Source organism: Nuphar pumila, chromosome 1 (assembly GCF_984573655.1).
Source record: "Nuphar pumila chromosome 1, dmNupPumi1.hap1.1, whole genome shotgun sequence".
Lineage (NCBI taxonomy): Eukaryota > Viridiplantae > Streptophyta > Magnoliopsida > Nymphaeales > Nymphaeaceae > Nuphar > Nuphar pumila.
Genome location: NC_143249.1, coordinates 3605545 through 3749723, shown reverse-complemented (window position 1 = coordinate 3749723; position 144179 = coordinate 3605545). Strand labels below are relative to the sequence as shown.

General features: G+C 38.8%; 5 protein-coding genes and 1 long non-coding RNA gene across 7 annotated transcripts; 2 read left to right on the top strand and 4 right to left on the bottom strand.

Annotated features, from left to right (window-relative positions):
- Positions 1–5259: 5259 nt before the first annotated feature.
- On the bottom strand, positions 5260–14775 carry LOC149847715 (uncharacterized). Its single transcript, XR_016430340.1, has 2 exons — positions 14490–14775; positions 5260–5767 (listed from the first exon to the last, which is right to left on the bottom strand). It is a non-coding gene; the product is annotated as an uncharacterized LOC149847715 (long non-coding RNA).
- Positions 14776–26557: 11782 nt separating this feature from the next.
- On the top strand, positions 26558–31300 carry LOC149847714 (kinesin-like protein KIN-14R). The gene is given in 17 exon segments (XM_090002019.1): positions 26558–26744; positions 26870–27156; positions 27240–27414; positions 27498–27595; positions 27688–27841; positions 27927–28036; positions 28132–28231; positions 28378–28464; positions 28548–28724; positions 29002–29275; positions 29375–29536; positions 29612–29827; positions 29916–29953; positions 30049–30212; positions 30305–30430; positions 30545–30673; positions 30758–31300. Coding segments are annotated over 17 exon segments (3027 nt in total).
- A 4869-nt stretch (positions 31301–36169) lies between these two features.
- Positions 36170–37120, bottom strand: LOC149847713 (dof zinc finger protein DOF5.7-like). The gene has a single exon (XM_090002008.1). It carries the CDS (start codon positions 37118–37120, stop codon positions 36170–36172), a length of 951 nt encoding a protein of 316 aa, XP_089858134.1.
- Positions 37121–49131: 12011 nt separating this feature from the next.
- Positions 49132–74696, bottom strand: LOC149847712 (E3 ubiquitin-protein ligase UPL2-like). 2 transcript variants are annotated; one of them, XM_089996498.1, is made up of 17 exons: positions 74428–74696; positions 74175–74315; positions 66551–66646; positions 66243–66449; positions 59021–65579; positions 57849–58924; positions 57430–57732; positions 57146–57353; positions 56589–56857; positions 56130–56410; positions 53856–54966; positions 53609–53755; positions 53390–53470; positions 53092–53317; positions 52826–52965; positions 52101–52207; positions 49132–49482 (listed from the first exon to the last, which is right to left on the bottom strand). In XM_089996498.1, the coding sequence occupies exons 2-17, from the start codon at positions 74271–74273 to the stop codon at positions 49380–49382; spliced, it is 11013 nt and encodes a 3670-aa protein (XP_089852624.1). In that variant the 5' UTR covers positions 74274–74315; positions 74428–74696; the 3' UTR covers positions 49132–49379. The 2 variants fall into 2 exon arrangements, with proteins under 2 accessions (XP_089852624.1, XP_089852704.1); XM_089996578.1 differs by having other exon boundaries at positions 74516–74627.
- A 19236-nt stretch (positions 74697–93932) lies between these two features.
- On the bottom strand, positions 93933–95705 carry LOC149847711 (uncharacterized). The gene is made up of 2 exons (XM_090009347.1): positions 95692–95705; positions 93933–95526 (listed from the first exon to the last, which is right to left on the bottom strand). Exon 2 carries the CDS (start codon positions 95231–95233, stop codon positions 94082–94084), a length of 1152 nt encoding a protein of 383 aa, XP_089865473.1. The 5' UTR covers positions 95234–95526; positions 95692–95705; the 3' UTR covers positions 93933–94081.
- Positions 95706–124250: 28545 nt separating this feature from the next.
- On the top strand, positions 124251–135590 carry LOC149847710 (uncharacterized). The gene is made up of 4 exons (XM_090009339.1): positions 124251–124311; positions 134141–134229; positions 134332–134666; positions 134750–135590. Exons 2-4 carry the CDS (start codon positions 134154–134156, stop codon positions 135374–135376), a joined length of 1038 nt encoding a protein of 345 aa, XP_089865465.1. The 5' UTR covers positions 124251–124311; positions 134141–134153; the 3' UTR covers positions 135377–135590.
- Positions 135591–144179: the final 8589 nt, after the last annotated feature.

The following is a 144179-nucleotide window of genomic DNA, read 5'->3' as shown; positions in this document are numbered from 1 at the left end:
TATTGCCACGAGCTATTTTCAAACACAAAGAAAGCTTACTCCCAAACAGGCTCGGTGGCAAGAGTTCTTAGCCGAATTTGATATGATTCTGGAGTACAAACCCGAAAGGACCAACGTAGTGGCAGATGCATTGAGGAGGAAGGTTGGATTGACAACCTTGTGAGACAATTTTGGGAACAAGAAGGATTGTTGATAACAACCGAGAATCGAGTATATGTGCCCCGATGGGGATCCTTGCATCAGGAGATATTGAAGGAGTGCCACGACTCTCCCTGGGCAAGACGTCTTGGGCAAGAAAGGACCTTTGCGTTGATGGGACAAGTTTATTACTGGCCTCAAATGTGTGATGACGTAGACAGTTATTTACACACTTGTTTGATCTGTCAATAGGATAAGGCCATGAATCAGAAGATCGCAGGGCTATTGGAGCCTCTCCCCATCCCAAGCCCGACTTTGGGAGAGCATTTCTATGAATTTTATCGTCAGCTTGCCAAAAATTGAGGGGTGCAATATCATTTTCGTTGTAATTGATAGATTTACAAAATATGCGATCTTTGCACCTGACCCTAACTATTGTTAAGCTGAAGATACAAATCGACTCTTTGTGAAGCACGTTGTGAAGTATTGGGGCATTCCAGAGAGCATTATCAGTGATCAGGATGCTTGATTTATAGGTAAATTTTAGAAAGAAGTCTTTCGATTGCTGGGATCAGAATTGCACTTTTCTACCAGTTTTCACCTGCAGATAGATGGCCCGACTGAACGTATTAATGGGATGCTGGAAGAATACTTGAGGCACTTTGTATGTGCAAATAAAAAAAAATGGATGGATCTATTGGATATTGCTCAGTTCTACTATAATCTTCAAAAGAGCAAATCGTCGGGACATAGTCTATTCAAGATTGTGATAGGACAACAACCTCGGGGAAAGACGCCTTTTGCTTATAACTCTGTTAAGAACTGACATGATCAGACGGAATTAGCAAAGGCATTCCTACACAAAGTTGCTAAACGAATGAAGAAATAGGCGGATCAAGACCGTCGACCCATCGAGTTTCGAGTCAGAGATAAAGTGCTAGTCAAATTATACCCCGAGAGAACGGTTGTCTTTCGGGGATACCATCGAGGACTCATTCAAAAATATGATGGACCCTTTTTTTTTTATCCAAAGGATTGGCAAGTTAGTATATAAGCTAGACCTTCATACAATTTTTCAGGTCTATCCTATCTTTCACGTGTGTAATCTAAAGCCCTTCAATGAAGATTAAGAGGATTTCATCCATAGTCTACCTTAGCGGGCTCCTATTCTTCAACGAGCTCCAACATCAGCATCAACTTCGACCTTCAGAGAAATTGAATTTATCATTGATCACATCAACTATCTAGGAGGAATGAAGAAGTATCTCATGAAATGAAAATGTCTACTCAAGAGTGATGCCAGTTGGGAGACTCCAATAAATGTTCGCTAGTTTCAGCAAGTCATTAAAGACTACTAGCAACAGATCGTGCCGAACACGACATCGGTTTAGGCAGGGGAGCATGTTCCAGCCCGCCATGTTGATACCTTTGTTTCTTGATGTAAATGCCTTTTTTATCCTTTGTAGTGTACATAAATAGTCTACCTCAGCGGGCTCCTATTCTTCAACGAGCTCCAACATCAGCATCAACTTCGACCTTCAAAGAAATTGAATTTATCATTGATCACATCAACTATCTAGGAGGAATGAAGAAGTATCTCATGAAATGAAAATGTCTACTCAAGAGTGATGCCAGTTGGGAGACTCCAATAAATGTTCGCTAGTTTCAGCAAGCCATTAAAGACTACTAGCAATAGATCGCGTCGAACACGACATCGGTTTAGGCAGGGGAGCATGTTCCAGCCCGCCATGTTGATACCTTTGTTTCTTGATGTAAATGCCTTTTTTATCCTTTGTAGTGTACATAAATAGCCTTTGGCCTAAGTTTTTCATTGAACAATAATTGTTACGGGTCCCTTCTCTCCTTCTTACTCTCTTCGTGTAATCTTGCAACTTATAAATATGAGTTACTTTCTCTCTATATCTCTGTTGTTCTCTTTGAGATTGAGCACACTCTATTGCGATTGTACAGGTTGTTTGTGTTGCTTCCTTGACTCAGAAGGCTGACCTGGTTGAAATCACCAAGTACCGTGCGATGCTTTCAAATAAGCCCGTGACAATGGGTGATCCCTATTTTGATAATATGTCTTTTGAATTCCTCGTAAAGGGTAAAGGGCAAGATTTTTCTCAGGCTTTTCGCTCTGGTGATACGATAACCTTTCAAACACTTTTTTCATTGGGCTGATTCAAGGAATTGTATGGAGTTTACATTGAAAATCCACGGGAGTATCATCGTTTTATTAATAAAGCAGACAGAGCTTGCCAGCTTTTTGCTGTAATGACGGAAATGGGGCTCAATGTGCTGCATCCGAATGGAGTGCTTGTACTTAATATCTTTCTCTTTATATAAATATTATTATATTTATCTTCTTTTTTAAACTACATGGCTGATATCATCTCTAGCTTGCCTTTTTTTTTTTTGTTCTTTCTGTCAGCGCCCTCTATCTTTAATTCTATTCCCACAGTAGTCCTGTCCTCCTACACGCGTGAATTGTACTACATATGATGGGATCCATCTTATATCGACCCTAGCCGCCCAACCAACGGTTAAGACTAGCCCGCATTTACAGTCGAAATGAGGACTAATCCTCACTGTCCAGGTGTGCAAGTCCGGGCTCGCTATGCGAGCTCAGTTCCCGCTTTGCTCTCTCACTCCTTCGCTCGTTAAGCTCGCTCCCTCCTATAGGCCTATTCTCCGAGGGTGAGTGGAGTAAGAACTCAGTATACCTTTCTATCGTAGACGAGGGCATCCTCCCTCTAGTTCACCTCCTCTGTCTGTATGGAGATCTCTACATTTTCCCCTTGTTTGAATTGCCCCAGGCCGGTGACATGAAAAAAAAATCAATATTTAAAAAATAGCACCTATTTTGAAAATATCTTATTAACTATTGAATATTAAGGGCTTGCAACTAGGGCTCTACAACCAGACTAGCTCGAGCTCTCCTCGGATAGGCTCGTTCAAACCCGGCTTGGACTAGTCCGAATAAGTAAACGAACCATGCTTGATCAGGCATTCAAGCTCGATTAGCCCAATTAAGCTCGATTAACGGTCATATGGTGGCTAGTCTAGGATATGTAGAACTTTTCAAAAAAAGGTTTACGCCAAGTGGGTAGCCTCTTAGTCTATTGTGTATGAGATCTGGGGCTCAAGCTTTTTTGAACCCGAGCTGTGTTTTTATAAAGGGCTTTCAAGCTCGGCTCGTTTCGTGTGCACCCCCTACTTGCAACTGTCCTCAAAATGCCTGTTTTCAACCTCTTTTCTTACTGGAACAGTATTACCACGTGAAATTATTATCTGGATTCAACTCTAGCTTGTTCGATCTTGTTGGATCAACATTCAATCCTGCTGCTCCATTAAGAAAGGAAGGGGTCCGATTCTCTATTCGTGTCAGACCTGTGAGGTCCAGTTAGCATATGAACCTCACAGGTCCTATTTTTTTACCAGGTATGGGCCAGATCTGATTTGTGTAATGCTTATTGGACTAGGTATGGAGTTTTTTTATAAAAGATCCGGCAGGATCCAGGTAAGATCCTGGTATCAGCAGGTCCTAATTGGATCTGGGTTCAGACCCACCACTTCTGCTGAAGGTCCAACCCATTGAAATCCCTACAATCTAGGCATTACCAAAGGGCACATTTGAAAGCAAGAAAGATGTAGGAAAAGTGAAGCAAAATAGAAAATCTGTACGGATTTTTCAACCCTTCCAAATGAGAAACTTATTCGCTGAGAGAGTTTTTCTAAAAAATAATGTTTCCTACCAAGAGAAAATTTATTTTTACACTCCTACCACCGATCTCACTATCACCACCACCACCACCACCACCACCCTCCTCTCTCATTTCTTCATATTTTTCCACTCTGTTTTTCTCATGCTATACAAACAAGCGAAAAGCTTTCATTTGAAAAACTTTTCATATAAAAAACTCTCATAGGCAAAACTCTCTTCCCATGAGAGTTTTTATCTTTTCCAAAAGTGCCCCAAGTCTGATCTAACAGGATCTAACATAAAAAGATGCAAATCTGATTACAAGTTAAATTAGGATCAGCAAAAAACTTAATTTGGATTCGTCTAGCTTAAAAACCGACATTTACATATATTTGAAACCATAATCGTTCAAAGGGTGGGCAAAAAGTTACTTGAAAACTGTACTTAATGAAGTACTCCACGCGAAAAATCACTGCATACAATAGCGAAAAACATGGTGCACAATGTGCAGGCCAATAGCACACGAGAGGGGGATCACGTAAGACATCTAAAAAAAAAGTGAGGCACATCCAAGTGATGGGAAGTTTTGGACGCCGTTCACATTGAGACCAACCACATCGAGAAGTGCTTTGTTTGGTATTCCGCACAATGATTTTGTGTTTTGTAGGCAGAGTACTGTGTTAAAGTACTCAAGTCCGATCATTGGAGACCCACACTTCAAGCAGAAACAGTGTTCATGTCCATAGTTTGTGTCCCTTAAAAAAGTGATGAAACAAAAGAACAACCTATATGATAGCCACATGCAATGTACATTTGCATGACCCCCAAGTAATCAGGACTCTAAATGGTGGAAAAAGCAGTGAAGATAGGTCATCTCCTAGGATACTCCAAAATCTGGACGTCCATAGTTTCCTCGTCCCGGTACTTGCTGGTACACACTGATTACATGCACCACACCCCCATACACCTCAGAAGATGATGAGCCTAGAATGTGAACAAGGCATTCTGGAAAATCAGGCTGCCATGATCACTTTATTATGGACCGCGTTTGTAGATTGAAAGTGGGTCGCGCATATCAGATTTGCCATGTCTTTACATATTGTGCCAGACACGATGGACTAGAAGAACCAGCTTTTATGCAATACCTTTTAGAAACTATACAAAATTGGGCCACACAAAAATGGAAAGGGGAAAAAATACCCATAGCTTTCATAGTCTCTTTTTATTATAAAAACCATGAAAATTAGCAAAAGCACAGAACGAAAAATCCCGACTGTCTCCAGCATCACCAAACCATTAACCCCACCAATTGATAAGCAAGAAAAAAAGGATTACAATTTACATGGATCATGTTGCTGGACGGGAGCTGGCCACATGCACATTTAACTACTGGATTTTTGCAAATTGGTGGTAGGTATTCAATTCATCTCCATTATTAACAAGAAAACAAATATTCAAGATGACAAAAGCACACCATAAATGAAAAGCAAACTTAAAATAAGGCCCATTCAGGGCCAAACAAATAATACCTTATCTTTGAAAACAGTTCTCGCCCTTGTCATGGCACGATCCAACCAGTTGAGTAAAGTAAAAGAATAAAACAAGAACATGCAATACATGAGAGAGAGAGAGAGGGTACACAAACCAAGTGTGCAGAGATTGAGCCGGAGTCGCCAATATCACGATGGGAAAGGGAAAAAAAGGAACGAAAGAAAGATGCATCGTCTTCATTCTTCAGCTTAATTCAGTGCCTTCCATGTTTTCTTCCTCCCTTGGAGCTGGAAATTAACAAAACCGAGACAGCATTCTGGTACTCCGCCAGAATTACAAGCTAGATGAAGCAGCCAACGCTACTCAATCTTGCTGGTTCGGCAAAGCAAGCCTGCCATGCCGGAAAATCCCATGCTAGCTCACCCTCCGACCCTGCAGAAGAAAGAAAATATATCAAGAAAAAGAAAGGGGAGAAATGTCAGCCTTAGGCAAAGAATCAAAGCTAAATTAGAAACATGATCCCAAAAAGTGCCAAAATGGAAGAAAATACTGAACTGACAAATATGCCCCAAAAATATTAACATGGTCAGAAAGAGGATATGGATTAGGTCTGGAAAAATACCCGACCAGCTCGTGGCTCACCTTGTTTATCGTTCAAACTCATAAAATAGGTTTGGCAAACCGAACATGAATAAGGCGATCAGCTCGACTCGACTCCTATAAACTTACTAAGTAGTGATAAAAATATATTTTAAGTATATTTTACATCATATAATATAGTGTAAAATAAATAAGGATTTGGTTTGCAAGCAACAGGTTTATAGAGATCAAATCTTATTGCCTCCAGCTCTAAAATAATTGATGTTGTGATCCTATTAGTTCCAGCTTTGAAGCAATGTAACTTTTATATAAACAAGCCAGCTCGAGCTCCGCTCATTACAAGCTAAAACTTGGCTCGGCTCTCCACAAGAATGAGCCAAGCTTGAACACTTTTTAGCTTGGCTAAATTCGCTCCTTTAACAAACTTAATTTGGATCTGATAAAATGGTAGATGTAGTTCAATCATGGCACCTATAGACTTTATGAAGGAACAACAACAACGCCTTCATCCCAAACAATTGGGGTCGGCGATATGAACAAAAAAGAAAATCATTCTGGGTCCTCCACATGAATCCTTCTCTTCCAATCATTTCTATCCAATGTCATGTCCTCGGTGAGGTTAAAAGCATTCATATCCTTTCTTATCATCTCCATCCAAGTCTTCTTAGGCCTACCCCGACCTCTTTTAGCTAATATATTTTCTCATTTCTCCATCCTTCTAACCGAAGCATCATTAGGCCTTCGCCGAATATGCCCAAACCATCGTAAATGATTCTCACTCATCTTATTTTCAATGGATGCAACGCCTACTTTCTTACGTATTTCCTCGTTCCGAATCTTATCTTTTAGTGTATTTCCACACATCCATCGAAGCATACGCATCTCAGTTACACTCATTTTTTGAAAATGATGTCTCTTGGCAGCCCAACATTCCGGACCATATAGTAAAGCGGGTCTAATTGTCGTCCTATAAAACTTTTCCTTCAACCACAATGGCATTCTACGATCGCACAATACTCCAATTGCACTTTTCCATTTCATCCACCCAACCTTAATCCTATGATTTACATCTTCATCAATTTCTCCATTCTTTTGAAGGAAAATACAAGAAAATCACCCCTGTTGGGACAAAAGGCCGCCAAAAGCAACAACAATTTTGTCCAACAATGGCTGCCATGTATCTACCAAGAAGGGCAATTTTGTACAATAACGGCAGCCAAAGATAAAGTGAAAAAGATGACGCGTAACCAACATTCATTAGGGGTCTGTATTTCTCATGAATGCATCCAAAGTTGGCCAGAAGAAATTGGCATACACTTTTACCTTTGATAGACAAAACTGTCGTGTCATTAAAGGTGCAAATTGCATTGTGAATGTACCACATCACAATTTTCTGTTGATAATGTGACATTACGAGCACTGGTTGTAGAAGTACCCACCCTGCTCAAGTTTTATAAAGGCCAAATCCAATGTGAGGCAGTTGTGTCCAACCGTCCATAAAGGCCAAGGCATATGCCCCAGTGGGTAACACGTGTAAAAACAGCAGCTTTCCCTAAACTTTCCCACACCTTTTCGTTGTCCTGCATTTCACATATTGTATCATGTTGATGCATTGATATCTAAATTCAACAGTGCCTACACCTTATCAATCATTTTAACGTTAAGCGGAAGGCAGGTAGCAGTTAGCATCTACAGATAATCATGTGATGGTAAGGCATAAAAGAGCATATGTACTTGTTCTGGCAAAATTGACTATAACTTTATCAAGTTGCAGAATATGTTACTGAGATAACTGACCACTGAGGAAGATGCATATAAATTTTCGAGCATACAACATCGCCAGTAACAAAAAAAATGTAAGAGCAGACTATTTAGAAGGATATTAATAATTTAAGAAAAAAATACATGAAAAACAAAACTGCAAAAATACACAATCAAGGCAGAAAATACAGTAAATATTCGAAGTGCGAAAACAGAAAAACGGTCAAGGTGTCATCAGGATATCGGGTGCTCACCATAATGTGTGACTTCTAACCTAAAGTGATGCGTGCCTCAGGGTTAGTTTTGTGTTCAAAGTGCCGCTTCCTACATGAGAACTTTGCATAAGCTTTAAGCTTGTTATGATAGAAAAGTAGGTCAGGTGAGTGATCTTGGCAACAACATAATGGTTTACAAACCAGCCTTATAGTCACGGTTTGTGCTCGAAGCATGAGTACAAGAGTGGGATGTCGAAGGCTCCAAGCAAAGAATATCCCATTGTAACATACAAACAATTAGTAAGCAGGCATACAAATAACTAGTCAACAGGGTTAAAAAAAAAGGATTGCCAACTTTGATAATAGAGTTTAAGTACTAAAATTCTGGAAGAGGCTAAAATATACGTTGAGAAGATTGTCAGGAAATTTTTTCTTGAGTGACAAGGAAACTAACACCCCTGCTCACCCATAGTGCTAATTTGTGCTTTACAAACAGGAAAGTTTTTCAAGGCATAGGAGCAACAGTGCAGAAGCTACTTTATACATCATACACCCAATAATATCGATCATGACATGGACCAATCCAATCTAGTCCAAGCATAGTCATTATCTTTGCAGCCTGTTACAAAGAATATCATGAATAATTTTTGAAGACATATAGTTTTAAGATTCAACTTGGTGACCTAATCATATGCCCATATGCATGAGAACAATCGGAGAAGTTATCCTCAGATGAAGACTTGGAGTTTAACTGAGATTAGTGACTCAGAGTACAACTTTAGTTCCACTCAGGCTGTTCTTAACTTGGAAATCAGCTCAAAACATTAAAGTAAAAAAATGGAGTTTGACTGGGGTTAGTGACTAGGAATACAGCTTGAGTTCCACTAAGATTCATTTGTTCCCAAGCCAAAATCCGCTCTTAACTTGGAAATCAGCTAAAACATCAAAAGTAAATACTAAATAGCAAGCAGCCTCAGTAACCTTGGTAGAGTTAAGTGGGGTACACTACTACCGATAAACATAGCCTTACCTGAGAGAAATATAAGGCTACATTAAAGGGCTCGGACGAAGTCAAATAGGTAGTGCTGAAGTAAACTACAAGCTTTGACCTTTATTGATAGAAGAGAAAATCAACAGGCAAGCACCTGATATTCACCCAGTTACTAAATGATTGATTAAGTAAATGACACTGGCTCCAAATCTTCATCGCCTAAAACAACTTCGGTTTAAGCTGGAAAGTAGGCATTGTAATAAATAACTAAAATATGGACGGAACGTAAAACTTATCATACCGAACTGACTTCGTTTAAACAGATCAACGAAGCTCAACCTAAATCTCATGACCAACTACAATATGCAAAATGGACAGAGCTCCAGCTAATCGGCAACTTATAAAACTAACGAGCGTCAACAAATGCTTTATGCTTGATATTTTGCAGTAGGAAAATGTTATGATCAACTTGATGGCGCCATAGTTTGTGGCATTTAGTCTAGCTGAACAAGGATGAACCTTATCTTGATTACTAATCCCGCTTAGGGCAACCCACAGCTTGACCATAAAAAAACAAAAAAGAAAAGAAAAAAATAGTGCAGAGAGAGAGAGACCCAATAAATTAATAAGTAGTCCAGGGCATTATTTTCCTGAACACCTGATACTGTATTTGAATAAAGATGGTTTTGACTTTCTTTTCCGGTATTGATACACGCGCCTACTTTCATTACAAGTTCAGGCAATTTTCCCATTAGCAAAACATTGGCGGACTGTAGAAAAGTTAGAAATAAAAAAGCAATTAAGGGTCCTATTCATAATTACAACGAATGACAGGGCGAGCATTCACAGAACTGTATATTGTTTCTGAACAAAAGTACACTGCTAGATTCATTGAAACGCCCCTGTCTAGCTTTTTTTTTTTGTCCATATATGAGGAAATGAAGAAGAGCAACACGCGTGGTCATTAACTTTACAATAAGATTGGGTTAAGCGAAAACGTAATAGCACAATTGGATCTTGTTTACAAAATGGCCGTAGGACAACGATATAGTAGCTACTATGGAGTGACAAATGACTTAAATGATCAAAGTTAAGTGAGTTACAATCACTAAATCAGTGATCAAAGGCCCTAAAAGTTCACAACCACCTCATGGCTATCAGGAGGCCGTGTTCAAGGTGACCTACGTGGAGCATGATAACATTAAAATATTAAACACAAATCACGGCCAACGATCTTCCACAAAGTCAAACCATAGTACACCATGTGTCAAAAGAGGAAATCAATCAAAGTAGCAGATTTCTCTACGGGGCCATGTGATCCTCATCGAAACGTTAAAGGCTCTCCATCAGAGCGCTTCTTTTAAAAATAATGTCTGATTGCGACTACCCAAACGATAGAAAATATATGAGGCTAGCTAGAGTCTAGATTTGACGGGACCACCACGTAGCTCACCATATGGGTATGGGAGTGGGACCACCAAACCTAGAAGGCCATAACTTGACAATTAATATGTTTACTGGGGCCCGCACTCCTCAGCAAAGGCAAGAAATGGGCAACACGCCTATGAGGTCACACAATTTCCAAGGCTTGAACGATCTTTAAAAGGTTCCAAGTACAGTGCCCATGCAGGCTAAATAGTAAATACACACCATCCTCATGCAACCACGAACCTTTCTGGGTTACCTGAACACCTGTTTTCGTCAAAATCACCAACCCGAGAGCTGAAGCTGTGAAACAACCCGTACCCTTCAGAAAGGCCCTAATTTGAGACAAATAGGGATGGCAGTGGACGGGGAAATGGGCCCCGCTTAGTTTCGTTTGGACGGGGGATGGATGACATGAAACGGAGATGAAAGCAGGAATGGAGGTTAAAATCAAAATCTGTACCAGGATGAAGACGGATTTTCTCCCATCCTGCCTCATCTCCGTCCCGATTCTCGCCTTGCCCCGCCCCTAATCTTTCTTTTTTAAGGATGATTGGACAGAGGAGAAACGGAGACCCACTCGCCTCAGCCCAATTGTACTGGGAATGAAGGTTAAAATCAAGACCCGTACGGCGTACGGGGATGGAGGGCAGAATTTTGAGACGGGTGGGGGTGGAGACCTTTTCCTCTGCCCCAGTCCACTGCCATCCCTACAGACAATTAAGAAAAAAAATCATCGTCGGCTGGGTTTGAAAGGGGGGTTTGCGGTTGTTCAGGGGCAGGCCGCGCGAGTAGTAAAGGTCGGCCAAGCGCACGAGAGAGCAAGAGAGAGAGATTCGAAGTGCTGGACAGGGGGGTCAGGGAAAGAGAAAGGAAGTGTTAATTCGTGGACAGTCGGGTTATGTATTTGAGAAATTTCTTGATTTAGCCACCCTTTTCACCTGATATTTCATGTCAGGTGCCAACTTTCCCCAAATTCTAAATCCTCAAATAAGGGCCTTCAACAAGCCTCCTCCTCTTCAAACAAAACGGTCGAAAACTTTTAAAGTTTAGTAAAAATTCCTATTTTACTCTTACTAAGACACGATGGAACTGTCTGGATAAAAGAAAGGGAGAATGATATTTTTGACATGTTACAGTATTCAAACTATCGATAAGTGGTTGAGAATAGTGATAAGTCAAGTCAGGCTCTTATTTGACAATTGTTAGGAAAACTTAGGCTGTGCCAGAAAAATTCTGAAACGAAAGCTTTTTTTTAATTATAAAGGTGGGTTCTAATAAAAAATTTCCACATTTTAATTTGTACAGAAACACGCCGCTGACACGGTGTCCAAAGGGAGAGATCGTTGTCGTTGTCAGCTCATGGTTCAAGGCAAAGATTAGCAAAAATTCGGAGTGCCCTGCATGCAATACTGAATTACTGACTGTGTCCTCCCTTCCAAAGCTGCCCCGGGTTTTGATTGTATCGGAAGAAAACCCCCATCTTATCTACCATAAGCTTGACAAAGAAGGTGGGGCCTCCTAGCTCTAGCTAGGAAACGCTGTTTGACCAGGAAGCTAAGGAGAGAGAGAGAGAGAGAGGTGTGTTTGGGTGTACGAGATGAGGTTGCAAGATAATGAGAACGGCTTCAGTTTGAAGCTGTGCATGGCAAAAACCTGCCATTTGCTTCAGAACGTTGGGTTCTCTTGGAAGAAACAAAAGGGTCACTTCCCACAAAAGTAGAGAAAGGCCACAAACATGCACAGTATTTTCTTTCCTTTTTCCCAAGTGGTCTTGATAACAATTCCGCAGGAAATGACACCTGACCCAATGGGGGATGAGGGTTAGCATTTAGCACTATTGAAGCATAGAAAGAACAGTAAGTTTGTTAGCTGGTCTTGGTAGTACAGTCTACACGACACGAGGGCAGAAAGATGATGTTATCACAGAAGTCCACTAAAAGATGGAGATCAATAGCCCCGGTTTAGCACTGTCTACGAGACATAGATAGGCATTCAATAACGGTCACATGGCCCCGAATCTGAAAAGACCAACATACCCCAAGAATGCCGTTGCCATTCTCAATGAAGACCTTATACGAGCATGGGAAAAGTTGGTAAAAGCATCCCGGTCTCATTTTCGATAGCACGTAGAACGGAGACCACAAATATATTGTAGAATCGATTTTCTCAATTCCCACCCACATACAACGCGAAAATCGGTGAGAGACACGAAGGTGGGTCCATTACCAAAACTCGAAGGAAAATCTTTTATTTCTCGTAAGTCAGCCTCGTTCTGTGCTTCAATGCAACCGCAAAAAAACAAGAACACGAGAGAACAACATAACTAAATGAAGGAAATGGTATAGTTGAGCGGGGGCTCCGCTTGTATGGTATATGGTAGGAGCAGCTATTGCATGTCACCTTGTGTTGGGACGTTGCAGGTTCAAACCCAATGGTATAGTTGTATGATTGGTAGGGGTCTGCCTAACCTCAGCTTGCCTTTAAAAAAAAAAACACATAACTAAAAGATTAACTATATCGCCAGAATCGATGAAATGGCAGAAAGAAAAAGAAGAGAAAGGGAAACTAAGGGAAAGAAAGGAAAAAATCCGCACACCAAGTTACTGGAAAAAGTGGAATGACAAGTTAAAGGTAATAAAGAACGAAACGAAACGAAGGAAGTGGCAAGATCGCTACTCAGAGAGCCATTAGCCATTAGGCAATACTGACAGGACGGGCGACATACCACCGTCGGGTCGCCCGGGCGGCCTGCGGGGTGGTTGTGAGGGTGCTGAGATGAAGCCGCATGATCAAAACCTACCGGCACACGGGTTGTTCAAGCTTTCAAAATGAGCCACGTAAGGCAGGGTCGTCTTGGGGCACACCCGGGGTTTTACTTGTCATTAAAAAAAGGACAGGACGGGCGACGGCGTCTTTCAAGACTGCTTTCTCGCCACCACAAATGAACGAGGACAGAAGACGCAGGAAGGAAAATCCCAAGGAGTAGAAAAATCGGACCCACCGCCGTCCGTCTCACAATCAGAGCGTTCACTGATACTATTCCAACTCACCATGTTCAAACGGAGAGCGCAAAGGAAGGTGAATTCCAAAATCTAAACCCAATACGAGAACTAAGGAATGCCTACATTAAAGTGGCGTTTTCACTTTCCAAACAACGAAATTCGGAAAAATTTCCAAGAGTCTGGAATTTTGATCGGGAACGAACAGGGGATTAAACGAAACAGTATTTTGACTATTGACACTGCTTGAATGTCAACGGAAACAACGACGACATTCAACAGCATTAACGCCAAACACTATTTAGGGAGAAAAGAAGGGACGGAAAACGTAGCACGAAGGAGACAATGGAAGACCAAAGGTCCCATCAAAACAAGACAGAAAAGCGAGAATTGGCTGAGAGCGAAACCCAATAACTTCAATCTCGCAGAAAAATAAAAAAAATTCAACTCAGGAAGGGCAAGAAAAATAAAATAAAAGAACAGAAAAGAGCACTACGGGATCTCATACAGAAATGAAAAGGCAAAACGAGTGTGGCAACAAGAACCCGAGCCCTAAACACTAAAAACACACAGTCCGTCATCTTCGACGCTCAAGACACAATCGGAAGCTTCATTTTCAGACGAGCGATAAAAAGGAAGCGGAAAAACTCTTAGCGCAAGAACGAAACTCAAAGTGATCGTCGAGTTCGCAAGAACGCAGAATTTCAAGACTCAAAGAGATCGTCGACATCGTCCACCTTCATTACAAGAGTAGAAACCTTGAGAAAGAAGAGGGAAACGAGCAGAAAAGGAAAACCGGTGGTATCTTTTAGTTCGAAATATCGATTCTCCACAACGCAGAGAAATCTTGCCTCCGAGTTGCATCAAAATCGTGTTTCGATCCCCGCATTGGCACTCTAAAACCTAAAGACTTCATTTTTCGAGTAAAATGAAGCATAAAATCCCAGAAAAAGAGGGAAACAGAGCAATATGTGGCCCAAAAAACGATTATAGCGATCCAAACGCATCCGGGGCCCATATTAACCACTCTGCACCATAGAAACCCACCCAGAAATAATACAGAAGCACTAAAAAATAAAGGCAAAGAAACTTATTCGCCGAATCTAAACGCGCAGGTATCATCATTCTCCAAACCGAAAAGAAGATCGAGAAACGGTTACCTCTCTCACGGAGATGACGCGAATCCACATCTCGACTCGTCGAGATGACACCGAAGCTCTTCCTCTCCCTCTCTTCTCCTGTTTCTCCCTCGTCTTGTTTTTCTTCTTCTTCGTCGTCGTGGTTCACAGAGAGATCTCCGGCTTCCGAAGGAAGAAGAGTCCCTATTTCATCCCCGGAATCCTCACACGCTCCGCTCGCACGTGCCATCTCCCTCCTCCGCTAACGATAATTTCCATCTAATAATAATTCATCAATAATCACACACAAAAAAAAAGCAGAAAAAAGAGGGAGAGAAAGAGAAAAATCGTATTAGGAAAAGGGAGGGAGGGAGGGAAGAAACAAAGAGAGCGACCGTCTCGGACGTCACGGATTTATATATTCCGAAAAAATCCAAAAACGCCGACTCGAGCCACATGCCCGCCGAAGCGATCTGTCTCCCTCGCTCTCTTTAAATAAATCTTTTGAATATTTTTTTGTTGGTTATACTTTTAGCCTCCATTGTTAGATATATTACGCTAGTATCCTTGCCTTCCCCCCGAAGAATAGGAGGATTAAGTTCCTTTTTTGGCAGCTTTCATTTTGCCTGCCCTTCGTTTTTTCCGTTAATGACGGAGGTACATTCATTTAATTGGTCCGAAGGAAATGACAGAATTGCCCTTCCTCGTCGGGTTCACGGTTGTGGGCCCACAGGTAAGTGTGGAAAACGAGATGGACCGCCGCTCGTGGTTCGGCTCTTAAAGAACTTTGTTTTTTGGATTTATAACTAAGAAACCGAATCACTAAGACCTGATCGCGCTGGCTCAGCCTGTCATACCTATGATGGTCGCATCGGTAGTGTAAAACTTCGAAGCTAGGACCCTTGCCCCTGGTGTTTATGCTACATACACGATTGGCTTTGTGCAAAGGAACGACACCCGTGAGAATCTTACCTTGACTGCTCGTCTAGCAGCCAAGGCCTCACCTCACTTTGCCAACCCTCTTGGCGCTAATAAAAGTTTATTTTTTGAACGATTTTGCTTGCAAGAAATAGGTTTAGGGTTCAATCTAATTGTTTACTTTAAGCTTTCAAACAATGCATGTTTTTTCCTAAAATGAATTATTTTTAGCTTCACTGGATAGGTTTATAATTCAAATCCTATCATTTTTTTGCATTGAAAACAATGCATTCTTTTTTTCAAATGAGCTAGCTAGAACCCTCATCACGATCGAAGTCAAGTCGGACTGGACTTGCTAAAACAGAATCCATGCTTGAGTGTTTCATGTTTGGTTCATTCAACTCATTTAACAACCCTATTTTTTTTTGAAAGGCAATATGGGGTTAGGCAGACCCCACTAGTTATTATTCAACGTACGTACCACTGGAGTTTGAACACAAAGGAGACGTGCACTAACAGCTCCTACCAATCACGGGGAGCACCCGTTGGTTTACCAACCTCAGTTGAAAGGTGTGTTGGATTAACCACCACGATTAACGTGGTGGTTATCCACAATGTGAATACATCCCCGATAAGGGATGATCCTGCCGATAAATCAACATAAGATAAAGGGGAACAGTGCGTAACCGTTCCCACCCTAGGCTTATAAGAACAGGGTATCATGAGCGACCTTACTACGGAAATTTGAAGGTTTACTCACCGATTGCATCCGGTAGCCTGGGCTCGTGGAGAGCAGCAGTTCGACTGAGCAGAAAAACGTCCGACAACCATCTCCGGCAAGCACAACAGCTCTATCAATGGCGGCATCAGGTATGCTCTCGCTCTGCTTTTCTGTTTTTATGCAGGGCCACCAACACACAGGGGAGCCGATTGAGGCCTCGCCGGAAAACCCCCATCCGAACCCAACATTGGGTTATGGGCCCACACCCCGCTTCCGCTGCGGGGTGTGCTCTGGATCGACCAGCAAAGCAGGTCACCGTGGGGTGACGCTGTTGCTGGTCACCGACGCCTGTCGCCGGCAACGACGACTGTCGTTGTTGGGCGACAGACTGATTAAAAAAAAACTATCTTACCTCTGTTTTTTGGGGTTTCCTGTCGGTTAGGACCCCGCCGGCGTTTCCTTCTCCATCCGCCATTAGCAGGCTGCAGGAGCAGTCGCCGGAGACTATTGAGTCACCAGATTTCTGAAGGCTTCTGCGTATTTGGCCGGCGGATGGCTGCTTTCGTCGGAGAAGAAGCGCCATCAGGCGGCGGCGTTGGTCGCCGGCGGGCGACGACGTTGGTCGCAGGAAGGCGCCGGTGTTGATCGTCGGCAGGCGGCAGCATTGGTCGCTGACCGACGACATTGGTTGCCGGCTATGAAAAGGGGAAAACCCATGTTTTCTAAAAGATCGGGGTTTTCTGCCCCTTTTCGTTTTATTTTATCGGGTAGAACCGGATCGGATCCGGTATGTACCGGGTCCGACCCGGATCAAGAAGCTTCCGGGTCAGACCCGGATATGGTAGCAACTGGGTCAGACCCGGATCCGACCCGGATCTGGTAGATACCGGGTTAGGCCCGAATTCGGTTTTAATCGGGTCCGACCCGGATCCATGTATTAACCGGGTCTGACCCGGATCCGGATAACCCCGGGTATGACTCGGATCCGGTTTGTATCGGGTCCGACCCAGATCTAGTTTCAACGGGGTCAAACCCGGATCCGGTTTGTATCAGGTCTGACCCGGATCCGGTTTGTACCGGGTCCAGTCCAGATCTAGTTGCTACTGGGTCCGACCCAGATTCAGCCCATTCCGGGTCTGACCCGGATCCAGCCAATCTGGGTCTGACTCAGATCCGAATACAGCTGGGTCCGGCCCGGATCCAAATCATACTGGGTCTGACCCGGATCCAGAAGGGTCCATGCACTATTTGGCCTCAACCGGATCAGGGTATGACTCAGCCCCTTTCAGGGACCGGTTCAGAGCTGTTTTTGGCCGGTTCCTTCCAGTTTCTGACCGGTTCCGAGATGTTAAGACTCTGTTTTCTTAAATATAAGAAAATATAAGGATTTTCGCATACAGTTATAGGGCTTTTTTATGAACTTTTGTTCATACTTGACCCGATTCATAAGGTTCAGAACCGGTTCGGACCCTTGGATGACCGATTCAGGGCTGTTTCAGACCAGTTCAGAGTGCTTTAAGACTGGTTCGTGAAACATATGATAGGTTCATTCAGTTTTAGAACCATTTTGAGGGTCATATGTCTGGTCCATTCGGTTTACAGACCATTTTAGGATATTATTTTACATATTGACATTAAGGATAGTTAGATAACTTAGTGTATTCATGTCACCAAAGTGACTGAATGCATGTATGTTGTAAAAAATATTATACTATCATATGGTTTTAGTCAATATTATTGTTGTACTTATATTCATAAAACGATAAATGACCCAAAGGTAGTTTTATCGTGTTTGGTATTTAAGTAGGGTAGAATAAGGTAAATGTGTCGAGATACATCACACATGAGTATCCAAAGGTACCTTGTGTTGATGGTCTAACTTCACAAGAACCTTAGTTTTACCGAATATGGTCGGTAGGCGAAGTGCTTTCGCGTGTCGGAGCTCTTACCAAAGTAGATTTCTGATGACCCCGTTCACTCGCCTGGAAAGAAGTATATCAAGGGCCTTTATTATTTTGCTTTTTCCACTAAAGTTTTAGTCTAGTATGAATGCTTTCTGATACGTGTCTTTTGTCATGCAGTTTCTAGTTCTGTGATTTTAGATGGCTCTAGCTCTGTACCTTTTCTAGATGGATCTAATTTTAGTGATTGGAAAGAAACTGTTTTATTTGCATTAAGTTATATGGATCTAGATCTCACCCTAAGGATAGATGAACCCGCTGCCCTCACTGATCAGAGTACTGTTGATCAAAAGATTGCTTTTGAGAAGTGAGAGCGCTCGAATAGACTTAGCTTGTTGCTTTTGCAATCTAAAGTAGCTAAGAACATTAGAAGTGTAATCCCACAATGCAGAACAGTGAGGGAATTCATGAATGTCATTGAGGCACAGTTTGTGAGTTCAAACAAGGCCAAAGCCAGTATCCTGATGTCAAAACTTATATCTATGAAATATACTGGAGGGAGAAACGTTCGTCAACACATTTTAGAAATGAGAAACATAACGTCTCAGCTGAATGGCATGAAGCTCACCATCTCTGATTCTTCCCTAGTGCATTTAGTTCTAACGTCCTTACCTTTGAAATACGAACCTTTCAAAATCTCGTACAACACACATAATGTTGAATGAACATTTAATGAACTCATGTCCAAGTGTGTTGAAGAAGAATAGAGGATGAAAAGTGAGAAGGTACAGAGTGCACATATGGCTTCTCATATGTCCAAGGTAGGATCAAGGAAGAATGCATTTAAGAGAAATGCTAAGAACAAACCAACTGAGGATAAGTCATCCCAAGACAAGCAATCCAACTCTGCTCCCATAAAGTGCTTCTTTTGCAAGAAGAAGAGACACATAAAGGCAGATTGCATAAAGTACAAGAAGTGATTGGAAAAAAGAGGTAATTTGTCATTTGTTTCTCATGAATGTAATTTATTACAAATTCCTGAAAATAACTTGTGGATTGATTCTGGTGCTACTGTTCATATTTCCAACTGTCTATAGCTGTTCCTGAGCAGAAGAGAACCAACAATGCATGAGAAAAGCATCTATTCGAGAAACAAGATGCGTTCACATGTGAAGGGTGTTGGAACCTGCATGATTACTTTGGATACAGGCATAGTTTTAGATCTTCATGATGTCTTTTATATTCCATCGTATAGTAGAAACTTAATTTCAATTTCAAAGTTGGATAAATTTGGATACTATTTTAAGTTTGAAAATTCTAAATTATTCATATTCAGAAATTCAATTGAAATTGGTTCTGCATCAGTTTATGATGGTTTATATAGATTGAATGTGAAGATCCAAACTCAGGAGTCTCTAACTTCTGAATACACATTGGTTGGAAATAAACGTAGCATGACGAATGATAAATCTTACATGCTTTGGCATCGAAGGTTGGGTCATATCTCTGAAAAGAGAATAAAGAGACTTGTAAATGAAGAGATTTTGCAATCTCTAGATTTTACTAAAAATGACCCATGTGTTGATTGCATAAAGGCTAAGCATACAAACAAATATAAAGAGGGTGCCAAACGCAGTAGTGAGATATTAGAAATAGTCTATACGGATGTATGTGGACCGTTTTCCCCCTGTTACACATGCGAAAAATTTATCACCTTTATTGATGACTATTCTCGGTATATGTATCTCTACTTGATTTTCGAAAAATCTGATATTTTTCAAATGTTTAAGGAATTTAAGAAAGAAGTAGATAAACAAACCGATAAGGTTATTAAAATAGTCAGGTCTGATAGAGGTGGCGAATATTATGGTAGGTTTACTGAGATGGGGCAAAATGAAGGATCATTAGCGCGATTTCTTAAAGAGGAAGGCATTATGCCTCAATATACCATGCCTGGTAGTGCCTATCAGAATGGTGTAGCTGAAAGGAGAAATCGTACGCTTAAGGAAATGGTTAGAGCTATGTTGAATTATTCAACACTTCCCATAAAGTTGTGGGGTGAAGCCTTAAGGACAACTGTGCATATTTTGAATAAGGTTCCTACGAAATCTGTGCCTAAAACTCCTTACGAGCTGTGGATAGGTAAGAAACCATCACTTTCTTATATGCACATATGAGGATGTTCTGCAAAGGCTAAATTATATAACCCCCACATTAAAGCCTTTGATCCAAGAACAACCAGTGGATATTTCATTGGTTATCCAGAAAGATCAAAAGGGTACAAGTTTTATTGCCCATCTCACTCACCACAGATTGTTGAAACGGATAAGGCTAAATTCCTAGAAGATGGTTCAGTAGGATTAAGTGCACTTCAAAGCATTGGTTTTAAGGAAATACAGGATCAAGTTTCATCACCTGTTAAGGAAAACATCGAAAGATACCACATTGTTATTCCTAATGATGGTGTGGTTGATCATTCGATTGTTAATGCACAAATCCAAAATGAACCTATTATGGACAATACGGAAGAGCACGAACAGGATGATCAGGTTCAATCTGAGCCTGAGGAAAGACCTGTTTGAAGATCCACAAGGATTAGTGCATATAGTCAATATAGTCAATATTGTTAAAGAAAGTATTTTATTGTTAAAGAAAGGACGAAGAATCATTTAGTGCATATAGTCAATATTGATACAAAAGAGATGATCGCTGATCCTCTTACTAAAGGGCTAGCACTGGGATAATATTCCGAACATGTAATGAGGATGAGATTGTTAAACTCTTTTTCACATATGCATATAAATAAAGTGATCACTTTCAGTTTTTGATTCTCATTATGGTTGTTGTCAATCTCTTAAGGATTAGAGATTCAACTAAGGACCTTTAGAATAGATTATAAAGGCCAATCTATTCATCAAGTTATTTCTATAAGGTTTTCTGGTTAAAAAGATTTATCGTCGGATCAAGTGGGAGAATGTTGGATTAACCACCACGATTAACGTGGTGGTTATCCACAATGTGGATACATCCCCGATAAGGGATGATCCTGCTGATAAATCAGCATAAGATAAATGGGAATGGTGCGTAACCGTTCCCACCCTATGCTTATACGAACATGGTATCATGAGCGACTCTACTACAGAAATTTGAAGGTCTACTCACCGACTGCATCCGGTAGCCTGGGCTCGTCGAGGGCAGCAGTCCGGCTGAGCAGAGAAACGTCTGACGACCATCTCTGGCAAGCACAACATCTCCATCAATGGCGGCATCAGGTATGCTCCCACTCTGCTTTTCTGTTTTTATGCAGGGCCACCAACACACAGGGGAGCCGATTGAGGCCTCGCCGGAAAACCCCCATCCGGACCCAACAAGCTGGTCATTCCAATTATTTGGCTAAGATATACCCTCATAGGTTGATCCCACCTGGTTAGCGAAGGGTGTATGAAGATGATCGAGTGAAATCATATTGCACACTTTGAGTGTGCCGCTGCACCTGACTGACGGATTACAACCTCTCAGCTGTGGGCCGGGCCGGGGGCCAACAGAAGATGGAGGGCTGATCAGGTGCAGCGGCATGTGCACTGTGATTGTACCTGATCTACCGTTCGAGATGAAGGATGCCATATCAAACTCTATTGCTTCCAAGATGCATCTTATTGCTTGCAATGGTCAGTCCAGGTAAAGAATGAGGTTGCAGACTATTCGGTATTTACATGGTAGGGAAGCTATACTCTCTCTCTCTCACACAGATGGCTTGTTCATCAGTTACTTTTCTTATGATTACTTGTTTCTTTTAAAGGCAAGCTGGGATTAGGCGGACCTCCAGCAATTATTATTCAATAGTATCACTGAGGTTTTGAACCTGCAATGTCTCACCACAGGAAGACGTGCATTGACAGCTCCTACCAACCACGGAGCCCCCCATTGGTGAAAAAAAAATGAGAGTTAGGGATAGGTTTTTTATGGCTCTTAAATTCCTAAACTAGACAAAACATATTTGAGAAATCATTGTAAAACTGTGTTTCACTTCACAGTGGAGTCTACCCAAAGGGTGGTCCATGTTACTTTTTAAATCATGTACCTTCATGGCATGTGGCTTCCCTGTTTGATTTCTTGACTTTATTGCATTGCATTGTTCTCACACATTTGTTTGACACAGTGGAGAAGTTTGTCTTTGGTGATTCAGTTCGTCTTTTGAGCAACATTCCCTTGTCCCTCTTATTGACTATGATCTGATTTAAGTGAATTCCATTTGTTTCGACCGAAATGGTAAGCAAATGGTACATATGAAAACCGACATTTCTCATGTGAGTACCTGTTGGTTTCATTCCCATGAAAAGGAAAGGTCTTTCATGGGAATTGGAGTATGTATTTCTAAAATATCCTGTCAGCCCCATCTTCGTGAGAATGCTTTCATAGAGAAGGAGATATGGAAGGATTCGCACATGAAAAGTGGTAGGCGGTGAAAAAAACTGGGTTCACTTGTGCCATCATGGATTCATGGCACTTCGGAACAATGATGATTTGATTTTTGTTTCATTCATGTGGGAAAAAAAAGAGAAAAGGATTGTCGGCACAGCAAGAAAGTTGCATGAAACAAACATTAAGTGCTGCCCATGGTTTTCTTATGAAAAAAAAGTTTTTCTTAAGAAAATGCGGTCATGCCTCTCACTTAGGAGATCATTTTCTCGCACCAATTTCTTACTTCTTATGAACACGTGAGGGCCCATTTGTTTCAAAGGGCATGCAGGCCCCGCACTTTAGCCAGGAAAGACTGGAGAATTGCATCTGTTTCATTCCCGTAGAAGGGAAGGTTCTTCCATATATAAGAAAGGGCACAACCATCTAAAAACTCCTGCCATCTCGGATTTCCTATGAAAATCCTGTCATTAAGGGAAGGTATGAAAAAATACAGTTGGTAGAAAAACATTGGAGCTGACTTACGCTAAGATACTTTCTTACCATGATACTTGGATGTTTGTTTCACAAGAAAAAAGGGCACCAACTCAGCACATTGAAATGAAACAAATGGCCATAAGAGGAATCGTATATATGAAAGGATTTTTTTTTGTAGGGAATGAAAACCATGGGGCCAGCTGCGATATAACTGTTTGATGGGTTTGAATGCTGTTGTTCCACTAAAGAGTTGTTAGTATCCAGACCATCCTAGGCAGTAATCCAGTTTTTTTTTTTCATAGATAAGAAGTAAAAAGTACCCTATACTGTTAAAAAAAAGGGTAAAAACCATCACCTGCCTAAGAAACCTGTTGCACTAGGTCTGAGCTAGTTATGTCAAGCTTTGAATTGAGTCTGACCAAGTGAATAAATCAATAATTAAAATACTGTAAGGAAGAAAAATATATACAAGCTATTTTGACTCAGATCAGGACTGGTACCACTCCCATAGCAAAAGATTTCAACCACATACGTAGGTAGGTAGGTCAGGGTCTTAACCTCTTAGGTGACCTCTCTCTCTCTTTCTCTCCATTGGATAGATAGTCCAAGGGAAAACCCCTCCATCATGAATGCAAATTGACAAAACCCTTGAGGTCTCCGCTGACCAGCTTCGATCTTGTGGTAAGGGATGGCACCCATGGGTTTCAAAGTCCTATCAACTTGGTGACATTCACAAGTTGGAACCCTAATAGCAATGGCAGCTAGATCTCCTAATAGGAGGTATTGGGTCAGGGTGGGCAATGCCATCTGATTGGTTTGGGTCAAGGTGGGCATCACCTAGGTGGGACCCACAACGTAAAAATGATGTGCCTCTACCCAAACGCCACATCTCTCTCTCTCTCTCTCTCTCTCTCTCTCTCTCTCTCTCATATCAATCAAAGTCATGCACACAAACACATGCATTTACGTGGTTCAGCTTAGTTCAAGCCTGCGTAAACCTCACTCTCTCAAAGTGTTTCTGAGAGAGAGGCTATTTATTAATATGCAAACTGAGGGTATTCAAGCTTGGCTCATTCTTGTGTCTCCAGCCAAGTTCGAACTCATGGCAAGCCTAAGTTAAATATCTTGGCCTTGAGTGGGTTAGTTTATCAAAAAAATGCATTTTTCAAATTTGAACTCAAAACCTACTGAGTGATGCTAAAACTAGCTCATTTACAAAATACATGGCTGTAAGCAATAGGAGTTGAACTCTAACTTATTGCCAAACACTTCAGCCATCTACAATATATGGTATAAAATATATTTATGAGTAGTTAAAGAAGTCTATACGAGCCGCAACAAGCTGGTGGGACCTATTTTATGAGCCGAGTCACAGCAGCTCATTTTGTTTTTGAGTCCTAATTAATTAGAAGTGTTCAAGTCCTCGTTGGTTCTGAACTTGGATTGCAAATTTGATCGTATTAGGTTATAGGCATGAGGAGGATGTAGGATTTATGTATCTCAAGATCCCATTGAAAAGAAAATTTCAAAGCCCTGGACAATGTTATCAGTATCGGCCGATACCCATAGTATCGGCAGAAAATTGATAGGCTTCACCCCTGAATTGGTTATTTTTAAATAAATGCAACAATACTAAAAATTAAATTTTTTATTGTTTTAATGGTTTTAACACGTGTCACATTGTGATTGTCTTGTAATAATTTTTTATTATTTCTGGCTGGTACAGAACGATTCACTTGAGTATCGGTATGGTGCCGATCCAGCTGAATCGGTGGCCCAACTATTCAGGGCCTACACCGATACTGACAACATTGGCCCTGAAAAAAGTTTGAGATCCCCAAGTTTGGGCCTTCTGAAACTTATAATTTGGGTGTCAATTAGTCTGGTACGATCTGATATTTAACCATGTCAGGTACAAAGCATCCGGGTTTGGTAATAAAAGGAGGTTCGTTTAAGAATTCTAGTTGGATCTGTAGGGTCCGATTAAAATAGGAAGCCTCTATATAATGCATCCTGCTTTCTGATTATGATCCACAAATTTCCAATGAGAACTTTAAAAAATAATATTTTACCAAGTATGAATCAGGCCTAGTTTATGCAATTCTCATAGGAACAGGTATGATCTTTTTTGATGAGAGGTTCAATTTGACCTAGGTCCAAACCCGGTACCAACACCTCATAGTCTATATCCAGGTTTGAACCCACTAGCATCTGTGAAAGTTTGACCCATTGGAGCATTGTAGTGAGGATCAGGTGAGGAGTCTGGCGCCCATGATAAAGTAGCATGCTCTAATGTGTTGAGACAACCTTTAGTCCCTTCGAAAAGATGAAGAAGTACAATAAGGATGGTACTGCTCTCTCAAGGCTCAAGTACTTAAGCTTAAGATGAGACTTGGCCGTGTCCGGTACATGCATTGAATCCAAAGGGAAGTGCTCAAAGGTGGATAGTTTGTGCTGAAAGTTGGTTCATGACTAAAGTAGATGATGTGACCTTAATGCCTGCAATGGGTTAAATGAGTTGGTTGGGTACTACCTGATATTGCTTGTACAAGATAGGTATATGGATCCTATCGAAGCATTAAATGACAAGCAATGTGTTTGCTCCCTTTTTTGTGTGTGGGGTAGGTTGGTTTGGGTGTTGTCTTAAGCTTCATACACTAAAGGCCTTGTGTGGGTGGTCCTTGGCGGGGTATATGTGAATGTAAGGCTATTGCATGCTCAGGGTTGAACGTGCCGTACATAGGCTAAGCAAAAAATATAGTTGGGTGACAATTGGGGCAATCAAGTGTTCCCCGTGGTTTGAATCTCAATCATGTCCATTACTTACATCTAATTCATTTTTTCGACGCGGGAGTATGCCCCTTCCAATGTTAAACTCATTGCTAGTGAATGATGGTTTTTTTTTTTTTTCCGCAAATCTAGCCCCTCGGTTCGATGTGGTCGATTTACAAGAAAGTGGCACTTGATAAAGTTTTTTGATGGAAATATGTGAAATTTTTAACTTGAATATTTATAAAAATTATAGATTATCAAACCTTATAAAAACGTGACTGAATCGGATGATCCAATAGTCAATTCTTATAAAAATTAAGCATGTAGAACACATCTGCACAATCAGATTTGAGAAAAAAAATTAAAATAAAAACTTAGGAAGCCTGATAAGCTGGCCGTAGGGTCTAAGTAGGCAGCTACCCTTAAGCCTCTCTCACTCATTTTTCTTTTACTTTTTAAAATATGGATTTTGCCTACTATTATGGGACTTGGATCATACCCAATTGGAATTGGTCCACCAAGGGGAAAGCCAAACGCAGGCTCGACCCCAGCTAGGTCAAGTCCAAGTCCAAGTCCAAGTCCATCCTCTTTAAGAAAAGCAGCATCCAGTCCCCACGAAAAAAAAAACCGTTGAGTAAACAACCGACCCTGAATGGGGTCCACGTTGAACTGACAGCAATGCTGCGGCTCATCGGAAAGTGGGGGTCATTTTCGTCATATGACATCGTCACAACGGTCGATTAAGTAAAACGGTCAATAAGGATTTTGAATTTACAATTTGAATCCAAACTCCGAACCTCTCCTTTTCGCCATCTGAAGAAAACAAGAACGTCGGAAATTCTCTCTCTACCCGTCTTCTTTTTTTCACGGCAACCGGTCCACTGGAAAAATCCCCTATTCCGATGGAAACACAGATTTTCAGGACGCTTTCGGATGATCTCGAGAGGGAACACGGCTGCTCACTTCCTTATTTCGATCACCCACCTGAAATTTTCTCCGGCGGTCACGGTGAAGACTCCGTAGATTCGATGCTGTGCTCTCCTGGTTCCAGATTTCTGAAGTGTGGGTTGAATCAGGTCAATCTCTCAGGTTCGTTTTTCGTTTACTGGGTTTCTTTTGCCTTTCTTTTCTCTTTTTCCCCTTTTTGTTAAGATTTCACCCTTGTAATGCTTCATTTTGAAGGGTTGTTCTTTTATTTTATTGTTTTGGATCAGAGGGTTTTTTGATGTTTGTGAATGCTGGTGGTGGAAAGATTCAAGGGTTGGATTGTTTGGTAGATGGGTTTTTCAAAGGCGGGGACGTTATAAGAACAGAGGAGAAGATCATCGGCGGGGAAGATTTCCCAGGCGTCTATCAGTCTGCAAGATTTGGAAATTTCTCTTACTTCTTTGACAATCTCGAGCCGGGGGACTATTTTGTTGACCTCCATTTTGCGGAGATTGTTAACACTAATGGGCCGCGGGGGATGCGGGTTTTCGATGTCTTTGTACAGGAAGAAAAGGTAAGCATCTTCTTTCTGCTTTCCCTGTTTCCTTGTTTGATCATCTCCTCTCTTTTCATCTGAAGGGTTTTGATGAATTTCAGGTCCTCTCTGCACTGGACATATATTCATGTGTGGGGGCCAACAGTCCTCTTCAGGTTGTAGATATTAGGGAAACTCTTGCTCAACATGGGGATGCAATAGCTGTAAGATTTGAGTCCATCATTGGAAGCCCTCTGGTATCCGGAATTTGCATTAGAAGAGCGCCAAAATCATCTGGTATTAATGAATGAACTGTGGTTGATATATCTTCCATCCTGTAGTTAATGTTCAAATGAGGCTAACATTTGCATGGATTGCAGGTACTCTGATGAATCCCAACTATGTTGTTTGCAACAAATGTTCGTCACAGGTTGAAGTTTCCGTGGATCAGGTCAGTAATCTGAGATGAAGAATTGAAGTAGACCTTGAAATTAAGACAAAAGAAACAACAGTTTACAGGTTTTGGCAATTGGGTTGTAGATCAGAGAAAGAAGTTTGGCGTCTCTGGAGAAATTGGAGAAGAAAAATCACGAGCTGATGAGTCAGTACACGCTTAAAACAGATGAATGCTATGAATCCTGGATGGCGCTTTCAGAGGCAAATGACAAACTTGAGAAATTACAAGCTGAACTGGAGAAGAAGTGCTTCCAATTTGATTCTCAAGGTGATTTCCCGTGAATCAATAAATTATTCGCATAAGATAAAAAGAATGTCAAATTTGATTCCCCTTTTTGTTTGTTTCTTCCCAGATCAAGATATGGAGATCAAAGAAAGAAGATTGAGGGAAGCTGTTGAGAAGTATGAACATGGTAAGAAGTTTTGGTCGGACTCGGTGAAAAAGTTACAAGAGCAACTACAGGTATCTTTTTCTGTTGTTAAGCAGCTCGAGTGTAGATCTTGAGAATTATATTTATCAGTGTTCTGTTACTCTTTTTTCAAAAAAAAAAAAAAAAGGTTATGAGGAAGGACTATGTCAAGCTAGCTGAGGAAGCACACGGGTGCGCTACGTCGATCCCTGATCTAAATAAAATGACCCATGCAGTTCAATCATTGGGTAAGTCCATGGCACCCCCATCTAACAACATTTTAAGTTTCATCTTAATCTTGATTGTATTCCTTTGCGTTCACACAGAGAGAAGGCCCATATTTGAGGTGTCCAATATAAGAATGCTTGATGAGCATATTTCTTACTCTATGCAGTCAAACAGTGTGAAGACTTGAAGCTCAAGTATAGTCAAGAGCAGGCAGCGAGAAAGAAACTTTACAACAAAGTTCTTGAAATAAAAGGCATGCTCTTTTTCTCATGTATTTTTTTTTCTTCTCTGCTGATGCATGTTAAATTGAACTGGTTCTTGTTTGATCTATTTCAGGGAACATAAGAGTTTTCTGTAGGTGTCGCCCATTGAGCAAAGAGGAGGTTTCTTCAGGTTCAGTAATGGTGACAGATTTTGAAGCGGCAAAGGATGGTGAAATCAGCATAAACACTGGTGGGAGCACAAAGAAAACCTTCAAGTTTGACAGGGTTTATACCCCAAAAGATGATCAAGGTATGGAACGACTTATCAATTGACAGAATTAACCACATCATAGATTATGCCAACGTGGTCATAAGTTAGTGCTGCCATGCTAGAGTTGATTTCATCATTCATTGCCGTTTTGAAGTTGCTGATATGTATGCTCCTCGTCGTCAAGTCCATTGGCCACTTGACCTGTTAGGCACTGATTCAATCCCACTGAATTTCCTGAAAGTTTCAATTTCCTACCAGTGACGGCACTTTGCTATATAGTTCATAGACTTATGGCTGAATTGTGTTATATGAGCAGTCGATGTGTTTTCGGATGCTTCGGCATTGGTTGTGTCTGTTCTTGATGGCTACAACGTCTGCATCTTCGCATACGGTCAGACTGGGACAGGGAAGACTTTCACAATGGAAGGAACTGATCAGAACAGAGGAGTGAATTACAGGACTCTAGAAGAGCTTTTTCGAATTGCCAAGGAGAGAAGTGAGACCTTCAACTATGAGATATTCATAAGCGTGCTTGAAGTGTACAATGAACAGATACGAGACCTACTTGATCTTGCACCTTCTTCGAAAAAGTAAGATCAGAAAATTGCAAAATACTTATTTCCGTAATGATATTGAGGGTCAAAATTCTGAACTTTCCTAATCCAAAGTGGTATTTTTGTTGTATTTAGGTTGGAGGTGAGGCAAGAAGCTGAAGGAGTTCATCATGTACCTGGAGCTGTGGAGGCCAAAGTAAACAACATACAAGAGGTATGGAGTGTGTTCCAAGCTGGAAGCAATGCCAGGGCAGTTGGGTCCAACAATGTCAATGATCACAGTAGCCGATCTCACTGGTTTGTGTCAATCGATATGCCTATCAGCTTATTATCATATGCTGCCTACTTCTTACTTATTTTCATTTCTTTCAGCCTGATCTGCATAACAGTAAGAGCGAAAAGCTTGATGAATGGTGAGTGCACCAAGAGCAAGCTTTGGTTGGTTGACTTAGCAGGCAGTGAGAGGCTTGCTAAAACGGATGCGCGAGGGGAGCGCCTGAATGAGGCTAAGAACATTAACCGCTCACTTTCAGCTCTTGGAGATGTCATTTCTGCTCTAGCTACCAAAACTGGCCATGTTCCATTCAGGTTGACATCCATTATCAAAAGTACGGACATTGGTGAACAAATTCATTCATTCTTCAAATATGAATAAGATTCATCTGATTCTTTGCAGGAATTCCAAACTCACACATTTGCTGCAAGACTCATTAGGTATTTTATTGAATTTGCTTTGGCATGTTCATTCTACGTAATACTTTACTCTCAGAAATGGAACATCTATTGATTCCAAATTATTTGCAATGTAGGTGGCGACTCAAAAACACTGATGTTTGTGCAAATCAGCCCATCAGATAATGATTCGAGTGAAACATTGAGCTCACTAAGTTTTGCTACTAGAGTTCGAGGTGTGGAGCTAGGTCCTGCAAAGAAGCAGATCGACGTTGGCGAGCATCAGAAGCAGAAAAGCATGGTAGGTTGAGCATTTGTTACGTCTATTTATAAGTGGATGATGCTTACTATGCAAACTAAATTAAGTAAATTCTGCTTTGGCTTCAAATGCAGCTAGAGCGAGCAAAACAAGAGTTGAAGCTCAAAGACGAAACCATGAGACAGTTAGAAGAAAATTGTCGGAGTTTTGAGCTTAAGCTTAAAGGGAAAGAACAGCAATGTAAGAGCTACCAAGAGAAGGTATGCGCTAGTAGAATTGAAGTTAGTGTGTTTATATAAACTATAAAGGTTATTGCCGAATGTAATAAAGTAATATGCTAATGCTATACAATTAACTGATCATACTTATTGCAGATTAAAGAGCTAGAAGGGTGGTCTGATTTAAAGACAAAGGAACTGCAGAGCCAATTAGAGAGGCAAAAGTTGCAGTTTGAAGATATTTTGAAAGAAAAGGACGGACTATCCAGAACCCTTCAGCAAAAGGTCCATGGGGATAACATACTTGCTAGTTTCTTTCTTTTCAGAAGCACTTCGTCAAATAACAATTGTTTGATGTATTTTATGAAGGTTAAAGAGCTTGAAAACAAGCTGAAAGAGCAGCAGCAGCAGCAAGAGTTGAGCAAACTATCTATTAAGGAGCTAGAAAACAAGCTGAAAGAGCAGCAGCAGCAGCAAGGAGGCTTGAACAAACTATCCACTGTTGGTGCAAAGGAAATATGTACTCCACTTTCAGCAGAACTGATACCACAATGCGAAATCGATTCCCACATACTAAGGAGCTCAGACTCGATGAACAGACTCACTAACCATGACAAACATGCACAGATGGGGACCATGGGGTCTATTTTGCTGAGAGGAGCTGATTCACTGCAAGAAGTCAAAAGGAAAAGGGAAACCAAAATGGGTCCTGTGGACTCGGAGAACAGCATCTCATTGCCAACATCATTACTAGAGAAGAAAGCAATTCCATCAGATATAAAGAGGCTTAGGCAGATTGATTCATCAAAGGCGGCTTATGGAAGGCTAACAAGAACATCAAGGGGAGGTACACAAAAGGGAGTCCATGGGAGTAGAATCAACAGAGAACCACAGCAAGGAGGTTGGAGATAGTAATTGATAAAGACACATTGCCACAATTTCTTATGAGAAAAGAGAAATCAAAGAACAACAAATAGTTGCTAACGGTATACAGTTCACAGGTCTTGTGTACACATAAGGTTAGTCCATGGGAGTAGAATCAACAGAGAACCACAGCAAGGAGGCTGGAGATAGTAATTGATAAAGACAAACTGCTACAATTTCTTATGAGAAAAGAGAAATCAAAGAACAACAACTAGTTGCTAACAGTATACAGTTCACGTGTATTTGTATGAAGACGCATGCTATCCTGCTTCATGAATTTGTAGTTTATATGTTGCATACCAATTTGCTTGCTAACTAGCAACTTCAAGAAGTCGTAGTCTATATTGCAGATTAATTTTATTTATAACTAACAACACATGATTGAATTGCAATGTAACATTTAACAGTTATTTGTTCACTCCCTGTCCATATGCTCCTTCTTACTGTACACGGGAAAAAAGGAATTGGCTTAGTAGGGTTTGAACCTACAATATCACCATTATGAGTGGCTTAGTAGGGTTTAAACCTACAATATCACCATTTCAACCATATAAACTATAAGCCCCATATGATTCTCTCAACATGCAATTTGCGTGGTCAAAATATCATGATCCATTCTTTGATATATATATATATATATATATATATATATATATATATATATATATAGAGAGAGAGAGAGAGAGAGAGAGAGAGACCTCAATTTTTTGGTTATGGAATGGACAAAATAGTAACATCAAAATGAACCTAACTTAGTGCAATAAAAATAAACCCAATGACTAGGGAGTCTCTTATAGGCAGTGGTTCTAGTGATATCAATTATTTGGATGTTAGTTTTTTTTTATATATATTTACATGGAGAAACCGCCTCCGGAAACAGATCTATACTTACGGTCATATTTCTGACAGCGTAATACTTGTTCTGACAAGGTAAAAACTCTATGGGCTTTACCCCTTGTATTTAGATGTCAGTTGGATGCAATCTTTCCTCAATCAGATGCTATCGTCAACAAGGGAACTGTCTTAATTTCTCAGTGTCATATTTGAGGAGTGATGACAAAATAAGCTGTGAAGTTGGCGAACGAATCTGTGCTGCGGTTGATGAAGAGAGACAGTGAGCTTAGTCGTGAATGCATCAAATCTGTTGGATCGATTTTCGGCTCACACAGTTTCACAATCATAATCATGATATAAAACACGATCAATGTGGGACTATTCCACACCATCAAAACCAAACTTTTTCCAAAAAAGAAAAACACCCCACGTTTTTTCTTGGAATTTCCTCTCCCCTCTCTTCTTGCACCTAACAAAATCGTCCTGCACCAAGGCACGTACAACAAAGTACCGTGCCCTAAAGATTAAAAAGTCGAGCTGTTGTTGCCACACATTTGGATCGCCGATGCATAGTATCAGTGCCATGTATCGATGCGAAACTGGCTTGGACGGGCTAATTTTCAAAAAAAAAAAATTTAAAAATAAAAACGGTCAAATATAGTTTTTTTTAATAATTTTAAAGTATCGAAGAGCCCGTAACAAACCCGAGACGCATGAGTGTGTCCATAGCTTTCAGAGGTGGGCCAGGTAAGGTAAGGCAAGGCAAGGCAAGGCAAGGCAAGGTGGTTGTGGGGCTCCACCTGAGGTCTTCGGCGAGGGTTCTTTGTCATCAAAAACATATTTTTAGATATTATATTAATATTATCTTCACATGTGTCTTTCTTTGGTTAAAAGTTGAGCGATCAAAATGATTATCGGTATCTCCTGATTCACTTGAATTGTTTGGAAAATGATTCATGGCCCAAGACGATCTTGACAACGTCGAGTGTGGATTCCTTAAATATCTTAAAATTTCTTGTTGGCAAACTGGGTAGTTTTGGAAGGGAAGCTCTGGACTGGTTTGCTGCTGAAGTTGGATTTATATATTGCTGATAATGATGCCCCAGTTTTGTCCCATCCAATGTCATTTGAGTCAGGGGCCAAGAGTCAGGAATCTAAAATTAGGGTGGGCACAAATGCACAGTAAAAAAAAAAAAATTAAACCTTAAATTCTAACAACATAATTCATATACATGTTAATTAAAAAATATATAATACCTCAAATTCTAACTAACCAAAATCAAACATGCATATCACGTTTAATGTTGATAAAAAAAAAAAGACAAAAAGTGCCTAATTAAATATTCATGGCAGTTAAAAACCAAAAAAAAACTTAGATTTTAACAGGAATCAAATATTTAGGGGCTTGACGAGTAATAATAAAAATCAGGCATTCATTAATGGAATCTTGCTTAATGATATATTAAAATAAAATAATACAAAAAACCCAAAAACTGTAATTAAGCATTGGCATCATTTAAAGAAATGCAAACCAATACCTTAATCTCTAAAAAATCATGGATTTACTTTCATTGAAAAACAACACTAATATTCTAACTAAAATCAAGCACACATTAGATGCCTATATATTGCTGATTAAAAAATATACGGAAAACCTCAAAACTCTAATTAAACATTTATGATATTTAAAAATAAAAACGCTATGATACATTATGCTAAAAAAACAAATAAAACCCATAAAATCAAAACATGCATCCTATTATCAGATAAATCCTAATAAAAAAAACTTAAACCCTTAATTAAACATTTATGTCATTTGAAAAGGTTTAAATCAATACCTTAATTAATTTTTAAAAGAATCATAAATTATATAAATTATGCTAACTGAAAAGAAAAACTACTTGTCTAACAAAATCATTCGCCGAGAGGCCAAAGCTGGGTGTATTCGACTACCCCTGGTGGGCAAGGGAGACATGGGGTTTTACATCGATAAGGCATGGGCCAACCAATTGTACTTCTGCTGAATAGGAAATCAGCAGTCTTTACCTGATTATCACCAGAGAAAAGAACTTTTTTTTTTTTCGATAGAGAAAGCTGGGGTTGGGCGCATACCCTTACCAGTTGTACAACCATATGCCATTGAGATTCGAACTTGCAACGTCCCAACACAAGTTGACGTGTCCTAACTGCTCCTGCCAGACAAGCAAAGCCCCAATGGTTAAAAAAAGAAAACTTCTAAATACAATCTCTCGCCCTCTGATAACGTCTAGTATATTACCAACACCTTTTGATTGGAAAAATGCTCAGAATGTTTTTTTTTATCAGAAAACTGGCACTACAACAAATCAGATAAACAGCGACATACTTTTAACGTCCGGCTTGTTGAAATTGCCAGTGGACATGTATAGCGGCAGTCAGCATGGGGAAGCCTCAGCTGACTACATATTGTGGCGAATAAAATTACCACTGAATGCAGAATTCATTCATTTCACGCCTGTCTTGTTTTTTTGCCTTTTTTTTTTTTGAAAGGCAAGATGGGTTTAGCCAGACCCCTACCGGTTATACAACTATACCATTGGGTTTTGAACCTGCAACTTACCAACATAACGTGACGTGCACTAGCTGCTCCTACCAGACAAGTGGGGCCTCCGTTGGTATGTCTTTTCCCTTTTTTTTCCACCGACTACATGTTGCTTGGAAATTTTTTCCTGCAACAAGTGTTGATGTAGCAAGAATTGCAAACATACGCTATACCATGATAAAGTATATATAATTGATAGAAAAATCTTTCAACCCTCGATGGTATCCGCGTAACCAACAAACAACACATACAAAACGAGTGACGTTTAATGTGGCTTACAGTTTTTTCAGTTTTGATAAGTATGGAAAATCATTTTCGTATGAACGATGGCGTGATTGCTGAATAACGGAGTGGAAATCAAAGAAGTGCAATAAAATTTTCCCTTTTATTTTTAACAAAAGTTACGAGAAATAGATAAAAACAGATACGAAGAGAGTCTGAGGTCAAATGTGCTAAAAACTCTTTCGCACTTTCTTGGACATTCCGTAATTAATAGTTGCAGCGGAGTATTGTGGGTTATGAAAACCTACTCAATAGTAAACTTATCAAACCTATTCATTAAAAAATATTTTATATTTTCAGTATTTTTTTAAAAAAAATTAACCTTACAGATGTGTTCAGCATGAAATTGATACTTGGATCATGCATTTTAGATGAAAAAATGATATTTGGAGCTTCAAAATTTTATGAAAATTGTAGGCCATTGATTTTTTAAATCTTATAAAACCTATCCACGCATAGGAATCAAATACTCCAATAACTGATTCGTATAAAAATAAGCCTATGAATCACATATATAAGGTCAGAATTTAGAAAAAAAATACCGTTTTTAATGGGTAGGTTTTGATTCTAGGCCATGTGTGGGAGCTTTTTGCGTTTAGGGTTTCATATGCATTAAATGTGCAACCCGTGCTATCAGAGAGAGAGAGAGAGAGAGGTGTCAACTATATTCATTAAAAAAAGAAAAAAAAGATACTGTATAGAGATGTATCAGATCAGAGAGAGGGAGGAGTGACTGAACACAGAACAAAGCAAATATCTGTCATTAAAGTTAAAAAAGAAAAAGAAAAAAAATACTGCATAGTGATGTATCATATCAGTGAGAGAGAGAGGGGACTGACTGAACATAGAACAAAACAAGGATTTGCCATTAAAGTTCAGATCGACATAACAGTCCAATGCCATAAAGTTGTGTGCCAAAGCAAAAAAAAATGAACATCTTTATTGCCACTATCTACAACAATACACACAACTAAAAAAAAAAGACAAAAAAGGCAAAACAAAAGAAAAATATATTTTAAAAATTCTGATAATAACCATACTATTACAACTTTGATCATACAAACAACTGAAGGATAAGGAAATAAGGGAAAAAAAGAAATCAAAACGCAGAATCTCTTTTGCACAATTCTGTATACGTTTCTTGGATTTGATTATTTTCTCTAAGGCAATGAACTGTATTGATGTAAATCAGGCCACGAGTTCTCAAAAACCCATTCACTAGTCTCCCTCGGACCACAGTACTCTACAACACTGATTGATCTTCTGCAACCACTGAAACTGCAAACTCCATCAGTTCTCACACTAATGGGGTTTTCAACGCATATCTGTGACTGTTGCTGTTGATGATCATTTTCATGATGGGATTCAACCCGAGAACCACTGATACTCATATTCATCTCCTTGTGATGCTCTTCACTCAGCAGCATCGCCATCCTCTGCTGTTGCAACTTCAAGTGCAGATCCGCATTGATGGTACTCAATGACTCGATAGAAGAAGCTATAGTGCTGTGCATGTTCTGTTGAGAGCCCATCCCACTAAACCCACAAAACCCAGCACCAGAAAGAGGGCAACCAATAACCCCAGAAGAGGTAGTAGTACTAGAGGAGCAAGAAGAAGATGAAGGGTGGTTACCAAAAGAGAGAAACTGGCTCAAGGCACCAGGTTGGGGCCTATAGGAGGGTAACCCACCAACCTGAAACTCCATACAAGGTGAAGAGGAGAGACCACGAAGGAGCTTCAGCGTGTAATTGCTTGATATCAAGGCTTCTGATGGTTGTATAGTAGAGGAGATGCGAGGCATGATTCTGGTGTCCTCCTCATTGAGGCTTCTCTGTGAAGAGTTGGAAGAGGAAGTCTTGTTGCTGCTCCTCTTGTTCTTTCTGCAGCCTCCTCCTATAGGAACGTTCCTCAACGCCCCTCCTTTGGTCCAGTAACGCCTACAGGTCTTGCAGAAGTGCCTGGGTTGGGTTAAGCTGTAGTTGTTGTAGTAACAGAACTTGGTGTTAGAAGAATCACAGCGTGGGCATCTCAGCGCCTCTTCTGCTGGCCTGAGCTCCCCACCCTTCTTCTCCCCTGCTTGTTTCACCACCTCCCCACCACCACCTTGCATCTTCCCTCAAGAAAACCACAAATGAAGATGTTGGGGTTTTTCTTTCCTCGTTAAAATAAGGACCAAAAACCAATTCAAATTTGTGGGAGTTTTGGTTTGTCAATGATGGACTTATATATAGCTTCAATTGGGAACAAAGATAGCAATTCTTTGATACCAATTTCTAGAGAGAGAAAAGGAAGGGGGAGTTAGCGTCCAATGGTTAGAATCAGAAGAATGAAAGGGAGTGGGTGAATTAATGGATGTGATGGATGAAGCTTTCATAGGCAAGCGGACATGTTCAGAATCTTGCTCAGATCAGAGTGGGACAGGAGGAGCAGCAGCAGGAGGCACGGAGCCACCACCAACATGGCAGCCCTTTGTACTATTGACTGCCAGTGCTCCCTCCTCCTCGTCATGCCCCCCACAACCCCCCGGCACGTGCGAGCTCAGACGGCGACATCGCCACTTAAGAAGATATTTGAGATTTTATTTTATCAGGGACCTCGAAGCTCGTCGATGGGTTTCTATTCCCTTCGCACATGCAAACATGAAATGTCGAAACTGCCCTCTTAGTCGGAACGTCCCTTCAGGTGTATCACCAGGCAGTGTCCGTACTGCATGCTGTAAAATGACCATTAAGCCCTCCCCTTCGTCCGTAGGTTTGTTTGGCGGTGCGGGGGTTGTTCCCTACATAATCATCTTAAGCTTTTAAAAGCTTTTTGAGTTAATCTTTGCTACAATTTTATTATATGTATGTGTAATAGGCCTGGGAAAAGCCTTTTTTTTATTATTATTTTGTATTAAATTTAAATACGAAGATATGACCTATATATTTTACTTAGTAGGACTCGACTTTTGAATTGTCCAAAATTGTGTACAGGTTTTCTAGCTTCCAAAATCGATAATCATAAACACATTGATTTTTTTTTTCTATTTAAGACATTTTTTGTTTGCTATAAACCAGGAATAAGAGTCATTTCTCACCAAATAAATCATACTGATCACATCTATAAGGTTAAATTGAGTCAAAACAACCTGCATTTTGAGATTCCAAATAAACCGTGGGCAGGATAGATTGTAAAAGATATATATACAGTACACATCTTAAAAACTTGCTTATCATCTTAAACCTTATAAAAAGCTCATTGTAATGAATGAACAGAATGCTACTTTTGTATGAAATGATTAATTTTTTTGCATAATTGGGATGGCGATCGACAATAATCGAATTGGCACGGAGACGCACACTTAAAAATCGAGTGCAGAAGGGTGAAATGCAACTTTACTTCTGGGATACAATTAAGCTCACACATCTCATGCTTTCCTCGATTACCTTTCGCACTAATGCAATCAAATACCATATTATCCTGAACCACTGAAAAAAGAATACAACTTTTAAAGAAGAGTACAAAAAAAGAAGAAAACAGTCTATACCAATCATATATCAACCAAGCCATACCAAGTCACTATATATGAACTAAGAGACTTTTCCAAATTTTATAGACTTAAGTTGGACGATTGATCAATAAGTCTTTAGAGGTTCATTTGTTACTAATGAATCTTAAAGCCTTACATTCTCCACTAACATTCAAAATGTTAGGTTATAACCGTTTGAACCCTAGGAAACCGTTCCTTCTCAGTCAACTCTACACATTTTAAATTCAAAGTAATTTGTAAAGATGTTTAATACTAAACTTAAATATATTAAAAACTTTTTTTTTAGAAACTCATTTTTTCAAAAAACATAGACAAATAGAATCATTTTAGCCAAAATACTTTACTCAAAAAGCTACTAATTTTGAACCAAAACAATAACACAAAGAAATCGAACTCGACTGTTGTTGAAAATGCGAAGAGTTGTACTTTCCTAAAAGAATAAATGTTTGGATTACAAGATCTTTGTATAAAGTATTTTTCATAAAAAGTTAAAATTGTATTTTTTATTTTTTAATAATTGATTTTCTTTCTCACTTTCTCTTACATTTATGATGCGGTGTCTTACATTTGGAACTCATGACACCCATCAAACTTGGAGACATTAACAATCTTATTAGATTAGAGGAGCCCCTATGAGCTGATTTAGTAAGTAATTATTATTCATAAATTGCTATGACGATTTCAGGGTAATTTTGTCATTTTGTATCGATATGAAAGAGAGGGAATGGGTTCAGGACGCGGGGAGCGGTCCGTGGCTGTACGTAAGGCTTCGTCTGAGACTGCAGGCAATTTCAGTGCGGAAGTCCGCAAGACAGATCATAAATCTTGATCCAAAACTGGCAATTTAATGGTGTGGATCAAAATTGACGACTGTCCACTGTAGGTGGTGTGGGCCACAAATGGCACGATTTAGGGCCACTCTGTTCTGCCTTCGAATATGACAAAAATACCCTTATTTTTCACGGAATTTTTTTTTGCCCCTTGTTACGCTGTGTCTGTCGCGTACCGATAGTTGTAATAAAAAAACTATCGGTGACAATTGTGTAAAGTGAGAAGAGAAGGATGGCGATGAACCGGTGCGGGGGTGGGGACAAAGTTTCCACCCTCGCTCCGTCTCAAAATCCTACCCTCCATTCTTACATGGGTTTTGATTTTAACCCGTTTCAAGTCCTTCATCTAGGAATGGCAGTGGACCGGGGGAAAGCGGGGCCCCGCCCTGTTTGGACCGGGATGAAGGGTATGAAACGGGGATGGAGGCGGGGACGAAGGTTAAAATCCATCCCCGTTCGAGGATGGAGGCGGGATGAATGTACCCTTTTTCTCGCCCCATCCCTGCCACTTTTCCCCGCCTCATCCCTGCCCTGCCCCGCTTGAACCGAGGATGGAGCTCGATAGTGGTTTTTTCATCCTTCATAAAAAAAAAAAAGGTAACAATTATGGGTATTTTTCTGATGGATAAGGACTTCAAAGGTTTTACATTGATAGAATTTGAGTCCAACATGTCATTTCTGGATTTGGATACTTGAAGCAACATCTGAATGTGCATGCAAGATATATTCGGATTTATTAAAACATATTGTTTTCAGATCCGAACCGTATTTAAATCAATATTTTAAGCTGGATATAATTAGGATGCTGGTCAAAATAGATTACATTTTGTATGTGTAAAGGAAAAGTATTTGCTACCATTTGTGGGTAAAAAAAGAACTAACAGAGGGATGTTGCTTTGTCCAAATCTGTCTCCAAGGATGTTTTTAACATGGTCAAACTGGTAGGAATTGGCCATTGATTACAATTTTGTAAGGGCAGAAAATTTAGTGCAATGTAGCCCGTTGATTTTTCAATCACCAGAAAAACCAACTTACATATAAGGAAAATATGATCTAAGGTTGGTTTGAACTAAACCAAACACGTAGGCTACATAGGCTCACATGTGTACCAAAATTTTAAAAAATAAAAAAAATTCAGTTTTTTTTACCAGGAGGCTCCTTACCCAATTATCCCATATGTAAATAGCTAGCTTCTGCGGCATTCGGATCTAATGTAGACATTTTAGATTCAGATCCGGCATAATCCTATTCGATCCGTTTGCACGCCTCCTTTTTTAGAGCAATATTGCCATCGTGTGAGAGGGTAAATTAGTCATTAAAATTCTCATGGACCCACCGCTGATATTGGGTTGGGAAAAAGGAAGGTGGGCTCGTGAGAGGGCGGGCGGGCGGGCTTGATCCTCGTGACCCTCCAGACCAAACTCACACAATCCCAACCTAACGGATCGCGTGCTTCCAGCTCTCACTCCACAATACTCTCTCTCTCCTGTGCACGTGTGTAGCGTGAACTGCCAACAGTGTCAATCGAACTCACGTGGGGCCCGAAACGACTACTGTATATACATAGGGGTGTCAACGGGCCTGGTTTACCTGGATCCGACCTGAACTAAATCCTATAGGGTCCAGGTATGGTGATAAATATGAAGACCCGATTAAGACCCGGGTCCGGACTGGAAGGTCCGATTGATACATAGACCGGGGTATAGTTTGTGAAATTTTATACCAGACCTGGAGTCGACCTGAGTTCCGATTAAGACCTGCAAATTTTAATGTAAAATGATAAAAAATTATGGTTTTACTGGGTTTTGGTTCATGTAGTTCTTATCGGGTCCGGTTATGATTTTTCTTATAATCGACCCTATAGACTCAGGTTCGGACCTGATACCATACCCAAAAATCTGGTCCAAGTCTGGTTTTACCTGACTCCAAACCAAACCCGACCGGTTGACACCCTTATTAATATGAATGAGCTTCATTCCCTCAATTTGGCTGCTCTCGATAGTACTGTATTATCTAGCCAAAGTTCATATAGGTACGAGTTTTATTTGCCTCAGATGTGTTCAGCGTACATGGATGAGATTGTACATTTTGGGTGGGTTGTTTCGACCTAAGAAAATGATTTTTTTTTTAATCGAGAAATTTTGATGCAGTGTGGACTGATCGATTCAGTGACCTAATTATACAATGTGGTTCATATCTTTAGGGCTTTATTTACACACACACACACAGATAGCCGGACGGCAGAGGGCCTCGAGAATGTGCTGACCCCTTTAACTGGTGGGCTTAGTAAGGGTATGGTTGTCGGTGACCCCACCCACGGTTTACCTCTCAGGGAGGCAGGCCCATTCATTGAGATCCAGTTCCCAATGGGGGTTCCTTGTCATAAAAAGATACTAAGGAAAAAAAAAAACAAGAAAATGTTAAAAACAGGTGGTTTTTATTAGAGAATAAGTACAATTAAGTGCAGCCTCTCTCTCACCAGTTGGGGGCTCCCCTTGAGCAGTTAGTACACGTCTCCTTGTATTGGGACGTTGCAAGTTCGAACCCGAAATGGTACGGCTGTATAACTGATAGGGTCTGCCTAACCCAAGCTTTCTCTAATATCGAAAAAAATAAGTGTATCCTCTCTCTCTCTCTCTCTCATTGTGCAGTTGTGTTGTGTCCACTGTGATACCAAATCATGATACTTCATTGTACAAAACTTTTTAATTTTTGTAGATCTGATCTTTAAAAGCAAAAACTAATCATCACAACCTTTAAGATTTAATCTTATTATATGTTGCTAAAGATTAAATCCAATATCCCAAATCACATCTGTAACGATAGATCTGACATTTGGTGATTTAACCCGTGCAACCAGGAGAATCTGCTTCAATATGGCACCACTATCCACAGCCATGCTAGATTTTGTGTGTGTTTGTGTGTGCGCGCCCGCGGCTGCGTGTTTCGGCTATTAGGAATGAATTTCTTAAAATTGTTAAAATTATGCAATCTAGCAGGAGGTTGAGATCTTGAGAGGCTTCGGCATATCCGAATACAAGTGCAACTCAAAAGTAAATTTTGGCACCAAATATCAATAAAACTGGAGCCCAGCAGGCCAGTTCAACCAGGCTGTGTCCGGTTTTTGCCAACCATGTCATCATTTTCAGAAAAATAGTCTATCTTGCTTCACACAAAATTATTCTATTGTCATCGGTTGTAGATTTTAGACCTTTCTTTGGCATCATTCTCTCTCTCTCTCTATATATATATATATATAGATAGATAGATAGATAGAGATAGAAAGAGAAAAATCCGTAAATTGTCCACGGCAACTGAGATTGAACCAATGAGCTTGGAGGTATGTGTAAACACGTAGTCTTTCAAGTAATAGTTGCTTCACTTAGAATCAAGTCTTCAGTGCAATGAGTACTCGTACAACTATGCCCTGAGGATACAACCTAACTTTTGCCTACTCGCCAAAATTCGGTCAACACCCTTGACTGGGTGAGACTAATAACCTCGACATGAACCACCTTGAACAACTTCTTGACTAGGATAGAAAATTCTAACTTCGAATTGGATATGGATCTTACGTTTGGATATGGGTATAGATTCAAACTGCAAGTGAGTGTAGATCCAAATAACAACTGAATTGACATCTTAGTAACAAATCTAAATATCAACTGGGTCTGAATAGCAAATGGATCTAGATCCAAACTGAATTTGAATATGAACAATTGGATCTAGATTCAAACTGAATCAGAATTGAATTTAGACCCCAACTGGATCTAGATTCGAACTGTATCTAGATCTAAACTGGATATGGATCTAAACAATAATTGGATGCAGATTCAAATTGAAACTGGATCTGAATTAGATATGGATATAAATTGAATCTGGATCTAAACTAGATCTGGATTTGGATCCAAACAACTAGATCTAGATTTGAACTAAATTTGGATCTGATCTAGTTCTGGATCTAGATCCAAATAGAATCTGGATCTAGATCTTAGAAAATGATCTGAACAACCAGATATAAATCATGAATAGGAATCCAAACAAGAATTAAATCTAGATCTTGGATAAGGATCCAAACAAGAACTAAAGTTGGACCCTAGATAGAGATATGAATAAGAACCAGATATGGATCTTGAATAAGGATCTAAACTGAAACTCCAAAACCAAAGAGAGAGAGAAAACACAGCCCGTTGGAGATCACTTGAGAGAGAGAGAAAGAAAGGAGAGAGTTGAGGATGAAATGAGAAGAATGAGAGAAGGCTGGGGTTTTTATAAGCCCTAGCCCAAGGCCACCCATAAAGGCCATAAAGGGCCTTTAAGAGGCCCAAACGGCTAGCAATTATGGGTCATAGATGGTTAAAATAGTCAACAAGTCAAGGATAAGAGGCAGTTTTGGGCCGTTAAGAGCATTAAAGTCCCATGCAAAAATGTTGGATATGGTCTAACAGATCCGAATATGTTTAATGCAAAGTCAACAACAGTTTTAAGGCTAAGTCAATGGTTGATTTTAGACTTGAGGATTATATTTGTCCCCAATACTAAAAGATAAGTCAAACCTCTAACCCAAGATCTAAATCTAAATCCAAATTCAAATTAAAGTCCAAAGTTCAAAGTCCAAAGTTAAAGGTCAAAGGTCTAAGAAATAAAGTGATGCACAAGCTCAAGATCTAATGCCCTTGAGGGACTTGCCCTTTAAGGCACCACTTTTCTATATAAAAATAAGAGTTTTCTCAACAACCTTCAATGTGAGGCTAAACTTTTGTAGAGAACCCATTACCCACAAATTTGGAAAAAATAGAAATAAGAGGAAAAACTTAGAGATAGTTTTGAGATAAATTCTAATAATCCTCCACGTGGATCAAAACTCTAGAAGAGGACCCAAGAGGTTGTTCGCAAAGATTCAATACATAAGTGAAAGTATATTTTGGATTTGAACCCCCACGTTAGTGTTACTCAGTCTTAGTTAGTTTGTGACCTCAATAGCGTTAGCTTTGAATTGAGAATCCTAATTGATCATTCAAATACCGCAACACACACTTTTACTTCAGATAGTCACAGTGTGTCTACCAATATATAGAAGCTGCACATTAAGGGTCCTGTGTTGTATCATAGTTTCATGAGTGCTCTAAAGAGAAAGTATAAGTCTCATAAAAGGTGACCTCACCTTCACACTCACATAAGTAAGTTCATCAAGGGTGTAAATTTATTTGAAACACTCCAGCCCTAAGGCCTATAGATCTTATTAAGAGTTCAATTCGAACTCAACTTCCTTACATAGGTTTCGAGCACTTGACATCAGGAATGAGAAATTTATTAAGTACTCAATCCAATCACTCAGAGACTTATTCTTCTCATTGAATCACTCAACATGGTTTGTCCTTTATCATGTAGTTGGATTTTTGTCAATGGTGATTGCTTTTATAAATTTAACATAATTGCTTTTATGATATCTTGAGAAAGTTTCTTTGTTACAAATCTGCTAAGTTTTGACAAAATTTCACATATTCAATTGAGATTACTTTTTGCTTGAGTAAACAATTGATATAATTGTGCTTAAACTGATATGTCAAGATATTTTAATATAAATATTACATTTAGCTTTGTATATAATTGCTTAACTATCGCAATGCATAGCTATCAGGGGTACTGGCTTATCTCTTAATTGTATCTCCATTAAGAGATTATTTGGCCACTCAACTTCCATACTAGCTGATGCTGGTGATATCAACTCTGCTTTCATTGTAGAATGGGTTATCACTATTTGCTTCTTAGATCCTTACACAATTACTTCAGATTCAAGGGTAAATATCCAACTACTTTTGGATAATGACTAATTGAAATCAGAATTTCAGTTTACATCATTGTACCCTTCAAGTACAGCGGGTTTTATTTCATAAAATATTTTATATTCAAGAGACGGTCAATAATACTTGCATACTTCAATTGAGATATGAATCTTTCAGTGTTAATTAATAGTTTAATACTAAGATTAATCAGAATAGCAACAAGCTTACAATTATAATGATTATTTTCTCAATGTAATGGGATTGAGTTAATGCATAATCATTTTCATGTTTAATCAACTTAATACCATATTTAACATCAGTTAAACCCATATCTTTCATGTCAAATTTAGATGAAAGAAATCTTTAGGTATTATTTATGTATTCTACATTATTACTCATGATTAACATATCATCCACATAGAAACAAATAATTACAACATGAGTATTTTATATTTTGTTATATATACATTTATCAAAGTCATTAATTCTAAAACCATATAAAATGATTACTTCATAAATTTCCCATATCATTGTTTAGGTGATTTATTTTAAACCATACAATGACCTTAACAGTTTGCAAACTTTATTTTCTTAACCAGTATTTTGCCTATGTATTTGATGAATTTCACAAAAATTTAATGAACTCATTTGAAAGATTTTTATCACCTCCATCAGATTTAAAAGACTTTATTTTACAATTATGAAAGCTTTCTACCTCAACTTTGAAAATCTTAAATGTTTTTAAATGATTCGTCTTTTGTTTTCATACGCAAATTTTGTAAAATCATCAATAATAAATGTTACCCCCATGAGTTGGAGTATTTTTCAAATAACATACATCATTGTGCATTAAATCTAATAATTTAGACATCACATTTTTTAATATGTCTAGATTTGCATTTAGAAATAATTCTTAAGTTATCCATATTTCTCAAAAGATTTATAATTAACATGTTCTAATCTAGCATATTACAAATCATATGAGTCAAGCATATAAACAGAAGAATAATCAACTTTCTTACTTAAAGTGAATTTGAACAGTCCATTGATGGTGTAACCTTTCCTTACAAACTTGTGGTTCTTCGACAGTATAATAATGTCAGATTATAATACAACTTTGAAACCATGAGTGGCAAGCAAATAAGCAGATACAAGATTTTTCATAATTGTGGGTACATGATACACATTTTGTATAGTTAAGCATTTTTGGGGGTTGTAGTTTCATACTCTCTTTTCCATGAGCCTTAACTTCATGTTTATCACCCATATAAACCATATAGTCTTTCTCTACAGTTTTGCATATTTTGAACATACTTTTATCATTGTATGAGTGGATCATTGATCCTGAATCCATGCATCATCATTTATTCAAATTAATCATAAATATCTCACTAACTATAGCCACCAGGTCATCATCGGGTTTACTAGCTTATTGCCTTGAAATTTCTTCTTGTGATGGCATTCTCTCGCAAAGTGACCCCTGTTTTTCATAGGTATAGCAAGAATCAATCTTTTTCTTTTTAGCATTGAATTTAGATTTTTTGTTCTTGTTTTTTAAGTCTGGGTTTGAACCTTGGTTTACATTCAACCATGTCTACCTTAGCTCAAACTTCTTTCATATCATCTTTCTTATCTTGAGATCGAGCTTCCTCCTCGATTCTAAGATGTTGAAGAAGTTGTTCTAAGTTAAACTTATCATTCTTATGTTTCAATTTATTTCGATAATCTTTTTAAGATGGGGCAATCTTCCAATGATTATAGCCACCTGGAGTGATTCATCAAGGTTCATACCCTCAGACTTCATCTGATTAGCCAAGATCTACATCTTATGAATTTGAGGTAGCAGTTGCTTATCATCAAAGAATTGAAAATCTATATACTTGTTGACCAAAAACTTAAGATTTTCTGCATCCTCCATTTTATACTTGCTTTCAAGAGCTTTTTATAGTTTCTTTGCAGTGCTAACTTCTGAGTAGTTGTCGAACAGGGTGTCAGAGAGTGCATTAAGTATGTGTCTGCGACACATGAAGTCATCATATTTTCATTTTAATCTCCTGCGGTTTTTAGCAATGGTTTCGTCCTCTCGTTCTTCCGGATAGTCTTCTGTGAGCACATACACTACTTTTTGCAATCGTGAGGAAGATGAGTACCTTGTGTTGTCATTATTTGAAATTGGTGTCGTCGAACTAAGATAACTTGGTTAACTCATAGTTTTCAACCTTTACAGTCGTTATTTACAGAACTATCACTTGAAAATTATTAAAATCTTTACCTTAACTTTAGTGGGTCAGGTAACTGAAATTATACCAGTGAGCCTAGCGGCATGCGTAAACGTGTTGTCTTCCAAGTGGTGGATGTCCCACTTAGGATTATGCCCTTGGTGCAATGGGTACTCGTGCAACTATGCACTTAGGATACAACCAAGCTTTTGCCTACTTGCAAAAATTTGATTACACTGGGTGAGACCAATAACCTCGACATGAACCATCTTGAACAACCTCTTGACTAGGATAGGAAGATCTAGGTTCAAATTGGATATAGATCATGGGTTAGAATATGGGTATAGATGCAAACTGCAAGTGGGTATAATTCCAAACAACAACTGGATCGAAATCTTAGTAACGGATCTGAATATCAACTGGGTCTGAATAACAGATGGATCTGGATTTGAATAACAATTGATAACTGGATTCAAATTCGAGCTGAATCTGGATCTAAACTAGATCTGGATCTAAACAATAACTGAATCTGAATTTGAACTGGATCTGGATCTGAATTGGATATGGATTTGAACTAAATCTGAATTTAAACTGAATCTAGATCCAAACAACTAGATCTGAATCCAAAAAATTGGATCTATATCTAAACTAGATTTGGATTTGATCCAGATCCTAGATAAGGATCCAAACAATCAGATATAGGTCATGACTGCGGATAATGGGCTTGATCCAATGCTGAACACATGTCGAACCGCCCACTGTTACGGCCTCTTGAACAGTCCACTGTAATGCCCTCTCCTGTATATATTTCAAACTGCCTTCTCTAAGTCAAATCGCACTGTCTCATAAGAGAGGCCTCAAGCTTGACTTTCCACTTCCACATTGTTCCCTTGGGAAAAATAACAAGGCTACGTCATGTATTATATCTGAAAGCCATAACCTTTATCCAGCATCTCATATACCACAGTAAGGGATTGGTCTGATCAGGCGTGCATAGGTTCGGATTGTCATTCATGCAATCGGTTCCATGTGGATGATGAACCCATATCAAATTCCACGCGTCCAACCTGCTTTAGAATCCAATCTCTCTCTCTCTCTCTCTCTCTCTCTCTCTCTCTCTCTCTCTATATATATATATATATATATATATATATATATATATATATAGGGTTTATATTTGGTACATTGCTTGAATCTCAGGATGCAAGTTGTTTTGACACAATCTAACCTCATAGATGCAACATGCTCAATTTAGTAAGAATTGACTTTTGAATTATAATTTTTGATTAAAAATATGTTTTTATGAGTAAGGACAATTGACATCTTTATAGCCATTGTTTTTTGGATTGCCAGAAAACCTTGTATACAAGTCGGATTCCAAAAGTAGGTCTTGCTAAATAAAACTTGTACGTGGATGTCATTGGCATATATATATATATATATATATGAATCCATGTCATGTACGGGGAAGCCAAAACACAATAAGATGGTTGCAAACGAGAAGTGTAATGAATAAATATTAGACTCCTTTAACGCACCAGCTTTCATTGCAAGCTTTCCACGTTTACTTTATTCCCTTTAATAATAATAGTAATAATGTGACCCAACTACGGTTTAAAGTTAAAACATCCCGTTAAGAGCCCCACCATGAATCGTAGCCTTCTTTTGAACCCCTGCACAGCACCCCCACCAGCCTACCATCATAACCATGTATGCACTCCCACTCCATTTGTAGTGAGTAGCGGGCACTCGCTACAACTAATAATAGTTTAATACCCAATTGTTTCTAAAGATGTACAAGTGACATAAGCGGATGAAATACAGATTGGGGGCAATAACAATTTGGGCAAAATACAAAACTGCCAAAGGAACATCCATTATAAAAATACTGTACATCAAATAATAAAAACTGATTCCAACGTTCTCCACCATCTTCAATCTTCACATTTTTGGTATCCGTCAGACTTTGAACACATATCTACAAAACTGCAAACTGCCAATCCCGTTAACCGAAGCCAAAACCTTCGTTTGCTTCATGGATGGCCAAAAGCAACCTCTCCTGAAGCTGTTGTTTGGAAGGATACTCTGGTAAATCCAACTGATTGAAACTGCAGCAAACGGTTGAAAAATATTAGCTAGGAACTGAGCAGCACTTCTCAAGCATACATCCAAAGGTACATAAAAATAGTCTCATGGGTCACTACCAGACAAACAAATGGACGTGTTAACATAAGCACCCTACATGGATGCATACAATCAATTCATCCCACACCACTATAAACAAAAATGATGCAGTCTAAAAAACCACATGCTTAGAATGGTTATCGCATCATATCCCATTTAACTCGGTTTGGAGTCCTTGATAAGAATGGATCTTCCATTACAAATGGGGGTCCCGCTTGTCTGGCAGGAGCAGTTAGTGCATGTCACCTTGTGTTGGGACGTTGCAAGTTTGAACCCCAAATGGTATGGTTGTATAACTGGTAGGTGTCTGCCTAACCCCAGCTTTCTGTCAAAAAGAAAAAAGAAAGGATCTTCCATTTTTTTTTCTTAATGCTGCACACTTGAACCATATATAAGAGCAATTTAGATAATCAACTTCTTTTAAGTACTTGTCTCAATTTAATCCTGTGTGGTGGTGGATCACAGGCTACATGTTTTTACATTGCAACCATGGAAGATCAAAATTATTATGCAACAATCGGCTATACAAGCCTAATATGAACTGGCTATACAAATCTAACATGAACAGATGCTTTCCAATCCAGTCTCAATGGATGGTGAACTAAAAGTTTGATTTGCAACATGCAATCTGTCACATGGACAGTTTACTCAGCATGAGTTTCCCATGTCGACAGGACACGACACCAGATGTGAAATCAGACATCTATAAGCACAGTCAAACCGGTAATGGGATAAAGTTAATCATGCCTCTAACTTCGCCATTTCTTTTTTACATGATTATTCATTTTTTATTTACTTTCATGATTTTCCCTTCAAAGTTATGTCACAGGGACTCGCCTAACAGGGTGCTGCACCCGCATCGAAACGACGCGGATGCAGGTGCGGTACCCGGTGTGGTCAACCACACCTAGGATTATATTTGTCCAAAATGGTTAAAAAAAAGAGTGGGGGAGGGTTACGGCACCACTCTCTCTCCTCCCCCGACCCCTTCTCTCCTCCTCTTCCGACGGCGGCGACCATCCCCAACACCTCTCCTCCTGCTCTTCCGACGGCAGCGAAGGTACTTCTCTCTCTCTCTCCTTTTCTTCCTTCTATTCTGCTCCCTCATTTTTCGCCGTCTCACCCTCCATTGCCTCCTCTTCTTCCTCTGTTGTGACGCCAAGACTTTGTCTCTCCTTTTCTCTTTTTTCACTCCAATTTTCCCTTTTGTTTTTTTTATTTTTTATAGTTTTACAACAGATGGCGCAAGCAAGCAGCCAGGTGTTAACTGGGTCAGACTCAGGCTTGATCCATGTTTGATTGACCTGGGCTGTTTAGACCCAAGTCCGATCCAGACTTTCGAAGTAACCCAGATCTGAATCCTGGACCTATTCTGACCGAATCAGACAGTCTTGCGTCAAAGCAGAACCAAGTCTGAATTAGACCTGGGTCTGTTGTGTCTGCCTTAACTCATCCTGATACAGACCTGGGTCAAAGCAAGCCCAGGTTTGAATCAATCTGGGTCTGCCTTGACTCAGCCTGATTCAGACATGGGTCAAAGCAAACCCAGGTTTGAATCAATCTGAGACTGTTTTGAGTCTTTTGAAAGTGTGTATATATATATATATATAGAGAGAGAGAGAGAGAGAACTGGAAATATGAGAACTAACATGCAATTTTTATGATTTTTTTATTCTTTTCTCTTGAATCTAACCGTATGGATGTGATCACATGTTTGGTTTCATAAGAACACACTTGAATCATCCGATTTTGATGCATAAGTGAGATTTTTTTAAGGCTTTAAAATCAATGGCTCATATTCTTCACAAATATTCAAGCATTCAAAAATCATATTTTTTCATCGAAAATACACAATCCAATGGTTGATTCCTAGCAAATTCATCATGCCAAGCACATCCACATGGATTTGCAAAAAAAAGTGTTGGAAATGCCCATATTTTAAGTTCGCATATTCTAGTGATTATATATATATATATATATATATATATATATATATATATATATATATATATATATATACACCGATCCACACCCCCGCACCCAAGCTGTTTTAAAGTGCCGCATCGCCGCACCTATGTGACAAGGCTTCAAAGTTTGTCATATATCCAATTTTGATACCAATTTTCAACTTGGAATTACTATTACTGTTTATAATCATTGATGAGTTGGAACTATTGTTCAAGAATTTGGACTTCAAATGGTATCAATGCTTTGATTGTTTTCATAGTTTTACATAACTCACGTGTCATACTAAGTGTATCAGTATCGTGCCCCATACCCGTGTTCATGTCTGTGGCATAACATGCATGATGTTCTTTCATGCTGTTGGATCTATGAGTTTCAAGTCCCTTTAGTAGTTACACCAATGTAACTAGAAAGGCTAATGTTTAGCATTATAAAAGCAGACCACATGCTGCAACCTAATCCAATTTGATGCTTATTCAGATGAAAAATACATAACAGTAAGTATAGCCCAAGGCATCACTTTTCTACCTGTTGGATTCACAAAAAATCTAGAGCTTCAGCATAAAAAGGTATTTACCAAGTATGCGCAGATGGTAAGTGATCCGGGCTGCCATAAGCCTTGTGTATTTGAAACCTTTGGGAGCCCGATATTCCCTGAAGCGCACTGAAACCTTCCAAGGGAACCTGTGATTTTTGTGTAAACAAACAAGCAATTACAGGATGTGAGTACAACTACAATATTTTTGCTTTCCCTTTGCTAGAAACCATAAGAGACAAACAAAAAACTGTATAAACAATATCGAAGAAAAATTTATTGTACATTAGTCCAGCTTCACCAGGGAGAATAGAATAGGGCTCACAGCATTATATGAACATCAAACAACAAAAAAGTAGGGCAATGTTGCAGGATGCATACACATTAGCAACCATGTTCCTTTACATAATCTCCTAGATCAGTAGGCATGGTGCCCCCATGAAAATTTCAAGTAAACATAAAAATGTAGGGCAAAGTTGCAGGATGCATACACATCAGCAACCATGTTCCTTTACAAAATCTCATAGATCAGTAGGCATGGTGCCCCAATGAGAAACTCAAGTAAACATCGTCTGGGAAGAGTCCTGAAGCGACTAGGCTAAGGTGGACAAGTTGAAGGATACCCAGACTAGGTCATGAGAGTGGTAGTGAACAATACCTAAATCCTTCTATAGACAACTATTGACCACTGAAGCATGAACAATAGAACCAAGAGGGCTTTAATGAAAGGAGGCTTCTATGTGGGTCAGAGAGAGAGAGAGAGAGACCTTGGAGGTGCCAGTTACGAACTGCAAGAGTCGAGCCTTTTCCTCTTTGCTGAAACTCTGAACCACCTCCCAGAACCATTGTATGACAGGTGATGCCACTGTGTACCCTGAGTACTCTGTATTTGCTCTCAGGTCTTCCACTATGAAATACGTCAATAGGAAGAACAGTCAAAGACGTGAACCATACTAAAGAAAATCACAGAAAGATCACAAAAAACTTTTAGAAAGAAAGAGTTCCAGAAAACCAGTAAACTGATACAACTTACAGTCAATTTCTGGGAGCCCACTAATCAATAACTCCAACTCCTTGTCATTAAAGATGGATATCAAGTCCCTGTGAATGAGCTCATTAAAACCCTCCATGAAGGAATTTATTTGAGGCCGGATTGCAGTGGTGAGACGGTGTTCCGCAACAAGATCAACATATTCATGTTTGTTCTCTTCTGTGACTCTTACATTTCGACCACCAGGAATCAATTCATAATCAGTGACCTGCATCAGATACACTTGTAAGTTGTAAGAGGCTGCTGCCAACAAAAAATCAGTACCAGGAAATATCATTACCTCTGTTCTTTCATATAAGATGAGCTTCTCTTCATCGGCGTCCATGCTAAATGTAAGATCCAATACATCACTAATGTCATTCTACATAGGTAGTCCCAACAAATATATTAGCACTGGATTCCAGATCAGAGACCAGAATATCGACTTCCAATGTGCACAGAAAAGAATGTTGAAAACAAAACACAGAATACATGAAAAAGATGGACAATCCAGCAATACCTCAAGCATCCACTTCAAATTTTTAAAGAAATCTGGATCTATAGCCTCTATATCATGATATGTGACCTTCACACCAAGGATGTGCTTGTAAAAAGATCGAGTGAAGTGAACATCCAGTAGTTGACCATCAAATAATGCTTTTCCAACCTGCAAAGTACCATGCAAAGTTGGTGGTGGGAAAAAAAGAGAATAGAAAACTTGAAAAGACCATTAAACCATGTAGGATTGCTGGAACAAAGGTGTATACCACTCGACCAACAAACTTGAAGTATGAGAGATGCTCTGTTTGGTAGACGGAATTGGGATTTGGCTGAAATGTGGACTCATTCCCCACCGTGGTAAAAAGTAGAGCACCTTTGTCAAAAATAACCCTTGATAACAACTGATACCATTCCCTAGTAAGCCCGCCAGCATCAATACCTTCCTCCCCTTGGAAATTGACGGTCAGGCGACCCTTCAGTTCTTGCGGTGAACGCATCCGCAATTGATTATATGAGTCTTCAAGAATGTAAGCCCTCCTGACAGAGATTCTCAAAGGACTATGGTGATGATCATGTTGATGCTTTATCTTTGACCAGAAGTGAGCACGTTTGTTGTCAAAATCAATGAAACGTGGCACCTTCAACATAAGAGAGAATGATTTTTCCAGCAAGCCAGGATTTTGCCTGACAAATGCATTTAAAAGCTTCCTGTGCTTTTCTGTGAACTTCACAAACACAGTGTGCTTGTCATCAGCTTTTACATGGCATGGTTGGCTTCTATTGGATGATGAAGCTTCTTCAGCCCCCGAATTGGTTGCACCAACCAAGTCCTGACAAACACTAGACTGACCAGGATGCAACTTTTCACATGCTACAAAGAAAGACTCTATGTATGGCAATATGTTCTGGGTGCCAGCTGGCAGTGGAGGCATCACACTAGTGGACATCGCCATAAGATTTCCAAACGTTGAAGATAATCCCATGGCAGATTCTGAAGAGTTTTCTATTTTGCTTATGCAATTGCTCAGTTCCAACCATAAGGGCTCCAAAGTAGCATTTATATCCCGTACTTGTAAAATCGCATCATTCTGCTCCTTTTCAGGAAGAAGGGGAACATCCTTTTCCTTCTCCATCAAGGATGAAATAAGAGAGCTCAATGCCTGAAGAACTCTAAGAATTGCAGTGCCATCTGTCAAGTCCATGCTGACAAGAGTTATTTCTGATTCTCCATATCCATGCAATTCATCCATTGCAGAACTCATCAAATCTCGGACAGAGCCTGCTAGCTCCTTGATAAAAAGATGACGATGGGTAGGGGCAATGGCAACTAATTTTTTCAATACCTCAGCAATCAGAACATATACAGGATCTGATAATCTGCAAAGCACAAAACCAGAATATTAAAAATATTATAAAAAGTATCTTTATTTATTGATAAAAGAAATAGAAAGATATGCGTTGAATGAAATGGCTGCATGGTTGGGTCACACTATCATAACCGAGGGGTCTCAGGTCTGCATCCCATAGGGGTTATCCCTTTATCAAAAAAGGAAAAAAGGAAATAGAAGGATATCAGTGATGACAAACACCCATGTCAAAAATTCCCAGCCCCACCCCGACCAAAAAGAGAAACAAAACGCCCCTATGAAAAAATGAAGCACAATTTGGTGCCAAGCGAATATGAACCAATCTAAAAGAGGATATAATCACAGCCATCTAATGGTGGCCCAAGCAAAGATGTCATTTTGAATTTATGCACACCATAGGACCATACAGAGGTTAGGAATGCACAAATAGATTGTTTTGGAATGGAAATTATGGAACTTATATTCTCCATGATGAAACCTAATCCAGAACCAGACCAATAAATAATGTCCTTTTAGATCAATAAATGGAGAGAGGAAGCTTACATTTGCCTTCTATTTCTTGTTGGAAGAAATGGGAGAAAAGAAACCAGAATAGGACAGTCAATTGTTGAAGTAATCATAAAATGAACAAAACAATTATGAAAAAGTTTAGGAAAACAAAAGAAACACAGAAAGGAAGATACAGTATATAGAGTTAAGAAACCGTGATGCCCCCAATAAATTATCAAGGTTGGGATTAGACAAAAAATAACCTTAGGAAAATATATAGTTGAAGACACTAACATCTCAAATTACAGGCTGAAAATCCATCAGACAAATTACAGTACCATTCCTGTAACTACATCTAACAAGAAAAGGAATTAAGTGAACTGTCTACTCCCTTCCTAAAGTGAAAACCCAATACAAAATCACGTGTCAGCATAATAAGTATGGAGGGAAATTAATACAGGAATACTAATATTTGGTAGATCAAAGACAAATAATCCACAATATGGTTGTTCCAGACCCAGCATTGGATCATGAATCAATTTTTAGTTTTGCAGGACCCAAGGGAATCACCAGAGGTCAATCATATTAGTAGAGGTTATATCAATAAACTCAACAGGCAACTAAATACGGGGTATCAAAAAAAATAAAGATCAAAATGCCAAATATGTAAACATCTAATAGTACCCGTCTTTTGCAAGCAAAGAACACAAAAGGCGAAGCTCTGTCTCTGGAAGACTTTGTAATACACAAGAATCACTTGGGACTGAAGTTGAAGGCCTTGATTTTTCACCAGCATTGGGAGTCATGACATCCTTACTAGTCGAAGTTCCAGCAGCATCAACAGCGGACATCGTAACATTCACGACGTTCTGTGATGCAGACATCTCTTTGAACTCCTCAGACTTGTCAAGAATGCCAGAGTTGCTTTCAGCATTATCAATTACCACTTCCAGCAAGTTCAGCAACTAGTCCAAGAAAAAGGAACAATTAACAGATGTTTCCAATCTTAGTAAACCAGTAAGAGAAAGAGGGAGAGTAGATGTTTCCAATCTTGATAAACCAGTTAGAGAGAGAGAGAGAGCCGGAATGAAAGCATGTGGGAACGTGTGTGTTTACATGCGTGTATAAACATCCAACAGTTACCTGTTCAAGATGTGCTACACTCCTCAAGTACAATGGCTGATTCAAGAGGCTTAAAAGCAAAACTATGCCAACATCACCTTTATGCTGCTGCCCAGCAGTGTTGTCTTCACTGTCCATTATAGCTTTGCCACGCTCTCTGTCAGAATTTCTCACTAGGAGAGAGGGCTTAAGCAGCTGATGATGAAGCAAAAGCCTTGCCACATGGGGATGATTTTTAGTTAAATATGTCAACGTCTCCAAGACACGCCTTGATACCATGGGAGGAACTCCTGTGAAATAGAATGGATGTTAGGACAAAGGTTAACTTCCACGCTGCAGATGATACTACTAGATGCTTCAATTATCATATGTTAAGTGATAGGAAAAATAGCCAGAAGCTGAAAGCAACAAGAAAGAAATTAAGCAATGAGGGAAATTTTGATTCCTTTTCTCCTCTGCTTCATGCCAAATCATAAAAGGAGAACATGCTCAGACCTAAAACTTTTTATAACATTCAGGAAAAGATCAATCAGATGCATTTCAAAGCACGTCCTGACAAAAATAATTGAACTGCTTACCATGCAAAAATTGAGGGCGAGAATAAATGATAGAGTTTTGACATCCATAGACGCGATAGGATGGTTCTCCAGCAGAGATTATAATATTGGCGGGCCCCCATACATCAAGCATCAACATATCCATTAAAAGTTGCATTAATGAAGTTCGGGTATCACGATGAGCACACAGATTGAGCAGAAGCCTTTGCAAATGCCCTTTATAAAGAGGCTGTGAAGGACATAAATCAAAAGTTTAGGGCGATCAATTAGAAAAGGAAGTAAAAAAAAATTATAAATTTGATTACTTGAAAAATGCGGAGGAGGCGAATAATGGCTTTTAAGGCTTCTGTGTCAACTAGAGGAACACCTCCAGCTTCAACAACCTTGGCCCCACCAGATCTTCGTGAAGCAATACCTAAAACTCTGTCCAGGCTGGATCCAGCAGTTTCGCCCCTTGTAGAAGGCTCACCACGCCGATTTCTAGAATGAATTCCAAAGAGTGCACGGCTATGATAACGGTGTGCAAACCTCTCGCGCAACATATTCGCCTCCGCAACTAATGCAGGTGTTAGATTGGCCAAGATAGCATCTGATGAAGTCAACAGAACCTGATATTGCACAACACTTTAAATTTGTGGCAGTTCTAAAATATGGCCAACAAACAGGTGAATAACAGAGAAAATTCCAAAGGCATAAGCAAAAATATAACTGACCAAATGTTTACCTCTTCACGTAGATCTGAAGGAAAAGTTGCAATTATAGAAACTGTGTCCATTTCCACTGGTTGCCCTTCCAACTCCTGTGAAGAATGTAATCTCTGTGCTTGTTGTTGAAAAAGCACTTCAGCACGGATATCTGGGGGAAGGGCAGCAAGGAATTCAGGATCTATTTCCCCAGCAGCCTGAGGCTGCTCATTTGAGGACTGAGCCACTTGATGCTGCTGAGCAGAAAGGACTTCTGCCCTTAGTTCCTCCGGAAGAGCATCTAAGAATGTAGGATCAATTGAGCCAGTATCTAATGATCCAGTAGCTTGTTGGTTTTCAGCTGGGCAACTCTCCTCAGTTGGTTGGTTAGGATCATGTGATATTTCACTGACAGTTTGTGGGGATGCGTCAACATTATTCATTGGCAAGGAATTCACTGATGATACAATGACTCTTCTTGTTCGGTTTGGTTGATCACCTACCTGCCTGTCTCCTGTATCATCATGCCCATCCACACTTCCAATTTCCACCTCTAAGCTACGGAGGCTTTCCCCCAAGGTTGCCCCACTCCCACCACTCTCTTGACTCACTGCCTCAACATCCCTTACAACTGCATCATTCCGCTCATATTGCATATCAATACTGTGGGATTGTGAGTTGACCACATCCCTCTCTTGAAGAAAACCATGATCACTGTTGCCTACATCAACATTTCTAGTCTCATCTGTCCCTGCCAAGTTTGATGACTGGAAAATCTCACTTTCATTGCCAGCATTGCTTTCATTAAATGGTTCCTCCCTTGGTCCAACTGACTCTTGCACATTATCACCATCGGCTTTGTGTTGAGGCAGCACTGGAGCACTAGGTTGGCTGGAAGGTTCATCTTGGCTTGGTCTCCTCAGGCGTGAAACAAAGGACTCTTCCACACCTTGAGTAACCATTGTAGCATTAGATCCAGCACGTACCTGGCTGTCTTCGGTCCACATGCTCAGACGGCTTCCCTGTCTTCCATTTCTAAGAGTACGAAAAATATCATCCAAATGTGCTGAAGAACTCTCAACGCTTTGATCAGAGGAACTTGTTCCACCTGTACTATCTGTGACGGGACAACAGAGATAATTGATAAAAGCAAAATAAATAACTGAAGTAAATACAAAGAGCTATTCCATTATATCATGACTTATAAATATACCCGACTGCCTATGCAGAATTGAACGTGATGAAGCAGAAGGTTCTAACAGAAGGGGATGTTGAATAGGGATGCCATTGTCTCCAGCTCTTCCAAGTAGATTGTATATAGATGTAGTCCGCCCTTGTCGCCTGGATCCAAAAACTTCAACAGGCATAACATGAAGACCATCATCGGAAAAGTTGTTGTCTCTGCTAAACACCTCAATATGGTCAAGAACATTGATTCCATTGATACCATCTTCCAGTCTGAGTATGAGCCCATTTTCATCATCATCATCATCATCTTCATCTTCTTCCTCCATGACATCCTCATCAAATTCATCTTCATCAACTTCATGATCATCCTGATCTGTGTCTGGGTGTGACAAGTGATGAACTTCATCTCCATCCAATTCATCATTGCCATCATCATCATCGTCGTCATCTTCATCCACTTCATCACCACCATCACTGCTCATTTCCTCATCGTCATCTTCCTCAATAAGATTACCTTGAGCATCCTGCTGGACGCCAAAGGAGATAGTCACAGTATCTACACCATTATCAAGCCCTCCAGCTTCTTCAGAATTTTCATGCATAAAATCATCTTCAGTTTCAGGCACAAAACCACCATTTAAGTCATGTTCTTGATCCATATCATCTGTAATTGAGTCTGAACTCCCAGAAATATGGGCACCATTAAGTGGTTCTATTGGATCAGTTGCTCTCTCAGTGTCATCAGGCTGTGAAGTATTCTCCAAAGATTGCAAAATACTGCCACTGCTATCTGCTCTGCCTGTTTGATTCGGACTGGTAGATGGAATAGTTGTTTCACCTTTTGTAGTATTGGAGTCGGCAGAATGGACATGTTCCTTTGTTACTGACTCCAGAGCTTTGACAATGCCAGTAACTATTTTGGGGGCATCAGCATGATCTAGGTCCAACACTTGGAGAATTTTGGTCATGGACTGGACTAACCCAACATCAATAAATGTCACAGAAGCTTCAGCTGATATATATGAACCAGTGGGTGAGCGGGCCGCTATAATTTCATTTAGAAGATCAATAAATGTGATTATTTCACAATTCGGTTTCTTATAAGCGCAGCTATCAGATGAATCAACAAAATCACCAAAGGCACAGTTTGTCTCAGTAAAAATCCTCTTTCGCCCCTCAGCAGAACGAACAGCAGATGCCACCAAGAACTGCCCAGCCCTGGTTGCTAATTTATGCCTCCAATCACTATCAACTTTCTTGTCTTTCTTAATACTTCCAGAACAAGAAAGGAATTTGTGAAGAACGTGATGAAATATTCCTTCATGACGATGTGCAGTAGGCTCGCATTGACTTTGACCCTGGAAGCTACCAATTTCAGCATCCTTACGAAGAAGAATATGAACAGATGAAGAATAAGTTAAAAGTATATCAGACAACAATTTCAAAACAAAAACAGCTTTTGCAAGAGATGCTGAAGCTTCCAAACCACCCAATTTGATCTCATCAGATACAGTAGTAACGGCCTTCCCTTTTCCCTTGTTTGTGACAATATCAATATCCATTTCCATTGGTGATGAGGTACCAAGATTACCATCTGTTAATCCGTCATTCTTTGAAGAAGGAACAAATGCCACAACAGAATCTAAGAGAAGATCAATAACCGTAACAAAACTTTGAGGAGGTTTCCTGTGCGGCTTAGAAGCTTTAGAATTCCCATCTGAAAGCTTAGTGTGCCCATTTCCTGGAAGTGGAGCAGTATTCAAATCGCCAGAGGTGATTTTATCATCTGCAGGTGTTGATTTCTCTCTGTCAAATGTTCTATCTTTATCCTTGCACTTTTCCTTTTCACGGTCTTTCGACAAAACAATGTAAGCTCTTTCTCCCACCATCTCTATTTGACATACAGATTGAGCAGCTAGCATAAAAACAGATGGCTCCCTCGTGATGACAGAAGCCATGCTACTAAGAAAATTGCGTGGTGTCATTCTTCCACTGGGATGCCTGTTTAGGGAAGCTATTAGAGTGTGACGTATCTCAAACTCCATTGCTTGCTGAAGAGTTTGTGGATCCTCAAGAATATGACGAATTATGGTTGCTGCAATGCTGTCAAAACCAGGAAATAGACTAGTGGTAGGCAAACAGAGAAGTGAAACCAAACCCCCAGATTCAAGAAAACTCACTGCGGCAGAATGATCCCTGGTCAGAGTAGCACATAATTGTAGAAGCACATGCATTGTTTCAGAAGGAAGCTGCTTGCAAATAAATTTGCAAATGATCTCAACAAGTCTCTTCTGATCAGATGCAGATAGTTGGATGGTAGCCGAGCTGAAAGCTGAGTTCAAATTGTTAGGAGCATTCTCATGAACAGCAAAAGACTGGCCCTTGTTTCCATCCTTCTTTGACTGTTCAGCACCAAATATGTCAGAGTTCCATTTTGTTTCCACCTGCAACATCTGATCCATGGACAGCAAAGAAGCTGTCACCCACCTTGGGATGTGAGGCTTCCCTCCATCTATTGAATGTGGCTCCCACATAGATAGCAAATCCAAAGCTACCAATGCAAGACCACTCTTGGCAGCAACCTCTCGTGTGGCAGCATCTTCATGAAGAACCAGTGCAAGAACATGGAATAATGCAGACAACATAGTATCATTTCCACCATTTGGGACCACATGGCACAACTTCAAATGTTCAATAATGAAGGCAACCACCTTGTTTCGATAATGACCATCATTTTGAGAACATATCATTACAAGAAGGTCCCTAACCGGGTAAGCCAAGTTTTCCCTTGTCTCCAGAAGCTTGAGACATGATGATAAAAGTTCATCAACAGGAGGAAGGTGCACATTTTCCTCCTCCTGGTCCACACTGCTTGAACTTCCAACCATATCATCCATCATTGATGAATTGGAATTTCCAAGTGACATGGCCAGAGCACGAGCGAGTTCATCATCTTCTTGGGTTTCCTCTGGATGTGAGAACAACCATTCCATTGCCATCTCTACGCTGTTTGTCCCCACTTGCCTCAGAGCTTCCTCTGCCCGCAACCTTGAAAACCCCATCTCCACAATCATGGATATGGAGGATTCATCTGGAGGAGGTCCAGACATCCGAGTTCCAATACCACTACTAAGATTCTTTACTTCAACTCCAGAGTAAATGTGCCTAATAATAGAAATAATAGCACTGATGAACTCATAACTACACTCACAAAACTGAGGATGATTCCAAATAGGAACCACTGATTTCAATACTTTGGATTGAACTATTCTCACAAATGTCTCTGGGTCCTTTGGAGTGCTTCTAGAAGTCAGAGGCTGAATGAGCAAATGCTTTGTAAAAGGTGCCAAGAGAAAAGATGATGTCACTAGGTGGTCAAGAAGTAAACCATAGCTACCTAGAGCACTGTAAATCCAAAAAAATTCAGTTTCTGATTTTTCATCAACTACAGCATCTACATCCTCTGTTTCCATGGGAGAAGCAGGTACTCTATTGACTGCAAAAAGCAATTGAGCTGTAGCCTCAAAAGTTGTTAGGAGAGCTTGGACAACTCCATAACTGTAAAAGCAATTTACCAGAAGCGGATTACATGAGTCTGGTCTGTCCAAAAGGATGACATCAATGAAGTCAATGACCTTACCAATGTAGTGACACTTTGTTGACACAAGTGGCTCTGATTTAGAAGGATCAACATGCCCATCAAAATTCAAGTCATCCGATATAATGCAAGCAAGTGTAGATAAAACAGACTTGGCTGATGGGGACACATTGGTGGCATCATCCCGTCGTCGAGAAGGGAGTACCATCACTTTCCCTAACTCAAGAAACAAATGACTAACATGAAAACAAAGTGACCGCACCATATCACAGCATGAGGTATAAAAGGACCTCTGCTGTTCACCTGCTGATTTGCTTGTAGAGACACCGTCCAAAGAAGTTGAGACCTGTAGTTGGCTGGGATTGGAACCAATACGCATGTTTGATAAAGCATCTATACCCAGTCTCCGCTGGATGCCCGAGGCACGGCTAACATCGTTGTAAAGGCTTACAAAGTCCAAAAATTGCGATTCTACCCCAAACCCAGATAATCTATGCCTCAATAATGGATCAAGGAACTGGCGGAAGCTGCTCAGTCTCTGTTCATCACTATCATGCACATTCAAGTCTCTTTTCTGGGACTGCACTGAAGAACTGGTGGCAACATCCTTTATGTCAGCCTTGGAATCTTCAAGGAGGGATATCTGCCATAGAACTTCTCGATGGACCCGCCCAATATCTTCTAAAACATCCTTGCTACTGTTCCCAAACTCATTAAGCAATGCAGTCAACCAACGATTCTCCTTGGATGCATCAGTAAGAAACAGAAGATATTCCACAACAAAAAGGCTAGAAAATATCTCCCTGTTTGGTGCAGCTTGTGGATCCAATAAAAACAACCCAGGAGAGCTCAGCATGCTCAAAGCTTTTCTCAGATGACTCCCCAGGGAAGAGCAGAAAACTTGTGCCACTGCAGCAGAATGCTGCTGGGTAAAACCTCTGAAAACAGATGCAGTATACATGGAAGTGGACAAGCCTTCAGATGACTGTGTGATGTTTGGTAGCAAAAGAAGTCTTATAATTGCCTCGATCCCCTTTTTATCAACAAACAATCTAGAAGTTTCGGCATTTTCCATAGTGCGATGTACAAGCAACATCACATGAAATACACACAGTTGAAAAAAGCGCTCATCAGAAATCCTTTCAAAAGCTGATTCCATTGCATCAGCTGAAAGCTTATGCCCTTCATTCACATTTTCTTCAGAATCCATTTCCATTGCCGATTCCCTCTCAACAATGCCAGAGGATTTGTCTCCCAAAGCAGCAAGTTTTTCAATAATCTCAATGATTATATCAACACCAATACTTCTCAGTGAGGAAACATGGCGCAAAAGCTCCTCCAGTGAATTGGCAAGAGAAACAATGCCTTCGTTCATAGCAACCAAGTACTTTCTAGTTGTACAAGCCTCTATTAGGAAATGTAAAGTGTTCTGTTCCTTAACTGCCTCCAATCCTTTTGCATTGAGGCAAATAGCACCAAGACCACTAGGAATACATGAAACTGCTTTTGCAGAAGGAAGGACACCATTAATGACTGAGAACAAAAATGCATCAGGAAGGCCTGCTTCATACAAAATCAGGAAGCAAGTAGGATCCTTATGAATAATTTCACTCATAACTGTAACTGCCGAGAAATAGATGTCACCTCCAAATCTCGCTGCATTGCGAAATATTACAGCTAATGAAGCAGGCAAAGCATTTTCATAGGAGTTTTGGGACCTTCCAAAGTTTGTTGGAGCATAGGTAGCAGATCCAAGCGCTTTCAACAAAGCCTTGATAAGGCGCTTTTGGGTGTACAAGATATCATCTCCAGAAATTGTTGCATCACCCATAATCATCGGACTCCTATTCGCTGAGCATGTGTCAAGGACTCTATTGATCTCTACTTGTAACCTTTGAATTAAGCAATCCACTCCACCAAGATCCCTGAACAAGGAGACGGCTGCATTGCTGAAATCCATAAGCTTCTGAAGGATTTTAACCGAAGAACACACAAGATGCATATGACTCAATTCAACATCCTGCAGAAGTGGCAGAAGGGCTGGAACTAATCCAGATCCTCTCACAGAACTTCCAGAGCTAGAAGAGGATATAACATGTAGAAGAAAAACATGTAGAAGAGCACTAACAAATGAAACTAATGATGCATCAGATGAGCCATCAAGAGACATAACAGCCTTCTGAAGTACACCTAAGAGCACCATACGGTTCCCTCCTGCACCCCCAGCAATAACACTAGATCCACTAAGCACGCGAGCCCGCTCATGAGAAGATGAATAAGCTGTTAACTGTGCTCCCAGTGCAACCACAGCAAGCGTCCTTATGTCTTCATGAACAGCAGCACTATCAGATCGTACAAGCTTGAGAAGATCGTTGGTAAACTCTGGTTCATTTGCAAAAAAGGCTACCAGCTCATCATGTGCATCACTGGATTGGACCAATGCAATAAAGGCAAGCAGGCATATTTTACTATACTCCCGTGAAGTGCTACAAGAATGCAAAGCCCGAGCAAATCTGATTCTAGACAACAGAGAAAACCTTTGCTCCAAAGGCACATTGTATTGGTCAACACAATGCTTCAGAATAACCAAATCATCATCCTGGCATTTATGTATATCAGGGATGTGTATAATACACAATCTGGATGCTTGTGTTTCATCACTAACAGAACGGAATTCAAAATGCAAAGTTGAGCTCAATCGGTATTGTGACTTCCCACACTCTTTTTCTACATCAGATGAAAGCAGGTCTAAGTTTTCTGCATGTCTTTGTTCATTGGCCACAACACATGTAAACAAACCCAAGCCTTCTTCTTTGCTTCCCCATCCCTGAGCTAGAGAAAGTAGAATGCTATTCAGAGAACCACACCCAATCATCTTTCCACTCACATGCAGCTTTGAGGGATTTATTTTCACAAGGGCAGTGAGTGTCTCAAGTGCAGCCACCAGGATCTCTGAATCAGTTGATGCAAGCAAGCTGTTGAAATGCTGAAGAAGAAAGAAGAAGAATGCCTCAGACTGATATGAATGATCAGAACCAACTTTTGCATTTATTTTATTCATGAATTCCTTTTTAAATTCTTCACATGAAAAAACAGGAAAACAACAGAATCATACACACAGGCACATACTTTCACTCGTATTTGTGTGTGTCTTCAGTATATGCATTTGAAACTGTACTGTCATTGATCATGTATCTGGTAATCTTTTTTATTATTTCATAAGTGATCCATTAACTGTCAAATTAGTATAAACACACACATGCACGGATGCATAATATGTCTGTTTGGTTTGCATAAACAGACACACCCGTATAGTATATGACAATCATGCCCTACATTATGAAACTAATGTGAGATTTACAAAGAAAAACCAAATTAAAAACTATGACAGCAGTGCAACATTTAAGAAAAACATCCAAAATTAGAAAAACTATTTTTGTATTATCAATTCCTTCTATTTCATTTTTAATCCCAAAAAATGTGAAGATATTTTCTCAGGAAACAAGATATTCCCATTAAAAGATATTCCAGAGAGCACACGCATGTCTGTGAATACATATGCAACCAAGTACAACACACATGGCTTTATCCAAAATCAGACCATTGTCCTGTTTTATAGCAAATGCATGTCAAAAGGATTTTATCAGACCTCTACGCCGCTGAATGAACTCTTGTTCGGACAGTTCTCCAAAATAGTCTGCATAACTTTCAAAATTAACAAGACCTCATATTTTGGAAATGGAGCATCTTCATCCAAAATTTCGTTAGACAATAGAAGATCTTTTCTACAGCTGATATATGTCTTGAAGTATGTATCAAAATGGAGAAACAATGGTCTCCAATGATGAAAATTTCCCTGGAACAAGAAAACAAGCATTTAAAGAAGCACAAAGAGAGAAGAAAAGGGAGGAACTAAAGTAACACAACAGAGGAATAAAATTTCCATAGTGAAAATACCTTATTGTACTCCCAAGAAAAACTGGAAAGTGGAGCGTGTATATCAGAAAAAGGGCATTTGATTACCCTGTCTATAAAGTCTTTAATCTTTGGAGGCTGCAAAAGTTATGCTGGATGAGTAATAAATTCCATACAAAACATATTTTGCATTTCTCACAGCGACTTACAGTAAATCATTGATATTAAAACTTAGAACTTAAATGAACATCAGGTAAACAATCGTTTTTGCTGTATATTTATATGATTTTTTTAATGGATAAAGTGAAAAGGGTTTTTGTTTTATTCTTATTGCCAAGGATCTTCAAACCCTTCACTGCAAATAAGGTGTCTTGTATAATGGATCTCAATGAGAACAGAACATCCTCATAGTAGGGTTAAAGCTTCATGCAAGAGTAACCATGATAAGATCATACACTAATAATACTCTAAGCTCAAGGTATGAAATGTAAGATGTGTCCAGCACCGGGCAGGTGTCAGACTCTATACATCGTGTTACCACTTAGCAGAGTCTTGTGTCTTTAATAAACAATCACTACCCCTGGTTTGTGCCGCTTTCCTAATCCTTTAATAGTGAAGTTAGATTTGCGTGTGCCATTTTATATATATATAGATATAGATATAGATATAGATATAGATATAGATATATATATAGGCTGCCCTAGACTGTACCATACCCTCTAGTAGAGATAGCCTGTTTCTTCATTTTTGTCATTTTTTTTGCGGATCATGTACAAATGTGTGTATGTGTGTGTGTGTGTGTCTATATAATTTTTTTCATGGAGAAAGAGAAAATGGTTTTTGTTTTATTCTTACTGCCAAGGATAGTCAAATCCTTCACTGCAGATAAGGTGTCATGTATAATGGATATCAATGAAAACAGAACATCCGCATAGTAGATTTAAAGCTTCATGCAAGAGTAACCATGATCAGATCAAACAAATAATAATACTCTAAGCTCACGGTGTGATATTTAAGATGTGTCATAGTTGTCGACCAACTACCAATCATTAAAGCTATATATATAATATTGGGCTATAGGCTTCCCTCGACGGTACTGTACCCTCTAGTAGAGATAGCCCATTCTGTCATTTTTGTCATTTGTTTGTGGATCAAGCCCTATGGATATGATATACGGTTTGTTTAGGCAAAAACAAGTTTTAGATAGTCCAATCATGTTATGTAAGAAGATTTTAAGGGCATCAAATTTTCATGGTTCACAATGCATTAAAATCATGTTTTCACATCAAAACCTCTCAATCCAAAGTGCATTTCCTAGTAAATGGACAATGCTGAACGCATCTTGTTAAATTATGTACATATGTACAAGTTAATATATATATATATATATATATATATTATTTTTTATCCTATTACTTTTATTTTTTTTATTTTTTATTTTTAGAGCTATGATTACTAGCTGTTAGGACTAGTCTAACGGCTAGATTTCTAGCCGTTAGATTAAGTCTAACGGCTAGATTTCTAGTTGGGTTCTCTGTGGTGTATATAAAGGGGATCTCCCGCATGTATTTGTTATGCATTATTTGTGCATTTCAGCCATTAATAAAATAATATTTTTATCTTGGGTGTGCTCCGATGTGTGTGCCTATTGTGCCCTTGTGAGTTTGCCCTTAGTGGCTCTTGTGTTTGTGCTCATTGTGGCTGTTTTGGTGGACTGTTATGCTCATTGGATTAGTGGTGTTGATGTGCTTGGAGCTTCTTTGTGGGTGATTAATTCATTACACAAGAGCCACTATGAGTTTCAGATAGAGGGTACAATACTCTGGAGTGTAGCCAATATTTTCCCTACACACATATATATTTATTTATTAAAATAGTAAGTTTTGGTTGTGGGCTATAACAAAAGAGTTGACTAGGAATATAAAAGTAAACAGAAAACAGAAAAACAAGGAGAATGTGAGGCCCACAAAAGAGCATATTGAAATCGTTATTGAATGAAGAGAGTTAAGAGTAGAAACCTAACAAACAAACAAAGAAAGGTTGTATAAGAGGGATATCGAGAGAGAGAGAGAGAGTAAATCCATTTGCTTAATATCAGTTACCATCTGAAGATCCATGTAACATGGGTAAGCTATTTGTGTCATACCACATTGACATGGCAACAGGCACTGAGTACTTTTGGACACAGATCACTTGGGTTTTGAACTTGAACCAACCCAATTTATCCATTTTATGATCTGGTAAAACTTGTGGGGTGTGTGTGTGTGTGTGTGTGTGCATGGAGACACGCATCATATCCCTATTCCCATCTTTTTAGAAATTTCTGTATTGAAGCCTCCAAACACTATTGCACCCATATCTATGTGACATAGCTGGAGATCCTAACATCCCTTGAATTCTATCATGCCAACTATTTGGATAGATGCCACCCATCTCTAGCCAATGGAGTGTTTTGAGAAATCTAAATGAAATACATATAAGCTATGTCACATGGGTACCAGGGTGCGGGTTTTGGTACGGGTGCAAGATTTCTAAAACTGCAGGTACGGGGTCTCTCTCTCTCTCTCTCTCTCTCTCTCTCTCTCTCTCTCTCTCTCTCTCTCTCTCTCTCTCTATATATATATATATATATATATATGGGTTTGGATTGAATAAAGATCCATATAACACATGGGTTTAAGTTTGGATTACAACTCAATCCAAACCCATATGTAACATTTTATATAAAATATGGGTTTGGGTGTTGGATTATAATCGAAACCCAACCATATCCTTTATATAAAGGGAGAAGGAGGTGCTTTTTGGCCCTCCCCTTCTTAATGAAAATAAAAGGTGGGAGGCAATGAAACTCTCTCTCTCTCTCTCTCTCTCTCTCTCTCTCTCTCTCTCTCTCTCTCTCTCTCTCTCTCTCTCTCTCTCTCTCTCTCTCTCTCTCTCCGTGTGTAGTGTGCACCAATAGGAGAGGCAGGAAGTGGGGAAAGGAGCTGTTGCCCCCCCCCCCACACACCTCCCTCCCTCGCCTTTTTCTGTGGTGCTTTCAGGTGGTCCTGGCTGAGTTCGGTCCCAAACTGGCCCACGCAGCACCGCTCACACCCGACTCAGGTGTGTATGCTTTTAAGAGAAAATTTACATGTATTATGGACTCAATGTTTTCCCAAGGTGTGGTTGAAAACTGATGTTTTGTCACCCTATAATTCTTGGATAGGTCTTTATTTCTTCAAAAGGTACTTGTTGTAACGAGCACGATGAACACACAAACCCCTTAGCATCCGGCTAGTCATGAGTACTTCATTGATCAATTACGAAAGGCACAACTTACTTGTTAAAGGTGGCAGCTCGGCAGGCTAGGAGACCTAGGTGCAACCCCATCACCTGGGCTAATGGGTATAGACGATGGGGTCCTTTTTTACTGCCTAGGTTGTTTCATGACTAAGCATTGGAACATTTTGTCCCTTTTTCTTTTTTTCCTTACTACGTTGACCAAGTTTGGACTTGTCCAAACCTAGAACCTGGTCAACAATAAAAAAAGGTTTGCCCTTTAGAGCAAATATAAAAGGAGAAGGTCCCCGTCTATCTCTCTCTGGGTTCACTACACTACTACATTGAGGAGGAGGAGAAGAAGAGATACCTTTATATATTCTATATTTGTCTGTTTTATGGTATATTTGTGTCATTCCTAATTGTCCGCTTCTATGTTATATTTGCTTCATTTTAATTGCCTGATTCATAATTAATTTTTTTTTGTGTTATATTTATTCATTCATAATTGTTTCTGTTTATGTTCAATGGTATGAAGTTATGAACTGTAGGTAGTTTGTGATATATTTCACTGAAGTACATGCTTATACTTTGTTGATGGTTACAATCATATATTTGTGGCTTAAATTTAACAATTTATTATGATATTTATACTTGTTTTCAATGTTTTGTTCTTTTAGTCCCACCTAGGCTCTGACTAGGGCTTTTAGGGTCTTGGCGCTTTTGACAACTAAGTTTAACAACCAATTACTCATATTCACTCGTATGTATATGCAAGCCCTAGGTAATTAAATCAAAATTGGACCTTGATGAAACACAGAAAGCACCCTCAGGCAATACACCACTTTTGAACTCCTTCGCCTTCCTATAAGATCATAAAAAATGGAAACAAAGTAGACAAGCACTAAATGATGACAATCACAATCCTGCAAGATTGTATTAAGTTGTTGCTGATGTACGCTCAACTTTGTTACGCCTACATTACTTGATTTCTATTCAACCAAATGAACTTCCAATACCAGCACCGTTATGAATAGGTTGCTGCATCAATGCTAACAAATAAATAAATATGCCCATCTAGCCAAAGGTATTCCATCTTCATTCAATTTATACATCAAGAATCCTTAGAAATGGTAACTACTAAGTTTTATTTTAAGAATCCTTGGAAATGGTAACTAATAAGTTTTATTGCTAAAAGGGATAAAATTGACAAACAAATCTAGAACAATTTTTATTACTAAAAAGGAGATACATTTGACTACCTATTCCAAGTTCAAAAACTCCAAGTTCCAGATTTACTGTTCACCAATGTCTCGCTTAGATCATTGATGGACAACTAGTAAGTCAAATTGTGTGTGTGGATGCCATTTATCAAAGCCACACCAACCCAAGTAACCCGTGCCACCATCCAGTCATATCAGTTTACATGTATTAAATGACTCCACTTCCATTATTCATCTCCATTTGTAGTTTATATTTTTTACATGACAAAATAGTCATTCATCAAAGCCATTCAGTCCTTAATTTGGCTGAAGCTGCTGAACAAAGTTCACGTGATAGATCTTTGGCATTCCTCCTCATTCCATGGGCCGGGGCATGTGTGTGTGTGTGTGTGTGTGTGCATGTGTATATATATCAAGAAAGGTATGGTGCATCAGATGCACCTAATCCCTAATAATAGAAACTTGGTCTTCTCAGATCCAACAGAATGAAAAAAATTATTGCATTTACAAGGGATGCTATGCTTTCACACTTACTATGCTTGCCAATTAGGCACTAGGTGAAGGTTTTCAAATCTTCAAGTTAATAAATGTATTGCACAGTGTTTCTTCTGAACTAGAACAACCATTGGATCAAATAAAATCCAACGGACTATAACAAGGAGTAGGTGCACCCTGTGCACCATATCATTACTATGCCTACTATATGTGGTGTGATCTAATCAGGTTCAGAATCAGATTCAAACTAGGACTATTTAGAGTCTTTAAACTCTTTACCAAATCTAAACCTAGGGTGCATAATGAGTCAAGTTACCTGAGCTGCACCCCAGCTCGTTCACGTATATAAAGTCAGATTACTGGTATATATCATCTCCATCAAGCTCGAGCAGCCTCGATTACAGTACACTTGTTAAGTGTATAGATTAACAGGGTCATATTATCATGTATATCTTTTCTCGCACTCGCACAAGGAAAAATACATATACCACTCAGACATCAGGCAGTTTTTAAAGAGCTTTAAGGTTAAAATCTCGCCCCCCCCCCCCCCCCTCAAAAACAGATTTTCAACCTTTTTTTTATAAGGTCAATCAGCTCAAGCTGAGCAGAGCCCGACTAAAGCTTGCTCAATCTTGATCCAAATCGAGCTTGAACAAAGATTGTTCAAGCTCGAACTTTCTTTTTTTTGTATTTATGAGCCAAGCTGAAACAGTCTAGGATCAGCTCAAGCTTGGATCATGTCTGCCCTATCCAGATCCAACTAGAGCATACAACCTAATGAATCTACATTTACATAAAATTGGGTCTGATCCTGTCAAATTTTGAGTCAGACTTTCATGCAGTCTCATATAAAATTGCTACACCGAATCCAAGTCCAATTATCATTTGGATACAGTTTTGCAAAATCTGATTGACCAAACTCAGGTTCGATTATGCGTACAACCAAACCTGAGCCTTTTACATCCCTACTCATGTCTCAAACACACAAAACAGTTAAACACTACAAAGTGTATCCAAGACAACTGATTCATGTAATGCCATGAAGCCATGGTCATTTCTCAAACCTGCAGTGGAAGAACATACGATTTTGAACCAAAAAAATCACAAGGAACATACATTCAATCCACATCATACCATTCCCAAATAACATCAAGGTCATTTGTGTTTAGCCAAACCTAATTACAAGATTCTTTCGGCAAAAAAAGATAAATTCAAAAAGTTGGATGACATGACCAGATAGCTGCATGCATCTCAAATAGATATAAATAAGTAAATGACATTGATAAGCAAATACTAACATAATCTAAATGTTACATATATATTCCACCTTTAATTCATGAAAATAGTCATGCTTCATTCATTCCAAAGTGCTCAATATATGAATGATTTATATCTGTGAAAGTTGACTGGACTGAAAAAAGAACCATCAAGATAATGCTCCCTCAACGACAAAAAAAAAATGCAGAAGAGTTTTTTCCTATGTCACACGGACTCGGCTAGGGGGTCGACACACCCGCGTCGACATGCCCCGACACGGGTGCGGATTCGGACACAAGGCGGACACAGTCAACCAAGTGTCAGACTCGGTCAATGCACCGGGGCTGAGTCCGTCCACATTTTGGACTCGGTCAACTTTGACTGAGTCTATTTTTGTCCATTTTTAGGGCAAAAAACTAAAAAAAATATTTTATATATATAGCCGTGTCCCTTAATGAGCACAACTTTGACCGAGTCTTATATATATATATATATATATATATATATATATTTAAAAAAATATATATACATATATATAGCCAAGTCCCCGTGTCCAAAATTTTTGAAATTGCGCCACACCCCTGTCGCACCCATACCCGCACCCATGTGACAACTTTTTTCATTATATTAGAAGGTGCCAAAAGAAGTTTTGATTGAAAGAAATTAAGATATTACTGAAATTAGTGATAAGAACCACACCACGTGCATAAAAGAGAAGCAATCAAACAGACCGATACAAGAAGCATGAAAGTGTGGAGAACAACCTCTTCCACTTCTAACCAAAAGAGACCATGCAGTCCACAGCATAGATGCTCAGTAGTGAATTTCTTTACGCATATAGAAGCTGATACATGCAAAATGAGACAGTTGCCAAACCAATGCAAGACACACAGAGCCGAAAGGACTATGAAGAAAGGCAAGAAAAAATGATCAGCATTAATCACCATAAACTACAATACCGTACACCAAAGTACCATGAAGCATGGAATCAGCAATACCAAAAAACAACTATATATTCACCGACTTGAGATTCATAATCCTACAAGAAACACAAACTAGCCATCTAGCGATTCATCAGCAACAAATACCCACAAATAGCTCCTTGGTCATACCCGTGGCATGGAAAGCAAAAAGCAAGCATCTGAAGCAACATCCAATTCAATAAAATTGAAGACAAATGAAACCAAAGAAGCTCTAATTACAATGCTAAGAATGCATGTAACCACAAATAAAATAGAAACCCAACTTCCACAACCAAAATCACCACTATAACCCCACAAATCAGAACTAAAAGAATTACAAAAGATCGAGTCAATTAAGAAACTACGGTTCGCACTAATACAATTGAGCAACTAAAATCATCAAAACCAACAAAAAGGTTAACCCCAAGAAAAACAAACACCAACCAACAGAAAGATGAAGACGATACTCACAGGTTCGGCATCCAGTTTCAATAAGGGCCTCATAATCCCTTCGCCGGATGAAAGGAGTTGGCGCAGCCGCATAGGCGGATTCCCCAAGACGGTACCCATCTTCACTGGGTACCCTACAACCCAACACTACCACGGAAAACCCTAGAACAAAGAAAGGCAAGAAAAAAAAAAAAAAACGAAGTAAAACAACAAATCCACAAAACCCAACAAGAGAAAACGAGGAAGAAAAAGAGGGGAAATTGAGTAAAGCTACAATTGGGGTCCTCTGTGATTGGTGCCCAGAGACCCAACTCAGCGATGCATACACATCGATATTTAGCATCCAAGAGCATAGAGCTCACAAGGGTAGCCGTCGATTTCTTCCCTTGTTCTCTCTATTTCGTCCTCTGTGGTTTATCGATGAAAACTCAAACAAGAAAGAGGGGTTTTGGAGGGTGAGAAGGGAAGTGCGGAGAGAGAAAGAAAGGAAGAACTCAAGGTTAATTCGAGGGGTGGGGGACTACCTTATATATATTCCATACCAAAAAAGCAATGTCTGTTTTGAGTACTTTTGTGTATATCGAAGGGAAATGAAATCAATTTCAACTTTCATTTGGGGCTTCTATTTTATTTCTCCCTCTAGACCTGTCACCTTGGTGGGGAAGGATTCTCTCTGAGCCCTAGTTTTATGTGAGCAAGGGGGAAAGCCCCTGCTTTTTTGGCAACTTGTCAAATAAAGGGTTGTTTTCATTTCATTCATGCCACAAACAAATGGTATCAAACTTTATTTTGATTTTGCCAGGATTTTACAAAGCTAAGCAGTCCTATAAAAGGAGTATGGTTCATATGTCATTTTGGGATTATTGGGGGGTTTGGGCCTACCATTAGGGCAAGTGGGTTATTAGGGTAAGTTGGTAAGGTGTCAATAATTGAAATGACCTAAATGCTCTAAGGGTTGTTGTGGTTGGACATGGTGTTGATTTGAACTAAAATGGTGTTTGAATTCTCAATGATATCTATTGCCATCGATAGAGAAAATAGCTGTGATATTTATTGTTGGTGGGAGAATGAACAGGTTGATACATGTCCATTTGGTCAGGTTTAGTGAACCACCACTAGGTCTATCTAACTGGTCTCGGTGTTGTCAACATCGAAAGGAATCGGCCTTATTTTGATTCGATGCATGGTCAATTCAGACCCCTTGTAAAATCAGTCAGGCCCGTGCAAAAGCCATTATATCAGGCCAAATCGATCTGATATGTCTTGAACAGGGGCTGAATCATTTTATACCTTTTTTTATATAATCCAAGGAAAAAATTCCCCCCTCACCAACCGCACATTGGCTTGTCTCGGGTTGGTAAAACCCTTGAGGCCCTCCTGCTCACCGCCGAGTATACCTACTTTTGACCTTGTGGCAAGGGACACCACTTGTGTGGGATTCGAATTTGTGATGTCCCGTCAACTTGGTCACATTCACAAATCGCCCCAACCAGATGAGCTAAGCCCTTATGGGCTATACTTTTTGTCTCTTGCTTTGTCGAATTAAACCAAAAAAAAAAAATCACTCTGGTACAGGTTTTGGAATGGGAATTTGAGGCTGATAAGGTTTCCGAACTCAGAGATGGTGACTATGTAGTCATCTTGACACGATGCAGTTGGAAGAATAAACAGGATGATAGAAGGTGGAGTCCCTTTGAATAATATGGAATCTGATATGGTGGAAAGGATGTTGCTATGTCAAAGATGCCGAGCTTTGCAACTACGAGTCTTGCTAGAATTGGGGTTCTAAAACCAAATAGAATATGGAAGGACAAGCCCCCCACAATGGTTTCCTAATATATATGATGTGTAATTGAAATGTTTTTGTAAACTGGTTGGGGGTCTGCCTAGGGGTGGGCATTCAGAGGTACTATTCGTGGTACCAACTGTTGGTGGTACTATTCGTGGCTCAAAAACTTTTCTCGTATGTTTTCAGACCATCTGAGCGATTGTGGATTAGAAGTGGCATCCGCAGTGAAAAAGTTGATAGTCAACGGCAATTTGATTCATGCCCTAGCAGAGCGGTGGAACCCGCACACTTGTACTTTCTGGTTCTCATTGAGAGAAATGACCCTGGTGATGAATGAGTTTTCAGAGATTATGAGATTGCCCGAGGTCAACCTGGAGATCCATTAGAGCAACAGTTTTTTATTAATGTCAAGGGTCTAGATCCCAAAGACGCTTTATCTCACTTGACAGGACGAAAATCTTGGTCACTGATTGAAGCAGATGGAAATGAATACGTAGATTTGCTCGAGATCTACCGTCAGTACGGGACATTCGCATAAGTTAGCTCGTTATCCAGAACAACTCAAGAGAGAATTCAACGTGCGATGGTTTTGTGCACTGTAGAACTTGCTTTCTTCCCAGATGGACAAAATTATGTGAATGTCAGAATAATTCAGCTCCTACGAAGGTGTGGAAGTCGACAGACCAACCGCCTCTCTATAGCCATGGCTGCACTCGTTTTTCGGTACCGAGAGTTGACTCGCTTCACACTCGAAGAATCAATTCTAGTCGAAGGGTGCACTTATGCCTTGCAGTCTTGGTTCCTTCAGCATGTGCCAACCATAGCTAACTCATTCAGATACAATGGCGAAAAGTTTCTTCCAGTTGCACAATACAGATTCTTGATCGACAATCTCCAAGATGAAGAGGTCGTGTGTGACTACTTTGATCGTCAGGAATCACCTCCCAGATATACTTATGCATACGGCAAGCGGTTCAAGCTACTTGGCTCATTCTTCTGCACCTACTACTGTCTAGAACGATGTGTCAGGTAGTTTTCTTAGAGACAGAAGCACGTATAAGTTCGTCTACTTTCAGGGATCATGCCAGAGTTCGATCTCACATCAGATCAATGGTCTGGAGCATTCCATTATGCCAAATATGGCTGGGATTCTTTTGTTACTCTTACTCTTTTTCGGGTCCTCGGGTGTCCAATGATTATCAGGAGTGGTGGAAAATTGTTTGTCTCCCTCCTCTCTGTCAAGTTTATTATTAAATCAGGTATTTCTTCAATAAAATTCCTTCAATTTTCATTCTATCATGGTTTGACAACTTCGCCTGGGTAACAAGGCATATTTTCAGTTGTTCATTCTTTTTGCAAAGAATAGCAGTGCAATTGTCGTAATTTCAGCGATGACTCAATCACTAGTAATGAGATATCTTTTCTAATTGTCTACCAAATTTCTAGCATTGTGGGAGCTTGTCCGGGCCCATTTAGAGCTCGACCTGTTGGGTTTTAAGTACGGTCCGACATGGAGATGGCCCGACCCATTTACTAACTGGCTGGGTTTTGGTCTGGTTCTTAATGGGCTTGGGTTTGAAGAGCAGCCCATGCCAATGTGAAGCGGGCTGGGTCAAGCCCAAGCCGGCCCAAATCCATTCATAAGTAGTAATAATTAACAAATTCTTAACTTCATGTACCTAGTTAATTATCTTTATAGTTTTCATAAGATTAGTTAGGAAAATAATAATAGTTACTTAGTTAGTATGCAAAAGTTAATTTTTTTAATTTTTATATTATTAAAAAAATAATAAATAATGGACCGGTATAGCGCGTGCTGGCCCAGGCCCGGCCCACGGCCCACATACATAATGGGCCAGGTTTTGACCTGGTACCTATTGGGCCCGAGCCTAAAACATTGGCCCAAACCCAGCCCACAGCGGGCTGGGTCGGCTTGGCCCATCAGGCCTCCCGGCCCATTGCCCACCCCTAGGTATGCCTAACCCTATCTTGCCAATAAAAAAAAGAAAAGGTTAAGGGGGCTAGATGTAAATATTCCTTTTGGTTGTGCCTGGACTTTGGATACCGGCAATTAATTTGGTGGAATTCAAATTCATTAGATCAAATCCTTTTGGCCATTCTTGAACCACATTGTTGAATTTAGTGGAATTTGGTCCTGATTCTACTAAATTCCCTAAATCTGCAGGCACCATTTACAGTACTCAATCATTTTTGAGCATTTAGTTTGGATATATCTAGTAGAGTCTAGACCCAAACAAGATAAAACTCTCATTTTTGCTATTGTCCTAAAAGAAACTAATAAAACAGCAACACTGTTTTCTTTAATAATTTTGTCATGTATAGGTTGTTGTTACTAGCACGGAACACCCTTCAATAGTAGTGAGATGATGAAAGCTTGGGAAATATAAAGGTGCCTTTGATTGCCTCAGATCTCTTATCCCAAATGGAAATTCATATATTCAATAAAATATGAATCACAGATTCATGTATCTCTAGCCTAACCTTCTCCCATCGAGACACTCGCCCGGGTTGCATGAGTGGCAGCGGGCCCGGGGAGAAGGTGCTCATCGATTCATCCCATGTTCGAATCTCAGCAAGTGTGCAGGTGCCTTTAACTGGTGGTCTCCGGAAGAGCTTGGGTGTCGATGACCCCACCCAGGGTTTACCTCACAAGGCACAGGCCCATTAAATGTCCTAGCTCTTGGCCAGGGTTCGTCGTAATAATATATGGCTCAATTTCAAACTCATACTCAATCGAAGCCAGGATTAGGACAAACCTAGTTAGACCTAATGACCCCCGGCACCGATTAGGACAAACCCTCTGTTCTGTTGTGGTATGAGTTTTCTCCATGTTTGCTTTGGTCACAAGTTTAGGATAAACAATAGCAGCTGAGAAGGCAGAAGTTCTGATTGTTTTTTTTTTTTAAGGCAAGCTGGGGTTAGGTAGACCCCCACCAGTTACTATTCAACGTGCTACTTGGTTTTGAACCAGAATCATCCCACCATAAAGAGACGTGCACTTACAGCTCCTACCAACCATGCGGAGCCCCCTCGTTGGTAGAAGTAATTGTTGGTCACAAAAACTTTCACAAGATTATTCATGGCAGAACAAACAGCTGCTAATCACAACTTGTACTTTTCTCATGTTTCACTGACCTTGAGAAAGTGTTGTAATTGTGATTTACGCTCATGGATATTGAGAAAATCCAAGAATTCCTGGGCATTGCAAACATACCCTAAGTCTCTTACCTTAGATTCCCAACATGGCTTGATTTTTATAATTTATATATTTATTTTATATGCCGTCAGCTCTCTCCTTATCAAGTCTCAACATGTTTCATGTTCTCTATACAAGTCACGTTACCTGATTTCAAGTGATTTTATGATCATAAATGGATGGGATAGCTGGATAGCAAGGGTACTACTATCATGACTAATGGGTCTCGGGCTCCAATCCCATGGGCATCAATTGCCCACAAGTGCTCTATATACCTGGTTAAGTGGGTCTGCTTAACTTGTTTAAGTTGAAAGACGTGAGTTCGATACCTGGAGTGTGCATTCCTCGTCATAGATTGAAGTCCGTATGAAACCATGAGGGAGAGTACTGATGGATTTTACACTGGAAATTGAAACATGGCTACAGTTAATGTTCTCATAACAGGGTGTCTGAACCATAATGGTGTCTTATATTTGGAGTCCCAAATTTGTGAGATGTGAGGGGGAGATGGTCTTTCATCTCCCAATTTCAACTATATTTTTCCAAGAATATAGTTGACAAATTCCTTCACATCACCCGTGTCATCTCTCTCAAAGTCATTCTACATTTGGGTGGTCCAACCTGCATGTGTTCCAGCAAGTCCAACTTAGAGATTGATATGAATAAAATTGACCATACCATAATTACTGAAAGCTTATTGTTATATGGAAAGGCCTACTTCCCTAGAAGTTCACTTTAGAAGAAAAAACTCTTAGCTTCCTTAGAATGAGGAGAGGCTTTGGAAAACCAGTTTCTCTTTAATGAGAAATTCGTTTTTCCCTTGATTTTCCAAATTGATTCCTCCTTGTTTTCTTAGCATTTCACTCTTACTTTTTGTCACTTTTCACTTTCTTTTGTTGGTACACACAGTGACAAAATCAAGATTTTGAAAAATTCAAAATCTCAAGCCTAGAGGCATGTTTTCAAGATTGCTAAGCCAACTGGATTTGTTTGTGACTGAGTTTCCAAGATATAACTAGGCTTGAACCTCAAGAGCATGATTGCTTACTTAGAAAGCAAAAACCGATTTAGGCAATAAATGAGATTAAATGGTCATAAATTCAATGTTTAAAAAATTAGACAAAAATGACCCAGAACAATTACTCCCTTTTAACCAACGGTAAAAAACAACCAAAACTGCCCAACAACAACCGCAAAGCCCCTTAAACACCATTTAAATGATTTTCGAAGGGGCCAAACCAAGTAAAAAAAAGTCAAAGTTGGCTTGGTCAAAAGGTCAAGGTAGGTTGGGTGCGATCAAAACGAACCTAGGCACCTCTGAATGTACTATTGCACAACTACAAAGTGTGCTATCAAATAGCATGCACGTGTGTGTAATTGGTGCATCTGTTCTTATGAAAAGCACAATAACATCCACAAGTCACCATAAGACACAAGGGTTTCCAAAATATAAGATAAAGAGTAAAAACTATATTTAAACTACCACAAATTTATCCCCCTCTTAGATAAGAGACTAAACACTTAAAAGGATTTTTGGTGAGAAGAAATAAATGCAGCAAATTTGTAAATAGCCATCATAAAATATAGTTTATTTTGAAACTTTTCCAACAATCCTCTACTAATTTCAAAATATGTTTGGCTCATATAAAAAACATATGCATTAGTAAGAGTGTGTTCTGGACTTGAACCCTCACTTAGTGAAAAAAAATCTAAATTAATCAACGTGCTAAGTTGACTTACCTTGAACTTAGCTTCTTATATTGTTAAATGAATTTTTCATCATACATAGTTTTTCAAAAGTTCGATTATGTGGATTTCAAGTTGGCACATTTAAAGCCTTGTGTTTACTTAGATTCATGATTGTTCTAGAGAATTGTCAACTTTTATAAGAAGCGACTTACACTTCTACACTCATATAGGTGAGTTTGTCTAGATGTTATGTAGCACACTCCTTATTCTTAAGGCCTACAAACTCATTAAGAGTTATTAGCTCAACCCTTACATTTCTTAAAGCTCATGAGCACACATTAGGAATGAGTTTACATAAATATGTTCAATACTTGTTATTCATCAATTTGTTTCTCATTAAACCTAGGCATATCAGATCTCTAATGCTCTAGGTTGTGTATCCTTAAATGATGACTTAATTGGCTTAATTTTTATTTCATTTGATATTTTAATGATGACATCTTTCGAAAGGTCTTTCATCAATGAGTCTGTCAAATTTTGACCTAAATGACTATTACAAAACATTAAAATAGCAGGTATAGGATTCTCACCTAGTGAGATGTCTACTAGCGTATTTTTATGTCACCCAACTTCTCTATAAGCATGTGTCAAACAATAAACTCATATTTCATTATAGAATGAGTTATTTAAGTTTGTTTCTTAGACTCTCATGCAACTGCTCCTCCACCAATGGGTACAATTAATTGCATACATAAGACTACTTACCATAATAGCATATTTTAATTGTTTGATACTTACACCATCGTTAGAAGTCACTTTCACGTTTGGATCATATGGTATGCATGTAGGTGAACAACTTAAATATTTATATTTTATAATAATTTTTTTAATATAATGTGATTAACATAATATAATGTCATTATTACTTTTCATATTTTTTATTATTAAAAGAACATCTGTAACACTCAAATCTTTCATATAAAACATGAAAGATAAATTTTGTATTCATACATTAAATATTAGAACCTAAAATAAGCATGTCATCAACATATAAATAAATTTTACTAATAGTTGCAATCAGATTCATACAATTGAATTTCTCATGTCATTGCTTAGGGCTCTACTTTAATTCGTACAAGGATTTCTCAAGCTTGCAAACTTTATTTTTTTGCCCTAACAAGACAAAGCCTTCAAATTGCTCTATATATATTTATTCATCTAATTCTTTATTCAAAAATATTATTTTCACATCTATTTAATGGATTTCAAGCTTATATATGACAATTATGACAATCAGTAGCTATTTTGGTTATAAGAGAAAAATATCAAAATAATTAACGTCTTTTTGTTTAAATCATTTTGCAACTAAATGCGCTTTAAATTAATTTCTCAATTATACCATCATTTTTTTACTTTTTTTTAAAACTTTATTTGTAGCCAATGATTTTGCAACCAGTGGGTAAATTCACTAATTTTTAAATAGTATTAAATATAATTAAATATAATTAAATTAATTTTAGTGTTATAGCTTCTCTCCAAAAGGCAATATCTTAAGAAGATATAGCCTCTTGAAAAAATATGATAATTCTTAATAAAAATTATATAAAATTTAGAACAAAAATTAGTTAGTTTTCTAATATGTTTATTGTACCTAACTTTAGTTTCAGGTTCAATATCACAATCATTAAAAATTGTAATCATGTCATTAACAGAGTGTTCATCAACTACAATACACATACTATCATGAAATGAATTAAATGCATTTTATGTTATATAAAAGATGCATATCTAGATTCAATAATAATGTTATTAGTAATATCCAGAAATCTATATGCTTTATTATGTTCAACATAACCAACAAATGCACATTTGAATGATTTAAGTCTTTTTTTCTCTCAAATTTTTACATATGTTAAAAAAACTCAAATATATAAATAATTTAAATTAGTTTTCTTACTAAAACACAATTGATAAGGTGAATTATCAAATTTATTTTTACAAGTGTTTTGTTTTTTTCTTTCTTCTATCACATTCTATTCGAGAGTTTTTGCAGCAGAATCTTGATGGACAATACCATTATATTGATAAAATTTATCAATATACATAGTCATCATCCACATAGGTGATATGACTTCCAAGAAAGTAAAAACTAAAAGTAATATATGAGAGAATGTGATATGATTTTTTTTTTGGATAATCCTTCTGCGGTTTGCTAGACCCCTACCAGTACGAAGAATAAAAAAGAAATACAATGTACAAAAGTAATCAGTCCAAAGGATGTTATGATTCTAAGCCATGACATCGTAGTTGGTACATTCACTTGCTTGCTTGGATCAGACAATCACTTATTAGAGTTAGACTAACCTTTAGTGAGTTCAGGGCATGATTGGTTGGGTCGCATAAGACTGAAACTTACACGAGTCCAAATCTCATTTGGCCCCATTTTGTCATAGCTATTGAAGATGAGGGCATGTAATGATTTCATATCATATTTGGTTCGAAATCAGATTCCAAATTGGCTAAGACAAGGTCTGGCAAAAACTAGACTTTTGGGCATTCAAAGCCCCAACATCGCCATAAATACCCATAGATGAGCTTCACCTCCTCCTTTTTGGGGCTAATGAGAATTCCCTTAGGGACCATGTCCTCCTTTTTTTCTCGGCATGGTCAGCTCACCAGCCATGTCATTCAAAGTCCCTCCCCTCGTTAACCTGTTTTTGGCGCAATATGAGGTAAGGTGGAACTCGCTAGTAATCATCACCGGTGAGCACCATTCGTCCCATATTGGATCTTGGTATTAGATTCAATGTGGTTATTGGGTCTCATAAAAGGAGTCATATGATCCATTAACATGAGGGGCACAATTAATGCAAATAAAGAGTTATGAGTGGTTATAATCATCTCATTCAATGGTAGGATGTGTAACCCTAATTTTGTTATTGTGGTAGTTATATGGTGAGCACATGACTCATTGGATGCACATGAAAATGGCTACCCAAGGGAGTTATATAAAACCTCTTGCCTAGAGTTTAGTAGGCATTGATCCGAGAAGAACGAATCCCCTTTGACGGAGGTCGTTTTCCGAATTCCTCTTTCTCCCTCTTCTTTTCTCAGTTTTTTCTTCTCTTACTATGCACACCCTGATCTTAAAACTCAACAGTCCCCACCTAGGCAAATAAGGGCCCCCTTTTTTTAATTTTTAATTTCTTGCAAATGTGATTCCTACCATTCCACTAATCAAATATGAGAAAAGAGATCACACGGGATTCCAAATCATGTGATTTTGAATCTTATGAGATTCCTATTGGCATGCAATTTCTTTTAGATTTTGAAAAGAACAACACATACCCTTAATAATTGTGGTATCTCACAGGATTCAATCTTCAAGATGGTTAATGATCAACAACCTACAAATTCATGAAAATAAGCATAGCTTAGACATGGCCCAAAAATGCCTGAAAATAATAGAATATGTCAAATATGAGCCAATTGTTACTTCTCACATTTGGAGACCTCTCAAAAAGCAAAAAAGGAAAGCCAGCCCTTCCATGGAATTGAGCTTTCCAATTAGGCTGCCATTTGGTTCTACATTGTAGTTTATACTACATGTCTGGGTGTTTGGGACTGTTGTGTTGCCAAATCCATGCATGGTGACTAGGGTTGGCAACACAACTCCATCCCCAACACAACATTTTGACTCCTTCCTAGATAGGTAATCGTAGACAATGCAACGATTGGACGCAACCACAATGCTACTCCAATGTAGCTCTTGAGCACTTCCAACACTCAAGTATGGCCTCGCTCTATCTCTCCCTAAAAGACCCTAACCAATAGATTTTTCTTCTTCTTCCTCCTCCTCCTCTTGGCTTGTATAAACGTTCTACTGGTTTTCCTCCTCTTTTTCTAGCTTGCATAGACAACATGTGGTTTGCCTTGTCAAAATGTTAATGCACACCTGTTTGGGAGCTGAAGTGTTGACACGACTTGAAATCCACAATGAGCTCCCAAACATCTTATGGAGTTGGCAATGCCATGAATCCCAATTCCTTATGTTGGAAACACATGGAAACTATGTTTCTGTCGCAACACATGGCTCCCAAAGATGGCCTTCATTAGCTATGGGATTCAATGCTCCGATAGATGAAGAAATACATTGAGGATGTGATGGATCAAAACAAAGCTTTGAATTCCATGGAATTCGCTAACTTTTGTGCTTCCTATCTCTTTGATACTAATAACAAAAAGAAGGTAAATCTCCTTATTGGGTTTTTCTCGGTGAGGCAAAATCTCACAATGAATTAAAAAAGTTGATATTCTTGGGCCAAAAAAGTCGGCATATATAAAATATATAAAAATACACAATACGCAAAGAAGAAATGTAAGAAAATATAAAAATTCTTATATATCACATTAATATCATAATAAAATCATGATATTCCAAATATAGGTGATAATTTGAAAATAACGTGGGTTTTTCAAAACTTATTAGCGTTTTGAAAATACCATGATAAATTCACAATTTTTCAGAATGTCACTAAAAAACAACTGTCCTCAGTACTCAACCCCTTTTGCTGTGAAAGTATAGTGCTCATATATGGTTCTGATGAGGGGCTTATGAGAAACTGAGAGGTCGGTCCGGTGCTGGCTGACATTAAGTTGTGGCGGGAACTATGTAACAAAATACTCTAATTTATAGGTGTGTCTTATCATCACAAATTTTTTTCCCTCTCTCTGCGAGAGAGAGAAACGATTCTGCGAGTCAAACTCAACCAAAGTTTTGAAAATGGTTTTTGAAAATTACTCGCCTCCATTTTGAAAATTTGTGGAAAAAATCTATGGAATGGGATTCGCCTGTCGGTACTAGGTTCAACCGTTTCTGGTGCCTTTACCAGGATAATTGAACCAAGGATCAATATATGCTTTGACTAAGTACAATTATCTAGTTTATGCTCTATCTTCCTAAAATACATAGAGAATCAAGCATGTGTTATGAAATTTTGAAAAGATGCAAGTTTGAGAAATATGATGTTTGCTTCTGATATTTGAGAAATGCTTGAAATATCATTGGAAAACTCAGAGTTTTTGAGAAAATTAATTTCTGAGAAAGACTTAGAAAATTCTGAGAAAATCAATTTCTCTGAGATGAAATTGGGAAATGAGTTTGAAAATGATGCAAATTGAATGAATGAATATGAATTTGAAAGATATGTTTTTGGAAATTGAGAAAATCCTTTTGAATTTTGAGAAATGCAGTGCAGTTTTAAAGTTAGCCTAAGAATGTAGGCTGAATGTGGTTAATACGAAGATCACAAATCTGAGTTTCATTCGTATTCTGACTATGACCATAAATATGAATTTCACCGAGTTTGTCAACTTTCTAAGATCTTGTGCACGTGTCATTCGTGTCAACCGTAGTGGATTTGAAATAAATGCACGTGAATCATACATCAGATATTGAAATTTACAGAATTAAAATATATGCAATGTAGTCTTATTCTATGCAGGAAATGTAACTCTTATTCCAAATTATTACAACTTAATATTACATTGAATTGAATAAAGGAAAATAAATAAAAGTTTTTTTCTTGAATGTTCCTGCAAAACTAGAAAACATGTTAGCATAAAAATGTAGGTTTATCTGGATTTATCCGAAAATATTGAAAATTATCGGATATTATCCAAATGTAAACCCAATTTATACCTTCATGATGTAAACATAAATTGATGAAATTGAATTGGAAATATAAAAATGAGATTTGAAAATTCGAAATTGGGGTCAAAATGACCAAAATGCCCATGATAGCAAGACTATGGCCTTGAAATAAGGGTTTCTTAGAAAAATATTTTGTAAAAAGGAGATTTTGAAGTTCAAATGAAAATAAATCAAACATAATATGATATGATATGATTGAAAATGTGAAAATCAAAGTTTGGAAATTCAAAATTGAGGTAAAATAACCAAAATGCCCCTGATAACAAGACTATAGCCTTTAAATCAGGGGTTTCTAAAATAAATTTTGTAAAAATGCAAAGTTTGAAATTCCAATGAATGCAATTGATATGAAAATCAACTATAATATGATATGAGATAATGATATGCATATTAAAACTCTTAAAAATGCAAAAATATCACAAAATTGCCGAATTTCGCTTGAGTTTCGCTTTTGATTTTAAAAATTAAACTAACACAAAAGGAAAATGAGCTTGGAATTGGCTCAAATTTGGCATGGACACATAGACTAACTTTAAAAATAGAATAGAATCCGAAAATCTATTTTTTGATATTTTTTTAATTTAAAACCCTAAAAATCAAGATTTTTGCCTAAAATTCTAAACCTAACCTAATGACAGCAGAATTTCGGGTACTAACCTACCATAGAAATGCCCCAAATTTTATGGGGTGACAGAGGACAGGTAGGTAAAGATTTTTTCCTTTTTACAAATTTTGATTTTGACCTATGGTCGAAGCTTTACAGCTTCAGCAAGTCGGATCAGAATCCAGCGACTCTGGAATTTAGGGCAGACTGACAGGTTTTCACAAAAATTCAGGGAAAAATGGTAAACAAAGACCAAAACCTCAAAAATTTTAGGAGAATGACCCCGACACATAGAGGAACAATTCTTTTTTTGACTATTTCTACAATAGACCTACGAATTGGATGGACACAGAGGTTTATCATACCTCTAATTCTGATAAAATCTAACTAATAGGGATTTAGATAATGAATTTATAAAATCTAGAAAACTAGTAATCCAAACCCTAAAAATTTAAAATTATGAAAAATGGTAGAGGAGTTTATTAGGAAAAACTCCACTGTTGATGGTTTTGACATCCGACCTACAGATTGAAGCGACACAGTAGATTAGGGTCGATCTAGACCCTAATAGGCAGGAAACCAGATTTTCACAAGGGTGTGAAAAATCTGATTTTTGACAGAGACTGGATCTTCTTATAAAAATCCAGAAAAATACCGAAAAATACTAGGTCTTAAAAGGGATCTACAATATTTTTAGAGGAGGATTCAGATCTCCTATGTGGGAGATCTCGATTCCACAATTATGCTAAAACAAGATTCCAAATTTTCACATGGTTTAAAACTCGAATTAGCATCTGATTTGTTAAAGGGGTTTCGAAACCCAACCGGATCTAGGTTTTTGGCAGGATATCACAGACAAGTAGGTGCATTCATAAATGAATTTTCCAAGATTTTTGAACAAAGATATATACATGCACTAACAACTGGACTCTACGCATAGATTGGGATACTATAAAATGTTAATAAAATTACACTAAAGTAAAACAACCATTAAACTAAGAAAGAAAACTAAATGCAATATCAAATGAAAATGAAACATGCAATTTACCTAATAATGATCATAATGCATGAAAAACCTTAGGGAGATATGATTGATGTTCTATGTTAGCCATCGAAATGAGGGATCCTATCCATTGGTTGGATGGATTGCCTCTTTTCCATGGCTTTACCATGATGGAACCGATATTACCTATTGATTTAGATCTATGCCATGAAATCAATATGAATTCAGTCTTGATTAGGCTCACGTTGCATTTATGACAAAAAGAAAAAGAGAAGCGACTCAGGTCATTACATGGTAAGAAAAAAAAAGTCATTCATATTGTGAAGAGGAAAGACACCTTACCTTGAAAAGGGAGAGCTTGGATCGGCTAATGGAGGTTTTCCACCAAAGAGGTCCTTACGTTCTCCCTTGCAATAGATGGGTTCGTTGCCGTCGATGGAGAAGGTTGAAGATACTGAAGGCTGGGCGTCTTCTTTGTATGGGCTGAAGAATAGTGGCTAAAAGTGAAGATGGTGGAGGTTGAAGGTTGCTGGAACCGATTGCAGAGGGGGCTGCCAAAAGTGCTGGGGGTGTTGAAGCTGTGGTGGCACGCTGGCTGGTGGTGATGGCTGCTGTAGAGAAGCTGAAAGAGGCGCCTTCAAGGTAGATAGATCGACTGCCTCCATGGTTGAGAGGGAGCTGGAGCCGTGGGCTGAAGGATGTTGGAGAGTGGCTGCAGTTATAGCACCGACTGAAGGTTGAAGGAGAAGACTACACCAATTAAATGAAAGAGGAGGAAGTGGTGGCTGGAGATAGAGTTGGGTTTGAGAGGTCTGAATGGGCGTGAATGAGGGTGCAAGTGAGAGAGGGAATTAGGGTTGGAGAGAGAGAGAGAGAAAGAGAGAGAGAGAGAGAGAGAGAGAGAGAGAGAGAGAGAGAGGGGGGGAGGCTTGGGCGTGTAGTCCCTTGGGATTTGGAAAGGTTCCCACCTTATGGTGGGGGATGGACCAAAGAAGGAAAGGAAGAAATGGAGGGAAAAGAAGAAGAAAAGGAAGGGAAAAGAAGAAAGGAAAGGGGAAAGAGAAGGAAGGAGGAGAGGGAGGGAGGAAGAGGAGAAGAAGAAAAAGGAAAGAGGGGGGCTGGTCGACCAAGGGGGGAAGAGAAAGGAAGAAGTAGAAGGAAGAAGAAAAAGAAAGAAAGAAGGAGAAGAAAAGGAAGAAAGAAAGAAAAGAAGAAAGGAAAGAAAAAGAGGAGGGAAAAAGGAGAAAGGAAAGAAAATGGGGAGAAGAAAAAGAAAAGAGAGGAGAGGGCTGATCGACCCCCTTGTGGTCCCACCTCTCTAAAAAAAATAAAAATAAAAATGAAAAGAGAGTAAAAGAAATATTTTTTTTTCTTTTTCAATGAAAGGAAATAAAATTCATGGTGGTGCCACCTTGGAGTGAACCCAGAGTGATTTTGAAATTCATTTGGAAGGTCAGAGGGGTAGAATGGTCTCTTAAAAAAATTAGATAAAATGAGCAATTTTTGACAGTTTTTAAAATGAGCTCAGAATTTGAAGTTTCGTACCCCGTTGCGAAGCAAATCCAGTTCAGAATCCGAAAAACTAAGTTTGAAAAGAATCCAGATTGTTTTCTTGAGAAAATATTTTCAAATTTAGAATTCTAGGGGTAAAAATATTAATTTTGGAAACCCAGGGTTCAAAGTTAAACTTTGAAAACTTTAAAACTCAAATTTGGATTAAAATTTTCAAAACTGGAGTTCTGGATCTTGAAAATGAAATAAAATGTAATGAAATGTTATGAAATGATAAAAAATGATGAGAAATAGTGAGAAATGATATAAAATGCCATGCAAAATACTAACCCTGAATGAAGAATTTTGGATATTAGACCCCGACTGACAGTTATACGAGTTCAAAAAATGGTAAAATTGATAAAAATCGCAAAATGGTTCAAGAAATGGTTTTTGGACTCTAACAGGCCAGAGTGACACTGAAGATTGAGGTTTGAGCTGGTTTTAACTGAAATGAACTGGATTGAGTTGGATGTTAGAGTTTCAGAATTCAACTGGACTGACAAGATACTGACTCGACTGAACTCCAAGACTGCATTGTCAAGAAAAGCTGTCATTTTTAGAGAAATGGTGAGAAATGGTCACTGAAATGAAGTAAATTACAAATCATAGTCGGGTTTGAGCTGGAACAAAGATCAGTAATACTGAGATTAACTAAAACTGAAGCTCAAAAACTAGCTCAACTGACTAGACTCAGCTCAATTTCAGCTGAATGAGCTGAAATGGGCTAAAATTGGCTCCTAGACACTTGGAAGTGGTTTTAAACTAAAACTGGGGAACTTGAACTCCTAATGAGCTCAAATTAGACTCTGAGGAATAGGATTGACTATGAATGACTGACTCAGAGACAATTGGCTTGGATTTGAGTGAAAAATTAGCTCATTTCTGAAGAAATGTTCCCATTTTGGCAGAAATGGTCAGAAATGAACATAGTCTGCTCATCGTGAGCTCAGATGAGCTTGAAATGACTGATGTTCTAACTGTTCTGAGCTTACAAATGAGCTTGGTTGACTCTGACTGACATGGGTCTAGGATGACCTAGGGGTAAAATGATAGTTTTCCTAATGAAAGTGATAAATTGGTAATTTCCTAAGACAAACTCGGGGTTGGCACTGCACGTGGGGTGTGTCTGAAAATGGATGATGAAAATTTGAGGTGTTTACAGTGTGTCGTGTCCTCTTATATGATATTTCTAATATAAAACTATGCTATTCATCGTGTCTTTGTGACCTACGTGAGGTGGGAGGCATTCAAGGTCTTGATCATAGTGGGCCTAGGCCTTGAACCTGTTGTCTAGGTTGGGGTCCTAGCTTGTTGAAGTTCTGGTCTTAGTGCAGGTCCATTTGGTCTTGGTTTCAGGTAGTTGAGGTTGGGCCCTAATCATTTGGGTTCTAAATCTTAGAGAAGACGACGACCAAGGCTCCATTTTTTTTTTAAAGGCAAGCTGGGGTTAGGCAGACTCCACCAGTTATTATTAACTATCATTGGGTTTTGAACCTGCAACGTCCCATCACAAGGAGAAGTGCACTGACAGCTCCTACCAGCCACGCGGAGCCCCGTTGGTGACCAAGGCTGCATTTGAGAAGAGGGCAGTATCGGTCCTAGCCATTTCATGGTGGAGGTCTGGATGTTAAGTAGGGGTTGACATCAGGTCAAGTACCTGACCCGAGATGGGCCGGGTTTTGGCTGCCTTGTGCTGCATGAGCCCAATAAGTATTGTTGGGCCCAACACGGCCCAACCAGTAAGCAGTTCAGGTTTCGAGTAGGGGCAAAATGAGAACTCAATGGAACCCGACCCATTTGCTAGTGGGGTCTAAAGGGCCAGGCCTGAAGCTGATGGTAGTTGGGTCAAGCTTTTGGCACGCCTGGGTATGGGTCAGACCTGTAAACCCTAACAGATAGGGGTTGGGTCTGGGTGGCCCGGCCCGATATCCACCCCTAGTGTTAAGTTTAGCACCTGTTCGATTCAGTTCTCGTCCAGATTCCAATGAACAAGAGCACAAGAAAGGAGGGTGGTCTAAGTTGTGTTTTTGGAAAAGGTAGAGGCTAAGGCAAAAAGAAGACACCCACCGGGTTTGCACACCTAGCTATGTCACGGTGACATGCTATTTATAATGCCCATATTGGTGATACCGGATACGATATGACACGGTGACACATTCCTGACATGTAGAAACGATTTCATTTATTATAATAGTTTTCAATATTTTTAGTAAAAATTTTACAAATTTGTATCTATATACTAAAGTATCAAGAAATAGTTTTTAAAGTTAAAAAAATTCCACACGCACCTTTTTTTGTTGAATTTTTTTTAACTCGCTTATTGGTTCATACCCGTATCTTTGTGACATAGTAACTAATTATCCAGGATAAGAAATCCTTGTTTGGCATAAGCCAAGAAAATTCCTCTTTTAATTATCAAGCTGGGGGTAGCCAGCCCATGATGGAATTTAATCCCAAATTAAAACCACTCGATTTAGACGATACAAATTTACCAGTCCAAAACTAAGAAAATACTTGAGGTTTGTATATATCATTGGAACAAGTTGGGGGCTTGTCAAATTAGCAGGAGAAAATAAAATGAAGAAATGAGGTATCTACTTTTTCAGCAGAACCGTCTCCAACAATGCTAATGTTCTAAGAAAATATCTTTTTGGCAAATTTTTAAGCCACATAATAGATAAAATACCATTCCTTATTGTGTGTCAATATTCATGTTTTCTTTCCTGTAATGAACTTGTTCACATTCTGATGCATGAATTTTCATATTTGTTTGTCAACATGCTGTAGCATATATAAGGATGCTCAACTTATCAAGGCAAAACAAGTGCAGAAATTTAAATATGAAGCTGCAACTAAATAAAAATTAATAGGAATTAATACCAGCGGTGGTTAATGGATTTTTCAGTTGAAATTTCATAATTTGCAAATTATAAGAATTTACCAATTGATTTTGTATTGGTGGCTAACTTAATTTTCATCAATTCCCAATTGATGGGGTAATACAAGACACTAACCCATAAGGTAAAGTACTTTTAATTCAGACAGACTCTCATAGAAGCTGGTCTTTGCACAGTTACTAGCTCCACATATTGACTCAATCTAGAAATAGCCTTTTTTTTTATTAATGATCAATGGAGGATAGATTACATTTGAAGTTTGCAGAAGTAGGGGAAGAGCAGGCCTCCTAGCCACCTTTTTTTGCCTAGTTATGTTCCAGTCAGTAAATAGTCCAAGCAGAATTCCATCTGCACTTATCAATTAAATTAATAAGGGAATGCAGATGACATAAAAAATTTACCAAGACAGATGAACTGAAGATAACTCTTGGTTAAAAGAGGAAACCAAGTTTCAGGCACTTATAGGACAATCCAAGAAAACCCAGTTATACAACTAATCACAAAATCTAAATCCAGAATTTAAATGAAACAATTGACACTGAATACTTCGTGAAAGTGGCACTTTATGGCAGTTTTAAAAATCTAAATCTGAACATAGAAATAAATAATGCAATATTTTACATATATGTGCACTATAAATCAGCTTCTGCTATGCGAGAGAAGCAGCAAAAGTTCAAAATTACATCAAATAACCAGGAAGTAGGTCTGGGCTACTAGAAGAGTAACCATGTTTTGCACGGCTTAGCGAATAACTATACATTGGCAAACAAAGGGAGTTACTGAAACTGAAACTATATTCATGGCAACTTTTTTTTTTCGACAGAGAAAGCTGGGGTTAGGCAGACCCCGATCAGTTATACAACCATACACAACCATACCATTTGGGGTTCGAACTTGCATTGTCACACACAAGGTGACGTGCACTAACTGCACCTGCCAGACAAGCGGAGCCCCCGTTGGTAACATTCAGTAAAAGACAGGAAGCTAATAGACAGTTATGGTAACATTATCTAGGCAATAAATTAATAAAATGAATAGTAACACCAAGTTATACCTACCAACTTCTTGCATCATTTTTTGCTGCCAGTTTTGTTCAATGTTCAATTGATTAATTCTTAAGTCACGAAAATCTTTTGAAAAAATTATTCACAACATGTCATGATGTGGCTTCAACTCTCTTCCTACATCATCACAAAAACTACAGTCATTTGGCTAAATATGCTGAACAAAGAGTTTGGGCTGCATTGATTCTAAATTTGGCTTTCTGATCCAAATGTGGTAGCTAACTTGGTGCACAAGAGCTTGCCAACTTCATTCAAGATTTCTTTCAGGTACATCAAGAGAACAAATGGACAATAGAAAACATTCAAATCAAGATTTCTTTGTTTGCTTGCAACATAATGATAATTGATCAAGTGCCACCGTGCTGTACATCTGATTAGTCAAAAATGGAAACAAAAGTTTATGAAATCCATAAGGGTAGCGAGTCCTTGACTATAGGAGAAAGTTTCAAAGGGTTTTTGGTTCCATCCACAAGCCCCATAACTTCTTGCTCTGCTGCCTCTGAAGAGACACACTCTGTCAAAAAGCAGTCGGCCTTTAAGTCATTGTTGTCTTCAGCCATGTCATGTGTTTCTGCAGCTTGCATGGCACCAGAAACTTCACATATATTTGTTTCTGCAGTAGGTGAAAATCGGGATAGCGTACTTCCATTGCCTTCTCCTGCAACCTCTTCAAAGGAACTGCTACCAGGAGATCTTTTCCTACACATCTTCATTAGTTCATCCTCTAGAGCTTGCCTTTCTAGTTCCTGCTTTGATATAATCTCACGAAGTGACATAATCACTTCTTGGTCATAGAGATGTCTCTGCTTGGCCTCTCTTTGGTACTGTTGTGCCTGCAACTCGATCATATTTTTCTCATTTTGCAGCCGCAGTATCATCACCATTGCCTCTTGGGCAGCAGATGCAGCAGCCTTTCTTTCTTTATCAAGCTCCAAATAAGCAGCAGCACGGTACCCTTGTTCTATCTTTATTGCCCTCTTCAGTGCAACATAATCCAGTTCGCCGACATTTTTATGACATTGATCACTTTCCAACTCTGCTAGCCGCATATCATCTGAAGTTTTCTTTCCTAAATCTGTCTCTTCATTCTTGTCCTCAATCAGATCCCGCATCCTAATGCCGCTATTACCATTTCTGCATCTCCCACCAAGAAAGCCTTCACAACGACCACTCCTACAAGTATTATTACAAAACTGTGATTTATTTCCAGATTCCCCTTCTCTCTCGTTAGTAGAATCTCCAATCCCATCATGATTCTCCATAAATACCCCCCTTGAATCCCCAAAGCATCCGTTCGAGCAACCCTTTACACACCGAAGGTATCGATGCCGCCGATCGCATTCAAAGCCATCCACTAGATTCTTCTCAAGTTGACTGTAACACTTATTCAGTGACTTGCATTGACTATTGATTTCCAAAATTTTCCATCCCAAGAAAAATAGCAAAACCATAACCACCACATTCGACATAAAGGGGTCATAAGTACCAACACACCTGCATTCAAGATTCCTGCTTTGTTCTACACAGCTAAATCCTGGTATTTCTGCCATTTATTTATTTCTCAACAGTACCCACAACCCAAATTCCTCGCATCAATCACCGAAACTAGAAACAAAAAGAGCAGTAAAAACAACCCAAGAACTTCATCTACTAATCTTGCTTCAATCCCCAAAAGAGTATCAAATCAAGGCAGCATGCAAGAACTAAAACAACTACACAGTAACTCCATTTATATTCTTAATGGTCTATTTTCTTTTTCATTTTTTGATGAGATGGGTGAATTTCTCAGCGAGTATCTTCACAGATAAACGGATCAATGAAAGAACAGAGAAAAAAGACCACCCTACAGCCACAATACTTCAAACCAATAGTGCACGAAGCACTAAAAACAACCACAAAGTACCCAACATTTGACTTCAAACTCCAAAGAAAGATCACTCTTCGAGATCACGAATGCAAAGAAGAACCAAAAACTGCACAAAGTAAGAGACCAAGAAGAGAAACTTACTCGACCCCGTGGACTGCTCCATATGTAGGTAATGGGTTGTTATTGGGATAAGGACGGCGTGGGTGGAACCATAGATGCCATGAGAGAGAGAGAGAGAGAGAGAGGGAGAGAGATTCTTGATGGGGTTTTAGAGGGGCGCGTTGCGGAAGAGAAGGTGCGGTTATCTCTCTCTATAGATGATTGGCTTGGTTTGTAAAGGGAAGGGAAGCGGTGCGTTATCATCGGCGATTCAATGACGTCCTCTACCGTTTGGAGAGAGAGAGAGATTTACCGTCTGTCTAATCTCTCTCTAGAAAATTCCATATAGAGGAACACAGATTTTAACTGAACTTTTTTTTTTTTAAGATCTCAAATCGAGTGATTTGACATCTTCACTGTCTATTGCTTCATCCTGGTCCTTGTGTTGTGTACATTCGGCAGATCACTTGATCTGCCCTCATAAAAAGACAGATTTTAACTGAAATTATAAACAGAATCTCACTCTTGAAGAAATTTCAACAGTATAGGAAGTTTCAATTTTACCCTTTGTTGTTCCATTAGGTAAGCGGACCCTTACAAATAAATTTAAAAGTCAATAAAAAAAAGCACAATTAGAGGATAGCCGCCGGTCAGGAGGATGGTCTTTCCAGGACTTCCTCACCCCCCTGTTCTAGCTATTTTGGTTAGAGATCTGGCAAAAAAACCGAAGATGGAGGGCAGCCCGGTGCAGAGGCACACTCAAAAGTGTGCCATCTGATGGCACTTGATTTGGCCTCGGTAGTCCCACGGTGTGGCCCGGCTTGGGCCTTCGGTGTGCTCCCGGCTAGAGGCATGGCCGGGGGCCGGGGGCCGGGGCCCGGGGACAGGGTCTCCACCCCCGCCCCGTCTCAAAATTAGAACCTCCATCCCCGCACCGGAAAGGATTTTAACCTCTACCCCCAGCTCATCCCCGTTTCATGTCCTCCATCATCGGTTCAAACGGGAATGAGGCGGGGCGGGGCCCCATTTTCCCATAGTCGATTGCCATCCTTTAGAAGAACTGGGGATGGGGATGGGGGAATGGGGATGGGGCGGGGCATGGCTAGGCGGGGATGGAGCGGGGTGGGGAAAAGTGTAAGTCCATTCCCACCTCCATCTCCGAAGGGGGATGGATTTTAACCTTCGTCCCCACCTCCATCCCCGTTTCATACCCGGTCCAAACGGGGCGAGGCGGGGCAGGGCCCGCTTTCTCCCAGTCGACTGCCATCCCTACTCCCGGCTAAACTCTAAATAAATAAATATGTACGTGTGAGAGAATATTTATAAATATTACCATCGGGGTCACTTGTCTGGTATGAACTTACACATTTCTGAAATGGACAAGCGCACAGACCTAGGTCCAAAATGGATCTGACCCACATATTCAGTTTTGGATTGGGATGTAAACCGGTTGGACTCATGTCAGATCTGGCATTATTGAGTCTGACTTAATTGGATGCAGCATAACTGGACCGGATTCAAAGTTGTACGAGGATCAACCAAAATAAATCCGGAACCGAATTGTTTAAAAGCCCATATTTCATGTATATGGATTCAGTTTTTTCTTGAATTTAGACTCGGATTTGGATGTAAAACATGATACTGAATGTGTCCGATTACCAATGGAATCCCATTTTGGCTTGTGAATCACTAAACGGATTTGGATTTGGTTGGATGTATCACTTGAATCCTATCCGTTTACATCCCTAAAGTTTTTCATAACATATATCTTTATTTTGGGTCAGATATGTTTATTGGGGTCCAAGTTGAAACCAAATAAGTATTATGGTGGTCTGCCTCAAGTTCACATAAAAATCAGCTTGTTCACTCGTTTTTGGGCCTCTCTCAGTCACGGTGGAGTTAAAGGTTGGGGCAGAGAAGCTTTTGTAAGCACTGTGGTCAATATTGGTGGCCGATAGGCATCGTATCGCCAGAAAATCGATACGATACTGACCTGAATCAGTGATTAATTTTTTAATAAATATAAAAATAACTTAAAATTAATTTTTAAATATTATTCCAATGTTTTCACCACGTGTCACATTCTGATTGACATGTAATGTTTTTTAAATTATTTTTTGGCCGATTCAAAATGATACACTTACACATGATTCGTTGGCCAAACGATAGAGGTCCGATTCGGATACCGACAACATTGTTTGTAAGTGCTTTGTGAAAGGGTTGAAACTGAAAATAGATGCATACCTCCTGCCATGAGCGCAACGGAATGAAGATGATGTTGATGAAGAACGTCAAACACGTGAGGAAAAGGCCTTTCAAAGCTCTCATAGATACGCACCAGAGATGGGCACCCACAGGCATGTGCACTTTTTCTATCTAGTGAGTTCTGGGGACCTATCTCTTAAAACTATATATACATATTCCTCAACCCATCGTAGAGGAATCCAAAATGGATGGGTAACTGAATAACTAAATGGGATGTGATAGGGATTATCTAGATTCAAAATGTAACCCCTTCTTAATGTGATGAATATGGGTCATAACCCAACATTCTCCCACTTGTCCCAATTTATCACAATTCTGCAATCCCCAATCAAAGTCTTAAACAAGAACTCCTAATGACATGAATCATGGCGGTAAATACTCTCAATTGAATATATTCTTCCATGTATCACATTACCATTAGTTTATCCTTGAATAAGTTCTTAAGAGAGACAATGATACTTAATTAGCAAGCTACTTAAAAGTTCACTTAAGGTCCAAACAATAGCAATAATGAAACTGAATTGCTTTCTATTCTTCATAATGACATGTCTAAAATGAAAGCATTAACAAATGAGATCAACATAAACGATGACATGAATCAAGTATCAGATATCATATATCCAAAGGTACACAAAGTCCCATACGGGTTACATGTTCATTAAACACTTTTGGCGCCAATCCCTTCGTCAAAGGGTCTGCAATCATGAACTCTGTACCAATATGTTCAATAGACAGTATCCGATCTCACACCTTATCCTTCAAAGTTAGATATTTAATATCAATACGCATGCCGGCTCGCGTAAACTTATTATTCTTGGAGAAGAAAACTGCAGAGGAATTATCACAAAGTAACTTAAGAAGCTTCGAGATGGTGTCAGCAACTCGAAGACGAGAAATAAAATTCCTCAACCAAATAGCCTATGGTAGTGCATCATGACAAGCTATGAATTCCGCCTCCATAGTGGAAGAAGCAATAGTGCCTTGCTTTCCACTCCTCCATAAAATAGCACCCCCATAAAGTAGGAAGATAGACCCTAAAGTAGACTTCCTATCATCCGAGCATTTGGCATAATCTGCATCTGAATAATCAACTACCTCTAAATGATCAGTCTGTCTGTATGTGATCATGTAATCTTTCGTGCTCTGTAAATACCGCATAACCTTCTTTGCAACTTTTCAATGATCCAATCCAGGATTGCTCTGAAATCTTCCCAGCATATTCACTATATAGCAAATGTCAGGTCTCGTACAAGTCTGAGCGTACATCAGGCTACCAACTGCTGATGAATAAGGTATGCTTGTCATTTGTATTTTCTCTAATTCATTCTTCGGACATTGTGCCAAACAAAATTTATCTCCTTTAATAACAAGTTTAGCTATAGGTGAGCAGTTTTGCATACCGAATCTTTCAAGGACCCTTTTGATATAACCAAGTATTCATTGAGTTTTGTCTATGTAAATTTCAATGCCCAAAACATAAGAGGCATTTTTCATATCTTTCATTTCAAATTTCTTAGAAAAAAACTGCTTAGTATCATGCAACATGTCCAAATTATTGGTTGCAAGTAAAATATCATCCACATAAAGGACTAAAAACATAAACTTGCTCCCACTTACTTTAAGGTATATACAATTATTCACAATGTTCTCAGTGAAACCAAAAGAGGATACCACATTATTGAACTTAATATACCATTGACAGAAAGCTTGTTTGAGCCCATATATGGATTTCTTAAGCTTGCAAACAAGGTTGGAACCTTTATCTGAGATAAAACCCTCAGGTTGTCGCATGTACATCTGTTCATTTAGGTCTCTATGCAAAAAAGTTATTTTCATATCTATCTGATGAAGCGCTAAACCGAAATAAGCAACTAAAGCCATGATTATCCTAAATGAGTCCTTCTTAGAAACTGGAGAGAAGGTCTCATGGTAATCGATGCCTTCCTTTTGAGTGAATCCTTTGGCTACAAGTTGAGCATTATATCGATTTATATTGCCTAATGAGTCGCTTTTAGTCTTAAAGACCCATTTGCAGCCAACTGATTTGGCTCTTTTAGGCAACTCCACTATATCCCAGACTTGATTTTTAGCCATAGATTTCATCTCTTCCTTCATGGCATCATACCATTTTATGAAATCACTCTCACTCATGGTTTCTGAGAACAATGTAAGATCTTCATTAACCCCAATGTCATAGTCAACTTCCTACAAGTAAGTGACATAATCTGAAGCAATTGCAGGTCTTATCACTCTACCATATCTTGTTGATCTTACCCTTTGTTCTGTATCCTGTAAGGATATAGGAGTATGATCCATTGCTTCAGAGATGATTGATTCTTCATTGGGTTGTACATCATCGATTGATTGTCCATTTAATGCCTTACTCTATTGAATAGAGCAAGGCATTTGAACAACAACCATATCACCTAAATGTTTAGGAACTGAAACAGATTCTTGTATTTTCTCAAAATTTATATCTCGAGGTTGTACACTCCCACTAATCTCATCATTCTCAAAAAATCTGGCATTTCTTGCATCAATTATTTTTGAAGTATGAGATGGACAATAAAATCTGTAACCCTTAGACTCATTTGGATAACCAATGAAATAACTACTGGTTGTCTTCATGTCAAACTTTTTCTCATGTGGATTCCAAATACTGACCTCTACAAGATAACCCCAAACATGTACATGTTCCAAACTAGGTTTCTACCCTTTCCACAATTCAAAAGGTGTCTTTTGAACTGCTTTAGTAGGAACCCTATTTAATATGTACATTGCAGTTTTCAAGGCCTCACTCCACAGAGATAAAGGGAGAGTAGAATTACTAATCATACTCCTATCCATGTCCATTAATGTTTGATTCTGCCTTTCAGCTACACCATTTTGTGATGGTGTACTTGGCATTTAATATTGAGGTTCAATACCATATTCTTTAAGGAATCTATCAAATGGACCAAGTTTTTGTCCATCATCATGCTTTCCATAATATTCACCACCTCTATATGATCTCACTATTTTGATTTTCTTTCCTGTATGCCTTTCTACTGCTGATTGATATTCCTTAAAAACATCTAGTGTCTCAGATCTCTCATGCAGTAGAAAGAGATACATATATCTAAAGAAATCATCAATAAAGGTAATGAAATATTTTTGACCATCAAGACATAGAGTAGAAAATAGTCCATAAATATCTGTGTGTATAATTTGTAAGAGCTCAGAGCTCCTTCTGGCACCTTTAGTGGTATTATGATTAGTTTGTTTTCCCTTAATGCAATTTACACATACCCCAAAGTCAGTGAAATCAAGAGTTTTAATAACTCCATCATTCACTAATTTCTTTATTCTCTTAATGGAGATATGTCCCAATCTCTTGTGCCATAACATTGATGACCTACCATTATCACATTTACGTGTTATGCCAACATGCAAAGTTAAAAGGGTTTGTTCATAATGAGAATCAAGAAGCAATTTATATAAACCATTCACAAGAATTCCAAAACCAACAATACAGGAGTTTTTATATAAAGAAAAAGAAGATGTCCCAAATTCAAATTGAAATTCAAATACATCAAGTTAGGAGACTGAAATAAGGTTTCTAGAAAATAAAGGAATATAAAATATATTCTCTAAATCCAAAACAAAACCAGACTGAAGAATAAGCCTAAAAGTTCCAACTGCTTCCACATGTGATTGCATCCCATTTTCCATACAAATGCATGATTCCCTTAGCATCGGACTCCTTCGGCTTAGAAAACTCTGCAAAGAGTTGGCAATATGGATTGTAGTACCAGAATCAATCCACCAAGTATTATGAGGCACATCAATTAAATTAGATTCAAAACACACACACATATAAAGATTACCTTTCTTCTTCATCCATTCCTTAAACTTGAGGCATTCTTTTTTTACATGTCTTATCTTCTTGCAGAAGAAGCACTTGCCATTCGGCTTCTTAATGTCCTTAAAATTTTGGACTTTCTTCCCCTTTCTTGCATGTCCCTTTTTCTTATGAGTGACTAGATGTGCACTATCTAGTCTCTTCTGCTTAAGCCTCCCTTCTTCTTGAACACACATGACTAATAAGTCATTCACAAACCATTTAGCCTGTTGTGTATTATAAGAAATCTTAAATGACCCATATGCTGAAGGGAGTGAATTAAGAATAAAATGGACAAGGAATGATTCTAACATATCAATCTCAAGTGTCTTAAGTTGGGCTGCGATGTTGTTCATCTCCATGATGTGTTCACGCAGTCCACTGAAACCGTTGTACTTCATGGAACAAAGTTTAGTCATTAGGGTGCTGGCACGAGCTTTATCAGAACTTTCAAACTGTTTTTCAACAACCCTCAAAAAGTCCTGAGCAGTCCTACATTCAGAGATAGAACCCCTGATGTTGTCTGCTATATGAGATTGCATAAGCATTAAGCTCAAGCGGGTAGACCGCTCCCACTTATCATATGCATCTTGTTGTACTTGCGTACTCTTTTCTGTAGGTTTGGATGGTTCATCCTCACATAATGCAAGATCTAAATCCATGCACCCTAAAGCAAACTTGATCCTTTCTTTCCATAAATTGAAGTTATCACCGCTTAGAATGAGAACATTAATAAATTGTATAGACATAACCAAAGTAATAGCTGCAAAATAGATCAAATTTGCAAGCTCACATTAATTGCTTAAACATGAAGCACATATGAAAAATCACTTAATCCAAAATACAACACATATTATTTTGGTAAAAACACATAGCATTATTATGATTCTTGCTGTGGCCACAAAATCAAAATTATGCTAATATAATATCAACTGGATAAATATGAGATGCCATAAAATGCCAACTTAATGTAATAATAATAAAATTATATCATATTCTCGGATGTTGTGGCTATTTCATAGAACAATCAATAAATTTATAATATCACCTTCTTAATGTGATAAAATATTATTATTCTCGTATTTTGAGATGCTGAGGCTATTCATAAAAAATACTCAAATAATAATATAACCACTCTTCAACATAACAAAAATAAATATATTTTATACATAGGATGCTGAGGCTACTCTCAGTATAATACATATTTATTTATCCATAAAGAACAGACATCAAAATAAAAAATCCAACAATCACATGAGTATTCATATCGAACATGAATTTCTTACTAAATGCATGATTATACATGATATGAACAAAAATACTATATATAATACTCATTTAAATTATCATGCACAATCATATGATAATAAACCAAAATTCAATACATATTGAATGATTTCATATTCATGTCGAACATATAAACCCGATTTGACTCCAAAGCATATGATTCAAATTGGATTCAAATTTTGGATCAAATTTAATTTATTATTGAATAATGGACATAAGACAATTAATCTTAATTTGTATCCATAAATTAATAAATTAATGAATTAAATTCAATTGAATCTTAATTGATCCAAAACTGAATTAAATCCAACATTAACAACTTCGGACACAAATCTGGCTCTAAAAAAAATAATGAATTGAATTGACACAGGTCTCATAACTTGATGAATTCAGGTTTAAACTAAATTGGATCAGCTCCATTGAAAACAAATTTGGGGATTGGACCCAAAACCCGACAATGTGGCGCCCCAAACTCCGACTTTGGAAAAACTTAGAATTTTCTATAAATTTTTTTTTGAAAAGGTTTAACCAGAGAACAACGGAAAACACAATGTACGTAAAACCACAAAGCCGCAAGTCTGGGCGACCACCACAAGTGAGTGCATCAAGAAACAACAGTAAGGAAACAACTTTTATTAAATACATTTGAAATTTCTAAAAAGGTTTTCAAAAATGCCATTGAAAAGGTTTTAGAAAAGCCTTTAAAACTTGTAGAATTTACATGGGCTGCCCCTAAGGCTAGCCAATCGGTTTCTAGCATTTGAAATAGTTCAAAAACCTTTCAAAAATACCATGGGGCGCCAGCCCCATGCTCCTTTTATGGGAAAAACGCCCCTCATAATGAAGCTCTATGCTTCATTATGAGTTCTTGAAAAGAACAAGGGCCAATCATGGCCTTCTTTTCAAGAGCCATGCAAAATCTTTCAAGGATGCCACCCAGCTGGTCTACCTTGACCAGCTGGTCAACCAAAGCTAAAAACGTCCTCTAGAGAGGACGCCCAATGGGTTTGGGTCCTCTACCAGTGATCCGGATCCAAATCCAAAAATCGCCATGCATTATGTTTCAAAACAATGCTTAATTGATGCATCAAAACACTAAATTAATTCCAATAAATCATTTAGTGCTCTTCAAAACCTCAATTAATATGAAATGCTCGATGCCTTTAAAGAAAATTGCCTTTCCTTTGCAAGAATTAAGCGTATCACGATTCGGGTCCAATCATGAAGCAAAACTCGTAATTCACATGCACTGATGAGGTTTTTACGTCATATGGGTCCCAAATTCGGGGACTAACTATAAAAATGTATTATAAATTAACTCTTAAAATTTCAAATATTAATCCATCCAGAATTAGGCACTTCTTACTTACACATTGTATTTACGCGATTTTCGGGTCGCGCGCACAAAGCTAAATCACAAGGCACAATCAAAATATACTTAATTATGCGATATAACCTCATAAATATACAAAAGTATACATGTCAACACTAAGTAAGCAGTAAATTCTTCAAAAAATTTTGCGGGTCTTACAGACAAACCCATGGCAATTGGTTCAACAAGAACCTGTGTATACTTTAAATCATTGGATCAGATCTAAATGGTCCATTATAAGACCCACAATCAACCCAAACAATGAAAAACAAAAATTTCTGCATGAATGTTGCTCAAACACAATGTTGTCTTAAGAATTGTGTTGGACCCTAATAAACCCAATTAGGGCTTGGACCCAAAACCCAACCAGCCGTGACTTAATACAACAAGTTTAAAATGTGAGTCACATGGACTTGGGTTGGATCCAAATGACCCGAATCCAGTGATGAGGCAAAAATGACCCCTCTGCAGTTACAGAAAGGGAAAAAACAGAACGTCTAAGGCGACCACCACCGACAGCGGAGGCACACCAGCGTTAAGGCCGCCAGCACCGTCCTGTAGAACACCTTTTCGACGATAAACTAACGCCATTGAAGATGATCGCAGCATTGCCGCCATGGCGAAAGGTCGAGTGTAGGACATGAATCTAGAGGCCAAAGTGCCAAAACGTCACCGTCGCTAAAATCCCGGTTGCAAACTGTCGCAGGGATAATCCGAGAGACATCTCAGACGCAGGGCGAAAACGACCCTGTCGCTTACCATCATGCCCCTTAATCAACGATAAGGGCTGGTGGGCGTTCGCCGGCAATGACGATATCTACCGGCAAACCGACGTCAATATCCAACCATGGGTCGTCTGAGTGACATAGCGGAAGGTAAAGCTCCATCCCAGTCGACTGATTTCCGGTGAACTGTATCTAGCACTTTGCCGGATCTCGAATATCTTAATGAATCCTGTATAGATTTCATAAACAACGACCAATGTCGTCGACGGTAGAAAGGCTGAGCTCTGATACCAATTGAAATGGCTGAAACTGAAAATAGATGCATACCTCCTGCCATGAGCGGAACAGAATGAAGATGATGTTGATGAAGAATGTCAAACACAAAGGCCTTCTAAGCTCTCCTAGATACGCGCGAGAGATGGGCACCCACAAACATGTGCACTCTTTCTATCTAGTGAGTTATGAGACCTGTCTCTTAAAACTATATATACATATTCCTCAACCCATCGTAGCGGAATCCAAAATGGGTGGGTAACTGAATAACTGAATGGGATGCGATAGGGATTATCCAGATTCAAAATGTAACCCCTTCTTAATGTGATGAATACGGGTCATAACCCAACACTTTGTTGTACGTTATCACGATGCTATTTTAGGGTGGGCCCTCTCACAACCACGCTGAAGTGGCAAGCCAACTTCTTTAAACCACAGAGCGAGAGGTAGTGGGTCTATAAAAGAGGGATGGGAAAAGAGTGTTAATAGGGATTGCAGTGGACCAGGAATAAAGGGGTCCGGCCCTTCCTCACCTCGTTTGGACGGGGGATGGAGGACATGAAATGGGGATGGAGGTTAAAATCAAAACCCGTGCACGGATGGACTTACGCTTTCTCCCGCCTTACCCTGATCCTCACCTTGCCTCACCCCGCCTCATCCTCAATTCTTCTTTAGGGATGACAATAGACCGAGGGGAAACAGGCCCACCTCATCCCGTTTGAACCGGAGATGGACGACATGAAACGGGGATGGAGGCAGGAATGAAGAGCAGAATTTTGAGATTGGGCAGGGGCAAAGACCTTGCCTTGTGCCTCCGTCCCGGTCCATTGCCATCCCTGAGTGTAGACCCTAGGAAAGTAAAAAAAAGTGGAAAACATGAGGGAGATAATGGGGATCCTAGAACATGAAAGAAACATGAAGACGGTGAAAATTGCAACAGTAAAAGAAGGAAAGAGCTGGAGAGGAAAAAGAGATCGGGTGGATAGGAATAAAAGAAATGGGGATTTAGAAAGAAAAGGGGTGCATGGAAATGGAGAAGTGGAAAAAAGTGTTAGGAGTATTTTTGAGATTTTATAATATTTAACTCAACTTAACTTGGCAAGTTCCAGCTGGCAAATTGGTTACACTCATCCTCTGTCATCCCTATCTTCACACCCCTCCCTAAGATTTCAATTATGCATATTGTTTTCATCCCATTCGACTTCATAGATATGTCCTACATCATTCATTTAGTGAAGATCTGCATCGGCATTTAGATCACTGAAATCCGACTTGTGTGTAGGATTTTTTTGGCGATTCAAAAATGACAAAACATAAAACTGTGATTTAAAAAATCATATTTTTTGTTAAAAAATTATGATCCAAGAGTCAATTCTCATTAAACAGGCCATGCTGAATCTGTGTGGAAGGTCAGATTTGATCAAAACAACATGCATCAAACGATTTAAAAGATCGTGGGTATTGTGAACGAAGACCCAAAACCCTTTGGACCCGATCTTTTTTTTTATATCCAACCCAAATGGTTTTCCATAATCTAAAACCAAACCAGCCTAAACTCCATGTGTTTATGTATTGGAACCCATTTTATTCTTGAACTGACCCGGACCCAGACTCATTTCATATGTGAATCGACCAAAACCTGAATCTATTACGTACCCAAATCCGTTTAATACGTGAATTGACCCAATACATACTTAATAGCTCTTGAATATGTATCATTGATGTCTTTTTTCTTTTTCAACTTCAAATGATTACTTGGTATTGTGATATTTCTTTTTATATTTAGATTTCAATTTTATTTAGAATAATTAATAAACTTCTCGTTTGTTAGCATATAATCTTAATGAATAGCAGATTTTATTAATTTAATATTTTTTATTGGTAGGTAATTAAGTCTAAAATGCCAATTATATCAAGACCCAAACTGAAACTGAACCCGTTAAATTCAGAACTAATCATATTTGAACCCGCTAAAACCATATGGATCTACTTTTTTTCAGTCATACCCAGACCGGAACTCAAACCTGAATCAAAATAGGTCAGTCTAGGTCTATTTTTTAGACCCGATTAAAAATGGGGACCACACTCAATTAAACCCAACCCAATACATACCCAAACCCATTAACATGTATGGGTCCATAATTTCTAACCATACTCAGACACAGATTTGTATTAAATTCATGTGTTCCCTCATTTTATATTGTTTTAAAATTATTAATGTATTTATGATTCCCATTAATTTTTGCTTTCAGTATTGAAAAACGCATTTAATGTAAACCTTTTCTAAACATTTGATTTATCTTATAAGGCCCGGCCATATGAGCAGACCGATTATCCAGTGTTATTTGAAATCAATAAATGCAGTTACAGAGGATCATAATTAGGGGTGTCAACGGGCCTGGTTTACCCGGTCCCGACCCGAACCTAAAGTGAAGACCTAATTAAGGCCCGGGTCCGGACCCGAAAGTTCAATTAAAACATGGACCCGGGTATAGTTTGTGAAATTTTACACGAGACCTGGACCCAACCGAGTTCCGATTAAGACCTGCAATTTTTTAATGTAAAAATAATAAAAAATATGGTTTTACCAGGTATGAGGAGGTGCAGCCAAGCCTGGCAGGCCGAGCTCTAAATGGGCCCGGCTCGGCCCCATGCACACCCCTAACCTAAAGTGACTACAATGCTCTCCTTATTGATTTGTTTAATGGAATATAAAATTAAAAGACATTTTATAAAGAAATAAATCTATTACCAATTATTTAAAAATAAAGCAAAAAAAGAAATAAGCAGCGAGTGGTGGTGGTGGTAATGTTGGTGATAGAAGTTGAATGAAAGACAAATAAGTAGTTAGCAACAGTGGCTCCGCCTTATCGTTAGGAGTTGTTAGTGCACGTCTTCTTGTGGTGGGACGTTGCAGTTTCAAAACCCAGTAGTATGTTGAATAATAACTGGTGGGTTCTGCCTAACCTCAACTTGCCTTAAAAAAACAAAACAAATAAATAGTTGTAAAAAAATAAAGGCAGGAGCCCCCTCATCTTCTGTTTTTTAAAGAGAGGGTGGATTCTAATTAAATTGATAAACAATTGTTAAAATTAAAATTAAAAATAAAAATAAAAATAAAAATAAAACATCCAAACACCAAAACTTGCTATTTAAAATAAGTAATAAAATCACCCAAACAAAGCATAAAATAATATAAAGTTAGTTGTTTAATTTAAAAAGAGATGAAAACGAAATTAATTAATAAAAAAGAGAGGACGTTTCAAGACCCATTTTTTCAATGAAATTAATAAATACCTAAAGCTAGTTTCAGCACCAACGCTGTTCATTTATTGTATGTTCTGATATTTAATCGTGTTTGGCTGAAAACGAGTGAATCTGACTGTGGTAGGATTACGCAATGTTGTCAGTATCGGCCCTGAATCGTTTGGCCAACGGGGTGAATTGGCCGATACCGATTCTCAAGTGAATCATTCGGATTCGGCTAAAAAATAATTAAAAAATATTTCGTGTCAATCAGAACGTTTTACGTGTCCTATTGGCGTATAGAGTATTTTGGCTGGAATTCTTGCCTACTAAGATCAGATTCAGTGATCGGGCGCTACTTAGGGCGTGTTTGTATGTCACGGAAAGTGGGCTGTTTTTTTTCGCAAAAACGCATCGATGGGTGTGCATTTCTGCAGGGCCAGCAGTGAACACAAACAGCAAAATCCACTGTTTTCACGAAGAACCCTCGATGTAGGGGCGTAGCTAAGGGGGGGCAGGACTGGGTCCCCAAACAGTTAAAAAAGAACTTTTTTTTTTAAAAGCCCAGTCCTAGCCCTGCCCTGATTCCATATGAAATAGATTTTTATCCATTTTTTAGCCCAGCCCAGCCCTTACTGCAGCAAATAGTTTGATTTGTCCATATGAAATAGATTTTTATTAATAATTGTAGCCATTTTTTATTTTATCTCAAAAAAATTTTTTTTAGGGGGCGCTGCCCCCGAACCCCCGACTATCACACAAATAAATTTTTTTGTCTACACCCCTGTTTGCCTCCCCCCCCCTCACATGAATCCTAGCTACGCCCCTGCCTCGATGGTCATGCTAAAATACTTGCTGAACATGAGTTTTCTGCAGAAACGGTTCTCGTGTGAGGAGGGGTCCGATTCTATTTTCGCGGCAGACGTTTCCACGGAAGGGGGGTGCGGTGACATGCAAACCTCCATTAAAAGGGGTGCCTCATGCCTCTCGTGTTCAAAATGTTGTAAAAATTAGTTTTAAAATAATATTTAAAATCTTTACAGGTTGTTTTGAAATTTGATTTAAGGTTGTTTGCCAATATCCACATATTTTTGTAGCTCCATCTGCTTCTTGTTAACTGTTTATAGACAACCTGATTTGTATATGCAAAAATGATAGTACTGTCCTTGTAAAATAATGTTTTTTTTTAAATGCCTCGCAATTTGCCAAAATTTTCTTGATGTTAAATTTTTGATTCTTAATTTTTTTAAAGATATTTTCCTTTTTTTTGCAAATATAACATGACATTCGCAAATCATTTTTGTGAATGTCTCAAAAATGTATGAACCTTCTTTTTACTAAAAAAAAGTGCATAAGAATGACATTCACAAATGTGTGAGAAAATTCACAAATATGAAAGTATTTAATTAAAGGAGGTTTGCAATAATATCTCCAAAATGCACAAACCTCTATTTACTAAAATTACATAAAAGGCACAAACAAGAGAACGTTCGCAAATGTACGAGAACATTTACATGCGAAGATCAAGACATTCGCAAGTATAATAATATTTAATTAAAGAAAGTCTGCAAATATAATGATATTCTTTTATTAAAATCACATAAAGGGCACAAGTAGGAGGACATTTATAAATGTGTGAGGACATTCACATCCAAAGGTTAGGACATTAGTAAATGTAAGAGTATTTAGTTAAAGGTCTGTAAATATAGCACGATCTTCACAAAACTTGTTTACGAATGTCTCCAAAATGTGTGAACTTTTTTTAACTAAATACTTTAATATTTGAGAATGTCTTAAGCTTCACATTTGAATGTCCTCACACATTTTACTATCGTCCTCCCGCCAATGCCCCTAATCCGATTTTTCTTCAGTAAAAGAAGATTCACAAACTTCTGGCAAAAGTTGAGAATTGAGGTTTTGGACATAAGGATTTCAGTAAATTATGAGGCATTTTAAAAAATAAGCAAGAGCATTAGGATTACTTTTAGTTGTATATGTGCCTACAAATTTCAGTTATTCCATGGCCCAGACCCAGACATGGATCACATTGCATCAAGTTCAGGTCGGTTTTTCAGACACGATCTAAAACAAGTTTGATAAAACTCAATCCAAAATCAGATTCCAACTGAATGAGTATAAAAGAGTAGTACTTTGAAAGAGCTTTTCTTTTTCTTTTTTCTTTTTTTTAAAGGAGAAGCAAAAACTTACTTTCTTTGAAAGTATAATAATTTTAAGAGATATGAATGAGTGGTGACATGGATATAGCCGACGCGGTATTGGTCAATTGGTTAGGTCGAGCGACTTGATGTTCTGAGGCCCTTGACGTCATGGAATCCTTTTGGAATGAAGTGGTACAGAGTACATGGTAAGGCCAGTACATTCTTGAGGTTTACACGGTAGAGTAGGACAGATAAGGCAATAAATGTTCGATCCTTGTGGGTTTTCCTCGGCATTAGAAAAAGAAAAAAAAAACCACTTTGGCCCTTTTGCAACTTTTATTGTGTACAAAACTAACAAATCAAATGACATGCCAAATCTCTGTGTTTTGGCATCCTCATACAATTATCCGGTGGGAATTGAACCTAGAACAGAATAGGCCCAACCATATTTCTTCCAAACCTACCCAATATTCAACTATACACTATGAGGGTATGCAACGGCCTGGCTTGGCCAGCTAATGGACCGCCCCGACCCAGTCAAAGCCCATCCCATCAATTGATAGGCTGGGCCAAAAGCTCGATTCAGGTCTGCCTATTATGAAAACCCCGACCCACGGCCTGCTTGTTAGGTCCGTGGGACTAATCGGGCCGGGTTTATTATATTATATATTATATATAAAATATCTAATGTATATTATGTATAAAATATATAATTTATGTTATATATATTATATATTATATATTATATATATAATCTCTAAAGGCATATCCTTGTCAAGGTCATCATCATCATGACCTTAACCACAGGAAGTGTAATGCCTCAAAATTTTATCTCAAAATTTTTGAGGATTATTATTTTTTAAATAGTTTAGAAATCATAACGAAAATCATTTATAGCAAAATGAGATAAAGAGATTGGGCAGGTTAAAGATCTATCAAACCATTCACTGTATCAAGTTGAATTTAATAATCACATGATTAATTTAATTCAATTTCATAGTTTAAAAATAATATCAGAATCATAAATGTCTAAATGACACATGAATGTCTAAAATCCAAAACTCTGCAGGAAAATGAAAGACTTGGCTCTGATCCCGCCTCAGCATTCCACCATTACAATGGTATATATATATATATATAATGGGGTTATATTCTTCAAGTCTTCAATAAGAGATACTTTCAACACAGGAAAACCCAAACCAATATACATGAACACATTTCGATAACTCACACAATTATTAAAGAAATTATCTATTTCAAGTGTGCATAACATGACAGTGCATAACAAAAATTTCATTCATAAACAATTATAATCTTATGCATGAGTACATAGATAATGTATGCACTTACCGATGTGAAACAAATAACATTTTTATACATGAGTGACTTTAAGTGCCTTTATTTAAGTTTTCTTTTTAAGTGATGTATACCATGCTCAAATAAATGCACAAACAAATTACGGTTTTCACTTCTTAACCTTAACTCTATGGGTACTAAACAAGTGTAACCTGAATCAGGACCACGACTTAGAAGGGGTATATTTAAATAATTTATGACTTAACCCTGACCGAACATTTTTCACCAGTACCAAGTGAGGGATGACCTAGTCGAAAAAGAGTTCCCAACACCACCATCTTGATGCATCAAACTTTACTCATGAGTTTGTGACCTACCATCCCATTGTTAATGTGGATACCTTCCCTTAGCTTCGTGGTTAGAGAAGAACAACCTTTCGTGCTCAAAACATATTTCATAAAGCCTGAAGTGCCGTTTACCTTCTCAATGTAAGCCCAATAAAATTGATGTTCACATGATTATTTTTTTAATTCATTAATTTTATTATTTATCCATGCACATACAAAATAAATTTAATCTAAGATTCAAGCCTTCAGTTCGAGCACATGAATAAGGTAGGTAAGAGGGCCTATTTCATTTAGCACGTACCCATTACTCATTAATAAGATAGGTAAGAGGGCCATGGGAGAACAACGGAACACCATTAGTGGTGTCATCGAGATAGAAATTAGAAATTACCACTTCCATGTTATGGTAGTTTAAACATCATAATGGCATCCTTAAATGCATTTTGAACACCCTCAAATACTGAGTTTCCATGCTTCCAAACATAAATGGACGACAATGGATTCTATGCTTCCACTCCGGTGCCCTTCGACAGTCAACTCCCAAACAGAGCCTTAGTATACTAACCAAATGTATAATTCCTCTACTTTATTCACTTCAACCACATTGTTAGATTCAAAAAACATGCTAATAAGCAAACCTGGGCATTGGCTAACTTATCCTCATGTCTTTAAATTGAAAGAAAAAAAATCAATCGAAACACTAACAACATTCTCTGGCAAAAAGAAAGCCCTAGATTTGGTGATTGATGGGTACCATCCTTAAACAAAGAGGGGCATTTCCTTCCTGGGAGGGGTTTCAAATTGTGTGTGTGTGTGAGAGATAGAGTAATGAAGATAGGTTAAAGTAGCATAACAAATTTTTATAGATAATATGAATTTTGAATTAGAACTAACTTGGTGGTAGAGGGAACCATTTTTGTGTGTAAGAGAGGTGGGGGAAAGGGTCTTTGGTGGACGTGGCATGTTGAGAATGAGTGACTGAGAGAGAGAGGGGGTACAGGGGAAAGGTTTTTTTTTTTTTGAAGTAGTGGTAAATGTGTCCTTTTTAAAAGACACACACACACACACACACACACACACACACACATATATATATATATATATATATATATATATATATATATATATATATATATAGAGAGAGAGAGAGAGAGAGAGGAATGTAGAGGTGAGAGAGGAGAAAGGGGGAGAGGAAGGGCTAATGATGTGGACAAATCTGAGAGAGAGATGTGCATTAGACAGAAAAAATTGCAATTAGCTCCTTGAAATAACTTATTGTATTAAGCAAATGCTATTATGCTATTTTATATAAAAGAGATTATTTGACAAGCTAAAAGTTTAATATCATATTAAAGAGAGAAACTCTTTTGAACTTATATAGGCTAGGCTCTACTTAGAGCTTTATGGTAGCTTGTCAATTGCAATTGCATTTACATCTGTCTTTGTTTATGCTTATGCCTAGGTTAGTTTCTAGACAGTCACGATCGTTGGAAGTCAAATGAAACCCAAGGCTTGTGACTCGTCATAAGAGCCTTAGGAATGGTTAAAACCATTCAGACATGTAGGATGAGTTGACTGTTGAGACCATTCAAAAGAGAGACTATCAATTACTTTCAAAGGATGTGTTCTGAATAGTAGTGATTGTTAACACGTTTGTCCCTGTCGGGTTATAAAAAGTGACATCAATGAATAAACCACACAAGAATTCTCTTCTTGTTTTCACTCTGTCTATCTCACTTTATATTTTTTAATTCTGTGCATTGGGTTGCTGAGAATATTGTCTCTTATCTGCTATAGAGCGACAATGTTTAAGCATCGTAATATCGTGTCAAAATCCAAGGTTCATCAAACACTTCTTTGGTACACTCATGTACTCTTCAAAAGGTCATGCAAGCCAATTAAAAGTACAACGGTAGTGGCTAACTCGTATTCCTAAAGTAGATGTATGAACTCCTTATGTTAGAAAATTGTGTGCCTATATACGTTGAACCACACATTGTAAGGCTGTCTTAAGTTCATGCCCGATTTATGTGATCTAATCCAATTGGGCCCTGTGTTTTCTCATATGGTATGGTACATTATGTGGAGAGACTTGCCCTATCTACGATTCTGTAATAGGCTGAATTGGAGAGAGACTCCTAATTGGATACACATTAGGTTATGGTTCCCAAACCTTATATAATGGCTCTCTCTCCAGGCTCTCCATAAGTCAGAAAGAGAATTCAGTCCCTCTCTCATTAGGTCTAGAGAAAGGAAAAGGGTCAGATATACGGGTTCTAAAAGATCATACCCATCAATGATCAACCAGAGCGCTATGGATTCAGGTAACGCTTTCGCATTAAGTTTTATTTCAGATTCGATTTCAATGGCTTAATGAGAACATGTATTAAATCCTTGGTTTCAGTGGATGTTTATTCCAACAATTGGTATCAAAGAAATCTTGTTCGAGTTGAATTGTTGAAAATATGATTTTTCTTTCATATATAATCTTCTTGTTTTTTTTTTACAACGATCCATTGGGTTCATCGGATCGCTGCCATTTGGCAAAGGGGTTCACTCCTTTTCCTTTTGGGTTACCGAGACGGAAGGGCCATGGGGCTCTTCATTAGGGTGACGATTAGGCGAGAGGGTTGTCTGACCCTTCCTCTTTTCGGATGATCGAAAGGGTCATTGGGCCCTTCTACTTTTCTGATTGTCAGACCGGAAGGACCCTTGGGCCCTTCTTCTTGTTGCGACTGGGCAAACAGGAACGGTCGTAAGACTTCTCTCTGTTATGAATGAATCGAACAAAAGGGTCGTTCGACCCTTCTCAGATTCGCTCTCAGCCAACCAGGTTGTGTGTGTTAGGGGTTTTCCCTTTCCTTTTCGATTCACCGACGAGGGATTGCTTTCTCAGGCAATCAGACGGTGAGAAAGGCAGAGATACCTTTGAATGCATATTTTCTAGCATCCAGGGCCGATTTTGACCATCACTGGAGATGCACCGGTAGAAGGGCGCCCCCTCGAACCATTTTTGGTTGTCATCACATACGGGTTCGGTCGTCCGCCAGAGTCTGCCTATTGCTTGACATCTGGTTTGCTGGTAGGGCACTGCATGCTCTGTTTACCAGACGACGAAGGGCGGTCGCCCTCTCCAGGCTTGTACCCATCGGCATTTGGGGGCTCATTTTTTTGGGGGGTCGTTGACAGAGGTGCTCCAGTCGTCGACCACATAGAGCCATTCACAGTGCCTATCAGGGTTTTGTTTCGATCGTTCGTCGGATTATGGGTGTTCATCAGCTCTTTTGGATGGATTGAACTGTCACCAGCATCCTCCAAAAACCGATGATGCTCGTAGTCGGATCTGGCACTCCGACAATGAGCTTCAGCGTTCAGTCGGTCATTTGGGTGAAATGTTTTAGTCGGTACTGTGTGTCATCTTGGTTTAGGCTCGACATTTCACCAACTTGATCAGAGGAACCTTATCGGCCGTTAAGTCTGGTTTTGAGCTAGTTCCTTACTGATCAAACCGAAGGCTGGTTCATCCTCCTTCAAACCATTTCAGAGCTCCCTTCAGTGCCTGTTGTCGACTAGCTCGGGCAGGGCGGCCCAAGTGCCAACCTCGAGCCGGGTCGAGCCATTGGCTCAGGTCACTTTCTCGTGTATGCACTGGACTGGCTCGGTCCTGTGCATTACTGAGATTTGGCCTACCAGTTGGCCCAAACTTGGTTTGGCACCCAGACGGAGCCAAACCTTCTTTAATTTTGTTCTGGATATAGTCCTGCAACCCGGTTCATCCCCATTCAGTCATTGGAGCTGAACTGAGTATTGAGAGCTCTTGTGCGGGTCAGGGCCTAGTTTGACCTGACCCACTGCACAAGACATCATCCAAGCAAGGTATGCAGGGTCTGACCCGTCTCGGGTCAGACTAACTTTGTGACCCGTTGGTGGGTCCGGCCAGGTTCGACTGGTCAGACCCATGCACTATGCTTAAAACAAATAATAATAATTAAATTATCTGACATGCGCGCTATGTGGACCGATTTTGGTTATTTTTTCAGTTCGTGTACATCATTGCTCTTACTTTATGTTCATATGCATACTTGACGTGTTTGAACGCTGGTATTAATTTTGATTCTGAGTCTAATATTTTAAATTGAATTAATTGAATCAATATGCTGCCAAAGTAACATCTGTTGTGTATGTTAGTTCATTTTGAAATATTGTGATATTTATATATTTATGGTTCATGCAAATAGTGATCGGTCCAAAGAAAGATTACTATTTGGCTGAACACAAATGTATACTTTCAGTAATAAATATGGGACAAACATTTGGTTTTCCATGTAAATAACGAGTCGGTCCAAAGAAAGACTCATTGTTTAACATGACTGTCTGTCCACTTTTTGATTAATGTATTGAGAGTACCACTTACAAGTTGATACTTCGGTCCAATGACTGAGTGTCAATGTTGTGCTTGGTATCTTGTAATGGGGTTCACCACTGTTTAATATGTAATTTTATGTTACAACACGTGAAAATGTATGTTAATCATGAGCTTGTTTGTTATTTATTCAGTCAATACCTCTGTTTCTATGATATCTGCGAACATTAATTACATCCCTATTTTGAGCGGTTTCAATTTTAAGAACTGGAAAGAGATCATTATGATTGTTCTCAAATGCATAGATTTAGATCTTCATTACAAGAAGTTCAACCCACCGCTCTTACAAATAGGAGTTCTACTAAGGATAAAAAAAACTCTGAGTGGTGCGATTGATCTAATCGCTTGGGTCTCATGATCCTGAAACGTACAATTCGTGAATCCTTCAAGAGCATCATGTTCAAAGAGGTAAATGCCAAACGTTTCCTTGAAAAAATTGAAAAATATTTTGTGGAAAATGAAAAGGCTGAGATAAGTACTCTTCTTTCGAGTCTTGTCTTAATGAGGTATAAGGGCAAATAAAACATTCAGAAGTATATAATGGAGATGTCCTATCTTGTTTCAAAACTCAAGGCATTAAAGTTAGAGTTGTCTAAGGACTTATTCGTGCATTTGGTTTTGATATTCTTTCCTTTACAATACAATCAGTTTAAGGTCAATTACAACTGCCAGAAGGAGAAATAAACTCTTAATGAGCTTATTTCACACTGTGTGCAATAAGATGATAGGATGAAGCAAAAGAAGACCAAGAGTGCTCATTTGGCAGTAACATCTAAGGACAAGTTTAAGAAAAAAAAAAAAGACTAAGGAAGCTACAGTTGACCTTCGATCACAGAAGAAACAGAAAAGATACCAGGACCCAAAGTCTAGTTGTTTGTTTTACAAAGGGGTGGGGGAGTGGGGGGGGGGGGGGGGTCACATAAAGAAGGACTGTACCAAGTATCATGCCTGACGTGAGAAAAAATATACGCTCCTTACTTTGGTTTGTTCTGAAGTTAATTTGACTTCTTTGCCCAAACACACTTGGTGGATGGATTCTGGTGCTGCCACTCACATAAGTGTGTTTATGCAGGGTTGCCTAAGTTTTCGACCGCCAATTGATGCTGAAAGATTCATCTATGTGGGCGATGGCAAAACAGTTGAAATCAAGGCAAAAGAAACTTTTAAGTTACTTTTAAATACTGAAAATTATTTAGACTTTAAAGAAACATTTATTGTGTTATCTTTTAGGCAAAATTTGATTTCTATTTCTATTTTAAAAAATACAGTTATTCTTGTTTATTTAAAAATAATGAATTTAAATTATTTCTTGATTCAAATCTTATTGGAACTGGTTCTTTATCTACAATTGATAACCTTTATTTGCTTGATATTATTGCATCAATTAATGAAACCTTGTAATTAAGTTTTCATGATACAAAACGAAAATTGACAAATGAGAATTCTGTTTTGTTATGTCATAAGCGCTTAGGTCATATTTCTAAACAAAGAATTGAAAGGCTTGTGTCAAATGAAATTCTTAATTCCCTTAATTTTACTGACTTTTACGTTTGTGTTGAGTATATAAAAGAGAAACGAACAGACATAAAGAAATTAGGTGCCAAAAGGAAAAAAAATATTTTAGAACTAATCCATACTGATATTTGTGGACCATTCCCTACGGCTTCTTGAAATGGTCAACAATATTTTATTATATTTATAGACGACTATTCTCGTTATGGGTACTTATATTTAATTCATGAAAAGTCTCAGTCACTGGATGTGTTTAAATTGTTTAAGGCCGAAGTTGAAAATCAACTTGACAAAATAATTAAGGTCGTCAGATCTAAATGTGGTGGCGAATACTATGGGAGATATGATGGATTAGGTGAACAACATCTAATGTTTTTTTCTAAATTCCTAAAGGAATATGAGATTGCCTCTCAGTATACCATGTCAAGTACTCCTAATATGAATGATGTAACTTATAGAAGAAACAAGACTCTTAAGGATATGGTAAGGAGTATGATTTCCTATTGTACTTTACCAGAGTACCTCTGGGAAGAAGCATTAAAATCTGCAACTTATGTTTTGAAGAGGGTACCCTCTAAAGCAGTAATCAAGACCCCATATGAACTGTGGACATGCCAAAAGCCTAGTATGAAACATTTTCATATTTGAGGATGTTCAGCTAAGGTTAGGTCCTATAGGCCATATAAAAACAAACTAGATTTCAGAACGGTCAGCTGCTATTTTGTCGAGTATTCTGAAAGATCCAGGGGCTATAAGTTTTATAACCCTGCAAATAAGTTCTTTTTTGAAATGGAAAATACATGTTTCTTTGAGAGTTCTGAGTTTGGAGAGAGTGATAAAGTAAAAGACATTGCTTTTGAAGAAGAGTATATTTTTCTTGATACAGTTGTGGATTATGATGATCATATTTCTATTCCTGACATTGTTCTCACAAATTTGGATCAAGGTAATACTTTACATCTCTCTATCCAAAATCAAGTTTTTACACCTAAAGTTCAAACTCAACAACCTCAAGAAACACCATAAGAACCAGTGTCATTAAGAAAATCTACTAGAGAGAAGAAGAACAATTTCAGATGATTATATTATCTTTCTACAAGAATATGAGGGTGATATTGGCCTAATGAAAGATGATCCAATAAACTTCCATCAAGCAACACAAAGTTCTAACTCTTAAAAGTAGATTGAAGCAATGCATGAAGAGATTAAATTCATGAGGAACAATGATGTGTGAAATCTTGTCTCATTACCTGAAGGTGTGAAACCCATTGGTTGCAAATGAATACTTAAAACCAAAGGGGATTCAAAGGGTAATGTGAAAAGGTATAAGGCCCGTCTTGTTGCAGAAGGCTTTACTTAAAGGTAAGGCACTGACTACACAAAGACTTTCTTTTCGATTTCTATGAAAGATATTTTTAGGATTATGATGACACTTGTGGCTCATTATGACTTAGAGTTGCTCCATATGAATGTTAAAACTGCATTCTTTAATGGAGATATCGATGAGACAATATACATAGTCCAACCAGAATATTTTATCTTAGGCGATGCCAAGAAAATGGTTTGCAAATTAAAGAAATCCATCTATAGACTTAAGCAAGCTTCCCATCAGTAGTATCATAAATTTCATCAAGTTGTCCTCTCGGTTGGTTTTGAGATGAATATGGTTGATGAATGCATATATCATAAGTCCAGTTAGAGTAAATTTATCTTTTTGGTTTTGTATGTGGATGACATATTGCTTGCCAGTAATGATATAGGCATACTGCATGAAACCAAAAGATTTCTGACAAAAAAATTAAAATAAAAGATCTTGGGGATGTTTCTTTTGTATTAGTAATCCAGATACATCGAGACCGTTCTCAGGGTATTCTTGAATTATCACAAAAGAGCTATATCGAAAGGATTCTAGAAATGTATGTCATGGAGGATTATAAACTAGGAGATACTCTTGTTGCTAAATGAGACAAGTTTAGTCTCACTCAATGTCCCAAACACCAGTATGAAATTAAGGCTATGAAACAGATTTCCTATGCATCTGTTGTGGAGAGTCTTATGTATGCTCAGGTCTGTACGCATCCAGATTTAGCATACATTATTGGGATATTAAGCAGATATCTTAGTAATCCAGGTATGGATAACTGGAAAGCAACCAAACGAGTTATGCGGTATTTGCAAAGAACAAAAGGTTACATGCCCACATACAGAAAGTCAGATCAGTTGGAAATCATTGGGTATTCTGATTCTGACTTTGCTGAATGCCAAGACAGTTGCAGATCCACGTCAGGCTATATTTTTCTTTTGGCCAGAGGGAGCTATTTCCTGGAGGAGTGCCAAACAGACACTCATTGCTTTGTTCACCATGACAGTAGAATTCGTGGCTTGTTATGAGGCATCCAACCATGAGATATGGTTATGTAATTTTATCACAGGGTTATAGATTTTGGATAATATTGAAAGACCGTTAAAGTTATCTTGTGACAATAATTCAGCAGTATTATATTCTAATAACAACAAGAGTTCCTCGAAGTCAAAGCAAATTGATATTAAGTTCTTTATTGTTAAAGAAAGAGTGCAAAATGGTCAGATATCGATAAAACATATTGACACAAACTCCATGATTGTGGATTCGCTTACTAAAGGTTTGCCACCCAAGGTCTTTCACGAGCATACTGCTCACATGGGTGTTTTATCATTTTATGATATGCTGGTTTAGTGGAAGTTTGTATTTGGACGTTCTATGATATAATAAAGTTTCTTTTTCCACTTTTGGTATAAAGTTAAAGATTCAATTTCATTATGTATTCATTATGTTGTTATCTCACTAAAGTTTCAGGAAGGATCAGTTGAAAATAGGCATGCTTGATCACATTGCATGTAATTTTCATGCTTCACATCCATACTTTATCCATGTCATTTGGTTGTGTCAATATACGTGATCATTGATGGGTCCAATTACGTTATTTATAATGAATACCACTTTGGTTCTATGGTGACGTGATCAATGGACCAGATTGGTAGAGATATAAATTAATAAGACAATATTTTTGAGTTCATAAGGTTACAATGTGTGATTATAAGGTTATGTATGTGGCCTAAGTGTGAGATTGTTAGAAAATTGTGTGGGCCTACATACGTTGAACTACATTATAAGGTTGTCTTAAGTTTATGCCCAGTTCATGTGATCTAATCCGGTTGGGCCCTGTGATGTCTCATATGGTATGGTACATTATATAGAGAGACCTGCTTTGTCTACAATTCTGTAATGGGTTAAATTAGAGACAGACTCCTAATTGGATACACATTAGGTTACGGTCACCAAACCTTATATAATGACTTTTAATTTCTCTATGTTCCCCATAAGTCAGAAAGAGAATTCAGTCCCTCTCTCATTAGGTTTAGAGAAAGAAAAATTGCCAGATATATAGGTTCTGAAATATCATACTTGTCAACGATCAACTAGAGCGCTATGGATTCAAGTAACACTTCTGCATTAAGTTTTATTTCAGATTCGATTTCAATGGCTTAATGAGAACATGTATTTGATCCTCCTTTCAGTTCGATGGATGTTTATTCCAACACCTTGCACCATTGTGAAAGACAAAAACCACCTTAAAGAAAGCTATTGAGGGAATGCGACTTACTGTTGAGAAATGAATTCTCACAATTTCATCATTTTCACACCCAAATTTACAACACAAAAGGGCCGAGCACCGATCACACAACCATGCCTCCTTGCCTTTGAGAATTATAGTTTCAATGGGATATCTACTTGAAAACTCTGCATGATGGTTTACTGCATTAATGTATGCATCTCTATCTGATTATTTTATTTTATAGTTACGATGATATATTTGTTGACAATCTCATTATTCTATCTTACTTCTTACGTTCGTATGCATCTTCATTAAATACACTCTTTTAAATTTTCAGTGGCTAAAACTTGGGGCCATATTCCCCTAAAAAAACAAGAGAAAAACTCCGCACAATATAAAAAGTGTTCGATTTAAAGTTATATCTTGTAAAAACATCTCTTTAGTTATAAAAGCACCTTGCTTATCACGTAAGACTCCACTAGATTGCCTCTACTTCATTTATTTGATTTACACAAATCCCTATTGTTTCATTAAATTCATCAACTTGTTATAGATAATAAAGTATTAATATATATTTTCATTTTATAGTACAAGGTATTCTATTCTAATTGTTTTCATCGAATTCATCAACTTATTATATAATAAAAAGATCAATATGGTTTAGCTCAGTACAACAAGGTATTCCACTTTAATTACGTATAGATTTTACTGGCCTTTACATTTAATTAGTACTCAATGTATTTTACTTTTATTATGTCAACTTTTGATCCATTTTTAAGGGTGAAAAGATCAGGTGCAATATGATTGCACAAATATTTGTGCATTAAGCACCTGATCAACCTCCATCTTTGGGACAGGGCCTGTCAGGTGTGGGATCCAAGACCTGATGGAGGGTGATGGGGTGCTTAATGCACAAATTTTTGTGCAATCATGTTGCACCCGATCCCAACTCATTTTTAGGGGTGTCTTGTAAAGTTTCAGTTTCTTATTTTCTAGAAAAAAAATCGTTGAATAGTCTTAAAAATTTTGAAATTGAAAAATATAAAAATTAATAAAGAAGATAAAAATAATAGGCTATATAATATATTTCTTATTAAAATATAAAGAAACAGCTAGAAAATTTATTACAATGTAGAAACACAAAAAAGGGAGGTTGTATACTTAAAACATACGAGGATTTTTTATACATACATGGATTAACTTAATTCGTCCCAGATTTCATTACCATTAATTTTCCATTATTAGATATGGAAATTAACGATCCATGACTATTTTAGAATATCAAAGTCAGAAGATACATGGTCTTATTATTAAATATTGCAATTAAGATCCTGCACTTTTAGCCAAATTATTTTCTCTCTCCCTCTTAATCATGTATTACTAAGGGTTGTTAACCATCAAATCTTTATTCTTTCGGCTGATATTGGATTGATGAACGTGAAATATGGAGGTGTGGTTCTGTGGCATGTCTAAGCAGTTCTATGTTATAGATGCATGTATTTTTTTTCATGCCCTTTGAAAGGTAATTATCTATTTGCATCGCCCACAAGGGCTTCGCTCAGCTGGTAGGGGCAACTTGTGAATGTCACCAAGTTGACGGGACATCACAAGTTCAAAACCCGTTACCTCAAGGTCGAAGCTGGGTGTACTTTCCAGTTGGTAGGAGGACCTCAAGAGTTTTACCAACCAGAGGCCAGCCAATGTACATAGGTCGATGATGTGAGGGAGGGGGAATTCTCCCTTTGCATCAATTCATGAGATAATCTTTAACAGAAACATAACCTGGTTTCACTTTTGAAATCAGGTTTTGATTCCAAAATCAGATTTTTAACCCGGTTTTGGATGATGGGTAAAACCTGATTTATGGCAAACCAGGTTCAATGACTTATTTGGATGATACTTAGCCAAAAAAGATTTTTACAAGAAAAAAAACTAAAGGTACGTTTGGATGACATGCTAAACCGGGTTTTAAACCTGGTTTAGCATGTAAACTGGGGTTTAGTCATCTAACCCGGTTTTGTGGTGCTTGGAGTTGGAACTTTGGACGACACCAAAACCGGGGTAATGAAAACCCGATTTGTCTTAAACCGGTTTGAAATTTTCCTTCTTTTTTAGATAAAAACCGGGTTAATGTAAACCCGGTTTGTCTTAAAACCGGGTTTAAAATTTCCCCTCTTTTCTCCAGACAAAACCTGGTTTTGAGGTGGCCCTAGCCCTGCCCGCTCTCCCTCCGTCCCCCTCTTCCCTCCCTCTCTCGGCGGGTTCCGGCGAGGGCCCTCAGGTATGAGCTCTCTCTCTCTCTCTCTCAGAGATTTTGGACCGTCAGATTGTCCTCACTTGGGCGGTCCGGTTGCTCTCTCTTTCTCTCTATCTGCAAAGAAATGGTGAACTCTAGATCTCGTTTGCACCGGCTCACTTAATCTACGGAAATTGCGTCTCCTCTTTTCGTTTTGAATGGTTTACTGCAATGAGATCGCCTTTTGTACAAATCCAGGGGCCTCTTTTTTGTTATCAGCTTCCGATCCGTCGATTTTCTACTTTTATCCTGTTTGGATGACTTTTGTGGGAGAAAATTTGCTCTTATTTTTATCATTTCCGTTTGGTGAAATCGGCGCATAGAACAGATCCAGGGGAGTCCCTTTTCCATGGATCGTTGTGGTTGCAGGAAAATTATTATCATGTTGGTTGATAGAATAATATCTGCATATCTCAAGGGCCCCCTTTCTTTTGTAGATAAATCTTTGATCATGTTCACCTTTAGCGGCCTATTTCTTTTGTAGAACATTTCCTGTATCTGCATGATGGTCAGTATGTATGTGTTCATTCTCCTGCTTTAGTTTGATATGTTCAGAAATCCTATGCTATGTAGGACCTTTTTCCCTACTATGTGTGAATTGATCCCATAGCTTGTCAAGATTACAAGTGGGTTCTAGTGTAACTTTTGGCATATATACAAAACCCGTGCAATGCACGGGATATGTGTGTGTGTGTGTGTGTGTGTGAGAGAGAGAGAGAGAGAGAGAGAGAGAGAGAGAGAGAGAGAGAGAGAGAGAGAGAGAGAGAGAGAGAGAGAGAGACGAAAGAAATTCAACATTACCACTCATGAAGATCAACAAAATGTTGAACCCATGAACTGAACAAGAGCAAAGTCAAAACAAATAAAGAAAGCAAAAGAGAAAAAGAACATCAGACAGATCAAACGGGCTAACGCTGGAGCCGCTTACCCAGATGGCGGCAAAAGAGAGGTAGGCAGGAGAGAGCGGAAGATCACTAAGATGCATACGCAAGATCACATAAACATCTACCAAGATTTTATGCACCAGGTTTTAAATGTTAACCGGAATTTGACGAAAATAAGCATCGTTTCGTGCCATCCAAACAAACCACCAAGAAGTAAGCAACCACGTTTGCCAGATGAACCCCCACCTCGTGCTGCGCCTAATACAAACCGGGCCCAAGATCAAATCTAGCGCAAAAGACTCCTCCTTAACAAACACTTCTGGATGCCTCCAGGTCCTGCTAAAGAGTTCCACAAATATTGGGCAAGATCAGAACAAGTGAAACATAGATTCTTCTGTAGCTTGACAAAGCACGCACCAACTCGGGAGCTGAATGCCCCACTTCTTTAAATTATTGTGGGTTTGGATCCTATCGTGCAAAATTAACCATGCCGGGACTCGAGAACGGGGAGAAGGACCCTTCGCCCAAAGCACATCCTCGGGCAACCAATCAGCCCCCGGGGGGAGCAACGATCTATAGACTTTTTTGATGAGGAACGCTCCGCTTGGCGTCAGCGCCCACTGCAACCACTGATCAAAATTTCTAAAGTCCTTAAAATGGTCTCTAAAGCAGGCTAAAGCCCTCAACCACTATTTACGCAAGTGCGAGAGCGCCAAACCCTAGGTTCCCAGACGAATTGGGATAAGAGCAGGAGCCCCATATTTAGCAAGAAGCAAACGAGAACAAGGGTTATCTGGTTGGTGGGCCAACCAACATTGCTTGGCGACAAGAACAATGCTCCGCAGTCTGGGCGCAGGAATGCCTAAACCAGCCATACGCCGAGGTAAGACCATCGAACACCAACCAATCAAGTGACGCTTACCCTTGAGTTGACACCCAGACCATAGAAAACCTGCCAGCAACCGCGTCAGCTGCTTCTCTACTCCCACAGGCATCACAAACATAGACATGAAAAATTCTGGAATAGTTGAAAGAACTATGTCTGACTAAGGTTAGACGGTCGACGATGGAGAGATAAGACAACTGCCACGAAAGCAATTTACGCTTCACTTTTTGAAGTGTCGGAACCCAAGCAACAGAAGAGAGGTGCTTCACTTGTAACGGCAAGCCCAAGTACATAATAGGCATGTCAGAAATAGTGCAATTAAAAATTCTCTTTCCAGCTACAAGCATATTGGCATGAACATTGAACATGGTAATAGAGCATTTGGTCTCATTTAGAGAAAGCTCAGATAGAGAGAGAAAGAACTGAATGATAAGCTTGAACCTAAGCATCTGATGAATATTTGCACGCCAAAAAATGATCATATCATAAGCATAAGTAAGAATATGACCCGGGAAGTCTGAAACCTGCAAAGGATCAATGAAACACGATACCACAGCCCGCTTAAGCAAGACCACATGACCCTCAACAACAACATTGAACAACAAAGGCGAGAGGGGGCACCCTTGCCGCAAACCCCGCCCCAGCTTGAACCGGTCTCCTCTAACACCATTGATATTTAACATGGTCTGGGCATTTGAGACTAGCTCCCACACCCAACCAGAAAAACGATGAGCAATACCAAAATTTGCTAACATTTGAAATAAGAATGGCCAATGCACAGAGTCAAAAGCTTTATAAAAGTCTAATTTAAAGATAAAGTAAGGTTGACCGCTATGCTGCAAGGAATGAACAACCTCGGATGCCATGATGAACGAGTGTTGAACCCTCTTATTACGGATAAAGTCGAACTAAGAGTCTGAAAAAATTTGGTTAGCTACCGATTTTAGCCTATTTGCCAAAACCTTGGCAAACATCCGATAGAGAGCACTCATAACTGAGATTGGGCGGAATCGTGAAATATCAGTGGCCACATCCTCTTTCGGAATAAGCGAAATATTAGCAACATGAAAATGATAAGGCAATTTTGAGTTATGATAGAACTCATCAAACATGCTCACCACGTCTGATTTAACACAGTCCCAAAAGATTCTAAAAAAGTCTACATGAAACCCGTCAATGCCAGGCGCTTTCCAACCCGACAGATCCTTAATGACCCTAAAGATCTCATCGTCAGAGAACCTCCTTTGCATAGATCTGGCTTGCTCAGGCTGATGGACATTACCAAAGACACCCTCCGCAGTTAATGAAGCAGAATATAAATCCTTAAAATATAGCAAGACTGCCGGATTAATGTGTTGATTGAGATAGGAAACACCCCCAATGGAGATAGAAGGAATGACCTTCCTCCTATGACGATGAGAAGCATATGAGTGAAAAAATTTAGTGTTGCCATCACCAGCCGCAAGCCATTTTACCCTAGACCTCTGCTTTCAACGAATTTCCTCTTTGACCCTCCAGCTTTTCAAGAGCATAGTTAATTCTAAGGACCTGGCCTGGAGACTGAGAAGTTGCAAATCAGAAAGAGAGTCAGGAGAAGACATAGACTGATACAACGTAGAAATCTCCTGATCCCATGCGGCCATTTGCTGAAATTTCTCCACATTACGACTATGAAGCCAAACTTTGATATCCTTAGCTAGACGAAAAAGCTTATTTTGAACCCAGAGCGCCGCCCAATGCTCATCAACAGGTTTGTTCTAAGAATTAGCAGTAAACCAGAGAAAATCTGACTCCTGAAACCACCATTCTTCAAACGCAAAGCTCCTGGTGGGTTGAAAGCCATCCCCCTAATGAGTGATGATCTGCCCATGATCAGAGATAGAGGGAGCAAACAACACGCACTTAACGTTGGGAATGAGGTCCAATAAATTAGGGGTGACAAAGTCCCTATCAAGGACCCTACAACACGGACAAGACCGCCTATTCGACCAAGAGAAGCGCTCCCCGGTTAAAGGAATAGGGTAGAGGAAACGTCGATGAACAAAGTTTTGGAAACCTCGCATAGAGGGATTATGAATAACGAGGTTATTAGAATCATGAATAGATAGCAAACAATTGAAATCCCCCATAAGAAGGTGACAATCTCCGGTGGAAACGACAACCCTATCCAAATTATCCCAAAATGCGGGCCTTATGGCGGCGAGATTAGGGCCATAAACAACAGAAACCATTACCCTTCTACCAACTGCCTGCAAATTGAAAGCAACAGATAGGGAGAAAAGACCCACATCCAGCTGAGATAAATTTAAAAACTGCTTTCTCAAGATAAGGATACCTCCTACATGATTGACCACAGGCTTAAAGAAATAGTCAACTCCCTGCCAGATGCTAGAGGCGACCACGAGCGAGATGACCTCCATTTTAGTTTCACATAAAGCAAGTAGGTTGGGCTTTTTCTCTCTAACCCAATCAGCCAGAAACAAGCATTTCGTGAGACAATTTAAGCCCCTAACATTCCAACAAACAATCTTCATGAAACAAAATCTGGGAAAACCCGGGGTTGGTGGCACCGAGACGACCTTCTTGGGGACCTAGCATCGGTAGCCGAAATAATTGACAAAGGCCTCCTTCTTCGCTGGCCATGCATGATTTGCCGAACACCCTCAGCACTGACAGACAACCTCAAATGACCATAAAAAATGCCCAACTGCTCGCAGTCTGTTCCACCGGAGTGGCAGAGAGAGTCCCCAATAATAGCAGAGATAACTGAAATCGTAGAATCCATATCAACAACTATAGCTTGCAGTTGCGAAGAAGAGAGTGAGATATCCAACAACTTAGTTGCATCGACAACCGTGACACCCAGGGCTGTGGACTAGGACGCTGCTGAAGCAAAGGCATAAACAGGTGGCTACCCTGACCCCGCGCTGGACTACCGGATGAGACCCCGATTTGCGGAAGACCAAAAGATTTGGCTGATGAAAAAACCTTAGAGACATAATGCGATACAGGAAGAGGACGCAAAACCGAGGAGCCAAGCACCATGTATCTGATTGTCAGGTTGGTTCTAGCATTAAACGCAATAAGATTGATAACCAAATAGTCAGAGCGTTTGGAGGGAAAAATAATAAGGGACGATTGCAAATTCGTTCTTTGTCCATCACGCACAAGCATGCCCAACCGCGCCTCCAAGCTTTAACGGGAAGTGGTACAAACAGAAGTAGACACCAAGCCCCGAGCTTGAGAAATAATTAGCGACTGAACTCCAGTAAGGAAAACATTGCTATCATGGTAAATTTTTTGTGGGCCCACCCTTGACAGAACTTGCGATGGTGAGGATGACAAAAATTTTCTCTGCTTCCCACGAGCATGCCTACCCAACCGCGCCGTCAGTCCGCCACGAAAATTAGCGCAAAAAGAATCAGACGTCAAGCTCCATGCATTATAAATAGTGAGCGGCAAATCTCTAAGAGAGTAAACATTGATGGAAGAGCAAGATTTTTCGGGGCTCACCCCTAGCAGAACTTGCGACGGATGGGAGATGCCATCATACGCTGGAGATGCGGCTAACATAGCCAGAGCAAATGACAGAAAAGAAAGCCCAAAGTGTTGCGGCCGGACCGGGACCCAAATAGACCCATTCTTGACAGCATGGAATGAATTCGCCGGGTTATGAAGATTGCCAATATGCACCCACGATGAGAAGGATAATTTTCGGGGAGGCCGTTCATGATTCTGACTTGCAGGGTGACGCTCCAACCCAGATTAGTCTTTAATGACTAGATTCTACCCCGACGAATGGGAATGTGAGGGGTTAGATCGCCTTCACTTTCAGACTGGATGACGACGAGAGAGAAAAGATGAGCCGGACTTATGACAATCACAACGTTTGTGGAAGTTCAGAGAAAAACAAGCAGCACACCACCAATCCCCCGGCCTGGCATGACTCAACTGAGATCTAGAGCGAACAACGTGGAAGGAGCTTTGCCAAGTAGATGGGACCTGCTGCCATCCTCGATCAGCAACCCATACTGGAAGTTCATGAATGAAGAAAGGCGAAACAAGCATAGCTTGAGAGAGAGAGAGAGAGAGAGACTATAAATGAAAATATCCTATAGTTCTGAACAATGACTAATCATTAGGAATTAGATGCTTTTGACAAAAGTATAAGCACAACGAACATGACCCTTTGCATCTAGGCACAATGAGCAAAAAAATAGCTGCCCGTGTGTATTAACTATTAACAGCCATAGGGGTAGATCCAATCACAAGGTGACTTGAAGTGGGGCAGCTTTAGGCACCAGGCCAGGCATGATGAGCACTTGGTGTGCAGCATAAGGTGTTGGATTGCATAAGCTTGGCAAGCTGCACATTAGGCTGGCCCGCACAGGCTGCACATGCTCTGGAAGGGATGTGCATGCATGGACTGAGAGTGTTGTGTAAACTGGTGCAGGCGGATCATGTTCTTTGTAGGCAACATTGGGAATGAGTCAATGACCCTTGCGCATTGCAGCATGTTGTGCAAGGATTGTGGGTTACATGGGCTAGGATGCCACTTGTATTGGCCAGGGGACAATTGTACTAAACTCCTTGGTAATTGGTATACACAGGGCCTTTATACAGAACCCACCCGACCCTTGAGAGGCAACAGGGAAGCTGCGGGGTTATAGTGAATAAAGTGGGCTTGTATGCCCTTATACCCTTTCTTGTGCCTTACTGTAAGTGAGTAGCTTCATGTAGGTTAATCTGTGGTCCATTAGTTCTTTGGTCCTTGGCAGTTTGGCCTCAAGCACCCTAGTGCAGGTCGTCCCTTGTCTTAGCCATTGTGTGGGAATGTTTAGTCTGCTCCTTTTGCCTGTGTGTTCACTCAAGACTAACAGAAGCAAAGAAAAAAAGTTATAGAACTATTAACATCAATCTACTGAAACTATCAAACTTTCTCCCACTACCATTTTAAATTGAGGAAACTGTAAATTCCTATGATGTTGTCCGAGTTGCTGCAAATAAAATCGAAGGCCCTGAATCTACTCGCCTGTACGAAAGAAAAGGAAAAGCTTCAAATCAACATAGTAATTTTAGCATTTCTCAGGTGCTTATTATTATCTAGTAGCCAAGCAGACAGATAGCCCTCCAATGGTATTCAAACCCATGACCTCTGTGAGATAATCTTGCTCTGTACTGGCTCAAAATTGAATTTTACAACTGTGATGAAACTAAATGAAGTAAATGATCTCCTTGTCAGATCTTTCTTTCAGAATTCAGAAACTAAATCAACACAAACCAAAAAGTCATACTATAGTAGGACACATTCGTTTGCAACGACCATGCAATCACCCATATATGCATTCTTGTTGTCAATCTTGAACTTCCTTAACACATATTTCTTTTTGTTTCTTTCCTTAACACACCAAATGTGTTAGATATTCTTTAAGTTGCCTGTATCGCAAGATGTGTCGGGTTCATCTATAACTAATTGCAACCCAAACAAGCACATAAACAAAAGTCAACTTGAAGCTGAAAAAAGCATATCATCATTCTTCTCTACCACATAACCATTGTTAATGCTTCTTATGGCATTCAAACACTACAGCAGAGCATGTCCATTTAACAGAGATGCCTTAGAATGTGTGCTTGGATGCACCCACTTATCCAGAAATCCAGGGCATGTATGGATAATCTATAGAGAATCCAAACTTATCTCACTTTTCTAGGACAAATGTGTACATCCAAAACACTTCCTGTGCTCTAACCACATATACAAATCCAGAGAAAATGAAAGGGGGAAATAATAGGGAAAGAGAAAAAGGAATTACCATGTCAATACCAAAGCTACTCCTTCCCAAAGAGTTGATTGATCCCATCCTTTGCCTCTGCAGCTTGCCTTTGGGGTTGGATGACATTTTCAAAAACTACATAGACCAAGTAGGGGAAAGGGCACATTGATGATCCACATCCATAGGAACTCTTCATGCACTTTCAGTTTCCAACATAAATTTATACGGTGAAATATAGAAATCTTAATGAGCACACTTAAATGCAGAGAGAGAGAGAGAGAGAGAGAGAGAGAGAGAGAGAGAGAGAGAGAGAGAGAAGATATTCAACATTACCACTCATGAAGATCAACAAAATGTTAAACCCATGAACTGAAACAAGCACGAAAACAAAAATAGGAAATAGGAAAGCTAAAGTAAATAACTAGAGACAGACTGAAACCAACATCATATCCAAGCTCAAGCAGGATCTGCTGGACAAGAAGGCACCATAGATGGGTGAACGTCTATCAGTGGGAAGGGGAGATCTCTAAGATGCATACGCAGAATCGCATATACATCAACCAAGATTTTATGCACTAGTTTATTAAGGACAACCGAAATTTGACGAAAAATTGCATTGTTGTGCGCCATCCATACAAACCACCATGTTGTAAGCAACCACATCCTCCAGATCATCCTCCATCTTTTGCTTCGTCTAATATGTACTGAGCCCAGGATCAGATCTAGCGCAAAAGACTCCTCCTTAACAATCACTTTCGGATGTCTCTACGTCCTATTAAAAAGTTCCACAAAGATTGGGCATGACCAAAATAAATGAAACGTTGTTTCTTCAGCAACTTGACAAAGCACGCACCAACTTGGAAACTAAAAACCCAACTTCTTTAAATTATTGTGGGTCTGAACCCTATCTTCCAAAATTAACCATGCCAAGACTCGAGAGAGAGAGAGAGAGGGCGAACCAACCTTTGATGAAATGCTCCATAGAAAAGAGAGTGAAGTGTGGAGTTGAACTGTTGGGAAGAGAGATCAGGGATGGACAGAGAAGGGCGTGAGTATTAATGCATTTTATGGTGGTCAAAACTCAAAACATAACAATTAAACAAACATAGACTTCGGTCAGAGTTCCTTCCCAAACATTGCTATAGTTGTTTGTATGTGCAAATGACCTAACAAATGGGCCAGAACAAGTGTTGTAAGTATCGTATAATACATATCGTTACTTTGGGGCGAAACGATACGATACACACTTGTATCTCGATACGGATGTGTATCGTGCCTGTGTCGGGTGTATCGTATGATACACCCCTTGTATCGTACCGCATTGTATGATACAATACGGTATGATACATATTATTTTTTTTTGAATCATATTTCATAAACTTGGTTATTTTATGTTTTTTTATATAATATGGAAGTATGAGTCTTGTGGCATTATTCTTGTGAGATATGCATGCAATATTATTTATGATTATATATTAGTTGATGTTTGATGATGTCTTATGTAGTTCATAGTGGCATAAATGTGATTTTATGGTTGTATTTTATGCAATTCATCATTGTTTCATGTGTTATGATTTTTTAGAATTTTGTTATTTTTTTAGATTTTTTTATTAAAAATTTATGATACGAAATGACATGGTGTTACTTTGGGCCCGACCGATATGGATAACGATACAATACTTACAACCTTGGGCAGAACCCCTTTGTTTTTTTTCTCACATCTGGCACCATATATATAATCTACAATTTTTGTTTAGTGGGAGCTGACTTTTGGATTGCCGGAGTCCAACCTATATAAACGTTTTTCCGGTGATCCAAAAATCAATGGCTATGACAGCATCAATTTTTTGACTCATAAAACATATTTTTTTCATCGAAAAACATGAAGTTGATTCCTACTAAATCGAGCATGTTGAACACATCTATCATCTATAAGGTTAGATTGTGTCAAACCGACTCGCATGGTGAGATTCAAACTGGATTGTAGGTACAATCGATTGTACCAAATATAAACCTATATATATATATATAAAGCCAAGTCCTGCCTGGGGGGATGTTTGGATGCACCCACATATAAAGGAAAGTGATATAAGTTAAGAACTTGTAGCTTGGCACAATTGTCAAGCTTATCCCACCATTGAAAGTTAGATGATATGTTGCACATGGATTTCATATGGCATGTTGTAATGTTGTTATATGTTGATCTTTAACATTTGATTTGGTCTTGCATCACATAATCTGCTATTCACTTTATATTTTGAGTTGTGCAGAATTTTGGAAAAAATGTTTCGAAAAAGCAGCAAAAGAACTCCCCAAAAGGGAACTCTCGAAAAAAGAACTCAAAAAACTACACAATCAAGTGAGTAATGCATTATCTCATTATCTTTATAATTTTCATTAGCTACACATAATGTATAGTTGTTTATCTGATTATTATCTATGTTTTAATTTGATTATGAAGGGACTTCTTCAACTCAAAATGAGCCCGTGGACAAGAATAGAGCTCATTGGGAACTTAACACAGATAAGATTTTTGTCGATGTGATGTTAGATCACATGATGTATGGAAAGAAGTCTGGTGGAGGGTTTAATTTTATGGGGTGGAACAAAATAGTCATGGAGTTCAATAGTAGGAGCAAAATGCAATATGATAAGGTTCAACTCAAAAATCGATTCTCAGCTCTAAAGAAAACACATAGGTTATTTAAAGACATGCTCAACCAGAGTGGCTTTAGGTGGGATTCGAGTACGGGATGCATAGTTGTGGATGATGATGTTTGGGAGCTTTATATTCAGGTCTTCTTTTAATGATTCTTAGATTAATTAATTTTTATGTTGTTGAATGTGAAACTAATTGATTTATAGTTTGTTTTCTATAGACTCATGATAATGCTAAACATTATCGAAGAACTTCCTTTCCATTGTATGAACAACTAGATATCATTTTTGGTGGTGACTCAAGTGCTTGTGGGCCTAGAGCAAATCCAATTCATGGAGATCAGTCTGTGAGTCGATTACTTCCATTTGCAGCTGTGGATGAGGATGAATACAATCATTCTCGTGCTCCTAATCCTACTAATCAAGATCCAAGCTCTCCTAATATTGACGTTGATATAAATGATGAGGCTGATGAAGCAGAACCACCATCTCACCCTTCAGAGCAAGCACAGGCTACACACCTTTCTAAACGAGATCGACAGAGGTCAGGGATATCTGATCTTTCATATTCTATTTGGGAGTATGATTCTTCATCTAAAGCAAGGATAGAAGGGATGATTGAGTATCATAATTGCAAGGAAGCACGAATGGCACAACAAGAAGAAAGGGCTGCACATAGAGATTCATATTCCATTACTGCTTGTGTAAAAGAATTAATGAAGATTGAGTCAAACAAAGAGCTAATTTTTCGAGCTACTGACGAATTGAAGGATGACAAAACTAGAGAGGCATTTATGGCATATGATGAGGATCTTCGCAGAGCATGGGTGCAACGCCTTAGTAAATAGCATGGTAGTTGTGATTTTGTAGATAAATATCTAGGGACTTGTTTTATAAAGTCTGTATCTTTTATGATATTTTGGACATTATCTCTTGCTAAGATACTCTTCTATATGCTAGATGTGGTTGTGTTTTTAATTGGTTAGTCATGTTAATTTTGGACAATATTTTGTTATGAGATGCATTAAACATGTGACGGAAAATTTGAATATTATCCTTTGATGAGATGCTCTTACGTGTAAATGCTTGTGTGTGCTTTACCTTTATGATATAGTTTTTAGATCTATTAATTTGTTATGTTACTCATGATTATGTGTTGTACATATTTGTGAAGATATTCATGTATCTTGTTGTGGCTTTATACATCACAATGTCATATTAGTATGTTTTTTAAACAAACTTTTTTACGTGTTTAATTTGTTTTACGGCTAGTTGGTTATGGAGAATTCTGATAAGTATTCAGATAGCTCATCTGATTTTGAAAGTGAATATGAATTTGCAATAGTCAAAAATGCAATCTTTCATGGCGCTATTGATTTTTATCATTGTATGTGTAAAAGACCAAAACATGTATCTAGTTAGTCAGGTGCATCATGGGTTAGTAGTATACTTCATGGTCACGAAGAATTGCCACGTGAATTGTTTTGCATGGATGCACCAATATTTCTATCTCTTGCTCAAATGCTTAGAGATAGATATTTATTACATGACACGAAAAATAATGGTGGAAGAGCAGCTTGCCATGTTCATGACGGTTGTTGGACAAAATTCACGAAATCGTCACATGTCAGATCGTTTTCAACATTCTGGAGAAACTATTTCATGACATTTCAATGGGGTTTTAAAGGCTATCCTTCAGTTAAGCCGTGATTTTGTTAAAAATCCAAGTGCTAACACTCCACCTGAGATAGCAAACAATCCAAAACTTAGGCGGTTTAAGGTAAAAATATTTCCAACATCACGAAATTAAATATTTTTATGTAGCATATAGACTCATTGATTCGTCTTTTCTTTTTTTTCCGCTAGGATTGTATTGGAGCCATTGATGGTACACACATTCCGATGGTACTTCCTGAACAAGACAAAGATAGATATCGAAATTGAAAAGGATTTATATCACAAAATGTGTTATGTGGTTGTACATTTGATCTAAAATTTACATTTGTATATGCAGGATGGGAAGGATCTGCAGCCGATGCACGAGTCCTATCAGAGCTTCTAGAAAATCCATCTGTGGGATTCCCTCCCGTTCCTGAAGGTAAGGCCATTTAACTTATATATTATATTAATAAGCATAAATTTAAATGATTTAACATGATTATGAAGGGATGTTTAATTACAAACACTTATCACTTAAAAATGCAATGGAACGATGCTTTGGTATTTTGAAAGCAAGGTTTCCAATATTGAAGGTGCAAGTTCCATATCCCGTAGAAACACAAAGGGACATAGCATACTTCATAACTATAATCGAATGAACAATGCTGATGATTGGATATCAAGAGATTTTAGACAAAATTGGATTCCACCAGAAACTCCAACAGGGGAAAGAGCTGATAGAGGACGGCGAGTAGAATCACTTTCACAACGAGCCAACAAGAAGCTGCAAAGCCTTCAGAACATCTTTTGCTAAGTTGATCTGGGGAGTTCATTTCGTGGATTCGATGGGTATTAGACATTAAGAGAGTTAGCTTCCAGTTTTAAAATATGTTTTTTTTAGTTATATGTGATCATGATAGATGCAACTTAAAAAACATTAATGAGCTTTTCTTTATTTTGAAAGCATGTCTTTAGTATTCTTTTAGTTATATGCTATGTCACATGGGTGCGAGTGTGGCGCAATTTCAAAAATTTTGGACACGGGGACTCAGCTATATATATATATATATATATATATATATATATATATATATATATATATATATATATATATATATAAAGACTTGGTCAAAGTTGTGCCCATTAGGGGACAGGTGATGAGTTGTGAAGCCTGATTCAGGGTTTTTTTCCTTACAGGAGGGGGGGGGGGGTTCCCCCCGGCGCGGGTCTCGTTGCGCGGTCAGTGGGAGGGGGTCCAGGGGGGCCGCCCCTGGCAGGGGGTTATAGGGGGGCAGCGCCCCCCTCCCCCCCAACCAAGATTTTTTTTTTTAAATTCTGTAGCCCAGAAATTTTTTTGTTTAAAAAAAAATCCAAAAAATGAACCAAAATGACCCTGGGTGCGTTGACCGCACCCAGGTTCGGGTTGATCGAGTCCGAGCCGCACCCGTGTTGGTGCGTGTCGACGCGGGTGCGTTGACCTTGGAGCCGAGTCCGTGTGACATAGGTTATATGCAAGGTTGCCAAAGTAGGAATCGGAAACGAGAAGCGAGGCATTTTAAAATTTATAGGAAGTGGGAAGCGAAATATCAATTTGAAAGCGAAATACGAATAAAAATTGAAGCAATATGGCAACTAAATAGGAATCGAACAAGAAGCAAATAAAAACTAAAATAAAATTGATTATTCTTATATTTCAGTAAAAGAGTTAAATTTTTGTTAAAATCTAACAATGATGGTTACCAATTTAGAGAAAGTACATGGGAAGTGAGTGGAAGCATGAGAGAAAATACATGAAAAACATGAAAAGAAATGTGAGAAAATCATATAGGAAGCATAAACCATGTGTGGGAAGCATAGAAGAAGTGTGAGGGAATCGAGATTTCTATGAAGTTTCGGAAGCACGAAGCGAGGAGTATCACGCTTCCGAAGCGAGTTTCCAGGAGGTGGGCTTCCCACCTACCTAAGAAGCTTCCAGTAACTCTGGTTATATGTGATCATGATAGATGTAACTTAAAAAACATTGATTAGGTTTTCTTTATTTAGAAAGCATGTCTTTAGTATCCTTTGAAAATTGGGGACTTAGGTAGTTATTGATTGGTACAGTGGTAGCATTTGATGAGTCATGATAAAGCTTCAACAATCACATGGTGTTTTGCTGAACTGTGACATTTGTTGTGGTTTCTTTTTGCCAGACATGCTGAATAAGCTTCTGCAACTCAAATAACAATTTCATTTGAGAGTAGATTTTCTTTCTTGGATTTTAGAATTATTTTACCTTGATCCAATTTGGGCTCATTTTTTATGTTAAGTTGCGTTAATTATTCTTATGTTACATCCTTATTAAATATCAGTTCTCTCTGTTTATCTTTGCAATCTTACAACAATTGTTATTGATTGACTGAGAAGGGAATCATTACCATCAGGTAATGCACTCTTCTTGCCTTTAGCTTGTATATTTAATCTAGAAGAATGGAAGGTTACATTTGGTTTTTGAACATGCAGGGATACAGGCATTGGGATGACCCGAGAAGAGTTGATTGAATGTCTAGGAACCATCGCTCAAGTGGGACTGCAAAATTCTTGAGGGTGCTTAAGGTATTGATGTTTGTGATTATTCTTGCTGGTATTGTATGATTTTCATCAGTTTAGGTTGGAATCTTTTTATGCTAGTGGTGGACATCTCATGAAGTGCAGTTGCAATTTTTTTTGTTATATAGGAAAACAAGGATGCGAGTGCATACAATGGGTTGATTGGTCAATTTGGTGCTGGATTTTATTCAGCCTTCCTAGTTGCAGAGAAGGTACTTATCCATTTTATTATGACTTTTTCCCACATTAAATTTTGGTTTCTAGGGGAAAAATTGAAAAATGCTGAAGTGAAGTATACATGATATGTGTGCAATTGAATGTTTAAAAATCTTGGATATGAATGGACCAGGTGTGATTCCGGTCAGCTTGGCATTCCAACTTTGACGGCACGTCATCACCTTATGTCAACTACCATGAGTACAGATACAGTCCTTCGATATGGTAGTCCTTTAGGCCCTTTAGTCCTTATGAATCTCAAAGAGTGAGGCTGAGTTGAGCAACCTGAGTGAGATTGGGCATCAGGCTGCTAGAAATTAGATAATGTCTTGGTGGTTAATCACAAGAATTAGTTCAGCTTTGTTTGATTTCTAACTGTATTTAAGTTGAAATCTTTTAGGTAGTTGTGTCAACGAAAAACACCAAGTCCGATAAGTAATATGTGTGCTATGTCACCTGGGTATGTGTGCGGGTGCGGGTATGGGTACGGAGGGTACGACACGGCAATTCCAAAAAATGTGGGTATGGGGACACAGCTATATATATATATATAATAAATATCACATAAATACAAAATAAACTGAATATAATCTAAATATATATGCTATATCTAAAATATATATTATATACTAAAAATATAAAGTTATAAACTGAAAATATAATTATAAATTATAAATTGAATACAAACTTGTATGGAGGGTAAAATGGTGTGTCCAGGTGTCCACGTGTGTCGACACGGGTACACTCATGTCGACATGGGTACGGAGGGCAAAATGGAGTGTTCATGTGACATAGTATGTGTGGGAAGCAGTTGCTGACAGCAACTCCTATGTGATAAGAGAGGAGACAGACCCAGAAAGACTCCTATGACGTGGGGCAGAAATCACACTTTAAGGGTAAAAGTATCCTATATCTAATGGCTGTTTTATTCTCTGTATGGTACTCATTTGAATATTTTTTTATCTTGCAGTTTTGATGAGAAGTATGAGTTTGCAGAACCCACTCAGATTCAGGGATTGGTGAAGAATTAGTCGCAGTTTTTTCCTTTCCTGTTTATACATGGCAAGAGAAATCAAGGACTGTAGATACAAGTACTTTCTTGACCTTACATGTGCCAAATTTCATTGATTTTATGTATTGGTTGAATTAGTGAGCAATATGGGCACAAGGGTGCATTCTCGTGACCACTTCAACCATGTTATCCTCAGCGTGCAGGGTTGCAAGCCAAAGAGAATTTACTATGCAGATCAATTTGAATACTTCAAACATGTGGGGGATTGTCAAATCAATTGTTGATCTCTGCTTGAAGCTTAATGAAGGGAAGTGTATGCTTGTGAAGGATCCGTCAAAGCCACAGGTGAGGCTATATGAAGTGCCTGCAGATACATTCGAGAACGATTATGTTGGGGAGCCATTGCCTGAAGAGGAGCAAGTGCAGCCGCCCACTGAGGAAGAAGGTGCTGCTACTGCTGCTGCTAATGGGGATGTGAAAGAGAAGGATGCTGATGTTTAAATTTGCAATAAGCCCCCTATCTCTTCTCTTGGGTTGATTTTGCCTACAGTTTTTCCTTTACAGCTCTTTATTTTTATTGTAACTGGGACTTGTTGCAATTTGATGTTGGTAACGGTGAGGAACACTATGGTTAGGTTCATTGGAGCATCAGAAGTAATTTCCTGTATGAGGGAGAAGCTGAACAGTTAATAACAATCGTCGTTATGTTGCTTATTTGCATTATGAAAAGCTAGCTATATTACATTCTACAATGCTTCCTAACTATACTGTTTGGATTGTTAGCTGCGTCTGTTGATTCTGCTTTCTTATGAGTGTGCTGCTTTTGGACTTGCATGTGATTTCTGTTAGCTGTGGTGCTTCTCTATTGTGTTTGTTATGGATTGTGTACAAAGTTATTTTACTCCCTATTATCCTGTAGGAAGATAATGATTTCGTTGTCATTATCTCATAGGTATTTTTGGTTTAAAATTTAAATCATTCTACCAACTGGGGTTCCGCTTGTCTGGCAGGAGCAGTTAGTGCACGTCACCTTGTGTTGGGACTTTGCAAGTTCGAATGTATATGGTTGTATAACTGGTAGGGGTCTGCCTAACCCCAGCTTTCCCTGTCAAAAAAATAAAAATAAAAATAAATCATTCTTTAGTATCGATGTATATGATCCTTGTTGTGAACTTGGTGAAAACCGGGTTTAGTGTCATCCAAACAGCATTTGCATCAAACTAGGTTTAAAACCTAGTTAGCAGTTGCCACCCTAACATTAAAACCAAGTTTTCAAGATGTTTTGAAAACCAGGTTTTCCTTAAACCAGGTTTTGTAAGCTGTCATCCAAACACAACTTAATCTTTAACAGGAAGATAACCTGGATTCACTCTGGAAACCAGGTTTTGATGCCAAAACCAGATTTTTAATCTGGTTTTGGTGTTTGGACGACAGGTATGTTTTCAGTAAACCTGGTTTGCCAAAAACAAGGTTCAATGACCTATTTGGATGATAGGAAACCAAAAAAGATTTTAACAACAAAAAAAACTAAAAAAGAAAAAATGAGGGTTGGTGGCTGGCCGAAAAACGGTCAGCCATCGTTAATTATGAAAAACCTTAAAAAAAATAACAAATGGCTGGTCGGCCATTTTCGGGCAAGCCACCGGTCGAAAAATAGCTGGCCAGCCATTTCCGGCTAGCTACAGGTAGGGAAATGGCTGGCCTAGGGTCGCCTGTCACCGGCGACCCCAGGCCATTTCCCGGCTGGTAGCTGGCTGGAAAATGACCGGCCAGTCGCTCATTTTGTGGAAAACGTAAAAAAAAAACCCATAGATTTTTGGCAAATTTTGGCTGGCCATTAGTGGAAAAATGGCCGGCTGGTACCGCCCTCCCCCGCCGGTACCAGTCCGATAATTTTCCAGCCAGTGGCTCTGACCGGAAATGGCCGGACTGAAGATGGGGTGGTGGGTAGGTAGGATGGGTGGTGGGGAGGGAGTGAAAGTACACAAAACCTGGTTTGGTGGCACCCAAACCGCCATCTATTATTTGGGTAAAACCTGGTTTGACACCAAAAACTAGGTTTTAGCCCTGGTTTTGGGTGTCATCCAAACAGTACCAAGTGATTACAGTAAGCCCTGTCATTGAAAGATTATGCAGCCCATTCCATTCTTGGAAGTTCACATATTGTGCATCCCTTTTTGGTGCTAACATTCTCCACTCTTTTTGTATATTTGATAGTGCATAAAGACCTGTACTCAATCCGGTAGGATCAAGGTTGAGTAGCAAAGGAAGAGGTCCAATTAACAATTTAACAATCCACATTGGACCACCAAGGCCCAATTAGGGGTGTCAAATGGGTAGGACCCCCGCTAAAATGGGTGGTTCCAAACCCGGATCTGACTAAATGATGCAGGTATCGGATCTGGATTTGGGTCTGACCTATTTTTTTCATAATAAAAACCATACCTGAATCCAATAAGAATTACATAAACCAGACCCAGTCCATACCTGGTAAAATAGTATTTTTAAAGTTTTTTTACATTGAAAAATTGTGGATCTTAATTGGAACTCAGGTCAGACCTGGGTTTGGTATAAAATTTTATAAATCATATCCAACCCATTTAATAATTGAACCTCATGGGTCCGACCTGGATAGTTAATCAGACCCTTTCTTTGTAACCAAACCCTGACCCTATGGGTTCCTGTACGGGTCGGGATTGGGTCATACCTGATCGGTTGACACTCCTAGGCCCGATTAACAAATGAAACTGGGTATGGATTATGAAATTTCATAGCACACCCGGGTTTGACCTAAGTTCCAATTAGATCTGTAATTTTTCAATGTGAAAAACATAAAAAATATTACTTTACAGAGAATGGATTGGGTTGTTTACATAATCTTTATAGGACCCAAATATGTTTTTTCTCATAGTAGATCCAATTGGACTTGGCTCTGGACCTAGTACTAGTACCTTAGATTCAGATCCACGTTAAGACACACATGGGGCTGCTGAAGGTCCGATCTGTTGACACCCTTAAGTACTGCTAGGGCTGCAAATGGATCAGATATGGTCGGATGTCCAAATGTTATTTCCAGATTTGGATTCTTAAGTAAATTTTGAATGTGCATTTGCATCGGATTCAGATTTGTTCAATTAGATTACTTTTGGATTCGGGTCAGGTTTGGATTTGGAATTGATCCAAATCAAAATCTAATCCATAAGCATTTTTTACAAGTAACAGATTGTTTTTCTTCTATTTTTTACGATCCAATAGTCACTTTGTATTTCGGATACGGATTCAGCCTTACCTCATTGGATATAATTCGGATCTAGATCTGAATTTCGATATAATATTTGCATTTTAGATTCAGATTCAGATATAGCAGGATCTGGTCCAAATCGTATCCCATTGCACCCCTAGGTACTGCTAACAATACTACATTTTATGTCCAAAACCAACTGGGGCAGCCAATGTTTATTATGGGCCTTGGGTATATTTCAGCTATGATGAACTAAAACAAAGTGCCGATCTGAAACCCAGAATGGACCCGATTCAAAAGGCTTTGTAAGGCTCACATGCTCTGTTGTTTTTGTTTACTCAAAGTACTTACTATAAGGGACATGCCAGAACGGATAGGCCGCGCTAGCACTTTTTTTTTTCTGAAGTAGCTAGCTTTTGCAGTTGCATTATCATTATATAAGGATGCAAAACCAGCCGACTGGCTCGGCTCGTAAAGAGCTCGTTCAAACTCACAAAATAGGATCAACAAGCTGAATATGCACAATAACTACTTGGCTCGGCTCGGCTCCACTTGTAGAAGCTCATTAGGTAGTAAGAAATATATTTTAGATGTATTTTGCACATATTTTACATGTATTTTTTTGTAATCTTATTTTTCCCAACTCTAAACAATGTATTTTTTTATAAACAAGCCAGTTTACCGGCTAGCACATCCAATCGAAGGGCCAAACGTGCCTTGCCGCTCACACAAGCAAGCACATGTTGTCATATGAGCTGAAACGTGCCTTCCCGGCACTGTCTACTTAAATCACCTCAGCAACTTGGCTTGGCTTGCCACAAGAATGAGCCAAAAGCTTGAACACTTCAAGCTCGCGCTTGTTTACCAACCTTATATTTATCCTAGCAAGGGCAATTGAGGCAAAAAAATGAACTCTTTAATTATAACATTTTTC

What these genes read in the sequence shown, in the direction of transcription:
- LOC149847713 (XM_090002008.1), bottom strand. Translation starts at nt 37,120, where the DNA reads ATGCAAGGTGGTGGTGGGGAGGTGGTGAAACAAGCAGGGGAGAAGAAG.
- LOC149847712 (XM_089996498.1), bottom strand. Translation starts at nt 74,273, where the DNA reads ATGGGTACCGTCTTGGGGAATCCGCCTATGCGGCTGCGCCAACTCCTT. An exon ending in TCGCCCTCAATTTTTGCATG is followed by an intron (nt 56,858 to 57,145) that starts GTAAGCAGTTCA and finishes TCTATTTCACAG; the next exon opens with GAGTTCCTCCCATGGTATCA. An exon ending in TCAAGTTTGTTGGTCGAGTG is followed by an intron (nt 53,756 to 53,855) that starts GTATACACCTTT and finishes GGTACTTTGCAG; the next exon opens with GTTGGAAAAGCATTATTTGA.
- LOC149847711 (XM_090009347.1), bottom strand. Translation starts at nt 95,233, where the DNA reads ATGGCAGAAATACCAGGATTTAGCTGTGTAGAACAAAGCAGGAATCTT.
- LOC149847710 (XM_090009339.1), top strand. Translation starts at nt 134,154, where the DNA reads ATGTTTCGAAAAAGCAGCAAAAGAACTCCCCAAAAGGGAACTCTCGAA. An exon ending in TCAAAAAACTACACAATCAA is followed by an intron (nt 134,230 to 134,331) that starts GTGAGTAATGCA and finishes TTGATTATGAAG; the next exon opens with GGACTTCTTCAACTCAAAAT. An exon ending in TTTGGGAGCTTTATATTCAG is followed by an intron (nt 134,667 to 134,749) that starts GTCTTCTTTTAA and finishes TGTTTTCTATAG; the next exon opens with ACTCATGATAATGCTAAACA.